Source organism: Ciconia boyciana, chromosome 5 (genome assembly GCF_034638445.1).
Source record: "Ciconia boyciana chromosome 5, ASM3463844v1, whole genome shotgun sequence".
NCBI lineage: Eukaryota > Metazoa > Chordata > Aves > Ciconiiformes > Ciconiidae > Ciconia > Ciconia boyciana.
Window position 1 is genome coordinate 16317161 of NC_132938.1, and position 144179 is coordinate 16461339.

Below are 144179 nucleotides of genomic sequence, written 5' to 3' on the forward strand. Positions count from 1 at the left end.
ATGTCTGCGGGGTCTATTTAAGAGGAGAAAACTCAGCTGCTCTTGCTAGTAGTGCTGGCAACATATTCAAAACTTTCTTTTCGTTTTGAGTCAACAACGATACGCCGCCACGCTACGGTGCCAGGGAGTGCCGCAGCTCTGCCACATTAGCAGAGCCATCTTCTAAGCGAGGCTCAGGATCAAGCTCATACTGATCACTAACAACCCCCGGTAATTTTTTCCACAAGTCACCTCAAGTTGCAAGTCCTATCTAAATACACACTGTGCAATTTAAATTCTCCCTCCTGCCGCTCTCTGGGCTGTTTCAGCTGGAGATGTTTGCTGTGCTCAGCGCCTGCCATGCTGCAGTTTGCTGCTACATGCTGTTGAACCGATGCCATGTTTCAGTTCATAAGTGGCTGGCGTTCAGTGGTGGGAGAAGTAATACACATTAACACATTGTATAAACGAGGTAGGCTGTAAAGCCCTTTTAAATCCACCTGAATGATAATTGCTTATATAGCAAAGGAGAGAGAGTTCCCATTTAGTTTGTCTTTTCTGGTGTTATTACCCCAGATGCTGGGTTGCGTTGCAGAAGATGCAAAATCTTGTACCGTGAATTACCAGCTCATTTACATGCTTTGGGCCTGATCCTGTCTGATTTAGTCAGCTTGCCTCACCAGGACGGCCACAGAGAAAGGTGCTACCAGCCCTTCAGGCTGTCTGTGCCCAACAGGTTTTTGCCATTACTGAATCAGTTATAAGAAATGGCTTCTCCTCGCCTGACTAGCTTTTAATAGTGAGAAAACTGTTCAAAATTCTTCCAGTGTTCTTCATGCTTTCAAAAAAAAAAAAAAAAGATTTGACACTTCATATATGAGATGAACCAAACGAATTCATGGAAATGTACATCCTATAACTAGGGAAAGTATTTTGTTACCATTGGTGTTACTAGCTTATGAGAAGTGACAAGATCACAGCCCACGGTGGTGTGGCTAAATGCCTGCAGAAAGAAAAAGGCTTTTGTAAGTTTGTTGGAAAGAACCTACATGCAGCCCTGACTTCTGACTGCAACGGAAGAAATATTCTACTTTCAAATGTGAATCAAAAAAATATTGCTAACATATTTCTCTCCATCAGCCAAACAATTTGTCTTATAAATACGCTTTTTTGCTAATTCCTCAGAGGATGACAGCTGGGTGGTAGATTTATACAGCTAAGAAAAAATTTTGAGAGGAATCCAAGCATTTTGAGGCATCTGAACTTTTCCAAACTTCCAGACCTTTAGAGCTTCATTCCTCACTACTGAACACACAGTAGTTCCTCTAACAGTGTGTCATTAGAGCTTACCATGAAAAAAAACACCCAAACCCTGCATCTTTAAACTGCTGGGACTGGAAATCAATAATATCTTGCAATTTTATCTGAGGTAAGGGTCTAAAATGTATTACTTCTGAACATTCAATGATAGAGCTTTCATTATCAAGGATATTATTTCAGGGCTCTGAAAATATGAGCAAGGGAAAAAAAAGAAAGACTCCTCATTGTTTGACACTCTTTTCCCCTTAATTCTTAAAAAATAAAAACATGGTAAAGTTTGTTAGTCTTTTTCCATCAGTATCTTATAAATAAGGGAGGAGCCAATGGAGAACATGCTGGTGTGAGGCAGCTCGGTACTAGAAACCATGAAGTATTAAAATTCAGATTTCTAATGCAGGATTTCAGAGAGCTTAGGATATTAGCAAGAGAGATTTGAAAAACAAAGTGGGACATCTTCCTATAAACTAAATAATTGGGATAGATATGCACACATACACACATGAAAAAGAGAAATAAAAACTAAGGAAATTATCACTGCATCTCTGGCCTCACTGAAAAGAAATATTAAGATAGATGTGGAAGAACCAAAAGATACCAGCATTTTCAAGTAAAAATCACCTGCATTTAATCTGAGCAAATGCAAACAAATGCATTTGGATCAAAGAAGACATACTGAATAAGGCCTTTTAAGTAGTAGCTCCAAGCTCCTGGAGAAGGGCTGACAGCTTGAGGTAACATCTGTAAAGGAGTTCAATGCTATCTATCTGTGACACTTATTCAAAACTACCTTAGGAGGGACAGGTTGCACAGTGTGCTCTCAAGCATGGTCACAGCAGAGAGGCACGCCCAGACCAACTTCCAGCAGCCTAGCTTAGGTACCAAGAGCAGCTAAGCTCTGAAAGCACAGACTTCAGCGCCAGCTGTTCAAGCACAGCTGGGGATCGGGCTCTCCCCTGGCGTATTTGGAGTTCCCATCCTCTGTTTCTCTGCTGCTAGTATACAACTGGATCGACAAAATTAACAGATTTGGCCAACAATACTACAGTTGCTTTTCCAGCTTTGGTCAAGTTCAACTATTGGTATTGATAAGACTGCAGATATGCACAGTGTAAGAAGTTCCATACTAGAAATAAAAAAAGGAAGGTAATCATGGAAGAGCAAGAGAAGTTCCTTGACTAAGGATTGACAACATCGCCATTTTCTGCAGATTTCTGGCTCTGAAGTCAAGCGGCAATGACAGGCATACATCAAAAAAGACAGGCATAGTCCATATAACTCTTATATTTTGTATCCTTAAAAACACCCTGAAGTTCTTACTGCGAGTTTTAATTCCTGTCCTAAACACTGTGTAATTTTGCTGTGTGCTTTTAAGCGGCAGCCATGTTCTGACACAGGATCGCTGTATTCCAAGGGTGAGAAAAATCAATGTGCTACTGTTTAAGTGGTCTGTAGACTGCTTTGAGAACCAACTAGCAAAAGCGCACTGCATTTATTTCATTATTTATTGTTATTGTGCAGAGGTGGCTATAAAGTCTGCAGGAATTAATTCCCCACGTGTGTTTGATCGCTGGGCTCTGTGCGTGGACAGAGGGCACCTCTGTCCAATTAGGAGCCTTCCAAGAGAACATGGCAGAGGTATCCACTCCAGGGATTTTGTTTTATTTACTTTGCTTCTTAAGCAGAAACATCAACCAGTTTTCCAATGCTGGACTGGTGCTGACGGCCCTCATCACGTGGGAAGGCAAAAGACGACTTTTTTTAAAATATACACTACACTAAGAATGGAAACATATGAAAGTTCCTCTTTATAGATACCAGTAATACACAGATCAAGTAACTACAGGAGCAATGTGCATTTCTTAAAAATAACTAATATTTAATTTCCTTAACAAATACATATTTTTCAGTTACGTCTGGCCAGGGATACACGATACTGAGAACATCTCAGAACTCCTGGATTTATTTAGTTACTGAGCTACTCATAAATGATAGATTCCAAGTCCAGACTGAAACAGAAACTCTACAACATGCAGAGACATGTGACAGCACATATCCCATGACTAGCCCAAGTTCTTTCCTGGATTTTAAGGAGTTTTACCTGTAGCACAAATATGCATTGCTATTAAACTACAATCACTCATTTAGTAGAGATTTTTAATTGAGTGCATGCCTAGAGAATAATCGTTAAGAAAACTGTAAAATGAACATATGACTCATCCTTCCACAAATATTAATAAATGCTACTTGGTGGCAAGCAACTTTTCTATGCCTCTGGTAGGAAATTAACAACATTAAAATGAACACATTTATTAGAAATCATTATTTTTCATTAAAATATTTAATAGAATTATCAAATATCCATAAAGAAATGTGACATGATAACTCAGCCTGCTTGAAAGGAAAACATTTTTTTACTCATCAGATGACCTCCGAGCTTGGACCTTCAAAACAACTATGCTGAACTCCATACGAGTTTTTCAATATTTTGAATTCTTTGCCATCCCAAATCAGAACAAAAATTCAGATCAAGAAAAATTTTAAGAAACCGTATACATTAAAATTTCATAATAAAAAGTTTTCTGAAAAAGGGATTCATTTGTTTCCAGAAAGGTCAGAAAGATATTTCAACAATTCCAAAACTCTTCTTGAAAAAAAATCACATTAGGAGACTTAGCTAAACTGTATTTTTCTCACAGACAGCTTCTGTTTCCACAAGCTGGAATTTTCTAATGTAACGTGTTTCACGTTATTTTACGTCTTCGTTATTTTAACTTTAGCATATTTCAGACTATCTAACCATTTCTAATGAGAACACTTAAAAAGAATTAATGATTTTATTCTTTTTTGCTTGAGGTTCTGGGATCATTGCTGTGCTAAAAGACTATTCTCCTAGGAGTCAATAGATTCCCTTGTCATGCCTCATAGCGTAATACTGTATGGCATAATTCAGATTTACAGATTTGCAGCCAATCATTGGAATATGGGGACTGAGTAGAGAGTGGCTTCATAACTCCCTCCAAGTGAGCTGTTAATGGGGTGTTTTCCCATTCCAGATCCTAGAGGGTGAAAGCCTGGCACAGGAGAATAATGACAATGTGGTACAGCAGAAATGTCTACTGAGTAGGGCGGTTTGTTACTTTCAGGCAAGATATTTTGACATTGGCTAGCACTCCTGAAGTAGTGAGAGGATCCAGGAACTTCCCAGACCCTTGTTCTCCACAATCCATTCAGTAAGTAAGTGATGAGAAAGAGCACAGAGGATTCAAGCTATTACTAAAACCAGAGTCTCTGGAGTGTTGGAAAGACTTTGTGCAGTTTAAGCTCTTCCCGTGTGAATGGTAGCACTGTGACAAAGATACAGGTAAACCTCTACACAAGTCATGGGAAGGTCCTCCAGTTTTGCTTTTGGTTTTTGGTTAGGTTTTGGTGACTTTTGTTTGTTTGGTTTGGGGTTTTTTTAAAGTTAACAGTAAAATAAATTAACAGTCTCATATACATGATTCTGGGTTTTATACCCAAGCATCCACCAAGCACTGGATCTAAGGATGCTTAATGCAAATTTGAATCTCTCATGAACACAACAAGGATAATACCCTGCTTGTTCCCAGAAATTAAGCAATGTTTTTGCAGTGATAGGAATGTAAATCAATGCACAGAACAGACCAGGGGCATTCTGACCACACAGAGCAAAGGATGGGTTGCCTTGCACCTTGGGCATCAGTCATATGAATGTAAAGAAACTTAAACTCCAGTATTAGAGACAAGTAAGGAATATCAAAGACTTAGTGACCAGCCCAGATCTCTATCTTCTATTGTCTTTTTCTCTGACTCTTCTACCTCTTTCCTCTCCTGCTTTCACATGGCCCTTCCATATCTTTTTGCTATCCCCTTCATTAGCATGTGGCTGTTTATTAGTTCGCTACAAAGATGCATACAGTAGCAGGATATCAGATACCATAGGGAATGATTTTCCTTTTACAACTGTCTTTTCTATAATTTCAGGTAATTCTTGAAGACGGACTTTCATGTGTGCTATGGGCTGTACAAGTTAAAGACACTACCTTAAAATATACATGCTAAACACAGTTACTACTATATGATGGAGTTTTGAGTAACTTGTTCAAAATCCCATCTTGTATCTGTACTAGAGATAGAAAATGAACCTAGATTGCCCAAATTAAAGCCCAGGGATTTAACTAACCTGCTCAGCTTTTTTTTATGGTGATAAACAGAAGGAAAACCCAGAATTGGATTCCACGTGAAACCTTTAAGAGATCAAATCCTTAAATCTTCATTTTTCCATTTGCAAAGTGCAGTTGACAGAGAACAGTTCATACACCCATGTTTCCTCATGGTCTAGTACTCCAGAGAGTAGTGACAACTCTAGTGATAAACTGCTGTCATCTGACTGTCATCACCATCCTCTAGTCTCTAAATATTAGCAAACTTCCTAGGAACTTGCCAAGAGATGGTCCACACGTCAGTGGTAAAAACACCTGAGTGAAAGACTCACTGATTGCCTACTTGCTACATAGGGACGCCTTTAAAATGCAGGACTTCTGGAAAGAAGTCATGGACCCTTGCCTTTAGGCTGGAAGAACCTGTAAACCCTCTGACAGAAAGAGAGAGGCAGCAAGAGATAAACAGAGGGAGGAAATTTCAAGATATTTTAAATCTTTTCCTTTCCTTTTTTTCCTCAAGAAAGAGCCTTATGTATGATCAAGTTCATGGATACAGATTTAAAAATAGCTGGGTGAATTCCTGGCTGAGGGAAACAGAAAGATATAATTCAAGTTTATTGGCTGCCTAGCAGACATTACATTCTGTTTTCCTCTCTGCATTCACACAAGTAATTGCCTGTACATACACAGTCCTAGATGTGAAAGTTACATTCAAATTCACTACATGCTTGTTCAGTTATTTGGGTGCCCAGTGGTTTCAGTAAGCCACTGCATATTCCATCAAATCATACCCAGCTCTTCAGACAAAATACTACTATAAATATTCAGATACTTTACCACTCAAGACCAGAGACTGAATTCACTGGTTTCCATTTCATCAGTATCCATTTACTGCTGTATCATATACAACATTTGTAAAGAAAACAGTAGCTTCTCCTGTTTTTTTTTTTATTTCATAATTCCATTACCAGAGGTCTTGGAAAACTGCTGAGTTCAATCTCATGCAACGTCATGCAAAAGAAATTAATGTATCTTCCAAGGGCATTGGAAGAACACAACTGTAGAAAACCCAGAAGAGCAGTCTATTTGAAACAGGCTAGAAAGGACAAACCTACGTGACTTCATGTTGTGCATAATGCTACACTTGTCCAATGAAGGTGGTTCTACTGCAGCATGTGGCCACGCTGCTGATACTTGAGGCAGGGTGCATAATCCATGGGAAACACCACTGGGAAAGGGGACAAAAGAGTTGTCTTCTCTTTTCTGTGCTGCTTAGGTATATTTACTTGGCTTGAAATAATCAAGCAGATTAAACAGATTCTTCATCTCTGCCTCTGCCTTAACTCTTCACTCCCAAAGCTATGCCCAAAGCCAATTATACAGAACCGTATAATGTCAATAAACCTGTTTGTACAAAAACAAACTCACTGCATGTTGTTTATTTTTACGAACTGCTAAGAATCACAAGAAAAGTCATCTTCCCCAAATACCTCAAGTACAAAAAATGGTGATATTAAGGCATAAGCAAAAAGCTGATAAAAAGGAGTAGAATCTAAATCAGTCACAACATTCACAAGGAAACAGATTTGACTAAAACATCACCTAGTCAATGCTTACAACACTTACATTCCCAAAGTGGCACCATAATTAGTAGAAAATAATTCTAATAGGGAACATCCATTTAAAAAAACCCTGGAAACTGTGGAGTTCTTTTGATCACTCATAGCTAAACATCCTATCTGAATTCCTGATTCCCCAATTTTAACTCAAACAAAAGCAAGGATGGGATTCACTCACTGAACCAATTTTGTCAGGAATTATTCAAGAAAGTTTTCCTGCAATGGTCATTAAGGGTTTTGAGAGACCTTTCAACATCCCTATTTCTCTCTTTTACCTCTGGGGAAAGGCACCTCAAGTAATATCCCAAAGGCAGTGAACACCAGAAGCTGAGTTGAAGAGATCTCACTTTGCTCTGGTAAAGCTGTGATGCTACATGCATTTCCTTGTAGCAGGGCTCACAGGGGAAGCCTGTGTGAGGTCCCCCACAGTGAGGAAAGAAAATAGAAAATCTCCAGTTGGAAGGCTCTGTATGGACTCTAGGATCTCACATCCCAGTGAACGTGTCCAAGTGACCAAACAAACCCACAGCTAGAAACAGTAACTTAATCCCCTCTTCCAAACACATTTTAGCAATGTGTGGAAGCCAGTAAGTGAGTTGCAACAGGTAAGTGACCACACATAACAAAATGAGACTCATCAAAAGAGTTGTAATTGACTGAGAATGGAAAAAAAAAAGATAAAAAAGTTGGAGTAAAAAAAAGAAATTAGCACACTGAAAAGCAAGCATACTAGAGCAGGCCTAGTAGGTCTGAATAGAACACAGTTTATCTTATGAATATAAAACTTGGTTGGAAAAAGGATGTCTGATTTCAGCAGAGCCTTCAGCTTTCACACAAGCATGAAAAGGGTCTATAGGAAACAAGTGGCAGCACTGCCTAGAGCTGGTATCAGAGAGCACGTCAGAGTAGAAGCTTTCAGCTGGCACAGAGATGGAGGGTAATAAGTCCTTGAATGACTAAGTCCTTGAATGAGTAATCTACCTACTTTGTACTAATAGGAGTTAGTATGAGAAAGCAGAGAGTCAGGTCCATACCTTCTGAAACCAAATGACTTTCAATAGAAACACACTACACAAAAATTTATAGACGCAAAAGAGTGATTCACTGCTTGCATTCAAGTTTATTTAAGAAACGCTTGTCTTACTTGCAGGGTTACATTTTAAGTAGGTGGTCTCCTATTTTTGAATGAATATTTGCTTCCTTTTTTCAGGCAGCTACACAGCTTGTAAAATATTAAGATTTGTTTCAAAGTCTTGCCATTCTGCACTGTTTAAATAGCACAGCTTTAGAAACCAACATTTTGAACACATTACCCACCCACATTACTAGTCATTAAATGAGCAGCTGTGTCCCAAGGCCTCATGCAGACTGGAGGAGCTTGGAGGATCCCAACTTCAGTGTGGGATCTACTGACCCGCATAGCTCCTCATCTAGTGCACTTACACAGGAGATGAGGCCACTGTTTCAAACACACCTAATCACCTTCCTCTTCTTCATCCTTTGTGCTTTTCACAGGGTGACCTTTTCAGTCACCTGCACATTTTAGTTTAGAGGTCTTTGTTTGTTTTCTGAATAGCTCATATTTGTGGCACTCATGCATGTGCCCTTTGACTCCATCTTCCCAAAGGACAGTCATTTTGGTCATACCTACTTGCTTTTCCTAAACCACAGAACAACACTCTCAGTCTCATGATAAGGTGGTTACTTCTGCTGCTAAGCTCCAGACATACAGCTCTTTACATCTGTTGCTATTGTGTTAATTCTCTTTGGAGATGTTTTACTTCCCAGTGCTTATTTCTCTTTGAGCATAACTCAGATAGATTTCTTCCAGATTTGGTCAAATAAAAAGGACTTTTTGCTTTTTCTTCTCATCAGGAATGATTTCCATGAGGCAGGTTTTAACTGTAGGAAGCTACATAATTAATAAATATCTGCTTGTATGATTTGAGGTAAGCGAGTAACAGTGCTGAGTGCCACCAGAGATAGCTTTGGGTATCCCCTGGTCTCCAATAGGAGGGACACACCTTTCCAGGGGCACATGAGTCCTTCAAAGCTCCTGTATGATGCCTGCCAGTCCCACAGAGCTATCTCACACACCCTAGGGAATTCTAATAAAATGGGTGCCTGTGGTTGGGCAGCAGAACTAAGCTCTATCATTTATATCAGGCTTTCAATATGCCGTGTGAACAAGATAGCCTGAGGATCCTTCATCCCAAAGAGTGTACAGCACAAGAATTTACAGGTGCGAGACAAAGGTGTAACATTATGTCTAGGTATATTTATACCTTGAAGACCACTTAAGATGTAGACTGGCCAGAAAATACCAGTCGACACAAACATTCAGTGATTGGAGACAGCAGACACTAGATCTAGAGGGCAAGGCAGTTCTTCACGGTGAGTATGAATCTAAAGGAAAAGTTAAGGAAACCTGCAGAGCAGCTGGATGGAGAGATTTTTAATAATTTAGAGGAAAGACAACAATAATCTGTGGTTAAAAAAGAGCTTGCAATAACAGCTTTCAGAGATGGAAATCTCTCTGCAACTTGTGGATACCTAAGATTTGAAAGATTTGATTAGCAAAGGCAGAGTGTCTCCGTGGTTTTATGTGCTGTGTGTTATGTATAAACACACATACACAGAATGTCTTGTCTTCCTTGTCCTTCAGGTTCTTACAAATCTAAATAGAAAAGAGAAAGAGATATAGATAACAAACAGATAACAGTTACAAGTTAGGGGGTTGGTTACTAAATTTTATGTTGAACAAATCCACAGTGGAACAGGAAATTGAACCCAATAGCCTGAATTCCAGGTCAGTGGAATTCCTAAACCCTAAGAAAGAATAGCCCATGTCCCTAATACTGTTTTGTGCATACGCACACATACATATGTCTAAGATAGGATTGAAAGATCTAGACTGTGTTCTTAGTTATGCCAAAGCTTTTCCACTTGAAGTTAAACATTATTTCCAGGTAGCTTAAATCATCACAGTTACATTGAAATCAGTAACTCTTGTTAGCAATTATGTGTACAATCTTCAGACATCAAAGTTATGTTCAAGAGTACCAAACTGAATTATACAAATAAAAATCTCATGTTCTGTGTCTTTGTTTGACTAAATAATATGCAATAATATTTTTCCATTGAATAATAATCTAGGGAATTTTAAAATTATTAGGTTTAAGTCTGTCATCTGTCAGCCTTGATTTTTCAAACAGGCTGACCATCTTTGGCTTGCACAGATTTCAACCAGAGCTGCACTCCCTTAGTTTGTATGAAAACTTCACACCCATGTAAACACGGGAGTAACAGAGAAAAGAATTACAAAACCAGAGACCTAAAGGGACAGAACTGAAACATGTCTATACCCCAGTAATCAAAATTTGATCTCCTTTGTATTCAAATTGACGTTGAGAGGGAAATCTTGCCATGTTTTTTAAAATAGCTCTATTGGTAGCTGTAGAAAAGCTGTCAGAGGTACCTGGCCTTCTGCTGCTGGGTCACTCTCTTGTGGAAGATTTTTAGCCAGTTCAGCCTCCCACTAATAACAAACAGATGTACTTAATGCTACTGAATGTAAATATTATTCTAACACACTTTTGCCTAGTTTTCCATGAGGCCCTATTTTGAACTGTACATGCTTGTGAATCCCCCTGCCCAAGGGTTCTGCAGGTGGCCTATCTCACAGTGCCATTAGAAAGTTAATTACCTACAAGGGAAGTTTAAACAAGTTGTTCCAAAAGCAGTGGAACTAATAAAGCCTGGTTTCCTACAGATTTGTGGCTTGCATCATTCCCCCCTCCGTACTGCAACAGCCCAAGCCCCTTTTCCACACTCCTTTGATAAATTCCCCTCCCTGCAATCCACACTGCTCCCCATCCTTCCCATATCCATCAGCTTCAGGTCAAGCAAGAGGCAGCACACACCGTGCTTGTTTCCGAACACTGTGTGCGCCGGTTGCTTGGCCAGGATATGTATGCTGAAACTTTTCCTTCCATAGGTGTACTAATGTCTTTCCGAGCTCTAATTTTCTCACAATAAACAGGAACTTCACAATTTTGAGAAAACAGTGGCACTTAAATTCAGTTAAAATTGGCCAACGAGTTCAGAAGTTTCTTTGGAAAAAAATTCTCTAGTCATACTCAGTGAATTATTTTATTAGACACATTCCCTTAGAAATTTAGTCTAAAACATTCCCTCCTCTCATATCATCTGTGTATATTTTCCCATTAGTTAAAAGGATGTTTTCTCTCTTATTCTTCTAACTAGTACCAAATCTTTGAGACCATTCCAATCACTGTCTTCTTCATCTCAAAGGTAATTAGGGCTACAGAAAGATAAATGCACACCTTCCAAAATGTATAGATTATCACATAGCACTAAAATTAAAATGATAATTTTAATTTTTCACTGCCACAGAGAATGAGATCGCAGTCTGAACCACTCTCAGATACTTGAACCCTTCAAGGACCAAAGTGTTTTATTTCCTTTTGATAAGCTTGTCCCACAGCTCTCATAGCATCTTTCCTTCACTAAGCAATGGCCGGAAAATGTAATTTTCTAGGACTTTCCACTCAGTCCTCCTTAGGACTGTTTGGGAATGCCATAGGTCTGTAAGCTATACAACGCAGGTTTCCTAGCCCCTCACTCACAGAGAGATTAGACTTTTACAAGAGAGACCTTTCTTAACTGCAAAAAATAATAAAGGTACCTCCTAAAATAGCATCTGTGAATCTGGCCCAAGTCATCCAGAGATATTTTTCTATCACCCAGTAACTGTAATATGCATGTATATTACTATCCCTGAGCTCTCTGGGCCAGTTTTGATTAATCTTTCCCCAGGACACAGAGCCTCCCAAGCCATGAATCATTTTGCTTGATTTTGTCTGCACTTTTCCATGTCAGCAGTTTTCCTGCCCCACCGCATGATGACAAGAGCAGCATGCAGCATTTGTTGACTGCCAAGTGTTACGCTAACTGTCACACAAGTAGAAAAGGCAGTGGAAACAGATCTGCTTTGTTTAAGGATGTGCATTAATTCCGTAGGCATCTCCCTGCTCTCTAGCTCCATCTATAGAAATACCAAACCTCCCTTCCCAAAACAACCCCCAAGATTCCCCACAGAGTACGGGAACATTTGGGGCAAAATTGCTTCACCACAAGGTAGTATGCTTCACCACAGCCTACAAAAGCTTAAGTGGTGACTACACACTTAGAACACCCTACTGTAATACCCATTTCTGTAGGCTGATTCCATCTGAAGAGCCTGACCCTGTAAAGTCAGAAATTCCCCATGACATACCTGACCTCCCCAGCACACTTGCATCACTCTCTTTAATGAACACACAGCTGCTAATGTTCTTTCCAATGCCCATCGGCTCCGTATCAGCCTTGCCCTTTGAATCTCTCCCTCGGTTGCCCCTATTTTGATGTGTTGCTGACTCTGCAGCGAAGCTACACCCTTTTTTCAGTGGAGAATATGTTAACTACTTTTTCATGACAATAGTCATTAAAGATCTATCATGAGTCAAGCCTTCGGTCAGGACTTTGTTTATTCTGCGTGAGAGCTTCAATGGAACTTTTTCCAACTGTATGCATTCATCTTACAGCTGATGAGAGACATAGGGAGAATTTTGTTTTGACCTTCCCAAAATAAACCCTTTCAAGAAAAGAGATACAAAGTAAATAGTAAAAAGACTGTGAAATATTAAGAGGAAACTTGGAATGTCTGAGAAGATTACATAGTGTCTTCCCATTTAATGAGATTAATTTATTTTCAAACCCCTCTTCAAACTAAATTATCAAATAAACATCTATTTCAGTAATTACTTTGAAATTTAAAAACAGAGGGATGAAATTCCTAGAGAGAACTAGTAAAGGAAAAGGAAGTTAAGGTTCTAATTCATTTTAAAATCGATCCTAGCTGAAGTCTCCAGTAGGGTATTGCATGAAAACACACGGGCAGCAGCAAAGGAATCTAACGCAACAGCGAAGGGGCTCTCACTGCTCTGGGTCTGGAAGAAGGAGAGTTCCTAGGGTGGGCTGCATCCCCCAGCCAGGGAGACGTTTACTCTACATGTCACCGTGTCCTGCTCTTCTCCGTGCTCAGGCAGTTCATCTCGCTCTGCTCCCGCTGGCTTGTGATCCAGTGAGCAAACCAAGTGAAAGTGTTTTTCCTTGCAGTTTTTCCCTTCCCCTGTCCCTTCCTGCTTCTTCAAAGAACAAAGAGAGGCCTAGGAGAGGAGGAGGTGGGAAAAGAAATGAACACCTAGTTGTTCTCTGCAAGGGCAGGGATGAAGAAATAAACAACTTGCATTACTCACAGGAGGGGGTAAAAGGAAAGCAGAGCCAGTCTGGACAAGCTGGATTTTCCTGGCTCCAGCAAACCCCTCCTGGAGTAATATATTGAGCCACCTCACACCCGTCGCTCCTATATCTGAAACACGCTGTCCACTTGCAAGCAGTGCTTGCCTTCCCTTGCAGACCTGCCTCTAGCTGCTTCTTGTAGGTAGAGGAACAGAGGACCCAAGAAGCATAAGGCACAGGCAGAGACTCAGTAGAAGAGGAAAAAAGCCACGGGAGTTGCAAGGACCTGGAAACTCCAGTGCCATCCAGGAAAGAGATGGGAATAGCCTATGTTGTTTGCAGAGAGGTGTCCTAGCTGTAAAGTTGCCAACTTTCCTTTTGACCTGCCACAGAGTTACTTGTGTGGCTAACACGCAGCAGGCTGGTAAGGGACTAAGGAAAGTAAAAATAACATTTCTATTTACTGCATCAGACTCAAGGCTTGAATGACAGAGTGGCAAACCAACAATGCATAGTGGAGACTGGAGTAGTTTCTGCAGACACGTAAATTGTTTGAATGTGTTTAATCCAAAACACATTACTAATTTTGAGAGGAAGCTAATAGGGGTGAATTAAGTGTGTTCTTGAAGGCTTACATTTTAAACGTACAATTTCATACACACAGAATATTCAGAATAGTAAATCTTTGCTTATCTTAAAGTGACTGAAAACTATAGGTTAGTGTCCACTCTAGAGCTCTGCTCTTTAAAAAAAGAAAAAAAAAAACTTACAATGTATTTTACCTCCTTGTGCACTCAGTATAACTTAAAATTACCTTTTCAACTCTCCCATATGATCAGAAAGACTGCATACCACCACCTATTTCTTTATGCTCTCCAGTAACTATGCAAGATAACAAAATGAGATCGCAACCAATCTTAGAATTTTACATAACCCCCTAAAGTTATGGAACATACTGTGACTAGTGGAAACTTCTGGGAAACATTAATATGCAACCACCAGATGACTGTGCAACAGATTTATAAGTGTATTAGGAGGGTAACTTGAAATCCGAATATAACCATTGTGATGAATGATGATATTTGAGTTGTCTCAGAAGACTGTTTCCTCTTCCACTGAAGATACATCACAGGGGAAGGATTTATGGAATTAACTTTTCATTCAAACAGAGTTTTCCTTAAAGCAATCCAGTGAAAGTAATCCACAAACTCCAGGTCAGACCTGAAAAGATGGCAGCCCAGTGGTAAGTAGAGGGAACACAAACTGAACAGGGACAACATACTGGCATGAGTGTTGTGAGCAGTCTGCATGAGGAGGGCACTGCCTGACCCACCTGCTCTCACGTCACCTTGGCCTCCTGAGTATCTCCAGCACTAGCCTCCTATGTATAACCTCATTAGAGACCTCCAAACTAGGAATCCCACATCCAAGTCTCAGGCAGGGACCAAATGGCAGCCTGGTAGGCAAATGGAAAAACTCATCTCTCAGTCACCTTCTGCAGACTCATTCTTTGGCACCCTTATTCAGTATCTGGGGTGGCTTCTGGCACCTACCTTGAATTTGAAAATGTATCTTCCAAAAAGCAGAGCCCAGAAGTCAGGCATAGACAAGGCACAGGAACACTGAAATGCCTCTTTACCTTTGCTTATCAGTAGATAGATGACCCTGGTGTCCAGATGCATTTTTTCAGACACAAATTAGGCATCAAGAACGTCAAGATCCACTGGTCTGCAATAAGGTTAGGTCTAAACACCACTGAGACTTTGAAAAACATGTCTCAAGTTCCTACATCACCGAGCTGACTTCTGTAAATTGTTTCCCTCAAACCATTTTGGAGACAAGCACGTGTCAGAGAACCAAGCTGAATGAATTTGCATCAGTTGTGTGTGTGTGTGACTCTCTGCAGAGGTAGTATAAAGCAAACCCTCATTCTGTTAGAGACCCACAGATTTCAAATCTCCTCTCCTGCACGATCCATTGTCACTACTAGTTTTGTTACAGCATTGTCAGAGATCCCAACATGAACCGAGGCCCTCTGTTTAACATTAGAATCCCATGCAGAACCTTCCCACTGGTTGGCCAAGATTTACAAGACAGGGCTTTGACCCAACTCACCCTAATATAATCCACCACCTAGCAAATGTTCAGACTTTATTACTGGGCCCCCAGTCTTTCATCAAAATATTGGTGTGCTTCAGCTGACAAGAGTCCATGTTAAGATCATCAACAATGTACTTTCCAGAAAGAAAATTTCTTGGGACTCATTTTGCAGTCTAGGGCCAGGATGAGGCAACTTGCAGTAGTAAAAAAGAAAAGCTTAAATGTAGCTCTACTGGAACTGGCCAGTGACTGAAAGCTGAACGTTCACAGACAAAATCCTGGCCCTGTTAAAGGCAATGAGCAAAGTCTCACTGATTTCAGTGAGGTCTGGATTTCTCCCAGATGTACTCAGAAAAATGGTCAAAAAATCACCCTAGAGGCAGAGCCAAGCATTCACATTCCTGCTTCTGTAAAGAACCAAAATTCTCTCAACCCCCAGTGCATGAAAACCACCCCCATATCTAATGTAATTGCATTTGTCTTCAAAAGCATGGCAACTGGTCCAGAAAACGGATCAAGAGGCTTGTTAAATATTAAACAAGTTACACTCTTCTGTCTCTCCCCTATGTTTCCTCCTGTTTATTTTAAAAGGGAGCTTTTTAATCCAAGAACCTAATTCCCATCCTGCAATGTTATGAGTGAGTTATGGGCATTACTAGGACGATAAAATACTTACAGGATTTCTGAATTAGCTTTACCTTTTCTAAAATCATCAATTCTTAAAATAAAGTAAGAGGAATATCCGGTGGAAATGTGTTTTATCAAAAGGAAAAAGAGTGCACCTATATTTAGTCCCATTCAATACAGACAGTTTCAAAGCAAGACTGTAAGTAAAACTCTTAGACAGCATTATATAAACACATTATTTAAACTACATTCTGTATCTGATTAATTGTAACAGGAGATCAAATGTTAACAACTTAAGAATCTTCACTCCCATCTACACATACGGAGTACTTTAAAAGGTAGTATAATTTCAGAGTAATAAATAAGAACTCTCACCTAAATTATACAAGCATTATCTTTTGGTTGCTTTAAAGGTAAATGCACAATATTGAGGTTTTATTGCAGGCTCATTTGATAGAAGTTGCCCATATATGGCCTATGAGAGAACCAAAGAGGAAAATTATGTCCTTTGTAAGAACATTTAATTCACATTCCTGTTCTGTTTTCTGTACAGCAGTTATGCTTATGACAGGTATGCATTCCTGTACTACTTACAATGTGTTTTTATATGAAAAAGACATTCATATTCCTTCTTAGCTGAGAACATGTCTTGCGTTGCTGTGAGTGTTACAGTAATCCTCAGTTTTTTAACAGAATAAGGCAGGCCAACTTTCTCAGTATTCAAAGTCCAAATTAAATTTGTATCCTTACCATTTTGCTTCCAGTTATTTTCTCAAATACTGGAAAACTTCCACTAAACTCTATGTCTTACAAAAATATATTGAATGTTTATTGCCTGATAACAATTACAGCAATTTTTGGTATAATCACAACTGCCACATCCTGTAGTCACCAATTTAAGAGAAAGGGAAAAACCATCTCCAGTCCAAACCATAACACAGATAGTCCAAGCTCATTCCAGATGAGAGAGAGCAGAAACACAAGCACGTGATCCCAAGCTACCAATACAGACTTTTATATGCCACATAGCACCTTATAAAATTCAATAATGGAAGTGAATCCTCTATTTGAGGTTTCAGTTATTTTCCTTTTTCCTTCCCTTTTCCAGAAGCATAGTGGGCCAGAGTTTCATTTTGAATTAATAGTTAAAGTGATCAACCTTAAGATGGGAGACTTATGAGGAAAGAAAGCCCACTATTTTGGAGAAATTACAGCTGTAAACCAGGGCTGAAATCTACTTCCATGAGTTTTCATGGTGCACGATCAGACTCTTGGGAGAAACACCTTTTGCTTAACACCTTTTGCTTAACACTTATCAGTCTGACAGCAACCAGCAACCTACCCCTTTTGCAAGGGCTCAGCAGTACCCAGACCCTGAATTTGGGTGACTTCAGACTATGAAACATGGAGGGAGGAGGGGAACAGACACATGGCATTGCTCTTACTCTTGCTTCGGTGCCACTTTTGAACCAGTAGACAGGATTTGTATCAGGTGTCACCATGGCATTCTGTTAACTCCAAAGATATGTTATCTTTATATGCCACTGTATCCACCCTCCATTTACAAATGGACACCAGAATCCAAACTATGGTCTTATGTATTCTGATGGCTGTAACAAAAAACAAAGGATATTCCAGAATTCAAAATGTCCATTCACTTATAATACCTGTCACATCTCTATCCCATTCACAGCAGGTAACTCAAAGAAAAAGTTTAACTTTTTCATTTACTTTGCTTCAGAAAGCAGCAAGTATGTACAAAGTCAGGAGCTCTAAGCACAAGTAGAACAGAACCTCTCTAAATAGTCATTGATCTTCTAAAAGTGCTCCGCATAGACAACAAAATGGCTAGCCAGTCCAACATAGGATGAAAAGCCATGACATCGAAAACATTAATAAACGAATAATAGCATACATGTCAATTGAATGGTTCATGCTGTTTGCCCTGTTAAATATATGGATTTTTTTCCCCTTGCAACTCAACTAAAGTTTCAAAACAAACCTACTTTGCATTGGAAGCGAAAGAAAAAAACCCTTTCACTTGGAAAAAGGTTAAACAGGAAAAAAAAAAAAGTTTGTTTTTTTTTAAATTGCACTACTCAAAATAACCTTATTCTTTAGATAAGCTCATTTGCTTTCCATTCTGTTCTATTGTTTTCCAACAATAAATGTGTAATCAGAATATATCTAACGAGCTGTAATTGTCATTTCCAGAACTGATAAGAGAAGAACCTAGATATTTGATTGGTGTCAGAGCTCAACAGAGCAGTGTCTTGCCTTAACCAACTGCTAACTGCTGAAATGAGCCTCAAGGCATCACCCCTGCACTGTGCTCTCTCCCTCTTCCCTACCTTTCCCAAAACCATCCCTTTGCACACTGACATCACAAGGCAATTACCTCAGCTGAAACATGACCTTTCGTTTCAGCACCTCCATTATCTTCTTTGCTTGACGAAATTTACATTTCTCACTGATTCCCCTTGTGTCCATGGACACGCTCCATGTTTTCTTTAGACATTAAACTCACGTTTGCGCATGAACATGCAGTCCAGGGAAACCTTCAGAAAGAAAGGCAGAAGACATGGTAAAACTCAGGAGTTTGGGGGCTCTTGCATGCTTTGTCTTGCTGCTAGGGAAAACAATTTGCTGTAGGTCTGATGAGACACTGTATTATTCTTTGGCCTTGGACAGCTAAAAGCATATAAATATTTCTGTATAATATAATTTCTTTCTAGATTATGCCTGATATTTAAAACGTAGATCACGTGGTTAGGATGGTTTGTGTAGAAAACAGGTATGAAATGCTACAATGATGATGGCAGTATTAACTACTTGAAAAACTATCAGTAATTTTTTTCTATATTAATTTTAATGTTTTTCAATACTGTGTCATAATGGCATGACTCTGAATTACCACCTCAAAATAGCAAGTGGATACTCCTGTGGATAACCACTTTTCAGATTCCAGCTGCATGATTTCCGTAAAAGAAAGAACAGGCAATAAACCCTCCAAAATGTTAGGTAACGTTTCTAAAAACATCTGTGTTTCTAAGGAGCTTAAACATGTAACTTTTGAACTTGCACTTAAGCAATTATGAAAAAACGTTAATGCATATATGAAGAAAAGTAAAGTGTTGGAGTCTAACACTTGCAAGAAGAAAGTAGGAAGGAGAGTCAAAATTTCTTTTTTTCTCTTTCATTAAGTGAATTGACAATGTTACCAGCTGCTAAAGGACTTGAACTAGCTGGTATAAGCCTTGTGTAATATGTTCACTCTTCTAAACTTAGCTCAGGATTAACAAGTAACACTAGTCAGAGCAAGGGTGAAATATGGGGACTGTCTAATTGGGAGATGAATGGATAGTATGAGCTTACAGAAACGGGTCTGGACTTTTTGCTTATATAAGGGGTCAACCAGACAAAAGCTGTAGCTCTAGGTTAAAGGTACATACTTACTAAACAGGTGCCACCTTCCTCCTTTTCACCTAGTACCAGAGCATTTCTAACACAGTAGGTTTTTGTCTGCTGCTGGTTTTCGCTGCTGTGACACTGAAGGGACTTGAAGGAGGATGGAGCCCTAATTCTTTAACCTGATGCAGAAACCTGTGGAAGAGAACCAGCCCTCCAGCTGACTGCATGCATGATTCATGGCTAACAACAGTCCCCTGGTTGATTCTCCCTTCTCAATATTGTTAAGAGAGCATACCCCTTTGCAGCTAAGCCCAGAAAGAATTATAATCTCTTTGGCCTCCCTGAAACTCCAACAAGACAAGGAGTCCTTTGGCTTTGAAAGTTCTTAAGTCCTGTCAAAAAGATGACGAATAAGCTTAGAAGGCGTAAGTAGCGGCACTCCCTCCCCTGTGCAGTGTGTCCAGGCCTGGTGTTCTTGGCACCAAGACACCTGAGCACGTGGCCGGTGCACGGTCCAGGACAGCTTTGGAGTCTGGACTCACAGGCTGGAAGCTCCCGTTCTGCCAGCTGCTGCACAGCCTTGTCCCAGAAGGACATAGGAAAATCAGGTTCCCGTCCACTGTCAGCAGAAATGGGCTCAGCCCTGTTCATTTCAGCTACAGCACGTCATGAGCAAATCCCACGCGCTATGTGCAGGTGACCAAGTGCCTCTGAATGCAGGACCTGCTGCAACCAGAAGTAAGTGCTCTGTCTGTAACTGGAAATGATGTCCCGTGTGTCAGGACTCAGCAACACTGAGTACAAGGAGTGATTGGATTAGGCAAGATGGAAAGTCTCTTCATCGTGGAGCACTTGCTGCTGTTTGGTGAGTTCTTGCAGGCCATATGAACACAGCAGGTGCCAGGACCAAGCTTCTGGCTGTAAGCAGGCTCAGGAGGAAGGGTGAATCCACTCACTACATACAAACAGATATAGCTCATCACTACAAGCACCTAGCAACATACAAGTTCACTACATGTCATTCAGATGTAGGGCACAAAATGCAACTTTAATAACTGTTTTTTTCACTTTCTGAGGCACAAATAAGGGGCTCTCTGAGTCCCACTGGCCTAACCAGGCCTACTGACCATTGCTTGGCCTGCACTAGCCCAGGAAATCAAAATCACTTCATCTTCTTTAGGAAAAAGTTCTTCACTGAGAGGGTGCTGAAGCACTGGAACAAGCTTCCCAGGAAAGTGGTCAAGGCCCCAAGCCTGTCAGTGTTCATGAAGCATTTGGACAATGCTCTTAGACATATGGTTTAATTTTTAGGTGCCCTGTGTGGAGACAGGATTTGGACTCAGTGATCTTTGGGGGTCCCTTCCAACTCAGGATATTCTTAACCCAAGGAGCTGGGACTGGGTGGCTTCATAGTTACAGAAGAGACGTCATTCATTGCTCTAGTCCAGTAAATGAGCTTCACATCCCCTAAATGATCCTTTCACAACAGAGATGATTGACACAAACTCTGCAAGATCTGTAATTTTTGAAGGCTGCTTTTGACGGGAACAAACAGCTGAGGAGAAGTAGAATAAGCTGGGATAGTTGTGTCTCAATATAAATATTTTGCTGTTATACATGGACTGTCATTAACTTCTGTATGAATGAAAGTTTCACAAATGGAGGTTCCCTCTCCTTCAAAAAAAATAAATAAATAACCATGGGTGAGCCAGTGTAAAATTCACATTGTAAGCAACAGAGTTCAATGTGTTAAAAACCATTAATCATGCTGAGGTCAACCAGTGCTTTACATATTTCCTCCCCAAACTCTGTCTTGCGGGTGATCTGTATCCTAACAGGTTTTGTATTGCTGAGTTGTAAAGTGTTCCTGATGAATTGTTTTTGGCGCTCAGTCCAAACCCTTGAAAGCCCGAGTCCTTGAAAATAAAAAGCAGAGCCTTCCCTTAACATTAGTGTTGGACACAACACTGGAACACAGTCTGCATCGTACGCGTAACAGGCAAAGAGCCTATGGCCTGTGCGTAGGTTTGTCTGTGACATCAGGGATAGTCAGGAGGCTATCAGCAGTGTTATAAAGCAAAGTCATTAGAGAAAAGAGAGCACATTTGGAGGGAAGGCTATTAATATTAAATTTATTCCTCCTTCACTCTGCTACAGTAACTGTGGGACTTGTTACTACCTCTCTTGTAACTCCCACCAACAGACAGTGACCCAGTCCATCCTCCCTGCTGTCCTATTACTCTCCCTGAATTCCTTAACCTCTCATTCTCATTAGTTTCCTCACACTTTTGACAGAAACATGCCTTAACTCTCCTACATTGTGTGAAGAAGAAAGGCACAAAACCCCCTCCGGCTTCTGTCCTTATATCCTGCCTTTTCAACAGCTGCCATGAACAGTCATATTGAATTCTTCCCCACTGACCTTATCCTTCATTCAGTCCAGTCTGGCTTCTCCCTTGAAATTACATCCTTCCAGATACAGTGAAGCACACCTCCTACCTGAATCCAGATGTTCTTGCTCTACCTTCACTGTCCCTCAACTTTCATCTTCTTTTACAAACTCTTTGTCATGCTTCTCCTCTTCACCTCCAGCCTTCCTTTGCTTTTTGCCTTTTGATTAGGCATTCAACATGTTATTCAACATCTCTCCTTCCTTTTCTTCCCCACTTTCAACAAAGAATCCCAAGACTCCATCCTCTGTCTATGCCTTTTCTCCTTCAGCTTCCATACCTGTTTTTGTCTGTCATTTTTATCTCCACTTTCTCTCCAGTCTACAGCCCTGTTACAGAGTTGCCTTCATCTGTCCAAAACCACCCATTGGATGGCTTTCCTCTGTGTGGGGAACCGTAAGTTTAGCATAATCTATTATCTCTATCAAGTTTCCATGTTCTCCACTTGCTCGTAGCAGTAACTTTCACTGTGGCCAGGTTATACATCTAATGTATGTGTCTGAAGTATTCCTCTTGCTTTCTTCTTACATCATCAAAATATTATTTAGTTTTTCATTCATCAAGAGCTTTCTTCAAGTGTCCATCGCTTCATGTCTTTGCTTTTTCCACTAATTTTCTGCCCTTGCCAAAGAGCCTTTGGTCAGCACCTCAGCTTCTCTCCTAGAGTTGGTGCAGTCTTCAGCATGAAAACAGGACAGTTATATATAAATTCTGCCTTCTGTCAAACTGAACTTCAAGAATTTTGTATAGCAAATAGATATATGCAGGAAAATACTCTGTCTCCCAGCTAGAAATAAATGTGTTTCAGAGAGATTGGTCAGAAAAAAAAAACAATTTAGTATTAAATTACTTCTCTTTCAGGAAACAGAAGAATGCAACTAGTCACATCTGCAATCCAGACAAAGTTCTTGAGCCAAACGATTTTATCAGCTGTGTATGAAAGAGGCAAACTCATCATAATAAGTAGCATTACATTCTGTAAATAAGCAACACTCCTAGACTGCACAGAAGGACACAGAACCATTCTCTTTTTTTTCTCTTTCTGCTCTTGTTCTCTTATCATATAAAATTATGGTCTGTTATAGCCTTTTTAGGCAATAAGTAAAAAAAGCAATATATAATTCACTGTCATATGGCACTGTTATATGGTATGCCATACAGTTATACCTCATCTACACATACTTATACTCTGTCATAATTTATTTTGTCCTTCATAAGATCCTAAATCACCCATAATCAATGACATAGAAGGACAGCTCTTCTATTCACAGACAAATAAAACTGCTTTTCAACTAATAAACCTTTTCAGGTCTAAAACTTATAGTACTATTGTGCCTCATGGCTGAGGGTTTATGTGGGTTTAACTATGCAGACTAATTTTTCATAAAGCTTGCAACTTGAATCGAAAGATCTTTTCTCCCTTTGTTTTCACTATGGTCAACAGGAATCTATTCCTGGATTTCAGCAGAAGCTGGATCAGACACCTATTTTCTGTGATACTCAACTTCATTCATCATTGTTATCTACTATTTATTCTTCACCACTTGACTAGGGTTGTGATTAAGACACAACTAAACTAAACAACTCAAAGAAAGTTAAAAGACATTAAAAATCATGGCTGCTTTAATGAAATAATACATGGCAAATAACTATTTATAACATAAGACAAATATTGTCTGCATAAGAATTAAGAAACTATAATGAAGGAAATTTAATAAAATTCCGCAGAGTCTTCATTCCAACAGTATTTTGTTTAAATACAATGTACAGTCATTTTAAAAACCAGCTATTATTCATAGTACTTACATTTTCACTTATAATAGTGAAAAAGAGTGTTAACATAGGGCCGTGAGGATCACCTCCTTCATTCATACGATTACTTTCACTTAGTTATTCCACTTTTTGTTTGGTTATTTGTCCATGTCATGTCTTGTCCTTTTTTGCCATTAAATGCTCAGAAAGAATTTTCTATTCTGTGTTTATAAATAACCTAGCACAACAGGACCCCAATCTTGGTTATGAGATTCAGAAATAATTCAACTTCTAATTATAGTGACTTCATCATTATTCATGGCCGGCCACAAGAACAGTCCTATTTAACTCTGAGTTAAATAAAATTGTAAACAACATTGCTGTCAGCCCTTGTTTTTGTGATAGAAACTGTGGATTAAATGAATGCTTTAAGCATCATAATTTTCTCTCTTGTGTACGAGAGAACATGTTTTTATATAGCCTCTCATGTAAATAAACTGAATGTACCATTTCATTCTTCATGGAAACCAGTGATCAATGTTCCACCTCAAAATTGCTAAGAAGCACTACATTAGCCTCTAACCCCAGCTGCCCCAGTATCTGCTGGGGGTAAGTGGATGTAGCAAAAAATTTCTTGGTCCTTCGAGCTTACCAATGGTCTGATTTAGAGCAGCCCACGTCACATCTGGCTAGCTGTGACCCCAGAGGGCTGCCTGCCAGCTGGGATTTGCCAGAACATCGTGTGCTTTGGACATTCCCCTATTCCCACAGTAACGTTCTTGTCAGGGGCTGCAGGGAATGTGCTAAGCAATGAGAATACCCAGCTGAGGAGACACGGCAATTTTCCAGACATCTACAGTGCAGAATAAAGGAGCTCAGACTGACACACTCCGAAGCTGTTTGCAAGAGCAAACCCTCTTATTCCAGGATTGAAAGATCACACCACACCACACCAGCCCTGACTCTGAAGGAGAGAAAGGGGAAATGTTGCCTATGAAGGCATTTCTATTTTAATTAATAGGATAGCTGAGGTAAGCAGTGCTAAGCTGTGACTGTATGCAGATGGAGAGCACTAAGGTAAATCCACACAACAAGGCTTTGTGCTTACAGGGCACCATTCTGTCTTGAAGCAGTACTATTCATCTTGTGCACGATTTTACATGTGTATTTATCACTATCCATCAGTGGAACATCATCTTTATAAAATCAATGTATATAAATAAATTATTTTGTGATAATAAAATATTTTTGCACTTCACCTCTCTTTGCAAGGTAAAATACCTACTTGGGACAGGCCTGAACCAACACCCAGCAGAGTGTTAAATTATGTTTTTCTCAAAAATAACATTATTTGAATGAGACTTAAAAGTGAGGCGCTAACTGCCAAAAGCACTTAAAAATCACAATCCTATTTAAACGAGGACCTTATCAACTACCTCAGCTTATTATCTTCTGCTCGTTCACTTCCTGTCCCAAACCACTACCCAGGATTGCTCAACAGCATTGGGCAGTTATTGAATTCCTCTCCCATCGATCATAGCGCTCCAGTGCTGTGCTTCCGAAGCTGTGAATAGTTTTGCAAATCCCTCATGAAATGCATAAAGCACTTTGGGGGAAGGTTGATAAATGAAAGCTCCGTAGAACTTTTTTGTTTAGCACAAGAGCTTAATGGAGCGTGATCGTGGTGGGTGGTGTGCACCTTCGATGAGGGGTGAGAGGGGACCAGAAAACAATCTCACTGAGAAAAAGGAGGAGACAGAGACAGTAAACACAAAGCCATGGACTTTTTAAGAGATTATTTCTTAAGCAAGCGTATTCCAATATGCAGCGCACATATTTTCTATTGCTTTGAAATTGCATCTGCTTTTTATAAGAGTAGGGTGATTATTATATAAGAAAAGCCTATTTGCCTGAGTATGTGGTTACACATTTTCTACTGACTTCACAAATTGTTCAAATTTCAGTATTTGTTGGCTTCATTATAAACCAGTGTTATTACTGGCAGCTACTATAAGGTATTAAAAAGACTTTTTTTATTGTTACTATAGTGTGGCATTAAGGACCAGAAAGTCATCCGAAATAAGTGAAGGGCAGGAGTCAATTTACATTGTATTTCAATTTAAAATCTTACTAAAATGAATTATATTTACTGACCAGGCCAAGGAACCAACAGATCCCCCAGATGTGTGACATCTTCTAAGATCTCATCAATTAGAGCCCTCTGGTTCAAACCAAATCCTGCCTGATCACTCTGCTCAGCTGAAGAGACTCACTTTGACTGGCCTTTGTGCTTTGGTTCACCTTCTACACAAGGCACTTTCTGGACTCGTTTAGGGTTGATTTTTTCCCCATTCTTTAATATTTTCTACTTGGTTTTGTCTCATACTAACTGAAAACAAATTTTCCACCACAATCACCCATGAACGTAAAGTAGTAAGGAGGAACCCACACCATGCCGAGCCATGAATACATAAGCTGAAGAGTTGGCATAGGTCAAACCAACAATCAACAGCCCTGTTTTTGACAAGTTGCCCACTGTTGGGTGATGTGTTACAGTGTCATATTTCTGCCAGTATGACACAGTCTGACAGAGAGAGGAACCAACAGATTTCAACTAATTGCTCATCTAAGCCCGCATGGTACCCAGCACCAGGCAATCCTGTGACATGAACACAGGCTCTTTTGTAGCATCAGAGAGGGAACACATGACTTCAGGTATTGTTTCCAAGGGAAACAGGCTTGGAAGGACCCTTCAGGTCATCACATCCAGCCCTGGTTCTCGCAAGCACCAGTTCTTGTCATTGTTTTTGTATCGTTCGCCTCAGATAATCCGTGGCTTGCTTTGTTTTCATGGGTTTTGTTTCTCTTATTCATTTTGTTAGAAGACTGTTTCAGAAATTCACTGCTCTGAGGGGTGGGACCCTTCTCATTTCCAGCCTGACTGTGTTTTTATGACCAATGTATATCTGTCTGTTGTTCATGTCGCTGCAGTTCCCAGCTTTTAATTTCTCTTTCAGTGAAAACCCCAAATAAAAGCAGAATTTTTTTCTCACTGAAGCCTCTGCTAAGTCATTAGTTCTCTCACTTACTGTAGCTAATTTGGTGCATCCCCATCATGAACAGAGGCAGAGGGCTGATTTTCAGGAGAGCAATCTTCCAGCCAGACCTGTGCCTGGAATCCCCATTGAAGCCAAAGGGCTGCCTGTTTTGCCACATGTGGGTAACCAAACTTGAAATAAACTGAAATTAATAGTAAGAGCATCCTTCACGAAGATCAGGTCATCCATATACAGACTCACATACAGCGTTTTGAGGAAACTCGAAAATCAGGTGAAACTCCATTCCCGAAGGAGACAGAGTAAATCTCTGTTCATTGCTTATGTTTTTACTTGGTTTCATCAGTAAACTGAAACACAAAAAATTGGTTTATAAAATCTACAATTATAGACCCAGCTAAACTTTTTCCTTCACAATACTAAACTATAATTGTACAAGCATGTGAAGTTTTAGGGCAGCAAACGTGTGCCTACATTCATCCTGGTAAACTGAGCAGAACGTACCCATATGCATTAACTGGCTGAAAAGAATAAACACATACGTGAATGTTATGCAAGCTGTTGATTTTGAAGACAGTACAAAAACATCAATTATTTTTCTGTCTTCTAAACTGAAGTGCTCAAAGAACATGAGAATTGTTCATAATCCAAATATCCTGAGTACATACAGGGGCTCCCTATTTTTTCAGTGAGACACCAAATGCAGCAGCTAAACTATTTTACTTCATAGGGTCACTCTGAGTGCTAAAGTCAGCAGGAGCCACCTTGCACCCCTGAGGGCAAAACTCATCTTTTCGGGTCTGCTCTCAGGTACAAGACTTTCACAAATAGCAGGTTTAAGGTCCAATGTGGTGGGACAAAAGGACTGAAAACAAAGCCAACAAGACCAGCAAAATGAAGTGTTCATCTCAATTTATGGCAGCACTACATGCAGACAATTACAAAGCATATGTCCAGTTTGCTAAGTATTACTGGGGGAGGGGGAAAAGCAGTCAGAGAAGCATATGGCTTTCCACAGCACTACTAGCCCACGTAAACTCCCAGTACCTCCTGGTTTCACTAGATTTGAGGCAGCATCGGTAATACTATTATTTACAGCCGTGCCAAACTCTCAGTAAGTTGCTGCAACATCAGCTCTGTTCTTGGGTAAGGACACAGGATACCCGCTGAGCCCAGCTCTTCATAAACCCTAGACAAGACAAAAGATTATCAATTTCCCATCAGTAACACACTGCAGTTGTTCAAATGACAGGTTATTTTGACACCTACTGGCCAACTCAGAGTACAGCATTGTTAAATTTCCAGGTTGAGACAGTGCCAAGAGTAGGCAGATGTTTAAGCCAGCCTCAGTAAAGTAAAAACCCTTTTTCTTTCCTTTTTTGGGTTTTTTTTTCGTACTGGAAGTCAATGTATGGTTGGAAACTGGAAAGGCAGGACAGACTGCCAAAGATCCCAGGCTAGTTTGAATCACAGGGTTACTTTAAAATAATTTGAGGGGATACGGACAGGGAGAGGAGGGGAAGGAAGAGGAATATGGGGACTGGGAAGCAGGATGCTGCTCAGAGAGTGTAACATTTATATTTGTAAGCACTGGTGTGGTTAATGGCTCTAAAATAGCTCTCAGGCATTGATGCATGAAATCCATCGCCAGGTCCAGGTGTTGAAAAAGGACTTGACTGATAAGAAAAGACTGGTCAGAATTGAGCGCGCTACCAATGATATAAACAACTGCCATATGGGGGGAAAAAAGGATTAATCACCACTGGAAGCTAATCAGAACACTATTGCCCCTAAATACTGTTACAGGATTATAGTATCAGGGTCCATACAGAGAGAGGGGTGCTGTTATAGTACAAGTCAGTTAAAATATATCATGAAGGTAAAATCTAGGGGTGTGGGATGAAAAGATTAATGAACCTTATGAGATTTTGACACTGGGAGTCAAAAAGCACAGTTATTGTCAACTCACCTGCCAGGTTGACACAGGTACAGAATCGGTAAATGCAGACATGACATGATGATCCTGCCCAACTAGTTTGGTCTACAAAATGGAGAAATTACTAAGGTCCAGAAATGATAATTTTTTGGAGAGAAGAACTGAGTGCATTCATTTAAGTATCGATCCCTGGATTTTCCAGTCTTCTTTCCAAGAGCTTCCACGCTCCACATTTCCCTGGCTGTGCACCTGAACAGAAGAGGGATCCCACAACGCAAAGAAAAGCAAAGTTCAGAGAAAAGCTCAGCTGAAAGCAGAACAAATTTTCCAGCCTTCAGCTGTTCCCAGCCAGTCCTTTGGATTCAGCTACACTGTAGACAGTGTAAGCAACAAGTCATGACATAATTTTTGCAAGTAAGGAATACAAGCAACATATTGCAAGAAAACACAAGCAAAACATACTTGCAAATTATTTTTGTTACCAAGGAAATTTAACAAGTAGCACTAGAGTTGCCATATATCACATTATGCAGTGAGGAGGGGTGAGAAATAGGCAAAAGAGATAGACTCTAAAGTAAGTGTTGAAAGCTAGTACTATCCCACCTTAGCCAGCCAGACTTGGACATACAACAACTGTTCAGTTGGAACATTGAAGAAATAAAGAAAAATTGAGAGAGATGGACAAGTTTTCCCAAGCTGAAAAGTTTGTGAAAAATCTTTCTGGTGAACACTGGTAGTAAGAGGGATCAAAATTTTCAAAATTTTTCTTTCTTTCCTTTTTAAATGTTTTTTATTATGTTAGGGACAATTTATTTTTTTAACTGCGCCATTAAACGGAAACCTGTTCTTCATGGGTAAGGAAACTTCTTCAAACCCAGCACAGTGACTGGCCCATATAGTACAGAGAGTGCTGACATTTTCATATGAATTTCTGCCCTTCGTAGCCCTGTTTCTTTATCAATCTCAACCTCCATATTTGTTTTTCCAGAGAGAAGCATTCCATTACCTTTTTTGCTTTATATTTTCACTGATTTTTTTCCCTGCCCGTTTACCACAATCTTGAAATGAAACATGAACCTCGTAATGTTCAAGCTTGAGCTGAACCTTGAAAGCGATGATATCTGAGTGGGTTTGAAATTAGACAATACGAGTTCTCCTTTCCTTCATTTAATTGCTTGGGAAAAGATGTCAATCTGTTTACAGAGATATGGGGACTGACTTACATTTTCAAACAGCACAGAATGTTTTTACAAGCAATGTGTGCAGTATTTGGGATACCGAGTCATTGCAGAAGGATTTTGTATCTTACTGCAGAGAAAGTGTCCAGTGTTGAGAGAGCTGATACAGAGCTCCTACTTCATCTGGGACTCTTAGAGAATATAGCCATTTTTTAAGCAATCAGTATATCAGCTAATATCACCCCTGCACGGTGGCTATAAAAAAGCAAAGCAAAGCCACAGACAAAATACCATGAGTACCATTTTTGCAGTTTGGCCTCATCTGGCAAAATGTGTCTCTTCAGACTGTGCATCCCATTGAGACAGGGAATATCTTTTTGCTCTCCTCTGAAAAGAATATAGTCCCAAGTCTCCAGTAACTTGAAGTATTGTGGTGATACGAGCATAAATATGCATACAAGATGAATTGCACTGTGAGGATTTAGCCTGCACATGTAAGCAACAGCAATCACAAGCATCTGCAGAGTGAGAGGTGCTGAGTGCAGTTCCTGAAGTGCTGTTAAACCCATTTTTGTTTGTATTTGAATTAGCTGCAGGGAAAACAAGTGCTGGACATGGACATCAGTGTGTTAAGTGTAGCTTGACCCTGAGCAGAAGAACAACCCTTGCGACAGAGACATTGCAATTCCAGTATCAGACAAGAAGGTACAGGCAAATGCAGATGGGCAGACGGGAAAGTATGACGAAAACTGAACAAGTCATCTTGAAGTGCAGCAGTCTCAGCTTGCCAGGTGCCTGCTACTCTTTTTGTAGGCTTTGTGGAAAAACAGAATTTTAAGAAGTGATACTTAAAATTCATCTGCACGTAAAGCTAGTGTCAGTCTCTCCTACCCAATAAAACAGGGAGAAAAATTCTTGAGTTCATGCCCTCCAGCAAATTCAGCTAAAGAACTAGAGGCAGCATCCACTGCATCCAAAATGTTAGCAGTGCAGAATCAAGGTTCCTGAAACTTTATACCATCAAATGATGAAGCTAAAAGTCCCTGGTAGCTATTGAGCCTGAGGTCAGATATTCCACAGCTGCACTCCAAACACAAAAACAACTTTTATCTTAAGCCTCCCACGATACTTCAGATGCCTTAAGCAAAATTCTCCTCTTTCACTTGCACACTAGGTTTCATCTCTGCTGCTGTTTGCTCTCCTCCTGTGGGCAGAGCCAGTGGGATTTCCACTCAAGCGGAGCAGGCAGAATAGCAGAGCCAAGATCTCTGGGATTCCTGAGGGGAAGAAGTTGGTTTTTAACAAGGCTGCCCAGGAAGACCAGAATGGATATTATCATTGAAACATTCACCTCCCTCCAGCATCAAAAATGCAAGTACCCCTGTTCCAGTCATATACGTGGAAGAACAGGAAAAGCTTATGAACAAATTTCTTAGCTTGATTGTGCTTCCTCACCAAGATTTTATCTGCTCATTTTATCATTAAAAACCAAAAAAACAAACAACACACAACATTTTTGCTGGATAAGGAAAGATACTGTCCTGTGTCTTTCAATATAATATCTCAGGTATGTGTTAAGAACTGCACCCAAAAACACTTAAAAATGGATAAGGCTTTAGGAAAAGCCTTTACTTCCAGGGAGGAAGGCTACACGCAGGTACTGAAGAGAATAAACATAGGAATGACAAGGCTAGTGTAACACTAGCCTTAGTGTTGCATGCTACTTGCTCTACAGCTGTAGTTTGTATGAGTAGAAAGAAGCCACGTGTTGAGAGAGGGGAGAGAAGAGAGAGGCAGTAGTTGGCCAAACTAAGGCAATTTTGCAGCTGTAGGGGTTACGGCTATATATGGGTGAAACAAAGGAAACCCCAGAGCCCATTTTTCCTTCCACTAGCTATCTGGCCTCTGAACTCCGATCATCTGCTCCCCCTACAGCTATAGTTCTCCTGGCTTATTTGAGGATTTATTTTCAAATTATGCATGTGCTAAAACACACTGAAATCCCATGTTACCACTGGTTTGATCACTACTGTCTGAACTATAATTTTAAAATACAGTGACTGTAATGTAGTTATGTTTCTTGTCTGCTATTTGTAGTATACTAAGATACAGAAGCCAGGAACCCAGTGTATCAAGCACTGTGCAAACATATCCCTGTACAATTCTTCCTCCATGAGTTTACAGTTTAAGTACACAAGGGTTGAACTCTGTTAACACTACTGCTACTTCCTTTTTTTTTCCAAGGCTCTGAAAGACCTAAACATCAAGTTGACTGTATATGTTATGAATATTTTCTAAATATTATTTACCCAAGAGGCAGGATAAGAGCTTTGAAAGTATAAGTACAATGTAGAAACACTTAAAACACACCCAACTTTCCCATGCCTCTCCCTTGCAATCCATTTAACACAAACACCCACTACTGTTTTCTCCTAACACCTTTATGTTAAGCATTTCCAACAAAAAACAGAGCTTGTCTTTACCTTCAAGGCACCACTTAACAATCACCTCATCCCTTTGCCCAGACAGCAGTATCTTCTAGCTGTCCCATTTCTGACTGTGGCTTTTTTCCACACTAGCGTAAAGTTAATGGAACTTACAACTAGACAGGGCAGAATCCCCTTACAAATACTTCTGTCCCAAACTAATTTCTTCTTGCTACATATAATAGCTAGCACGTTTCTGTACTAAGCTAAATTGCCTTTTTTTGTCTTAGAGTATACCCAGAGATGGCAGGTCCTGTAGGGCCTGTAACTCTGAAATGGCGGGTCCAACGGACAGCTTGACACATTTCATAGAAGAGAAACAAACTGGAGTTTATGACAAATATGATGCCACCTTCACTTCTGAATTAATTCCATCTTCTTCTGTCTAAAAATATAGCTTGAAAATTAATCCTTCCAGTGGGTTTCCCAGTGCATATTGTCTTTCCACCTTTAAGCACTAAACTCAATGAGCAAGGGACTGTTTCCATTTTGTGTCTCGCACAGAATTGAGCAGTTCTGTAATTTGTGATGAATATGTGAAAGCGAACAAGGGAATGTACCACCTGAAGTTTCCATTGCAGACCACTGAGTAAATTCGTACCAAGACATTAAATATTAATTTCTGCAGAATAGACTGGAATAGTTTCTCCTTCATGACCCACTACAGATCTTTTGTGACTTCACCTTTTTCTTTCAGGAATCATATTTAGGCTGAAGGTTTAACTCGTTGATTAAAGCTGCATAAATTTATGATCTTGGTCGAGATTCTTACTTGTTTTAAAAATTTATCTTTTCTTCCCCTATTAGAGAAGCCATTACAGTGACAAACTATTTAGAAGTCATTATAATAAAAGAATACCTCAGAATCATCTTTCTGTCACACATGCATTGCTCAGGAAAACCTTCCACCTTTTACCCAGTGGTAGGTTTACCCTTACTGCCGTCAGTGGTTTCATCTTAATATACTGAATTTTAAATAATTCATTCTGGTGATTAAAAAGATGCAGAAATGTATTTAATGGACATTTAATTGTTGTAGAGGCTACAATTTTAAAGCTATTCATCATGTTTCAAGTAGTTTATTACATGTAACTAGCTCATTTAGAACTCAAGGAGCTTTGTTTTCACTAATATTAATATTTGTCCTAAGTTACTACTAATGATGGATACCAGTGTGAAATGATCCCTTTTCCTTTATATATCTGACCTGCAACCACCCAAGCTGTGATCCCACTGCAGATGCACCAGAGAATCCATCTTACAGTTACAGTCATGTCTAGTTTTTCCTCTTTTCTTTATAACTTATCAAAACAGCTGTACGAGTTTGGAGGGAAATGAGCAGTTTTATATTATTGTGTATTCTAAATAGTTGACTACTCAGCCAAAATAAACTTTGGCCTTCTAGTAGCTTTAAGGCAGTATTGGCACATGTAAAACAAAACATAGAACAATACATACCAAGATGAGTGCCAGATGTTCATGGGAGAAAACACACAGCTGTTGAGCTTAGATCACCTGAACTCTTTTAAAAGCCCAAGACACCAGTCACCTTTGTTGAGCTGTCAGATTAGCAGAGGGACTGCAAAGACTGGAAGCAGGGAAGGGTCGTCTCAGTTACACTGAAGAATGCCAATTTATGCCTCATCAGCCAGCTGTCATGTAAAATTCCTTATGATAGACAGGACTAAAAATAACTAATTTGTCTTAAATGTACTGTTAGGCAGATTGAAATAATCTAGTTATAGTTACTCTTCTATTAGAATCGAGTGTTTCTCAAGTTTACTGTAAAAACCCAATTGACTCCAATTCTTCTGTTCTTCTATCCAGAAATAGTGTTGAGCAATTCAGCGAGAGGTTATTCAGCAAGACTGAATTTCACCATGCCATGAATTACAAGCAACTGGACTGCAAACCCCTGAATTCTATATAATAATAAAATAATAGCTAGGAATTATGATTATCTCACATACACCAACATAAGATAAATATTGGGTGATACATATCCCTGATATGAAATTTCAATAACGATTAATTTGCTCAAAAGATGAAGGTAGATTACAACAAATCATTAAACTATTGAAGGTGGAGTTACCCCAGTGCTGAAATAAACTCTGGCAAAACTAGCCCCCAAAAGAACACTTCCCTTAAAAGGATATAGCTACAGGATTTTTAAATCATTTTGATGAAAACCAGTTGTAAGACTAAACACAATATTCCATTCCCGGTGCTGAATTACAGTAAAAACAATAAATATTTTCCTCAGTTTTCTGAGCATCCAAACAGCAGGATCGTTTATTCTTCTGGGATTCAGGAGTTACAGTGTTTGGATCAGTTATCTAAAATTCTGCTAGTGTACACAGTCAGAAACATAAGCATACTATTTTTAAATCACAATAACCAACTGAATAATCTATTTTTAAGGCTATTTTTGTTGACCTCTTATGCTATGCATGTATCCAGCTGAAGATACCTAACAATCTGTTGTGTTTGCACATGCTGTTTCAGTTATTTCTCTGAAATTCAGTCAGGGAAAATTCCACAAGTGTGTTTATCTGCTCATATCCAAATTTCTATGCTAATTCCCACTAAAATTTGGAGATTAAATACTTCTCGATCCTTAGAAATCACTAGGTTCTGCTGAGCTTCTCACGTCTGCTCAAGACAACAGTTTTGTTCTCACCTGCTAGAGACATCCAACAGAAACACACAGATTTCTTAATTAGCCAAACTGTGTTCATGGTGAATCTAGAATTTTACAGCTAAAAATCTTAAAGGCATTTTTTCAATACAAGTTCATTGAGGAAAAACAAAACAAAACAAAACAAACAACTTCAGAAGACTGAGAATATACAATGGATAGCATTACATTTCCTGTGTCTAATATACATTTCCCATGTCTCATAGCTGTAAAAGCACGGCAACAGAATAAATGAACACAGCCACAATGTGCAGGCAAACACTTCACTACTGTAAGCAGTCTCACTGCAATTACTGGAATTATTCATATCCCTGTATGAGGAACTCAAGAAAATTATCATTGTATGTTTTATTCTCTCACCTGCTCACTATTCAACAGAATCACCTTTTGCTTTTTTTTTTTTATTACATTCATATATAAAATAAAACTCCTTTTGGCAAGATGTTCTTGCCCGTAGTAAGTAAATGTAAAGATGTGCTTCTGATTAGCACAAAGAAAGAAAGTTTGAACAAAAGCAATCCTAACTCCTATCCATTGTACTACTTACGATGTGATAGCAGATCTAGGATATTTTCTCTTACTGAAGACAAAAGTCAAATTCGCACAGTGCTAGCTCATGAAAGATTTGGCTCCGAGAGCCCACACATTAAGTTCCTTGTTCTCAGTCTCCACACGCCTACTACACTCCTATGCTTTAACGCATCCATGCTGCATTTCCCCAGTACAACTCTGTAAATGGCAAAATTACACATGTAACTTTTTAGTCTTTGTGAATCTTACTTAAGAGGACTTACTCTGTCCTCACTTGGAACCAATATGCTCTAATATTTGTCTGACAAGAAAATTATGTCATGGTAGAAAATTCAGGATGTATTAAACATTTGCTAAGAAGTTTAGATCAGTCTTTATGGAAAGACTTCATGTAAAGACCCTATGAGGCCCATCTGCTTTCCATAGGGTATGAGAGCCTATGAGATTCCTATAGTTTCATATTCTGCTATTAGTTAAGGACTTTATTGCTTCCTAAATAAATACAGCAATTCAATCCATAAACTCACCACTGTATAACATATTTAATACCACAGGTCTGGCATTACCCATCTGAACATGTGATTACCAAAACCAGGTGAACAATTTTTTGTTCAAAGCACTGTATTTCTATATGCTCGGAGAGAAACGTAGAGAAAAAAAATAAAATTATTATAATGAAATATAACAAATATCTTAAATATTTTTGTTGCTGTAAAACCTCATGGGTGGTTTCATGGAAACACCCCCTTTTTATTAAGTCTAATAAATTCAATGCTTCCTTAAGTTGTTGCCTCAACTGAAGATTTTAATTGCTATAACAGCACAAAACATTTATTCATACATCTGGTTAGAATTCCTTTTCTTTGACAAATTTAATCAGTGTAATTATCTATTTGACAGACGCATAGTTAGACAAGGAGAAACCTCAACAAGATGTACTTTACATGCTTCAATTAATCTTTCTAAAAATTTGTACAATCTAACAGATGGATCAAACTCTATGTGAGTATTTGACCAAAGGCTATAAATCAAGAGTGACATGTTTTCTTTGAGGCAGTAGCTTTAGAAATTAATATTGCTTCACAAAGTTAGACAAAGGAATTGTAAATCTTACACTTACAATAGCTCCCTTCCTCATAAAACTATCTACTACACAGAGAATATTAACGATGTAGCATTCTTAACCATGACAAAGAAAGGTTAGGTTTAAAATATATATTATTCTTGTTAAATCATTTTCTTTTATTCATGTAAAGGACTTCATAGCCCTGCACTACTACAAATTCATTCACATTAACACTGGTGAGCAAACAGTGAAACTCCCCAAAAGGCAGACACCACAGTTACCATCTAATATCACAGCACACTATCAAAGCAGAGACATTTCCCTGATTTCATATTTTCCACTAACATTAAAAAAAAAAAAAGCAAAAAATTGTGATATGAAAACAAATTCTGACCCGGGGAGGTGGTATTATTCTAGGAAAGGCTCCAACAGATGATTTGTGCTGCACAGGAGAGAGGACTATGTCACTGCTGACCCTCCCTGTTACAGATGGCTCCGCACTACTGCCTGCCCATGGAGGCAGCGCCTGGCAGCTCCGGCCAGGGGGTCTGTATTGCTCCACGGTCTCTTGAGCGTTGCTACCATGATGCACACTTACAGTCCGAGAACGGCTCTGGGTGTTTAGGCTGAAAGCCTCTCAGTTTAGACCAGCCAGCCTGGACCTCCCAAGCTGCCCTCAGAAGAAAAAGTAAACTCACTGCTTCACCCCCCCCCAGTAATCTAAATACACAGTAGCTGAAGTGTGATGATCTGCAGCAGGTCACCGTGTTACCACGGTCTTACTCTCAGCAGCACCGTATGCCCACTTGGCCAAGCAGAGACATTCAGAGCTGCAGCACCCGCAGGACTCCCTGCCGGCCTCCTCCAGAGGCACGAGACACCTGACAAACTGCTGGTCGCACCAAGGAAGGGGCTCCTGTTCTAGCTGAGAGTGGCAAGCCTTGTAGAGATGGCCAGAACTGCTACTTTGTACAGAGATGTTGCTGATCAGCTGAGTAATAGCATCTTCCTATAGACCAGCTTAAACAGCTTCAGCAAAAGGAAAGAATAAAACTTGCATCTCTCTCCTGCTATGGGAATGAGCACCATGTCTAAGTGGAATGCCTAATCCATTCACTATTTAGGCAACCTTTAAAATAAAACCTTATTCACTAGCAGAGCACGCTCCCATGCTGCTGTCACAGTATGTTTTAACATTAGGTACCTTTGAGTGACAAGTAATACTTCCTACTCTGTAAAGCACCACGAGTGAGAAGCCATAGGAAGTTTGTCTGGCATAAAAACATAGTCTCTTGGTTGTGACTTTCATCGTTCTGCACTCTGAGAAGTAATAGGAGCTTTGACAATTAAGGAGCCGGCAACATGCAGTGCAATCCAGACTGTGCAGTGGGAGCAAGAATTTCATTGAAATCTTCCACTTGTTAAATACATCTTTCCATCTGTCTCTGAGTCAGGAGCATCCCCCTCAAGGCTGATACAAAGCTCAAGAGGAAACGAAATTGCTCCAAAATATTTCAAACTTAACATATCAAGCCAATATTTAAAACTATCTGAAGTTCACTCTACTCTAAAAGGCAGGGTGGGGGTATTCCTTTCTGAACCACGAGTGTACTTCAAAGGTACGCTCTTCTCACTTCAATGTGAAAAGCAGACCTAGTGCTCTAAAGCTACAAAGCCCTAACGCCCTTGATGTCTTAAAGATTATTTAAAATCAAATCAAATCAAAATTAATACCAGATGGGGAGGGGCAAGGAGGCCAGAGAAAGCGAAAAAAATATTACCATTCTGTTTTATCTGCAGTTATTTTTGGCATTTCATATTGGTACTTTACTTTTTTTACCCTTCAGTCTGCTATGACTAACTAATTCCGAGCTTAACTGGTAGTGACTATTGGCAATTTTGCTCGCTTGTCAGATAATCACAGCAGTTCGTTTTTCCAGATCTTTTATTTAATAGTTCTAGGCAAATAAATACATCAAAATTTATTTGCAAATACTATTCCCTTGTTGATTATTTCTTCTGCTGATTCATTGCACTGGTATTTGCACCCTGCTTGTTTACTTAGGCCTTGGATCCTGCTAGCGCTTATGTTCACAACTTACTGCTCACATGGAGCCAGCCAGTGGGACTATGCATGGATCGAAAGCTATCTCATGCAAACCATGGATACATGCAGTCAAGCTTTGCATTTACAGGGAAAAAAAAGCTCATATTTCACAGCATAGAAATAACCATTACAAATCCTTAAGCAACTTGGAAACAGAGAACAAGATAGCACATTTTTCAGTCTTAAGCTTTCCATAAGGAAACAAAAAGAATAATGTGCAAAACCAACGAATGATCCTATGGCATGAATAACTTGCAGCAACTGGTCTAAGAAAAAAACCCACAGACTACAATGAATTTACACAGATTACTGACTGAACTTTAAGAACATGAACGCATTCCCAACACAATCCTTTTGTGGTAACTTGGAATAATCTTGAGGGATATATTTTAAGAAGCTGAAAAGGTCCCTTTTTATAATCTTGCTAGTTCAATCTAACTGAAAACCCAACTAAACTGTAAGACAATTTGCTTTAAAGTCTACTAAACATCACATGGCAGCCTTGGCTCCAGCATAGGATATTTATTTATATATGTGTATTATAGTCAATGTGTATTATATTATATTATATTCAAAAAAGCCATATGGAAGAACATTAAGGCTCCAAAGCCAAATACTGAAAAGTTAGCAAAAAGCCAGCGTTCACATTGCCTGTTCCACCATAGCACTGCCTGCTCATGCATATACATTTTGACACCGTCTCCCATTACACAACCGCTTACTCTTTTCCCTAAAGAAACCCTCCCCCAGATATTGCATATTTTCTCCCTCCCTCACCCAGAAAAGTGCGGCACATTCTGCTATTTACTGCATGAAGGCCTTGCTGTGAGGGCAGGATTCATTTCCTCAGTGGTGAATGTGGTGTTGCACATCCCCATAGTAACTGAGTGCTCCAACCACGCATGTATTTTCACAACATCCCTGTCTCCATCCTCCGTCACTCCGCTTAGTCCCAATCCCTTTGGCAGGCTGTTGCCTTCCACAGTTTCACGCCCCAGTCACCCAATTCCTCATGTAATCTTGGTCTCAGCCACACCTAGAGAACAAGGTTTTCATCCAAGTCATAACTCCAACAAAAAAATTTCAAAAGGTGGGGTTTAATCCTGACTTCCTTGAACCGCTTCTGATGAAGCTCCCCTCCGACTCCTGCAGGCCTGCTTGAGAGGAGAAACACCAGCCCAAACAGCCAAAGTTTAGCAAAGTTTTTACAAACTGAATGCAGGGAATTGGAAGGAATAATGTAACATGGCAAATCTTTGCAGAAGAAGTTGCAGCAGCTCTGCCGATATAAAAGAAGACACCAGCTTCTAGGGAAAAGGAATTTGAACTGAGAAAAAAAAGCACATGGGGTTAAAAACACCCCCTGGAATAGAGAGAAGCACTCACTTGCAAAGGCCACTTTCAAGGTTAGGGGTGCTTCATTTTGCACCACTTTAAGGGCCAGCTCCCAGCAAAACATGCCAAGGAAAAAGGTAATTGTATGGAAGGCAGGCAATGTTAACAGTTGTAGTGAAAAGTGTTGTTTATGTGTATTTTCTAATCCAAAAAGCAAAACATATTACATATTCTGAATTAACTCTTGCTATCTTTGCAGATTTACTTTTTTTTTTTTTTAAATAACAGTAATACAAAATTACACTTCAAGACTGGTTTGGGGGGGATAAACTTAAACATGATGTTAAAACTTCTTGTCTCTACAGTAACTGGAAAAAATATTCTTGGAAATTTTCTCCCATTAACACACATTTTGGCAGTCAAATCAATACCCTCCCGCATGTCAAGGAACAACCCATGTTGATGAGCTGGTCACTCACAAACACAAAACCAGATCCCCTTTATAAAGGCTGTGTTTCTCTGCATCCCTGTCTGTAGGTTCTCCTCAACCCGACAAACATAGCTGCATTACAGGACACAATCTGGATAACCCAGACAAATCAGCTGTGGGTGCGTGCCTTGGATCAAATAAGTCTCTTCTGCAGTATCTCTGAGCACAAATTACACCAGCTCCTAAGAGGAAACCATAGAGTGGTGTGGGGAATACTATGCTAATTTAAATCTTTACTGTCCTAAAACCTAGCGGTCTGCTTTCTGTTGGCCTCTGAACAGATGCCTCTCAAACACTGAGTCCCCAGAAGTTACTTTAAACCTTGGAGTCTGAAGAAAATCCCGGCACTCTCTCTGCATCTCAGAGTTCACGGCCTGAATGTAGATGCTCAGGGCCAAGACTGGTGGCCTTCAATCCCAATGCTTGAGGCTGGAGGCCTGTCTGCACTCCTCTGGTCACCGTTGTCCCGTTGAAGCTCCCCTTCTCAGGACAGCAGGGCAGCTGAGCACCTCGCAAGCGCTCGCATGGTCAACAGCAAAGCAGTTTCATTTATGTAGACTGAACAATACCATGACAGCATAGAGGTATTGGCCTTCCACTGTGCAGTATCAGCTCTGGTAGCAAACCCCTGTTAGAGGTGTGAGGTAAAATTAACTTTTTCTTTTATCAAATAATTCATATAAGAATTGCCCCTGCAATGTCAGCTTCTAAAGATCTTGCAGAAACCAGGAGCACTCAGTCTTCACAGGAAGCCTCCCCACCTCCTAACATCAGAGAACAAGGCAGATAAATTTTTCCTACTTGCAACTTTAAGACCAAGTAAAATGTCTCAGGTTAAAAAAAAAATTTAGCAGCACACTGACAAAAAAAATAATGGGCTTGGGTTTATTTCAGCTTTATCAAATCCCAGTGACTTTTTAGAACATTTATTCAGCTGGTCTGGATAAAAATAAGATCCAAAATATTTTGAAGTATCATCAGATGTAAGACTCTCTCATAAATTACAAATTGAAAGGTCAATGACTCTATGAGTGTAAATGGTAACCAATTAGTAACCAAGGGCAGGAGTCCAACTATTATGAAATCCATCTCCTGACTCTATTAAGTAGGACATTAAGTACTGCGTAGCTGCATGTATAAACCCTTAGTCCTTTATGCATCTATTATTTATTAAAATTTAGCAAATGTTTTGAAGGCCACACCAGCTTAGTGTAGAAACAACCTTGAATTCAGGAGCCTCTGCTTTTTTGCCGTAATTACTTGCACTGCTCGTGGTTTTAACATTTTCTAAAATGAGCACTCCTCAGGTGAGGGACATAAACCTTCCTTATTATGCTGCCAGCTATCTCCTTGGGTTGTGAAGTATTGATCTGAAGGAAAATTAACCTTGTAATCTCACCACACAACAGGTACAAATTTCCCAAGGTGTTACTGCATGTTTGTAACAGAACCAGAGAGAGAAGTCCAGGTCTCCTGGCCCCAATCCGAGGGCTCCATCTATGGAAGCTGCCTCTCTTTTTAAATGCCTGGTCGACAGCATTTAACCAGAATTGCTTTCCAATTGGGTATCTGTCTAGACGTCACCATTTAGCACTGAAGTGAAAATTTTCCAGTCAGTAACACAGAAGTGCCTGTACAGTTAACGCAATCTCTGATCCTAGCAGTGATGGCTCAGGCGATGTCATCAAACATGCAAGTCGTGTCCCCAGCTCTTGCCTCCTATTTGGAAGGTGTTGCAACACCACCATGCAGCTTCTTCACATTGAACATATATTGTGGGTATTACCATTTACACTACATATGAATGTACCATTCTGAATAGTAGGAATTTGAGGACAGGCTCCCTTTGGTCTGTCTGGAAATCCAGGAGGCCACATTTGGCCTCCACCTTGAGAGGTGGAAAGAGAAAGGCTACTCAGCATTTACCAGTTGGATGAGTAATTTTAATGAGCAAAATCAGTGTCACCAAGCAACACAGATCTTGCAGAAGAGTGAGCTGTTGCCTTTGTCAAAATCCAACCTACAGGGCTTCTCATTTCCACCTCTAAAGGTGCACCTGTACCTCACTTTACCCTTATCTGTCCACATCCACGTTTGGCTCCTGACTCCTACTTACAATGGCAGCTCTTTGGGGTGAGGTCATCATTTGTTTCTGCATATGAACAGCACCAAGCTTCAGGAATTCCAGATCACAGTTGGGGTTTTAGCACTTTTTGATAAAGATAACAAATAAATATTCTTCCATGTTTCCCCTAGCAAACAAACAAAAACCCCCAAACCACAAAGGGAAGAGGAATGCTTAGATTTGAATGATTTGACCAAATGTATATAATTTATATGGCATAAGCATTTACATACATAACATACCTATACTGCAAATATAAATTAACAGGCTATGCCTAGGGATTGTAGCTTCCATACAAGGAGGCAACTCCAGCTTTGATGCACGTAGGCACAATTACATTAGCATCAGTTGCAGCCATGTGCTAAACATGCTTTTCTCACACAGAGAAGCTTTTGATCCAGGAGCAAAACGACATGAGAACGTTTCTAATCAGTATGGAGCCATCTTTGCCATTAAGCTACACTCCCTTCCTCAAGTCACTTATTCACCATCAGATGGAAGAAGAGAAAAGCCAGGTACGTCAAAACCAGCAACTGCTCCTTTTGTAAAAAAAGTACCAGAAAACCCAGGGAGGAATGTAAAGTATTTCTTTGCAAAAGATTTTAGATAGGCTGAAAGAGCATCCCTGTGCATTTCCTCTCCCTTTCCTCTGCTGTTGCAAGAAACCACTATAGAGGTACAGAAAAGGGGCAGGTCATTTTATACTTACGGTAATAATCTTCCTTCATTGAATTTAAAAAGAAAAAAACAACCCACAAATGATTTTATAAAGAAAGAAGCTAGATCAATTTTCAAAACTTGGGGTAACCCTAGCCCTGCAATAAGATACTCAGGTATTCAGTCCCTCATTTTAGGCATCTCTGAAATATCCCCTACATGGAACCACAGTCAGGTCTGTCTTTTGGTGCCAGATGTCCATTAATGAGGCAGCTGGCTTGGCAAAAAAAGGGGAAATTCTTGAAAAATCATTATTATCTGCTGTGTTTCTGCCATTAATAGCAACATGCAAGGAAAACAATGTGAATTGAATATTTGGGAGCCCAGGAAAGGACATGTTTGCAGCCTGACTTTCTGCAGGTGGAATTGATGTCAAGAGAAGGTCAGACAGCGGTGAGAAGGATGAGAAAAAGGTCACTTTTCTTTACAACTTTTGCACAGCGTGAGGAATGCAGGTCATAAAGAGCTATACATTTTCCCAGGTCTGTGATTCCATGAGAAGCTGTCTTCACCGAAACACTGACCGGTGGGGCTTCTGTGCCCCAGTTCACTGTCGCCTCAGCTGTGCTTGAAGAATGTGTGCCAGGCCACATTGATCCTGTCTTCTAATAAAAACTGATTCTCTTATGCTCCTCTTTAACATTTTTTAAGCTGGATCATTTTCCCAGTCCAGATTATAACACGGCCATATAAATAATTGTGCTGCCGTAGTGACAGTCAAGTGGAGGAAGGAGTTGAAATACTGTAGGCTGATACTACTGGGAACATCCAAGTGCTTTGGTGAAGTGACAACAAGAGCTGGTTTGTGTACCTACTCTCTAGCCATCTTCCCATTTCCCTGCTTCCCACTGCAGCTCTTATTGCACCATGTAACTGAAAGTAGAAGGTGCAGGCATGTCACTTCTGCACCACAGCAGTGCAAGTAACAATGTCCCAGTGCTCTGCAGCACTCCTTGGACCTGCTTAATTTACTGTATCAATGTAGTCAACATAGCCTAGAGACAGCTATATTTAATATATACCATCAATAATTGTAGGTATTTCCAAGTTTTAGCCATGTGATCTAATACGTACTTCTAGCAGTACTGAAACATTTGGCTTAAACAGTAAATAGAGATCTATCTAAAACTTTGCTAGCACCAACTATCAAGACATATATATGTGCAAAGGCTTATATATATATTTATATACACACAGGCATACGTGTGTGTGTAAGCAATATAATATCCTACTGAAGTACCTAGTAATAGATGAATCGGCTATGCTCAGAATGGTTGATGTTGAGGATGACTGCAGTTGCCAAGTATACAACAGAAACCACTGCTCTAATGAGTTGAACATTTAAAGAAAAAGACAAAAAAAAAAAAAAAAGGTGGTTTTGGTAACTTTTTGGGGTTTACTAGAACAATTAGGGAAAGGGACAGACCAGTAAAAAGACTAATCTTTTTTTCATTAATTCAAAAGAATCCCAAGACTGACTTACCTGACTAGTCAGTCAGGCAAAGCATTCCTCCTTCCCCAGGCTTTGCCAGAATACCTCAGTGATCGCTTGCATTAGCCTTCAGCTGTCATTTGTGTGTCTTCTAAGTAAAGTGGACAACATTTTTTAATGTTTATGGCTTGTATGATGTAAACAGTCAGCTAACCTTCCTGGGATAACTTTTATAAACTTGAACCTATTTGTTACCCGAAATAAACCTGGTCCAGGTCCGCCCCATGTATTTGGCTATAAGAGGGGCACAGTTGTACAATGGAAGCATTAACAAGAATCCTAGATAATATTGCTTGATGCCTCCCTCGTCTGAACAAGGTATCAGTCAAAACTACAGCTCCTCCACCGTACGCAAGCAGAGGACATTCCCACAAGTGTCCATGGCAGTCCTGCTGGGTGCAGTATTATGGTCACCCTGCAAGAGTCCCAAGGCACAGGCAGCTCAAGTGGTTTGTACAAAGGCACACAGGAAGCATTTGCACTTCCTCCAGCTCGGAGCTGGAGATGTCATTCTGCCAATTTCTGTTGAAAACACCCATCTGCAACGTCCAGTTGCAAATAATCTTAAAGGCATGATCATTCGAATTTCTTGGTGAATAGGTGTCAATTAGACTAGTAAGGTCCTATAAGCAGGGGAAAAAAACCCCGAAAAACAAAACAAAGACCAATATTCAGCAATTCAGCAATTTTCATTGCCTAGCACTTCCACCATGCTGGGGGCAGAAACAATCACAAAGATCAGAATTACCACCAGCTACTTACACCATCCTCTTTTAATGGGTATTGCAGCATCGTACTGAATGTTAGAGAGCTGGCTAATGAGGTCGGTGACTGCACAAGGCTCTGGATTCAAACTTTCTCAAAGCTGAGTCAGATTCAGTGGTCATGATCAGAATACCTTTTATATTGGAGAATAATTCACTTCTTTATTACAGGAAATCTTTAATGTCTGACAAACCTGCCGTGACAACAGATCTCTGGCTCTGTAAAATTCCAAAGAGAAATATAGTTTTCTCTTTGGAATTTTATGCAGTTTCCACACGTAAACTGATCTCTGACAAGCACCTTTACTCTCCTTCTTTCTTTCCAGTTAAGTTCCCTGCTGATGATTCAAACCAGGTACAGCACACAGCTTTGATTAACTTCATACCCAGAAACAAATAATGACACTTCTAAGAACTTAGCTTGCATGTAGCCCTCTGCAAGCCGACAGGAAAATTATTTTTCATCTGCTGAATGACAAAGAGGATTTTTACCAGTAGATCACTCTTAATGATTTGGGGATCTTCATAGACCCTACAGTTGCCGTAATCTACCATATTTCTGTTGGCAGAATAAACATTTTGCCAGAACAGGCAAATCCATGGTTGCAAATATCTGTGCCGTGACTTAGCAGATTTGCGCCTCTTACACTGCTTTTCAGTTAGTTGTCAGAAAATGTTGAAAGTTGTTGTATTTACTTGTTCAGACAAATATCTCAAATCACACTTGGAGTGTGGTACCACTATTTCCTCCTCAGATGAAGAACAGGCATTGGAATCAACATTCTTTTACTCTTTTGGAGTGAGGTTTGGCCTCATCCTTGCTACTCCAGCCTAGGAAACTGGAAAACACTAAGAATCTGATGCAGAAAACCTGAACCTTTGTTCACAAAAGCCACAAAATGTGCCCTGAGAGAGAAACATCTACTGAATAATGGAGGTTCATGTGCACTGAGGGTAGTAATAATTTATGAGTAGTCACTTTGAAGTGTCTCGGTACAAAAGGAGTTATAGGACTTCATTGTATAACAAAATGCAGAGCCAACAGCTCAGTTCTTGTGCTGAACCTGTCTAGCATTTCTCTACCTTTACACACGGCCACTCCACAGATCAGTGTAGGACTTACATGATACAGAAGACCCTGCATGGACCCTGACCACAGCCTTCTTTCGTGTGCATGATTTATGCTACTATGGAGATGAGCATATGCACAAACCCACCTTTATTTTGAAATTGTTGCATTTTCCTTAAGTCTGTTTTGTCTCCGGAGGGCATGGATTTCCCACTCCCCAGTATCAATCACTCTTTTTTCCCCTGTATTTATTTTAATGAAACTCTATTAACAGGGCTAAATTATATGAACTCAAATACATCTTTTTGCAGCACATACAGATAGCAACAATAGCAGACAGCGTTAGGTATAACACAACAGCACAGGTGTCGTGTAAGTACCTATATAACAGCTGCAGGGAACTGGATTTGCTCTGCACATGGAATTGGAACATTCACCTGGTATTTCCAGACTTCCACAGCCAGGGTAATGTCCAACCTGAATCAGTACGGTTCGTGAGTCTGCACTGCAACAAGCTTCCCAACCAAAGAGGAAAAGACTGTGCCCACACCCAGGAGGATGCAGAAACATCCAACCTGTCGTCACAACTAAACAACTACAGCAAACTTACACTTGTCTAAAAAAAAATAATTTTTAAAAAGTAAGTTTGTGTCTTATCCAAAAGACAACGGAAGAAATTCAACTGCCGGTGACGTGTACAAATCAAACTACTTGTATCTCAATCAATTACCTTACATTTCTGTGATTGCAAAAACTGGCTGAACCTTCTCCAAGCATGCTCAGCTGCGCTTCAGCATCACCACTGGCTGTCATCTCAGTCCCTGCTGCTGGGGACATGGCTGGCCACCATGTGCTCTTGACAGAGGAGATTGGAAAGCCTTCTGATCAACTCAGCTGTTGACTGTATGGAGACAGAGTTAAACTCTGACTTTCAAAGGCTGGCCATTTAGTCAGAAAGATTAGCAGAACCATAGTGAAAGAGAGATAGGGAGCACTCTCTTAAGATTCTTGATTATATTCAAGCTTAATTGGCACAAACATAAATTGTGCTTTCAGTTTGAGAATGTGTAACCTGTTGAGTACAGGCTTATTTGCATCCCTGAATTTCTAGGTGATAAAACTAGGAAAGAGGCTAAACTGTAAGACTTCCATTTCCCTCCTTACATCAGTGTGTGATTCCTGGGGGATATGATTACTTTTCTTGTAGTTTATGCTAGGTTGTGAGCTCACTCACTGTTATAAATGGGTTGTCTGTATAATTGTTACCAATTACATGCAAATTGCTGCTAAATGGCACAGACAGCCCATTTGTGCCAAATGTTGGTTTACACTTTGCTCTCTTTCCAAGACAGTGGGGAGATAAAAAAGCAATTGGATTGATGAGTGGGATGTCAAAATTTCTCTCCAGTTTCCATTATGCAGTTAAACATTGCTTCACCATTCTTTGACAAATACTGGAATATATCCAGAAATCACACTTCATTTTTTCCAAGATGGTGATCAAATACCTCCCCAAATCTGAGCAAGAAGTACCGGCTCTTGTTTATCCTCCATGTCAGATCTGCAACTCAGACACTACAAATGGGAGCTTGATATGTTTTCCTGCACTATCAGTCGGTATTCAGTTTGCAATGAGACTTGCCAAGCGTCTCCAGATTCTTTTCTCTGTTTCTGATTCATTATGGATCTGAGGAGCATTTGTTCCAAAAACAGCAACTCGCCGAATGTCAAGTAAATGCTCTGATCACACAACTGAACCACACTTCAACTTCCCCCCACCCTCCCCCCGCAACTTCTGTATCATTCATGCTAGGCAAAAGTATCAGAAAAGCAACTGAATATACGAGAAACACCTTTTTTCATTTTTTTCTTTTTAACTTGGGAGTGGCTTTAGTTTACACCCTTCACAATGGGTAGAAAATTTAAGAAACAACACTGAAATTCCTGAAAGAACTTTAGCCTCAAAGGCATTTATTTCAGTGGAGCCAGAATTTCTGTGTCAGCAAAGTATGCCAGAATGTATTTAGGTTCAAGTGTGTACTTAAATCATGTAAACTTCAAGGGAACTTAAATACACGCTTAATTTTGAGCATATGCTTAAGTGCTTTTGGTGAATAGTACTGAACCACAGCATTCACCTCTTTGTAAAGGCGAGAATGCTTTCCAAAGCAACATTTACTTCTCAGGGCACGGTGTGTGTCTTTTAAATCCTCCTTTGATGTTTCTTGGTCTACTTTGTTTTTAAAAGCTCACCAGAAATCAAAAAGGATTAGTAGGTCATGATCCTGCAAGCTACCTGGTATGGATCAGCCCAGGAAAGGACAGAAATGGAGTTTAGCCAGCAAAGAAAAAATGTTTGCCTGGAGCAGTTTGCAGGACCAGTTTCTGAGGCACAAATTAGTTAAGAACAGTTTGGTATTTTATTTTGTATTTATAATCATTACAATTCTAAATAATATTTTAAATAAGTAGAAAGCAGAATATAGGATATATAGCAGATCATAACAAGTCAAGATGATTATTAACGTGTATTAAACACCTTCACCTATGCCAGTGATACCTCATACAACATAAGCAGTTTTTTCCACTCGTCCTTAAAAGAAAAGCTTTCCTGAACCAAAGTATAGTTACATTTTGTTTTTTAAATGGAGACTTGAATTAATATTTTTACAAAGACATTGATTGCCAATATGACATTAGAGAGTAGAGGTAGACAAAGTCTTGAAAGTGAAATTAAAAAAAATCTGGATTCGTATTTCCTCCAGAATTCAGTGCTCTAAATGTGGTATCTGAGCAAACACAAGCTCTTGACCTCAAATCTATATTCTTCTCCAAGGTTCATCCACTAGGATAAGGAACGCTGTGTAGTGGTTAACTACAAAACAAACCTGAAATTGGTACCTTCTGAGGTTTGGTTCTGACCAACCTTTGAAACAAGATTGCTTTCAGTCAACTGGTTATTTCAGCACTTGACATCACCCCCACATAAAACAAGGCAAATGGCCAATTAGCTAACTGGAAGTTTTCCAGTTCAAAATGGTGCCAAAATGAACGAAGACGAAGTGGAGTAGAAAAAAAAAGTTTAAATTGGCTGAACAGTCAGCTCTCTATGGGAAGCTGAAAATAGAAATCGGTTCATGGAACTCAGGAGCTTCACTATCTTCTATTTGGGGAAGATCAAACTTCGGCATTTGCAAGTTAAACAGGGATCCCCAAGGCTTCTAGAGAGTACTTTATAAAAAGAGGTTTTATACAGGACCTGTGTATTTTGCAAATAAAACTGTAGCACATTAAATTCTAATCACATTCTATTCATAGCATCTGAAATCAGACTATAAATTTGCTTCCTACAGATAATTATCTGGACTGGAGTTTTAATCTCATACGTATGCCACTACCCCTATGCAAACATGGATGAATTTTGGCTTTTTCTTTTCAGCAGCATTCAGCTATTTTGACATTTTAAGTGGTTATGAGTTGGCTTTAAATGAAGACAGCCTAAAGAAATCAGATGATATGTTAAGCAGTAGTACTTGAACTACTGCTTAGAAAGAAAAGAATACAACATTGTAGAATAACCTCTTTGCTTGGGAAATAATGCTCAAATTCCAGAAGGAAAAGTAATCACATCAGCTTTGTAAATATAATTTCTATAAAAGTCAATGCTGCTTTAAATACATCTATCAGGCCCCTCATAAAAACTCTTAAGCTACATCAGAAATGAATGCAAGAATTCTAAACAGGAAAAATTCTCCTGCAGAAAATTTCCCATTATTATAAAACTGTTAATTATGTTAAGGAACAGCAACTCAGTCTTCTGTCAATGACAAAACATAAACAGGACAGTACAGTTCTAGTTAGATATACCAAAATTTACTTTGAAAAAGTTGAAGACAGCAAGTTATGGGGGATTTTGTTTTGCTTTCAGTTACAGCTGTTGGGCCAGCTCAGAGCAGTGATCCAAGCATGGCACAGGTACACAGCGACAAGGCTTCAGCACCGCCTGCTCTTCCCAGCAACACCTAAATCTTTGGTCTCAGATCAACACATGAAATAGGGACACCCTCTAAGCAGTACTCTCTATTACAACTTGTATGAAAAGGTCACGATCATCATGAAACAAAGATTACAAACCTTCTTTTGTGAAAAAGCAACCATATCCCTAACATAAATGTAAAACGGAAAAACATGATTTTGACTTATTTAAATTGCCATCATCATCAAAAAGCAAAATAATAGCCAACTTCAAGTATTACTATGATATTTTTCCTTATAAAATTATTATAATGAAATTTTGGCTACCAGGTTCATTATCACATGCATTTGCCAGCGTTTACTTTGACAAGCAAATTAGCTCTGCATTTAAAAGACGCCACCTGATCCAAAAGCCCTTTAGTTCCAGTGAAACCCAAACAGTGCTTTATGGAACAGGGTTTTTTGGTAAATAGATGCCTAATGGTGCAGATAGATAGCACCAACAATTTTCAAATTCCTCAAAAGAGCACACTTCACATAATATTTCTAGTGACCTTGTATGTGTCCTTTAAAACTTTTTTTTTTAAAGTTATTCTGGTTAAAAAGAAGCCTCGTGTGTTTTCATAACTTTTATGAACTGTCAAAAGCCCGATGTATTCAGAGAGGAGATCAAGAACTCGTTGCAGGTTCTGGCACTCACAGCAGCTGGTCATAAGGGCAAATACTTTCACACTGCTTTTTGTGAAAGAGATGCAATTTGACCCCACCAAATTATAGAACCACAAAAGATAAGTTGCACAAGTCTAATAATGCTTCAAATATGTGTTTTAAAAGCACTGGTAACCTAACATACAGCCAGACACAACATACCTACCGGTATCCACCACACCACATGAGAGTGACCCCAGCAAGGAGCTGAACTTAGAAACAGCTTTTAGCTGCAGAGCTGTTACTGAAATGATTAGTTACAACAGCTCCGAGCAGGTAGATCACTTCACCAGTGTGGATCTGTGTAAGATCAGGGCCTGAACACGTTTCTTCCCTTCATCTGGCCTCAGCTTCAGGAAAAAACACGCTTCCCCCCTGCCCCAGCCTGCTCCCCATGTCAATGGACATTAAGCATATGTTGCCTCACTTTTGGAAAGCGTTGCATTATTTAACTTCATTACTGTTTGTTGAATTGCTTTCAACCAGTTCTCACCTTGCAAAAAACTTTTAAGTGCGTTAATATGGCACATGCTTAAACTGCACCATACGTGAATCGTGCGGATCAGTAGCGGGACATTACTTACGGCAGGAAACCGGGCACAGGGCGGTGACTCACCTGCCTCCCCCTACACACCTCTCTGGCTAAATTTGTTTCTATAAATTTGTTTCCAGTCTCCAGAGAGCCCTTGCCTTCCCTGCAGAACAGCGTCTACTCCCTCTCTCCATGCTGCTTAATCCTCCAGAATTATCTCTGACCTTTCTGCTCAGCCTGGTGGAACTTGGGCCATACTGAGGGCAAAGGCATCCCTGACTCTTCAGCCGCAGCTGCTGCAGCACTTCAAAGGCAGCTACCACAGCTAAGGATTTAGACTGCAGCTGGAATCCGAAGGCTCAAGGTGGGGTCCCCAGGGCTGAGCAAAAAGAGCACAGCTCATCTGTAAGGATTAAAACGTGGACAGGTAATGGATCTAAATGGGGCGGGAAGGGTAGGGAAAGGCAGGGAGAGTGGAAGTCAGTATACAATACAGAAAATCTGAGGAGGTTAAGAGGGGCAGCAAAAGGAGGGGCTGGGGGCACAGAAGACAAGAGATTCCTGGTTAACATAAATAATATACATGTATGTTAGGGAGGAAGAATGAGAGCAGCTTGGAAATGTAAACAAAAATATCTTCAGAGGAGGTAGGGCTTTAACATAGAAAACGGTGAAAAGATCAATGGGAATAAAACACAAAAGGATGTACAAGTCAAAGACAGCTAGAAAAACAGGCACTGAGAATAAAAGACCGTGATGAGACAGAGACATAAAATCCATCTGTAAAACAGCTTGGACTGGGACATGTATCACAGCTTTCATACTGCAGGATTACCCCAAATGTAAAAGCAAAAGGTTTTTATTATTCAGGGTAATAATGGGCTTTGCATATCAAGTTATGAAAAAGCAATTCTTTCTGAAAAGTAAGATTACAGAAGTTTTTAAGAGAAAAACACTGTGGTTTTTAAGACCATGCTACATATTACTTGGGAAGCAGGACTATGAAGTTGACTCACATGCACTAGAGAAAGATGGCTCTAGCCATCTAGCTGAGCCAGGCTGTGCTCAGCTCCTCAGTGAGAGGGCAGTTCTCATGAATATTTGAACATATGGGCAGAGTTCAGGACACAAGCACACCATGAAATCTCAGGGTTCAAAAAAAAAAAAAAAAAACAACTTACCACATGCTTTGGAGGGCATAAACTTGTAAACTTATCAGCTACTTCAGAAAAACTGTTTGAACAGAAGTTCTCATCTGGGGTAGTGGAAGATAGTTCACCTTCCAGGTGCATTTAACCATAAGGTAAAGCTATGCAGTGGGACATGAACTCCATGGGACAGGAGCAAGAACACAGACCGTAACCCTAGAATAAAGAATTTACTGCAAATTCACACCTACCTTAGTGAAGAATAATTTCTCAGTATCTCAGCTTGTTTCTTAGAATTTCCCACATTTGAATGATAAAATATTACAACACTAAGTTATTACCGTGCAGTTATAAAACTATGTGTCAAACTATGTTGAATGGTTTAAAAATGAACTTAGCTTTTCAATGAACTTTGAATATACCAAAATAATAACAAATTGCACATTTTTGCCATCTGCATTGTTTTTAACGTAGTTTAAAAAGTTTTACTATTTTATTAAACTATTAATAGTTTAATAGTTCCAACTATTAAGCACCTGCTTGAACAGCTTAATAGGAACACTCACTTGAAGGACCTTATCATTTTCACTTGTGATATACAAGCTTCCTTCACTCAGCCTCATTAATTTCCTAAATCTCCAAATCTTTTCTTGTACTTTATAAGAAAACACATTCTAGAGTTCAAACAGGAAAAGATTTCTAGTTTGGAATCAAATTGGCTTGATTTTTTCTCTCTTTAGCTTTCTACTCAGATCTGCCAGCAGAGATCTGCATGTCTAAAAGAGACTGCTACAAAAGGAACAGAGGAGAAATGTGATGATCACAGAGCAGACAGCTTTTTATTTCTCGTTTACTCTGAACTAGAAAGAAAAGAGTACCAGGCCAAAAGTCATTCAGTTAGTTATTAAAAATGACTGATCCTAATTGATCTATCAACAGTTTCTAATGCATGCTGAATATATCACTCAACATTTACAGCCCAAACTGTTGATTGAGGCTCATCCATATTCATGAAGACATATGAGCATATCTACTACTGCAAGAAGTAATGCCGTAATAAAAATACACAAAAACACTAGCATTTTTCAGAGCTTCCATGGAGACAACTTGAGACTTCAGAAAAGTAATTGGTTTTATATTACAGCTTTATTTCAAGCACTGTTTCTTACTGGATACGATTTATACATTTTGCACCATGTATATATATTAGTGGAATACTTTCCAAATTATCCCTAGATAAAATATTACGTGCTTAAAATTACTCCAGCAATAGCTTTTCCAAGTTACATTTTGCTGACTGTTAGTTCAGATCACAGGAGAAAAAAAAGAGGAAAAAAATTTTAAAATGCTCTGGCAAAATACCCTTCCATGGTGATGCCTTTAAAAGTATTCTGAATGCAGGATTTCTTCATCCATTTTTATTCCAGTATCAGTCAAATAGATAGGAGGAAACATATAAACACTGCTTTATTTAAATATAATTTAAAAGAATATAGATCTTAATTTTTCAAAGTGTGTGGTCTCATGTTTGAATTTTGGACAGTCAAAAAACTGCCTGCTGCATCTCAACGTACAATGGTGCAACGCGTTTTTGAAACCTCTAATTGCATTGTTGGCGATGGTCGCTGTTAAAACAAAGTTTCTGGTGTTCCCAGAGCCTGTGTCAAGGTAGGAGGATCGCCAAACGTATCAAAACAGAGAAGAATAGCATGGTCATTGAACTGCACACATTGAGCTTCTAGGAGGATTAACGGTTCTTGTCACAGGCTCCTGACTGTAGTTGACAATATCTGCCTTCACCACCCTCTGTCATAAAAGAAAACACAGTAACAATCAGAAAATATAATCTTCATGCTGGCAAAGCATTCAACAGATATTTTACTTAAAAATTGGGCAAAACAGACATTGGTTAGGGCTTTTTTCATTACCTTACAGAAAGTCTTATCAGGTGCTAATTCTCATTCTAAATACCAGTTTATCCATACTAAGCAGAAAGAAATGCCTCGGTAGGTTTTCACAACACTACAAGTGAACGTGACCTTTTTGCAAAAGCGATGAATACATTTTTACTTCCATGAAAATTGTTTTGTATGGAAATAATAAAACAATATATTTTTTTTTTACGAAGACTATGGTATGCATTCTTTAAGAATAACTGCCTAAATTGTAATTGGAAATTGTACGTAAGTTTGTCTTTCTGTCTTTACTCCAAGCACTTTGCAGGAAAACATGGACAGAATTCAAAGCAAATTTCAGATAAAACCATATTTCAAAAAAGCTTTGATAGGCAGACTAAAGACTAAATTAACATAAAAAGAACCTCTGCATACCATAAATATTTATTTTCTAATACAGATCCAACAGATATTACCCATTCTATTTACAAAGCATTTGATAAGACTGTTGGTCTCTCCTATATGAGGAGAAGGAAATGAGATTCCAATTTTGTGTCCATTTCCATCTGAGGCAGCTGTGTAACATTTTGAATATACAGCACTGAAGGACCTTCCCAATACAGTAACATGAAGTATTTCAAAGTGTCTATGAACTATCTGGTTATTTGAAACACCATGTAATTGTACACAGAGTTCCAAATTAATATGTTAAGTATTACAAGCGCTTACAGATGCAAAATATATTTTTTTCAATAGAACTTATTGTAACAGTTGTTACTTCATGTACAAGCAATGCAGCTTGAAAAAAACCCCAAGGTTTCCATCAATACCTGAACTACTGCATTGAGCAGACTTTGCTCTGGCAGTTGGAAGTGTTGTGACGTTGGTTATCTTCTTCAGGATATTTCACTAGTTCTGCCCTGACAACATGCTGTTAATCATGTATCAACATAATGGATAGAGGGCAAGGAGAAGAATGTAAAAAGAAAAGAGAAGGAAAAAAAATTGAGAGATTGATCAGTAGTTGGAAAGAATGAATGACATAAAAAGACTATGCAGAAGCAAAACGAAAGTGCATTTCTTTTCAGGCCTTATGCTGATACAAGAGCCGCAGTCTAGCTGAAAGCATCACTATCAGCATCAGGGCTGCTTCTCAAGCTTCTTCAAGGACATGCCCTTTCAAAGCACCAAAGCGAAATATTCATACATGCAATCAACGAAAGTGTATTAAAGCAAGAGAAGGGACAGAATAAAAAGGAAGGCAATTCAGTGGAAGAAAAGATGACAATGACCTATTCCTTTAAGTCTAGGGTACTTAAATATTACATCAGTCAGCTTCCTATCAACAATTGTAACAAGCGTATTAGATATGCAATGGAAAAGATCCATGTGTACAACTACCGCATTAGAACTAAATAATAAAAAAACAGTGACATAAATTAACCACTTCACATCTAAGTGCTGCAAAGCTTTGATTTTTCTTTACTTCATATAAAAATAAAAGGCTCTCACTTTTCCCCATAAAGACAAACAAAACTGTTGAAAGTTTTCTCACTATTAATACAGTGTTCATGCAAAGGGGAGAAAAATTCATAGAACAATTTCAGCAAAGAAGTAACAGAGGAGGTAGGTCTGCTATGAAAGATACCCCAAACCAGTCTAATAATTTTTATTAAATACTTCAACTTTTACACAACACATTTTCAAGGTTAAAATGAATGGATAAATGAATAAATACTATTATTTTAAAGGAAACAATATATAAACTGGATTATATTAATATATAAACAGTATATGTTAAAGATTACCTCTGTAAATAAAACCTGTATGTCAAACAAGCAACAATAATTGAATTGGCTGGTAAGGGATTTGGATTTATTAGCTGCTGATGTACTCTTCTTGAGTTTAATTGATCACATTCATATTATCTTATCTAGGGGACAACACTCATGATTTACTGGACTCCTGGCCTGATGTTATCAAGGGAAAGGTTGCCAAATCCCATGTAAGGCGGTAGTAGGAGTTTTAGCATTAAACAGTGTTATCTGACCTCACAGGACCTAGTTTCTTCATACCAATCTTTTGACCAGAGCCGGGGGGGGGGACCGGCGAGTCTTGCAATCAGTAGGCAATTAATTGTTCCTCAAAACATTGGTCTAAATTCCATCCTGTAAACACAGGCAGGTTAGTGACCCATGCTTAGGCACGTTGTAGCAAGAAACTGACTATCATAAATGACGTGGATTTTCTAAAGGAATTTCATCTAAATAAGAGTAAAAAACCACCACTGCAACATTTCTTTTATTAACTTCACGGTAATTAAAAACGGGCTTTTTCGTATCAGTTTATGTCAGGCATATCATTGCCATGGTTCAAACCACTGTCAATAATGAGAAATAACCTTTCTTGGTGCAGGTGCTCTCAATTCCAGATCTGACTTATCTGCCAAACATTTTATTGTCCAAAGCTGGCACACACCCCCTAGTTTGCTGAACTGGCATTTAGTTCCAGAGAAAACTACACATCGCTTACAAATATGCTAGCTCTTGCCAATGCCAAGGAACAAAGCTGTACCCCATGCAGTTTTTACACTACAGTTGAAAGTAAAAAATACAGAAAGAAAAACATTTGATTAGTAAAGGAGCTATTTCCTCAAAATTCATCAGACCCTTGCGATTTAAAAGGGAGAGTATTTTGAGGACTGAAAATAAGTCAGCATCTGCAATTTTCTTACTTTGGAACTGTTCCACTTCAAAAACATGCTCTATTTTCAGTCACGCATAAAGAGTAATCTAGTTCTTTGTTTCACCACAATTTTGACCAAATAAAGGTTTGATTAACAGTCATCTCAGCATGTTAACAGACAAGGTTTAGTAGCTCTAGCTGAGATGATACTTTAAAAACTTACCACCCCCAAATGTCTGTCCTATTCCTCTGCTGGAGACCTCTGCTGCCAAAGGAGAGCTGGTGGAATGTAACGTGTACTTGCACCTCATCCGCTTCAGCACAAAGTCTGGCAGCTTCACTTAAAAACAACTTTCAGCAGCAGTTTAAGCTAAGCTTCTCAACTTCACCCTGCTGTGGCCCAGGTACATGATCACCTTCCATTTTCTCTTTCTGCTGTGGGAGTGATAAATTCCAGCAAAAGGGCAGTAACAAATAGCTTGGGTTGCATTAATATCTTAAACTGCTGCAGCTGTTTTCTAAAACAATGCATGGTAAATAATTCCATTTCTAAGGCTTGTTCTTGCAGTTAATTAACAGAATTTTGCTGTTAATTTGAAGGGGACCAAGAACCCCATCCACTTTTCACAAGAGCTTCTGCAGTTCTGCCAGTCATCAAAGCTCAAAAGTCATGAGCCAAGCTCCACATATTCATACAAGTTAAAATAATGTGTTTGGTATTCCTATTACTTATTTCTAACCACCTGTGAGTCACTTCTAAGATCTTCCTAGTGACTGTGACAATTATAATTAATTTTAAACACAAGAAATATGATCTTCAGGCATAAAATTAAAAATGTGAAAAATAATTTTTACAGTATTCTCAATATTAGACAATCAGTAATAATGAAGAAATGCATAATAAAACATAATTCACATATATCATTTCACTGTTGGCATTTTACACAAACACAGTATTTCACCTTATACTTTGTTACCACCTAGATTGAAGACATCTGATGTCCCCTGACAAACGTATTCAAGCAACAACCTTCTCATTTTTCAAAATGAGGAAACTTCACATTACACAAAATGTGGAAAATTCAAAGACATAATCCAGCGTGTAAGTAGTGCACATATGTAAAAACTAAAATGTATTTTACTCTTTGTTTAAAAATTAAACCTAACTCAACACTTGCATATTTACTGATTTAAGGACAAGTCACACTTACTATTGTATTTTTTTATTTGTTTCTTTATAGCATTTATCTAGCATCTATCTACCTACTTTTACAGTCCAATAGCTAGAGTATTAAATGCCTAAAAATTTTAAGGAACACATTCACATAACTGTTCCAGAACTTAAGGGAGCCCTGTGCCCATTTTACAGCTATTAAAAAAAAAAAAACCCAACACAAAAGAAAACAAAAAACCAACCAACCAAACAAAAAACCAACCACCACCACACTAAGGAACCTGTACCTGTCATAAAAAGTCTGTGGTAAACCAGAAACCTAGTAATAGCAACATCATCTAACACCACCTCCTTCCAGCCAAGAGACCAGCTCTGTGCTTTTGGGAAACAGCATCAACACATTACTTCAATTAGGTTTTTTCCACCGCAGACTAATAAATTTCTCTCAAGAAATGTCCTTCTATCCATCTCCCTGAGGATATGAAGGTTAAAGTTTTCCTTCTCCAATTTTATTTAGAGACTTTACCTTTCCTGTCTTAAGAAGTGACCAAGGTATTTGGTTCCATACAACAATGAACTTTAAGATACAGCTAGCAGACAGACACTCCAATACAATTCCCATTGGTTTCTCACTGACTTAAATTTGGGCAATTCCTATGGCTCACTCAAAATAGCACTCTGAAAGGAAGCAAACGTTTTACTGGTAACAAAGAACCATTGCTTGTTCAGAATAGATTGAAACTACGCTTGATTAGCAGAACCTTGCAAAGTCAGGCAGCCGCTTTCCGGCTCTCACTCTGTAGCTACATGCACAGCGTAGCACCACCACACAGTGACTTCTGCTGTACCTGAACAGCGACAATGAAGTTTCCTTTCTGTCCAACCCCATCTATCACCTTTGTTTCTACTTTTGTTGTTGTTCTTGGTTTTTCATTTGGTTTTGTGCTTTTTTTTTACCACTACAGCTTGGATTCACATTAACAGTAATGTGTGGGCCACAGTGAGTATTCAATTTATGCATATTAACTATTCATAGGCTATTGCTACTGCAATTTGCATAATATCAACTTTGTCTGACCCACATATTGCATATTCCATCGATCTGCTCAACAAAATTAAAAATCGTAATTACAATACTAAGGTAGGAGAAGCCTACTTAAAGCCGATACCAATTTGACATAGAAAGTTATGTACTCTCGAGTCAGGGCTATATAGAGGTTCTTACTTTAAAAACAACCTAAAAATAGACACTTTCTTTAGAAAACTACAATTTTCTGTATAACCCCATTTCTCATATTCTCTTTTTAATGTAAGGTATTTGCATACATATCCACAAGCTTACACCTGAGTTACCAGAACACACGAGCACACAGCACAGAGAGGTCTAAGACTGATGTTCCAGTGCTAAACAGCTGAAGAAAAATTAAAGAACTCTTTATGTGCTGAATTATTTATATGCAAATAATCATAGACCTCAGAACAATAGATGGATGATGCCTTAGTAGTAAAAGATCATTGAAAAGACACAATATTTCTCTACCTATAAATTACAGCTTTTCAACACCCCTTAGCTTTTCTTGTTAGGTATGCACTATAAGTATATTTTACCATTTTACTGTTTGCAATACAGTTTTCTAGTTAACCACTTCAACACAGATTGTAAACACTGCTGTGGCAAAACACTTTCAGAAATTACATATTTATTGTATATTTCAAAAAGCAGGAGACCAAGCTGTACATAAGAAATGTTTTGCCTTTCTTTTAAATAAACTTGTTAACTTATTTTGTGGTACTTGCTTAATGTTGGTAGTAACTAGCAGTTCCAGGATATTACACCACTAGAACAGCTACCTTTTGGTTCAATAAGTAAATTTAAAATAAGCGTATTGTAATCTCAAACGTCATTCTATAGTAAGGGTTGCCTCAGTAGTATAGCCCCTTTGTTTTCGAGGTTTCTGAAACTGGGTTTGTATAAAATCTTTTTGGTTTAAACCTATGCACACAGTCTTCCTGGCAGGAAAATTATTTTTAGAAGCAGGAACTAGGAAGGAGGTGGTAAGGGAAAAGGGGTTCTATTAGTCTTGCTTGACTGCTTATTTGAACAACTAATACAGTTTTGATCTCCTAACTTCCACTGATAAAAACTAAGTGACTTCCAACTCTAGTAGACAGTTAAGCACGTAGTCACATTTTAATTAATATAGTTATAGCTCAAATTTTTAAAAACAGTGAAAACATCTTTTCCCCACTAATTCGTAAGGTCATAAAACAATGTCCTCATCAGAGCTATTTTGCTTACATCAGTTACTGAACAGCACTGAACTGCAACAAAGCTCTGCTACAGTTCAGAGCAGGACACACAGTAGGGTTTTGCCATGTGTTCACAGTGAAATCACTACCTGCACATCCCTAACTCACTGCTAACCAATATAAGAGAACGGGGGACAACCTTCTTGATGACCTTCCCACCTATTGCCGGAAAACATTCTCCTCTCTCTCAGCCCCTTCTTACTGCAGAGGAAATGGCAGAAAATCCCCAACACTCATAACACAGAGAACAAAACACAAAATGCAAGGGTAGAAACTATGCAGCTCCTTTAGAGGGAGATTATTTGGGACTGGTACCGTGAGAAAAATAATTGCAGATGCCAGGGAGCCGTAACAGCTACCCAAACACATGATTCCGCAGGTCTGCCTGCTGTTAAGAATGGGTATGCTGAACCAGAATAGGATTCATTTCTCATCTGCACATCAGAATAAAACGGGAAATAGTGACTACAAAGTCAATGTTCCTTCCCCAAGGCAGACAGTCACTAGTGAGGAAAGTATTCTTGTCTGGTATTATACAGGCACACAATGAAAACTAAAATCTGAAATTAACCAAACACAGGATTTGACATAGTCAATTCCTGACTCTGTCACTGACAAATAATATTTTTTCCTGTATGACTACAATGAAGATTGATTTAGAACATTTCCCGTCACAGAAGCTTATGCCTTCTATCACTTAAATTTATAGTGTTCTAAAATGAAATTTGTTTTTAAATATGTAAAGAATGAAAAATGAACAATTATCATAAAAACTGTATCTGACATCAATGTACAGCAATTAATGTATATATTAAGAGTGTCTTCTATGATATCTATAACTATAGAGGTTTTAATTTCTAAAACAATTCTAAGTACTATTTTTAAACAAATGGCTCTCAAACTGAAGTTTTTTCCTACTTTTTTGAACATACATTTTCTTTTTTCAGCAAGTTTATCATGATTGAGAAATAAAGAGTTATTATATTAAGAAAAAGCTGGTGCGAAAGTAAATAATTGTCTTCAGAATAACAGATGCAGCTTGTTTTAAAGGACAATTATTAATTTGCAATGAGGTTTTATTTAATACTAAATAAAATACTAAGAAAAAACATGTATTTGTGGAAAATCACCTGTGATTGTTCCAATTCTGCTTTGTTTAATTTGATGCCAAGTATGTCAGCAGCAATTCTCTGAAAACAGAGGAAGACCTATGGAAAAAAATTAAATTGCATTTAAATGATTAAAAACAGACATCCCTGAGGTTCTTTCAAATATATCAAACCATTCTTGAACTGTCAACAATGAGATATACAAAATTATGATCTGTGCAAAACAGATCTGAGAATAACCTCATCTGGTACATTCAATTTTGTTTAAAAATTGGAGAAAATAACTCAACAATGGTACAAGGAATGAACAGTATGCTGGATTGTTAAGCAACACTTCTACTCTGCCTCCAGAGATCTAAGTTTAAACAAGCTTTTACACAACCCACCTCTCAAATACTACTCTCGGTGCTATAAAATATGAATAAGGGTATTCACTAATGTTTAGCACAAAAATATATTACCAGTGTATTGTGCAATAGAGATGTAGGTTTCTGAAATGGAGAACAGCAGAACTGTGCATCAACATCACCAAAATCTCTACTGCACACATTTAAAAAACATTAGCAATACGAAAGCCAAGCACTGATACATTTGTTCTGAAGAGTCTTGCAAAACATTATGAGTGTTGTACTGAACAGAAGTTATCTAGGAAACAAGCAAGATGGTGTACAGCATGCACCAGCCTAGCAGAGTTAGACTTTGGACATGGTTTGACAGATAACATGGGGTGGCCACCCTATCTTAAATAACTCCTTTACTTCATCTCAATCCAGTCCACCCATTTTACTGTTTAGGCAGCTACATTTTAAATGAGACTAAAGAACACAACAGATGTTAAAGACGAGCAGCTTAAGCTTGCACTGCTGCTGAACACTGTATTGTCAAGCTACGCGTTATAGTTTATCTACATGGTTATTCGACTAAGCTCACAGTCTAAACTACTAACAAGCATTGCTCTTCATCATGCAGCTGCCACCCCCAAAAGGTAAGGCCTGTGTAAGTGCTTTTAGTCATTTTCAATGAAAATTTAAAAAAAATACCATTTACACAATCTGTTCTTGTACCTGACATGGAAACTAGTAATGAATTAGTGGCACAACCAACAAGCCACGGTAGCTTCCAAAATAATTTCTCTTTCTCTGAACTACTTGGTCTAATACTGGTCTATTCTACTAGCATCCACACAGCAAGAAAGGAAATCCTGAACAGGCTTACTTCTTCTGGAGACCCACTTTAACCCACACCAGGCTCTCAGGTGTACTGAGCTAGATCACCTACCATGAGGATGCTTTGTGCACAAAACGTCAGGCATGAATTCAGTGCTTTAGTTATGCAATTTGATGCACAGTAAGACAGTTAGCTATACTAAATCTTTCATGAAAGTTTTTCTCCCCTGAGGAGACTTTTGGGCTTTTTTTCTATGTATATAAAGTTATCTTTTGCAAACAAGTCTGTTGGAAAGATCTGAGGTACGCAAAACAAATCACTTAATTTATCTTAACTGAGTATTTAATACTATTCTAGTCTATATCCACAGTAGCAATGGATAGCCTCTTCTTAAATCACTGTCTAGGGTAAACACCCTGTCTTTCCTGCACAACTACCTGAATACATGAAGGTTTTGAAAGGCCAGTGTGCGGTAACAGTGAAAGAGTTAATTCAAATCTATACTGAAACTAAAAATGAACTACTGTACACTATACTTCATACCTTCTTTTGTTAGTAGATATTTAAACAGAGATTTCTGGGTAATGCTTTCTAGGTATGTTCAGATTTACTTTTGTTTTTAAACAGTAAGTTTAAAAGTACAATCAGTATATATAGTAGGATGCTGCTGTAATTCATGAATCAATTAAAAAGATGTAATAAAGAGTCCTACATAATTTGTAATGTTAAATATATCAACCTCATAAAAAGAACTGCTTTTTCTTCCTATTACCAAATCCCACAAAAAGGTAGTCTCCTTGAGAAAGGAATACATTTTATCAGATGCACACTTCATTGACAGAAGTATTATAAAATTTTTCTTGTTCTAGCATAAAAAGCTTGAATTTTCACACTTTAAACAAAAATTTATGCCAAAGATTTAACACAAACTATAAGGAGAATCAGGATTCACTGCATTTGTAACAGCAGTATTGTTAGACTTTACAGAATAACTATTATCTTTAAAATTAGGCAGTCCAATGTAGAAGTTTCAAAGGTCTTAAAACAACAAGTGATTCCATTTGTGTTACAGAATTATACTTCCGTATAATTGAACATGGTCTTACTGTTCAATAATGTAAAAATAAAGTAAATTATATTGTCATAAATAGGAGATAGATACAGGACTGTTTTATGGGAATGACAAAGTCATTTGGCATGTGACAGAAATAAAGCAAAACAATACAGTGTGATTTAATTTGACTGATACAGTCAACTGAAAAAGAACCTTTTCTTCCATAGGCTTCCAACTAAAACAAATAACCCAGTTAGCTCAGAGTCAAAAGATTGTTCAAAAATGTGCTCTGCAAAGCATTACAAATACCAGACTGTTCAAATTTCAATGGACCTGCAGAGGGAGTGTCTCTCATGGCTCAGGACCTGTATTAAAAACTTTGATCACAACAGGGTCTTGTGACATTATCAGCTGTTGAAAGTTTCTATATTGATGGTCTATAGATGGGACTCCACCTGGACTGAAGGAATACATTTAATCACAGGCTGATAGCAGAGATCCAGCTGGTCTCAGTTCTCGTGCTGATGTATAAGCTAGACTGTTTCCATATTAAAATCTATACCTCAAACTGCAAATCAGATGAGAAGCCACTGTAATTAATAAAGAACATATACACTTATACAAAGATCTGTTTTTCACACAGGTAGGCAAAAAGGACCTGCAGCAGCCAAAGTTCTCAATGGTTTGATATACGAAGTATAATAAAATTGCTACATCATATCGCAGAATAGCTTTCTTAAAAGAAAAAAAAAACCACCCCCCCCCAAAAAAAAAAACCACCAAAAAAACCCCAACAACAACAACAAAAAAAACCAACCCACATCTACAAAGTTTTTATTTTTCTTACTTACAGAATCTCCTGTCTTGGCTGACACAAAATGGCTACTGAAATTGTTTTCCTGACAAAATCGTTGGTGCTTGTCAACTTTCACCGTGCGCATATGCTCCAAGTCAACTAAAAATAAATTGAAAAAAGGAAAAATTACTACAATGGAGCCCATTTAGTTACCTGTCTTAGAAATTATTCATTGGAAACACAACAGATGTAATCTTTTCCTTTACAGATGTATGCAAATACAAGTTTCTTTCTTTTTATAATCATTTGTCAAAACAGAAATAACTAATTACCTCAGATTAATTTTATTCACAAAACTAAAATGAAGCCACAAATAAAATTATACGGTCAAATGCAACAAATTCATATCTGAAATAAACGACAAATTTATTTCTGGATACACACAAGAAATTTGTAACAATTTTACTGCTAACTACATACAAAAACCTGAGACAGAACTACATTTTGAGCATTCTGTTTGTAAGCATGATGTGTATTGGACATTCCAGTGTAACCTAAAGACTTTTACAAAACAGAGTTCACCAAGCACATCTGAATCTACATATTTTTTCTAAGTAAAAAATGTAAATGAGTTATAAAGAATTTTATTGCAGAACATGGTAGAGCAAAAACATTCGCTATAATAAAAAAAATTAACTGAGAAAAAACATTGACGCTTAGTTACTTGTATATGAAGTTTTCAATTCCACAAAGATACGGTTCAGAAAATTAAAAACAGTAAAATGAATATTCAAGAGTCACACACATTTTCGTTTTTATCATTTTACAACCACTGGAAGCAGAGCAAAGCTTTCAAATGGTATTTTATGTTGAAAAGCACTGGTTGCTTCCAAAACAACATGGAACTCAAGTCTTGCACAGGTTTTATTGTGTACATTCCAGTTTGTCCAAATCTGATCCTAAGGTAACTGGAAACTATATTGAACAGTTTCTCTTTTTATTGCATTACTGTTACTATAAGGGTGTTGACTCAATGCCGCCAAATTATAAGGCAAATATATTCAGAAGGATTTAAGGACAACCAGGCTCTTTGAGTCAATACAGGAAAAAAAAACTTAAACTGATTTCCTGAGGAAGGGACCCAACTGACTTGTAAAAACTTGTAAATTTGCAAATCTAGTAAGCCTGCATAATAGTGTCATTTGATTATCAGCTGAAAAAATGCTCTCCTACTACATAAAAGGCTTTATTTTAAAATGATATTGGAGGTCTTTAATTTGCAGGCTCTGGAGATTTTCTCTTGGAGATTTTTAGTCTAACAGGGGATTCCTACACCCCATTTATACTGCTTACCTTGGTTAATGTGGAGTTTTTGCCACATATTACTGTTCCTTGCACATCAGTAAGGCCTTGTTTATAAGAACAGGCCTAAAATCATCCAGTTACCACAGGCATTAATTTGTGAAGGACTAAAATACTAAGCTATTAACACTAATGTTTGTAGTACAGTTTTTCATAATACTAAACACAGAATATACATTTTCATTAAAAATAGGAAGAACAAATACATTTACCAACATAAAACCCCAAAGTCGATAACAATTTTGTTAAAAACTCATGCAGTCTGCATAACAGCCACTTAACTTTTTTCTCTGAAAAAAAATACCAGAAGAGAGCCTCTGTTGAAACGCTTTTAAGAATAAAATATAGCATACTGCCTAAAGCATATCATTATTAACTATTATTTTTACTCTTCACATATTAGCTGTAAGTGCAGCTTGGAAAACACAACAGTGAGAGTATTCTTTTAGGAAAAATAAATATATATTTTCTTTATTTTTATTTGACGAGCTCTTACAGGAACCTTAACCCTACCTCCAAATTTCACTCACTGTATTTCTTCGACTATACCCAAACTCCAAAACCCTACACACAATTACAATATAAATAAACAAATAGATAGATAGATAGCATTTACACTGTATCCCTCTAAAATACCATGACATGCTTATGTAAGTCCATAAGGACAAGCTCACAGGTTACAATCTCTCTCAAACTCTCTTTCCCAGGAAGGAAAGAATAGGGAGTGGAAGAACGCAACAGCATGCAAAAAGGTTGATGAATTTTCAGGAAGAAAGTGCCACTGCCATATTGGAAATCATGCCCTCAAATGCCTCCTATCTTCTATTTGAAGAAACATCAAGAATCATATATGGTCAGTGGAGCATATACTTTACTACGGTAGAGAAATTAAAAGCCCACAAGATCCTAGAATCTAACAGACTGGAAGTGAAAAATCAAGGTGAAATTATGTTTCTGAATTTTGTGTAATTCTCAGTCCCTCTCCCCACTTACAAGTATTTCACCTTGTGCCTTCTGAATTATGGGCAGTCTGCTGTGAACTGTACAGTTACTGTTATGCTAGATAACTGCCAGGTAACTGTCCATGTGCACACTCTCAGCCCACAGTAAATGCAAGGCAATTCATGTTACATTAGCTCTCAATGAAAGAGGGCACAGTTTTAGTACAAGAAAAGGGTTTCAAGCGTTAATAAATATTTAACTATAAAAAGTTGCAGTTTGCAGTCAATGAAAGACGACTATGCTAACTAAAATTACTTTGCATTGCCACAGGCTAAGGGCACAATCATAGACAGCTACTGAAGATCAGCTAAAATACAGCGAATAGTTACCCTCCAGTCCTTTTTTTTTTTTTTTTTAACATCTGACGTTGGTCAGCTCAACAGGCAGAATTCTTAGCACAACAGGAGATAAGTCTTGTCCAGATTTTATTTAGACACCACAGCAAAAAGACTTTAAGGAGGGATTTGGAGGAGAAAAATGATTTTCTAAAAAGATGTTTATAAGGAATGCAGGGACTTTATAGAAAGAAAACTAACAGCTGGCCAATGTGGGCTGGTTTGATGAGCCAATTAACAGCAGGAATAGATATCTTGGGATGAAGGATGACACTAGAATGCACTTAAGCCATGAAAAGTTTAAAGGCAAAGACAAATAAGTTTTGGATAGAAAGAAAGAGAATCAGATACATAAATACAGTTTGATTTTACAAAGCAGGAAAATGATCTTGCAGAATATTCTAAATGACTAGATAACATTGCATTGGCCAAGAAAAAGGAATTACTGAAATTAAGATGCAAAATAAGAACATTTAACTGTGGTAATGGTTATAATAGGCCATAGCTAACAAAGGTCTCAAAGAAAGAATCTGCGAGATTTGGACACACATCAAACACAAACATTTAGAGAAAGGCCCAAAGCGAAGTTTACGTGCCAGATGGTACAGTCATCCTCCTCATCTGAAGTGAATGACAAAGACAACAGCAGGGGAAAATTAATAGGTCCATTTTTACCAAGTAGAATTTAAATTGATGGCTAGAAATTCACAACGGGATGTCTAGAGACACAAGGATTTTAGTCTGAAAAGTGAAAAGAGATTTAACTATTTGCAAACACTGAATCACTAAAGCACAAAAATGTTACAAACTGGTACTTTGGATTAAGTGCTTGGATACAAACTCTGCTATCAACCTTAATAAACTATGTTTTCTGATCACGAAAAGCTAAAGCAACCCCAAGATGTGTAAATTTTACAGAATGCAGAGAGAGCATTTATTTGATCTATCATTTCTAAAATTCTAAAGGTCTTAAAAATGGGACCAACAGGAATGGCAGTTAAGTAGAAGTCAGCAAAGCAACAGTTAAAATGTCAAAGGAGTACAAGAACATTGCTAATTCCTTGACTATATGGGAACCACTTAGTATATTTGCATTAAATGGAATACTTAAACAAACCACATGAAAACTGAAATCAGGAGAAGCAGAGGGACATTTTCCTGATTGGCCTGAAGAGGACAGAAAAAGGGGCTCGTCAGCCCCCAAAGTCATTTTGAAGTCCCTTTGTAAGAAAAAAGCATCCACAATATGGGCTGCTGCCATTTGCTCATTTTTATGCCTGAAATACACACTAAAAAGCTTGTGTGACAACTACAAAAAAACCACACGGTTGCCAGATATTCTCCAAAAATTATCTCAGTTGTCTTAGTTGCCCTCTTCTGCAACTCTGTTTCTACCTAAGTAGTCAAGAACTCAACCTTTTGTTTCTCCAAAATCAAACCAAACATTCACCTTTAAGCTTGTCTGGTGTGAAGAGTCATTTCAATTAAAGCTAGCAAGACAAATTGCTGCTCCATAACTAACAGATCTATACACGTTTGTATGTACAGGTATCCCATACAGATACTGGCACAGTAAAAATACATTAGGAACTTCAGGAATTCAGACATGACTTCCACCAAGCCAGACAGATCCAAGTGAAAAACCTCACCTCGTTGATGAAACCAGAATAGATCAGTGTCTGCTGTAGCAAAAGCTGGTAAGGCTTCCTAAAAGACTTGTTTCTCATGAACTCTGGGGAGTTCAATTTTGATTTGTAGGTGAGACTAAACAGAGATCTGGTGAGGTGAAAAAAGAAAACAGAATCTAGGAGACAAGTATGAAACTCCCACAGAAATCCCAAAGATACTCCCTGTAAGGCATTCCTGAAGATGTAAGAAAAAAAACAGGTAGGAAGAAAACTGCAGAATATATGTAAGGAAAAAGATGAAAACACCATCATGGTCACCTCTGTGGAGAGCAAGAGACATTTCAAAGAAGACACGGACAAAATAGTCATTTTAAGTTAGGACCAGAGAGATTTGATTAGATCACATCTTCAGGTGATTTATACAAACAACATTTTCATTATCCTTTGAATTGCTGCTATACATCACTTATTTGCAGTGAAAAGCTGATAGTGCTAACTCAAAATGGAAAAGGAAATCGTATTTTAAATGACTGCAAGGCTAGATATCAAATGATAGAAAAATTCTGAGCGAACACTTGAGACAGTATAAATAATTATTCAAAGTCAAAACTCTATATAACTTTACTTGTAATATTAAGAGTCAGTCACTGAAATTTTAGTTTATTGGGTAGTAGCAAGGGAATAGAAAAACACTAGAAAGTGCTAGATAAAACACAAATGGGTGCTTTACAATCTACCCACACACAGCCAATTCAATACCAATTCAGTCTTGATTGAATAATTCTGCTATTTTTGACTTGAGACTCTGAAACCACTAATGGTAAATGAATTAATGCCATATTTGTTTCTCTCACACTATTTAGAGATATGTACCATTCCTTTATGACAAAAAAAGGCTTGCAACAAGCCACATAGCACCACTGTGCGGGGATAAACGAGCATTTCCATTCCATTACACCATACGTATGTGGAAAACCAATAGTCAAGCAGCTTAAATACTACTTTAGCTCACCTGCTTCACTGAAATGAACTAGAACAAATACAATCAGCTCGCCAGAGTTTGCTTCAAGGAATAAAGTGTGATATCAAATCCCACAGCTGTATTGTCTTAAAATTAATTACATAAAAATGTGTGTAACAATTTACCAGAGTAATACAACTGGTACAAACTGAAGCCAGTATTTTAAAATATGTATAATCAGTTAGAAGAATGATGAATGTTCTGGTTTTGTAATCTTTCAGAATGCCAAAAATGTAATAATAGTGTACCTTCATTTAAATGTTGTCTCTCAAGCCTGATTACAGCATGTACTCTAAAAAAAACAACAGAACATCATTTATGCAGAATGTAAAGGCTGCTACTCATGCTATTTATCTCCCTTTCCCACAGGGCTGCCAGTCTTTTCTTTCAATAACATCACTGGAGAAGAACTCCATGTAAAACTACAGTTTTTTAAAGTCAGAAAGCATCCATTTTGCATGAATCTTCCTTTCAGGTAATTCTGGAAGAAACACAAATATATTAACTTGTACAGGTACTTCCAGGCAGCTGAAAAAATAGCAACAGTACTTGTTCAGAATGGCATAAACAGCTGAGTGGCATGCATAATGCATGTTAAGCAAGTCTGAATGTTTAATAGTTGTTGGCATTCCTCCTCGATCGTGAGATTACACTTGCAAACTATAAGGCACTATACAGTCATTTTAGATGATTATACCAGTGATAACTAACCTAACCATTTTCTAAACCATATGTATGAAAAGAAACGTGAAAGAGAATTCAGAGAGAGAATTTCTTTCAGAGAATTTCAGCAAAGGGACACCTCTCCACCCAAATCTGACGATCTTTCACTTTCAAAGCTTGCAATTGTAATAACTGTGAGGGAATCTGTTACAAAGGGGCAGCTGTCCTATTTAAGCTGAACTTTTTCTTTTATTGATAATTACAGTATTTGCTATTAAAATTGGTATTAACACATAAATGAATTTACAACTATCTAGTTTTGTAGTTATCATGCATATTATAACTATTTCATATTTTAATATAATCAAGGGTAGTTTTAAAGTTTTAAGTAAACATCTATATTAATCTACGGTACTGCACAAAAATATATTCTTTTATAGTATGCTGTGAAAAAAAGAAATATAAATCTTTCTGCAAAGTATTTGCAGCTGTTCACACAAGGTATACAATTACATAATGTTTAAATAATGAGCTATCACGATTAGCCCACACAGACATGACAAGTAAAATGCTTTAATAATTTATTAATTTGATTTACATGTGCTTAAAATTATGTACATATTTTCCCTTCTGAAAATACTCCAGGTTCATAAAAAAGGGGGCTGTATATGATGATCTCTTTTTCATCCTATTTTTTGGTAATATTCCAGACTGATTTCTTAAGACCAAGCCTAGCTTGAGCACCTGAAAACCTAACAGAGTGATGAAGACAATACTGTTATACAGCAATATCTTAATGCGGTATACACTGCTCAACAAGCGCAGTCAGTTTAATTTCAGAGTGTGAAGGTTCTGCTTCTCCCATGCATAAGCAAAAGTGCACAAAAAGGGGAATTAAAAAAATGGGATTTCTCCAAGATGTGCCCAAATATCCACTATTCTAAAGAATAAAACAGAAATCATGACTAATACTGGGAGCAGCATTCTGGATAACAGGATTTACTGCCCAGTTTATCAGATCTCTGCCCCACAGCACCTCAGCAGAGCATAGCTTGGCAGGTCCCACAGCTCTGGCCACAAGGAACCCCTCTCAGGCCTCTTCTGCCATAAGCAATACTACCCAGTTTTAATTCTAATTCTGCCATCACTCCAAAGAAAACAGAAAAAAAGCAACAAGAAAACCTCCTTAGCTTTTTATTGCTCAGCTTACCAGTAACCTACTGCTTTCCCACTAAAAGATGGAGCAATGTCATTATGCCTTAGTTTTTAAAGAATATTTGAATGGGTTACTTAGAACTTCAAGCAAGTGCACTTTTCATTTTCTAATTAGACACAAAGGTTCTTTCTGTGCAAATTAAAAATTCATCTGATATAACAAATATCTGATGTTAATAATAATCTGATATAACAACATAACCAGAATTATGCAGAAATAATCATAAGTTGATTTGACAACAAATTGTACCAAGTCTGCAGTAATACCAGACTTTGTGTATTACCCAGCTTTTTAAAAATCAGTTTTGATTTGGTACTTTTAAATTACTACAGCACATACTTCTCCAATATTCAAACCTAAATGTCAGAGTGCAAACTGCAGCTTTTTGTAGTTAAATTTTTATTAATACTTTCAATCTTTTTCTCTCACTAGAATTGTATAACCGCCAAGAAAAAAAAACTCTTTGATAGAAGTCCTGAAAACTATGCCACTACTCTGATTTAAGGAAGCTCAAAACGAAATATAAATATAGTTCCAGTACAGATTTTCTCAGTAATTTTTTTAGGTTATCAAGAAAACATCTAGAGTGTTGATCTGGTTATACTCATGTCAGACAAACTACATGTCACATTAACTACCTCCAGGAAGTTATTCCAAACACAAAATAAACTGTTTATGCCCCTTCTCAGATAGATAGCATGACAGATTGTTATTAGTTGAAGACAGATGAAATACATTAATTTGATTGCAAGCATGTGTTTACTTTTTCACTGTCATGTACACTCTACCGCTGATGCTTCTCTGTGAGGACATAGTAACAAATCAAACATTGTATTAGAGGACTTGCTAAAGCAGAATAATAATAGGTGGTGCTGCACTTTAATACTTAAAAAAACTATACTTAACATTTCCAGCTACAACAGGAAATTACTGGTTTCAGAAACCAAAAAAAAAAAATTGATAGCTTAAAAACTCTTGTAATTTACACAAAACATTGTAACACTTCCTCCTCTAAAAAAAAATTAGAATTATCAGCAAATATGCTTGTCAATTATTAAAGAAAAATATAACTTTCTAAATGCCAAATCTATGATCTGAGCTCCTTCTAAATGAAAAGACAAATTCCTACAGATACAAGACAAGAAAATGTATGCCTAATATGGGAAATGAAAGGGGCAATTCCTAGGTCTCAGGTTAAAAACAGAAAGGCATCTTGCCTGTGAAGTGAGGTTTGCCTGTTTTTATGCATACCTCTCTTATGGGCCTCCACTTATTTGTACAAAGCCAATGTGGAATTCTCTTTCCTCTCAAAGAATGACATACAAAGACACAAAATCTGTGATGAGCTTCTTAGAATAAGGGTACTTCAAACAATAAAATCAGGTTGATGATAATAGTTTGTTCTAACACAGGAAATAATAAGAAAGAATGTGTTTAGCATGACAAGTTCTCTTCGATTTGTATTTATGGAAGTAGCTGTAGTCTTTATATTAAGTTTTCTACATAAAACCACCTCATATTAAGTAAGACTTTCAAATACTGTTAAATAATAAAGGATTATAGCATTTTTTTCTAAAGCTATGAAACATAGTGGTTCTTATGCATCTTTAGAAGACAAAAGGCTAATAAGGTTAACATTTCCAAGATTTAAAGTCAGTTTCAAGAGAAAAACAAGAAGAGCAGCCAGAAGCAAATGTCTCCATCTCAGCACACCAAGTGCAGCTAACTATAGAGGACACAACATGACAGGAGTCTCACCTAATAACAAGCATGTATAATGTTTGGTAGATGACAGGTTGCTTTTAAGAAGATATGTTAACCTTTGCAAATACAAACAGCAGGCATCTTTTCATACCAAAGTAAAATTTCTTATGAAGAAAAAATGAATACACCCAAGTTTCTTTCCACAACTAAGATGAGAGATGACTGGCTTCCACAGCTTGAAGAGCCAGTTAAAGAGAAAATAAGAATTTTTTTTCTCAGCTAGACATTTCCTATTTTCATTTTCCATAAATTCTTGGCAGAAATTCTTGCAACCATTTATCATTTGACCGAACAGACTAAGATTACACTGATAGTTAGAATACGATCCCTTCTGTTAGGTACCTATACTCCTTACCCCTACCCCTAATGCAGACATTTTTGGAAACAAGTATTTGAAAAAGAAGATATTATTAAATGAATACACAATTGAGTCACCCTGTAGTATTATCTTAGGATTAAAACATAATTGGAACAATTCTGCCTTTTTTTGCCTTTTTAAAGGGGTGTCATAAGGACACAGCAAGAGAGGAGAATGAAAGGCATGTGTTGACTGCCATCTCCCCACACTGCAACTCAAGTGACTAAGTACACTGAAGATATATCTAGACAGCAGACAGTGGCGTAGCAAAGAGATGACCAAGTTAACTTGAAATGCAGTAATCTGGGCACAAGGAGTTTAGATGTGGCAGTACAGACCTCTGTGCAGATGATTTTACCACATATCTCTGTTTACTGTCTGCAGTGCACAGACCTAAATAAACACGCCCTTAGGGTAAGCTTAACAAATCAAGTGGGGGTGTGAATGAAAGAACATGAAACACTTTTGTGTATAGTGGTATGGAGAGTGAACAGCCCAGCTTCAGCAAATGCATTAATGCACTCTCTCTCAAAGGCATCATCTCACAGGACTTTATTGCTCTCTAATTTCACACCTTTGGTTAATTAGTTTTTACTTTCTACAAAGAAATGTGTCCTAAGATTACAAGCTCCTCCGGGAAAGAAGACAGTTTGTTCACTGTTGCTTTTTATCCAGTCAGATTCTTACATGGCCCTTATCACCAGTTTATAAGCACTTTGCAATTACTAACAGATCGTTTGCTGACTAATTCTCTTCCCAGTAAATTAGGCAAATACTATTCTTATTTTTACAAATGGAAAAATTAAATGTGTGAAAAGATAAATTTAAAGCCTTGCTTAAGATCACACGAAGTTTCACCGAACCATGAATTTATTGCTTTGTGCACTAACTCATCTCTCATCTTCTTTAACACTTGTGTTCAGGCTTCCTAATCTTTGTGCCAATGACAAATTTGATAGCAACTAGTTTTACTTCCTTATTACATTATAACAGCGTTAAAGCTGTTAATTTGGACTCAAACATCTTTATAAATAGCTATATCCTGGAGACAAGGAGAAATGAGAAAAAGGCTGGGACGGGAGAACACCCTCCGCTGGATTTTTCTTGCTATATTAATTCAATTGCAAAAATCACTGGGCAGTCACAGCGACCAGCACAGCACACACACACAGTTGGGAAAGGCTTATTTATTGAACGACACTGAGAAAGCAAAACAAAACAAACTAACCTGTACTCACGCAAACCATAATCCAGGATGCCCAACAACAGCTGCAATTCCAGTCCCCAGGGGCACACTTAACACACTGGCATTAGACAATGAAATGGCTAAAAAAATTATAAATGATACAGTAATAGCATTACGGTGACCATCTCGGAGAAATGGCAATTCCATTAATTAAGTACCATAACTCAAATACAACACAGCAGAAAAATATGTAATAATTATTTTGTATCTCTGCATCTCTAGCTGCAGCATTTCTTCTCACATTCTTAAAAGTTTCTACACGTAATAAATACAATATTTCACTTTTTGGATCCAGCATCCTTCACAAACACAGTAATTAAGCATACACATTGAAAAAACAAGTTTCAAGTGTTCAATGTTTTAGCAACACTAACAAGAAAAAAGTTATACCATTTAGAATCTACATTTTCTCTCACCACTATAACACTACCCTTTACAGAGCAACATATGAGAAACACAGAATTACTTGATTCATAACCTTGTAAGAATATTTTTAACACTACGATGACTGCAATATATATTTTTTAAAATGTTCATATGAATTCCTCTGGACAAATTAATTTCTATGAGCCTAATTGCAAAAAATATGTTTCTTTCTAGATTACACATAGCCACTTTGGATAGTGGTTTCCAAACTTCCTTATACCAAACTTTATTGACTGCCCAAACACTCTGAAACAAAACTTGCTGACAGAAAAATAACAACAGACCCTTCTTTGATTCAACATGAAATTATTTTTATCAGGATTACTGAAACAATATTAAAAACTGCTTAAATTGATTTCTGTAGCTGAGCTACTAGTGAAAATTGCTGGACTTCAATAGCTTTTTTCACAAAATAATTTCCCTCCTTGTAATATTAAATCTACTTTTTAGGACAGAGGTTAAAAAAGTGTAAAAAAAAAATCTTAATTTCTCACTAATTCAACTATAGATATTCTCTGGTTTGGTTTAATTTAACAATTTCATAAACTCAATAGAGTGTACAAATATATTCCAGCACTGTGATTACTGAAATTCAAAGCTGAGTGAATTTTTTTTTTTAAATGTTCTTTAAGACCTTAGTGAAGACATAAAGCTGTAATGTACTAAACATTCAGAAGATGGTGCTAGTCCAATATATCTCCAAGCCATGGATGGATCAGCTTTTCCTCATCTCTCTCAAACATTTTCTCTAATTTTGATGTATCTACTACATCATCACTGAATTTATCAATCCCAGGACAAGGTACAGTCATCTTCAGTTAAATACTAAGAACACTACTAAATGATTTAACATTCTAAAATTCACAAAGATTTAGTGGATTGACAGCCATAATATATAAAGCTCATTATAATTTCATCAACTCAAGTTCTTGGGACCTTGTATGAAAACTCATACAACATTTCTTAGATCCTACTTTCAGTCACTCACATCTGTCTCCTTCTGCAGTCAACAGTAAGTGTTTCCAGCCACAGTTTCAAGACCTACTGATGCCAGCACCAAAGCTCAGAAAAATCTCACCAACCTGTCCCACTCCTGGTTGTTCATTCCCACCCTCATGTCACAGTGCACTATGGCTCCTCACCTACTTAGGAGGCCATGCAACTCACATGAGCTTATGAAGCTCAATGAGCTGATCCATGTTAAAAATAGCCATTTCTTTTTGCAGTGTTCTGTTTAACCCAGATCAAGTCACAGATCCGATTTCCCGTTGGGGCAGTGGTGCTAACTTCAAGCTGTAAACCGGCTTCACCACAAAACCAACCGATCGTGGAACTGCAGCCACCGTGAGCTCGGAAGGGCTGAATTTTTTGTCAGCATTCAAAAGGGCAGGCAAGTTAAGAAAGTCAGTCTTACTATTGCATATGAAAAACTAATTTTTTCTTGTTATTAAAGGCAGATATCTCCTTATTAAGAGATTAGATGCAGTCTGTAATTATAGACAGAATACAAAAAAACCCATCACCTACCTTCCCCCCACCAAGCCCCCAGAAAATGTTAGACACATTTGCAGTTTTGCCTGTAATTCAAACATTCTATGGTGCCTTGTAAGCTAGGTACAGTTGTACAAGTCGTTTCTTCCAAAAATAGTAAATCCGGACATACTATAACATCATGTGAAAAGCTTTATCCTTACGTAGCAGTTCCTAAAACAGTGTTCTCAAAATAACGCATAGGAACATATCTCAGAGCAATATATTTCATGAAGCCATGGAAATGAACTATTAATACAAAACTTCTTCCTATAAAAAGCATTTAGCCAATAATACTTCCTCACAGGACCCACTCCAGCATTCTTGATGGCTGCTGCTACATCCATCTATACAGACCGTTTCCACAGGTATACTTTTGATTTCACGCCCAACAGCCATGTTAAAAAAACTGGCTATCCTCTCAAGTGTGATGCTTTTATCCAATACTCTGAATTACTTGCTCCTAACAGAGCCAACCCAAGTCAGCTCCAGGGCCCTTCCATGCCTGATTCCATTGTTGCTTCCAGCAGATGTAATAAAGAGTTGGAGACACTTAGTGCTTCTCCTACATACCCCTCTGGGAGCTCTCCCACAACAAAAATTATAAATGAACATGAAATCATTCACTGGGATATAAAAACAAGCCTTAAATGTTCAAAGATCAGGCCAAGTCAGTATTATTGTTATTACAATAAACCTCCAGCATTAAGAAATTTCAAACATCAGTTCTTCTTCCAGACTTTTTTCAATGTAGAGGCAAGATTGGCACATATCTGAGTGAAATTACTCAGTTACTAGGCAATTTATTACTGCTTAACTGTTCCATGTGTATCAAATCCGGCTTGACAGCAGCCCAGTTTTTATTCCATTTGGAAGCTTTTGTAACTAATTATTACCAAGCCAAACTGTTTTCAACTGGCAGTTAAAAAATTAATAGTACAACTCAACTTTATATTAAATTACTTTTTATAAGAAAGAAGTAAGACTGCTTAGTAAAGAAATATAACATACTTCGATTAACTATAAACAGAGAAATGAAACCCAAACATATTCAGATCACTGATAGTAAATTTACCAGCTATTTCTTAAATTGAGCCACAGCATTTCAAAGACTACAAAGAACTGAATTCAAACTATTTATATTTCAACAATATGATGATTTCAAACCAGACAGTAGAAATGGGACTGGACAAACCTCTCTCATTTGCCCACTCACATATTTCATTATCACTAACTAGTCACCCAGGCAAAAAAAAAAAACCCTGAATTTCAATCAATACATCAATCATTGATTCATCATTGTATTGAAGAACTCTTCTTGTCTGCAAGTAGAATGAGCACACAGAAATTTCTGTCAGGAAGAAACAAGCTATCATGATGTGAACACTTTGGTCCAAAACTTCATTAACTTAGTAGAAGGCTATAATTGATTCAGATACTGAGGAAAAGCTACAAAAGCTCTTCTACAATGTTTATATCTACTATTTTTCCAAACAAATTAAAAAACCCGAATAGTGGACACACTAAGACAGAATATACTAATAGAGCAACTTCACAGTACTGGCCAGTCTCAGATGAGCAAGAGGAACCAACTCATCAGGGAAGCTACAAGGGACAGAACAAAAATCATTAACAACTTTGCCCAAGACTTTAAAGCTATATAATGCATAAAGGACCCAAAGGAATAAGAAAAGTACTTTGTACATAATTTGATTGTTACAGATCTAACAAAGCAGGGTCCATTCTCTTCTCAGAGCTAACCTGGCCATCTGGCTGTGCAGAGCAATCCAATTCCCTCTTCTTGTCTCACACACAAAACACAAAACAAAAACAAAACAAGCAACAAAAAACCTACACCAAAAAAAACTTTTATCAAGACAGTAGATGGTTCAGTGGAAGGGGCTGGCCTGAAATTAGAGTTAGAAAAGTGGTAGTTGTACTGGTAGGAGCTTAAGCTAACATAATTGCAAATCAAATGGATGGTCCTGGCTTTCCCCGTGCTGCTGGCCAAGCACTTCCAAACCTTCTCCTGTGATAGTACCACTGCAGAATAAAAGGAATCCACAAGTTCGTTCAAACAAGAACTCCTCCCGTTGTTCTGTTCAGTTTAGGTCGGATCAGTGAACTGAACCAACTCTCTGTGCAGTGCTACCATGACTACAGTTGACAAAAGTGAAACTGGGTTAAGTCAATTGCGAAACCACCTCCTCACACTGGGCCGAGTGGTGAGGGGAATACAACACTGAAAACAGCTGCATTTGGACACACGTATGCAGTCATAGAAATTTTTGTCAGGATTCACTTTAATTTGAAAATATTAAGCAAGCAAGTTAAGGTTCAGCTGGGACTTCTTTTTGTAAACTTTTTAACACTTTTTTTCTAAAAATTCCTAAAACCAAAGATGATTTTAACAGTTTCTGCTTTGTTCAGTTTTTATTGAAGTTAGAGAAATCAGCTACATCTGACTTACAGCAGAATTTAGATGCTGAAAGTGTATTTCCCCAGATTATTTGGTCAGTCATGACCTCAAACAGTTAAACAAACCCACTCTATTTTTTATAGTTAGGAGTCCTCAAGGATAAGCGGCACTTCCTTTGCCAGGTTTGAAAAGGAAAGGGAGAATACGAGTCAAGAAATTAACAAGTCCCTCGTAAATAACCCCGAGATATTATCTACTAAAGTTTTAGCACAGCCCTGATGACGACCTAGTTTCTTTGTGACTTAGTACACTCCTCCTCTTCTAATATACATTAAGAGGGCATGGAGTTTCCGCAGGCATAATTTCCATGGGTGAAGTTGTCAGAATTAGGATAGTAAGGAGACTTTAGTTAATTGTTAAACATTCATTTAGGCCATAATTGAGCACTCTTTGAAAAATTGTGTCACCATCATACTTCCATTTAAAACATATCTAGAAAAATGTATTAAACAACATGTTAGATTTTCAGCAAAACAAACTTCTTTAACATAGTCTGGGCAAGAAGTGGGGTTTTCAGAAGAATCTGCATGACGAACACAGCTGAATTTGTTAAGAGCAGATACTGTAAAGACCCTGAGGGCCTAAAATTAATCACTAGGGATTACTCAGATACTCAGTGCTTCTGTCTATCCCACAGACTTCTTAATTACTTTATCCAAAGACTGTTGTATTGAAGAATAAATGAGAGACTGTGGAGCAACCACCAGAATCCAAGCCACATTCTCTCACCTGCACTGTTCCAACCAACCAGCTACAAAGTAATACACATAAATACAGCTACGCAACCTAAGGCACTGATGGCAAAATGTCAAGGGGGGTGTTTTGTTTGCTGTTCTGGGGGGGTTTTTTGGGGGGTGGAGTGGGGGAGCAGGAGTTGTAACAGCTCAAGGTCAGGAATTTGTTTTTTTAAAGTCTGATATTTGAAGGTCTGGTATAACCCATGTCAGTTACCTGCCTCAAGGTAACACTCAACAGCAGGTACTGAGGCAGGAAAATAAGAAGCAGTACGACTACAATGATCATTCCTTGATACACGCCTCACTTTCAGACAATCTGCTTTCCTCAGCCTGACACTACATCTCCAGGTTGCTAGGAATACAGCTGAAATGTTTTATAGTCCCTGGTAGACCATCCCTTCACAAATCTCTGCGGTTCCTTTCTGAACCCATGTGCACTTTTGGCTTCTACAACAGTCAATGAATAGGACTTCCACAATTTAATTATTCACAATGTGAAAAAGTAATTTCATCTGTTTATTTTAAGCTTGCTGTTTATTAAAACAGCATGAGATTTCCTCAGATATGTATTGAAAAGATGCTATATAATTGTTCTCTAGTCTCTTCTCATGGTTTTATACACCTGTTTGTCTTTTTCTTACTGCTAAGGAACTCAATCTGTTTTGTCCCTCCTCATATAAAAGCTTTTTAATTCCTCTGGTCATTATTGCCCTTCTACATGGACTGTGTAGACTGGGACCACCTAAACTTTTCCCAATTCTTGAGGGTAATTCTGTGATTTATACCCAAAACTCTAATCCCAGCACAGACGGAGTCCTATGAGAGCTTTACAGTGTAGATCCAGGGATACTCACTGTGACAGAAGGAAATTACTCACTTGGCATTTTGTTTGTCCTACTTGCTGCTTCTTTTCCTTTCAGAAATGATAGTGGGAAATTTTTAGGGAATTCTGACTAAACAACACAAAAATGAGACATCCAAGAAATTGGATGTGATTAACAAGCTTTTTGGTTCTTGCTTGCTAATAATATGAAGTCATAACATACTTAATGCATATAAGCGGAAAACAACGACAAAATAACTTTAACAAAATTTACATTGCCACCCAACTCATCTTCACTAGCTGCCCTAGCAAAGAAAACATGGACATAATGCAAAGAGAGATGTGTCAAATAAAAGCCATACCGAACCTTCAAACCCAAAACATTAGGCTGCACACTGCAGGCTACACTGTTGGGGGCAAAAGCAATACTGAAGGCGTAACACGAGTGCGGAAACCCCAACACAGCAGTTAGAAGTGTAACAAAGCAACAACTACCAAGACAGACCATTTTAGTGATGGCACCAGTTAACACAGGCTGTAACCTGCTAAGATTAAAAGATAACAAACACCTCAACAACCTCAATTTAAAAAAAAAATTGCAGCTTTGAAGAAACTTCAAAAGCATTTATGATTATTATCATTCTGCTGCTCCACGAAAAAGTCAAAAGACTTAATTAGAACGTGTGGCTCAGGGGACATCTCACCTCAGTGGATCGGCACAAGTTACCATGCAAAGCTTGTTCTGTTACACTCACGCTTACGAGGTTATATCTATATGCCACATGTAGCCCAGACTGGTGCTACAACCATGTATCTGCCAGGCCTCCAAACTGTATGAAGACAATTCCACATCCAGATGCATGCTCTGAATGAGTATTAGTGCACACTGACACAGTAAGCTTGAGCCAAGGGAACTTATTGTCCCCCTACCACAGTGGGACTGGTCATGCCTGTTCAGACAGACTGCCACCATACATCTGGGAAGGCGTTGCAGCCATGATGTCTCGCTTATGGAATGGACCAGCTAGGACAGGCCCAAAGAAAATCGCCCAAACGAATTCCAGAGATACATATACACGGTTATTAGGTCACAGAGCATTTTATACTCTAGCCCCTCCCTCCTCATCAGTAAAGACAAAATGTTCTTGAAGGAAGGATATTTTTTTTTTCTCTGAAAGCTCCTTACAGTACAGAAGGTGGATTGAACAAGGAACAGTCTAAATCTTTCCTCTTTCTTTTAAATATTCAACATCTGATAAATTCCTTGCTTTTTTCTGTCCATCGATTAGTCAAATTTGGTAACTCAGACTCAAAAAAGAAATGCTATGATTACCTCAAAATGCTTAAGGCATGAGCAGGACTATAACGCCTGCAAAATCTGGCACGAGGGAAGTATTATCCTTCTATGCTTAGCCTTGGAACTCAGGAATTTCAATGAACGAGATCCCTCATTAGAATCAGATGGGGACAGATGTACCTGCATGGTGGGTGGGCACGGGTGGACATCAGCCCCTCCAACCTCTCTAATGAGCAATTTCCCCAGATTCAAAGAAAAATTTCATAAAAAGTTAAAGAAAAATGGCAAGTTGCCTCCTATTACCACTGGCCTAACTGCTTGGGCTGCTGCTTCTATAAAACACAGGTTTTTTCAAAGAAAATTATTGTTAAAACCATTTGGCTGAAAGTGAAGAGCTATTGAAAAGTACAGTCAAACTGGCAGCTTGCTCTTAAAATTCCCCCCACCACTTTTATAAGTATCGTTTTGCTTGTGGCTTTTAACAGCTGTTCACACACGCCTAAGCTAGATGTGAACTTTTATTTTCCCAAAACTAAACGGGAAGCTTTAAACAGCATCTGATTTAATTTTTTTTTAATTAAAAGTGGAGGTTAAAAGGACCGTGGAAATGGATGATGCAGCTGTGCTCATGCTAGGGAAAAGAATTCCAGAACAAGAAGTGAGGTAGAGTAAACACACAAAATAAGTTTCACGAAACTAAGTGCGCACCACACTTAAGTGATTTTATTAGCTAATGGGAAGTTAACTCTATGTTTCTGGAGAAATGTTTTCCAAAATTAAATTAAATTGTGTTTTGCAAATATAATAGAATTTGGCTATCTACCATGCTCTTCCCTCAGAGCAATCCTAAAATTAATTCCAGAATGAAGTGGCTTCACAGATTCCAATATTATTCCCAAATACACTTGGGAACTCAGAAAACTCAGACACACAACTCAGAACTAGCTCACTAATATTGCCATATATTTACTGTTTTGGTTCTCAAAGGAACTTAACTTCCTCTGCATTGAGATATCTTCCTAGAACAATTAAACATTTAGAATCAGATTTGCAACAGTACTGAGATACTGAAAGATGCAAGCAGGCATTCCTAGGGCGACTTTTTAAAGCACCAAAGCAGCTACTGGGCAACTAAGCAATGGTTTAACCACATTTGAAAATCCCACCAGACAGCAGTCTATATTTTTAAGCACCGGCATATTCACAAAAATGCTGCCCTCTTGGCCTAATTACTTAATACATAGCACTAGATACTAAATTCAAACAAACAAACAAAAAACCCACAGAAAGAAAGGAGAATAAAAATGCCACTTTTTATTTCTACTTGTACACCTTAAGCACAAAAGCACACAATGACAATATAATAATTCTAGATATTATTTAAAGGGTCTTTTCTACTAAAACTCTTAGGAAAAACCTAAAAGCATTTTTAAGGCAGAAAATTCATAGGATTATGAAGGAAATGCCACATTAATCCATGTGGATTATATACCCCGTAGACTGTAACAGCTCCAAAATAAAACTTTTCCAGTGCACTAGTACAGCTACTATTTAAACCAAAAGACTTTAGTAGTTCATCCATCAAGTTTATTCAGCCAGAGAAGCTGCTAGAATTTTTATAAGATGTCTAATATACTAAAAAAGTATGCAAAGTAACCCACACTTCTCAAAACATAACTATTTAAAAAAAAAAGAATGAAAACCCCGTGTCCATATCAGGCTGATGCAGCACTCCCAGAAAATCTATGAACAAAAAAGAAAACCAACAACATTAAGAGCATTCCCTTTGCACCAAGCACAAGGGACTACGTATAGAGAATGGAGAGGATAAAAAAGTGCAAGAAGAGAGACATGTAATCCAACCTGGACAGCAGAGCCTAATAGAGGGAGGCAGGTGGAAAATTTTAGTGATGCAGTCATCTGTTTGCCTCCCTTGTCCACCCACATGCAAGAGACTCAAGAATAAGAAATAAAGCATTCATAACAAATATGAAAATCTGACCTAATCAAAACCAGGAATCCAGAATATTCTAGTCAGGTCCAATAAAAAACACTACAATCTGGATCCCTGCCTAGGGTTCCTCTGGGGCATAACTTGATATTGTCTTTGATGATACGAAGCCTTGATTTTTGTTGGGTTAGTTCCTTGCTGAATCCAAGCACAGTTTGACAAATGAAACCCAGGTCACAAGTAAAACATTTTATTTAGGTGCATATAAATTACATTTGTGCACTTTAACACATCAAACATAACAAGTAAAAGTTCACCACAGGTAAACACACTGATAAAGCAAATACAGCACTAATGTTTCTGAACCTTCTAAAAATAAAACCACGCTTTAAGAACTCAGATTAATATACTGTATACCACTGACAGATAAAATGATTCATAGTGCACGAATTAACAAAACATGTTTCATATTAGACAGAGCAGAAAGAAAATTCAACTTCCATAACTATGATGTGGTTATAAGTCACTTTTTGTTTAGTTGCCTAATAGTACTGCCCTCAGCACTACAAATATACAGAAATCAATTATAACATTATTGCTCAATGAAAAGACAAAAGGAACTATCAATGACCAATATACATTTGGCCATTGTATACAATGTATATATACATTTGGAACTCTATTGTGCAATACAGTTCCTTAATATTCCACAACTTAGCTGAAAAAAAAAATTGTCCAAGCGATCTCAGAAATTGATACACACTACAAATAAGACCACAGAGGTGCATCCACACTATAAAACGCTCAAAAATGGATGGCATGGAAACAGAAAATGCTTTGTTCCCGTAAGATATTTCTTCATCCAAAGGATACCAGAAATCCTCTTCCCTCCTGTCAGTCAGTATGACCCTAAATGTAACAGAAGTGAGGTCCCAAAAGGAGCACAGAGATTTTCCTGTCTTGAGGATTCTTAGCTGGAAGTGTTCTCCTCAGCTTAAACAACCGTAAAAGTATATGGTTCTGCAACCTAATGAATAAAGGCATTACACGGTGAAACTATTCAAATTCAAATGGAAAGAAAGCTAAACAATTTTCATCAATAAAGCAATATAATCTGCTCAGGATAAGGAAAGTGGTTTTATTGCATGTTTGCTCAGTGTCCCCTTTGCACCTTGGTTTCCTAATCTCTGACTTTGTTGAGAGACTGACTTTGTCTCCGAATGGCAGCAGGGCTTGGGATGTTAGTAGAGTCTGCACTGCTTAAGAGAAAAACTGATGGCCTTTTCACAATGATCTATTCTAGTCCAGTCTGAATTACTAGACATGAAGAAAGAGTTAGAGAGCAAAATATTATGACCTGTGCCACGCAGATCAAGCCTGATTATAAAACAGGCTTGTGGCTAAAATCTCTGAAACAAATCTTGGTCATACAGACGTCAAAGGCAAAACAGTACCGCTGACAGTGGAACTAGACACTCAGTTTTGAATTTATGATCCTTCAGTTGCCTCTCAAAGCGGATCAAGAATATCCTAAAGCTTATCCCCACATACCTGTCAATATGACAAAAATGTAGGATACTATTCAGTGTAAACATCGTAATTAAAATAATGATTCTATGATCAGTTATTTCAAAATTAAGAGATGAGGGGAGTTAACAGTTGTTTTGGTGACTCTTAAAGAGCAAAACGGCAGATTTGTAAGTACGCTTCAATTTTAGAGAAACCATATACAAGACATTTTTCTGTCCATTTTGCTCTCTAGTGACCTGCTTCCATTATGAGTTCATTGCCACACTCTAAGTTTAAATATATGAAGGAAACTTCAGTGTTCTTTCACTGCTTTGGAAGTCAATGAGACCACTTGGAACAAGTCAGGATAAGTGTATACCGTGGGACTGTGACGTTGCTATAGTACTTACTCTTTCGTGAATAGTAATTACTCCAGCAAGTGTGTAAAGCAGACAGGCCCAGTTGCATAAGGCTCGATGCAAGTTTTATGAACTGCAGAAAAGCATGATTAGTATGGGGGGAAAAACATGTTTCACACTTTTATTGTAAAGAACATGAGAATCTCACAGAAACTGCCAGAACAGATGTTCATAAATTGGGCCCTTAATCTGCAGCACTTTCCAGGTTTTAAGCTATATCCACTGGTCTGTAGAACATATTCCTCTCTTTTTAATATAATTCTTCTGTTTAGTTTTTTTAATAAATAAGTTTATGACTTTAGTAGTGTTGCCAGCTGTTCAATTTTGATTTACTGTCAGAATCTGCTTTAATATATAGTGGCTTTTGTGGCTTACCCATATAGATTACATTTTAAGATTCAAGATATCACTATAAAGCAGCTGGAAAAAGTACTGGCTGTGCTCAGAAACCAGCATTATTGCCCTAGTGATCAACCACTTAAACATGCAACTAAACCAGTAACTATTCTCTAAAAGCCTTTTGGATACATCATTCCCAAAATAAAACTGCAAAACTTACGGTGTAAGAGGAGGTCATCTTAACATATGTACTTTAAAAAGCCAGACAAAGAAAATTGTCAATTATTAATTAGGTGATGTATTAGCTGGCAATAGAGATCTCTACAATGACTGTTCTTTATTGTTTCATTACATTGTTTCCTTTACTTCTACTGTGTAGCTTGAGACAACTTAAGAAATAAAAACCCTTCACATTAAAAAAAAAAAGTTCAAACATTATTAAGTCCAGACATTTTCAGTAATTGTTCCTGATAGACATCAGTAGTGTTGTAGACAGTTACAGTTACTGTAGCATGAAGTTACTGTAGGATGACAAGAACTAAGAGAGTAAAGAACGCAATAAGTAACTTCTATACAGCCGGAACTTGTATTCCATATTTTACAACTGCTTTATATAGTGCTTTCTAGAAAATTTATTTACAGCATTGTTTACTGAATATTGCTGTGAAAGAGCTGTCAATACTTTTCATACAGAACTGGTTTTTTCCTCTCAGACTTGCAATATAACCAGACTAGGCTTTTTTTCCCTCTATTATCTGGAAGTACAGGGTAATGTTATTAAAATAAACTACCACAACAGTATTCTTAATATTGAACAATGGATCAAAATCAAAAACTCTGGAAACTCTCTACAGTTGGACTAGTCCAGAATTATCAGTCAGAAGTACTAGGGTTTTTTTATTACACTGAAAACTGCTTTTTCTGCTCAAAAAGGTTCCTTTTTCCATATAAAACTAACTCCCTAAAAAAATTCCAACCAAGAGAACAGAACAGTTTGATTCAGAAAGATCAGTATGGTGCCTAATGAGAGGGGTTTTTTGTTTGTCTTACACTGTTATTTTCTCCCAAGTTTGGATTTGCCAGTTGGACAGTATCCATGATGGATTACTCTCACAAAGTCCTATCATACCTAAGAGGATGTGATACATCATGGAAGACAAAGGGAAAAATAAAACAAAAACAAACCCAGCCTTTACGCCCATAGCATTAGGAGCATAGCCTGCAGGAGAATGGGAAGAGAAGCATCAGCACTACACTTGCCATGAGACACAGCAGTGGCATCTCCCAGTCAAAATACTTCAAGCTTTTCCATAAAGGTTTTGGAGGGGAACTGAGAAGTAGATTCCAAAATGCCACAGTTTTCTATGTGGGCAGCAGAACATAAAAATATTTTCGAAACAGTTCAACTTAACAGCCTGACCAACAACTCCTATACACTGCTTTCTTCCTTCTGCATGCCTACAGCAAATAACTTTTCAAACTTCTCCTGTAAATGTATACAGTAAGTTTTTAGCAACTGAAGGTGTGTCTCTCTTTCAACAATATCAAAGGTGTGCTATCTGTACAAATGTTATTTTGTCCAGCCTTCATTTTCAATTATCTACCAAAAAAAATGCTTAATACTGCAAAATCCAGCATTTTAAAGTTAAAGTTACCCTCAATATACATGATTATATCCCAGTATTTTTCAGAAGCGAGCCTTTCTTAAGACATTTTACTATTCCGTGTGTTCCATTCAACTATTTAGTCTGTAGCTTTTTTTGAATTTGTGTTTCTTTAGCATCTGAAACAAGAGAGCAATGATCCTGATGGCAGTTTTCAAATGCTGTTATGTAGGAATGCTTAGGAATGTGTTCTCTAGTCAAAGTCAGAAAAAGGTAATGTTATTTCTCTTTCTGCATACATATTTCAAAACTAATGAATTCTACCATCACATACTAGTATTATACTAGTATGATATATTCCTATTATCACACATAATTAAGTAAACACATTGGACAATACTTACCACAAAAGAAAGACCACACAGTATATATATAAAAAAAAACCTCAAAATAATATTATAATCTAGGGACTAATCATGAAAACATGAGAGTAAACTCATCTGAAGTCACTAAACATGCTCTAAATTTACACCTATGTAAACAACCAAAATTTTTATCTTAAGGTCTGTGATTGCCCACACTGAACAAAGGAATGCAGCAAATGTGATATGGCTCATTTTACAGTTGTAAAAATTTTTAAGTGTTAAAAATAGTAATCTGGGTGAGATGGGATGGTTGCTCCTTGTGTTCAGAGTATCAAAGGACAAATGGATGGAATGAAATCAAACTTTCTCAAAGGGTTCAGCAGAAGTTACATATCTGCTATATATTTATAATTCCCTTGTCATATTCACAAATACACTGTTGCATCATTAGCAATGGAGATAAAACTTTGAAAGCACTACTTCTGCAAAAAAAATTGAGTTAAAAATGCTAAAATGTATCATGAAAATTTCATAGGGAACTCAGTATTTCAGTAGAAACTATGTACATTGTACATAAAGCCCTCCGGTTTTAAGACCTTATTTTAAATAAACTAGATTTCTAATTTACCATTCATCATCACTGTACTCCACCTCCTTAATCAACATGTGTCAGCAAATCTTAATTGATTTTTAATAGATTTTTTTGGCACTACAGAATCTTAGATCTCTCCTTTGAAAACAACAAACATATTTTGAGTTTATGCTCCATATCATGAGGGCTGGAAGCACAGAGTGTAAATAACAACAATAACAACAACAATGCTGTCTGCATTTAAACTATCTGGCTTATCTCAGTGAACTATTAAGATCAAACAAAGTTTGATACTGGTTTAGTAGTTACTCCCATAGTAACACCTTCACGCTCTCATATTACAGAGACAATGAAATACCTTTTTTCAAATACCCCTTTTTCCTCAAAAAACCTGACCTATAAAACAAACCAAAGTAGATAGCAGAAAGGAATTGCAGCTCATTCAGAACCTCATCAGGACGTACCATCTCAAATACTGGAACAATGAAGAATTCATAACCAGAGATGCTAATGTCATGAAGGCATTAATATGCTTAAAGATTTATCAAAAAGTCACACATTTAGAGGAGTATACAAGCTCCTATACTGAAATGGGCATCATAAACTCAGAATGTCTCATTATATCAAGTGTATGGAGCTATAACTGTGGACTAAACTTGAAATAGTACCATTAATTTCCACTTCTCTTGCAAATCCCCAATAAATATGATAATGTCCTGACAATCAAACAATTTTAAAATATACATATAATGCATTCCCCATAATTTTCCTTCTTCATTCTTAACTCTGCATGCACATAGTTCATACTATAGGACTAAGAGAGGCTGATTTGAACACTCTACTTATTTATCAGTCTTCTATTGTATTTTGCTCCTAAAGGATCTGAATGCAAATTATTTTGAAAAACAGCAACATAGCAAGAATCTCTGTAAACTTCAAATTTTCTAAAATATTTTCAGGACAATGTTTCAGAATGGCATTTTTCATACTACAAACTCCTATCAATCATATTAATGGAGGTTATCCATTATGATTATTCCCCATATTAACATGGGCTATCCTTCATCCTCTAAATTGAACTAATTACTGGTTACTTTCAATAAACATCTTTAATTTTTATATTCATTGAAATAAACAGAAAAAGCTTAAGTTTTCCCTGCTGATTAGGAAGAACTTTCTCTTCCACACTTTCTGCCTGTACAGAGTAGTAAACATATTCAATTACCATATGCATTTCAGTTGAAGTTGCAGTGTACACATAAATACTGTACTGTTGCTATATTTTATTAGTCTGACTCTAAAACTGTGAAGCGTTACAAAAAGATTAGTTTACTGACTTATCTAGCTTTTAAATAGAAAATAATGCTACAATAGCACTTGTCTTTTTCCCACTTTGTCCAAAATCCTGATACTAATGCCCTATTCACACTTGAAATTTGGTTATCCTCTCTCATCAACTTCCTTCAATAATAATATATGAGAATATATTTCCACAGTAGCTAATGGAGACATTCCTACAAATCAATGTGCTGCAGTGATACAGAAATAAAAGCTTATTTCACTGTAATGATGCTTCCAGACTTCCCTCAAGTCAGGTGGTTACTTGCAGTTAATGATCTGTGACATACCACACAAGTAGTCCTAAAAAGACTTATTATCCACTGCATGTGCAACAATATTTGCTTTATGGATGGCTAAATGAATGAAGACATTCAATGTAACTGTAAAAGTAAAATCAAAAGAAAACTTACAAGTAACATGTTTTCTTTGAGTAAAAGAGCTGTGAACATTTTCCATTAATACTTAACCTTTTGCTGGAGCAGTGCAACCACATATAATGCTTGAATCCATAAAGCCCAAGAGCTGCTCAGGGTTAACACTGATTAACTGCCCCCAATCAAATGTTATAACTTTTTAAAATTTCAGAGAGCTTCACTCCACTAATGAAATCAAATTGCATTTATGTCATATGGCAAAGGTGGGAGCAGGACAACTTGCAAAGAAAAGAAATTCTGTCCTGTCTTAACAAGTATTTTTTTCAATCCAATAAAATAGACATGAAATTGATTGGTTTTTAAAACTACGCATTTTATGCTGCGCTGACTTCCATTAATATACTAATAGAAAAGAATAGCATATTGACTTAAAATAAGCTACAATCCAACAGTACAATATCTCCCATGACTCTCAGACTGTGCAGACATTCACACATTTTCTGTTTATAATTTTTTTCATTTACTAGACTCAGCTTTTGTCCACCATATGTCCACGGTAGATTAACTATTCCCTTAGGTACAATTAAGGGCTTTCCATTTGTTGTAAGAAGACCTAAGTATGAAGGACGCAGCCAGAAAAAACATTTCTACCTAAACCAAAAACAGAAGCACATTCAGCCTGGACTATGGTTTATGCAGCATCTTTTTTATTAGACGTATGTCTACATTGCTAAATAAACTACAGACAAAATCCATGGAAACAGTAAGAGATCTCTCAGCATTTCATTTGTGTATTATTATAAAAATAGGATACATATATTGTTCTAACCTTTGTATTTAAACGGTTTGCTTCTATTTCCATTTTTCAATGACAACTTTAAAGATTCTCCTGAATTTAAGCATAACTGTTAGTGAATGAGAATATATTATTTACTGGCACTTCTGTCACACTGGCATTTGAGTTCCAACTACACTAACAATATTCTACCAGGTCCATGAACTTGGTCTTAGTTCTTGGTTGGTCTTAGCAGGCAAAACTTACGTGCGCAAATAAAAAACTGAAGTGCAGTCTCAAGGCTTTAAGTGCAGGAAGAAGAAACCAGGTTATCCATACTCACTAAAATAAAAAAGCATAACATAAGAACAGTCTATCAGTTGGACTAGTTCATGACTATCCTCACTTTCTTATTAAAGCACCATATGATCCAAATGAGAAAACATTAATTTCAGTAAACAGTTTGTACGATATCTATCTGTCCTGGTTCAAATGAATGCAAATTCATTGATTTTCATAGAACTATACCAGTTTATATCAGGGCTCTGTCTAGCTGTACAGATCTCAAACTCAGGCAAGTGGTATAACAGTAATATATCTTCTGTGTGCAAGATGTATATATTCTTCAGCTTCATCCCTGCACTGAATCCCTTACTGCAGCAGAACACAAATCAAAAAGCAAGCTCACTACTAGCTAATCCTATCCATGTTGAACATCAGAAACTGGCCTTAAGACAGGCAGGGCAGAAAATTATGATAACGATCATTAATTATCTTTTGAGCAGCATGACAGAAAAGACTTCCCCTTTCTACTCTATTTTTTTTGTTAGCACTCTGGCACAGGCCACTTGCCTTTTGAGAGCCACCATCAAAATATATCCTGTATACATGCTCCAATAATGGTTGCAGCACTGGAAGAAAGTCCAGAAGTCTAAAAATCTGTCTTTAACCAAGTGATTTAGCAGCTGCTGTGTCCACTGTGATTTCCCATCCAAGAGATCATTTTATGAAGGATTCTGAAAGAAGGGTCCAAGTAAAACATGGGATGATTTGCAACCAGATGCAACAGATACATTTATCACAGCAGATTACATGGAGATTGGGGCCAGAACGGAGTACATATGCCCAGATCATTGTTATCTATCCTGCCAGGTGTTTTCCGTTCTCAGCCAATGGAATACGTCTAAGCAAATGCTACACAACAGTAATAAACCTTCCTTCTTTTGTTCTGTATAATTTCCTGTGAGCTCAGCTACTTTCTAAAGAACCACACTTGAGGCTCATGCTCCATTGATGTAACCCTGTGTGGTGTATATCACAGTTTAGTAGACTTGACCACATAGCAATTTAACAAACATAATTAAATAGATCACTTCGGCAGTGATGGTAGCCAGCACCATTAATATTATGCCAAGTATGATTTAGGATCAAAATCTCGCAAGACAGATGCTTTCTCAGACAAGCAAGGTAATTTTATCACTCAAAAATGTGTATGTTTCTAGATTGCTCCCATCCCTAAAGTAATACAGAGCACATTCAGACACTGGGTTGGAAATATATTATTATGGTGAATAAAAGATCATTTTCACCTGTGATTTTCCCTTTCACTAATTTAAGGGGGGTTTTTTAATTCTTTTTAACAAGAAAGTTACCCACCCATTGAAACAAACAAATCCATAAGACTGCAGTTTTCTATTAATCTTACGAGTTTGTTGAGACAAACATTCTATACATATTTTAAAACAGGGTAGCATTCTACATTTATTCAAATGAGTTGGTAAACTGACCGTAGCACAGGACAAGGTTTTCTTTTTAAGGGAGTCTCTACATGTAAGTAGTTTACCCTCCAATCCCAGGAGCATGTGAGAGGCTCAGGTGACTGGACCTGCTGTCAGGCATACAGGAACTTTAGTTTAATCAGGCATAAGACTCAAAAGCACAGGGGTCTTTGCATTTGCTGCTCAACACTTGTCTTAATTACAGGTGAAGGACCTAACAAGTGCAAGTCCACAGAAAGCAAGAACAGAAACAGCTGGAGGAGGTTGGGAAGGACAAGAGAATGAATGCATAGTTCTGAATTTTAATAAGCCAGAATCTTAAAATGAGTATCAATGAAGAAATTTTCTGAGTACAACTGGGGAGACTAAGTGTATAAGGCCCTAACAGAGTCCAAAAGCAGACTGGGTATGTCCTGTTACCAGCCAGATTTGCATTAGTACACAGTACACCAAACATTCATTTGTATCTGGGCTGAAAAATGTTTCTTTCTGTGCTCAGATAAGATAGGTAAAAACATTTTATGTTGTATGTAAATACAAGTTAAAGGGTACACTAAAATGTAACCTTTAAACTTCACAATGTAACAGCATACCACTTCCTGTTCAGAGATAGCACTCCAAGATCAATTAATCATGGCTAAGACGAACAAACGGTCAACATTCTTAATTAGTGTTGATGCATTCTCCTCTGTGCCCTCATCTGTCATGAAGACTGTTTAAAAATCTGAGTTATTAGTCTTTATTGAGGAGTGGATCTGGTTAATATCTCTAAGAATAGAAATCATTCATCCATCCACTATACACTGGTACCTGATAATTCCTACCCCCTATATAAGCTACAGATAACCACCGCCCTAAGACCATCTTGGTAGCTATAAATCAAAATGAGCGTAGCTCCCATGCAACCTGGGTTAATTTTTGTTTACAATATATCCACTGAAAATGTTGGTACGACACTTGAGGAGTCTGTTTATAGATTAGTGCAGAGGAAAATATATAAAGTAGTCAAGGTAGAAAGGAGAGAGACACATCAGTCACACAAAACACAGTAAAACCTCTCTAATTCACACTCTAATTAACAACTAGGAGATCCATTGCGATTACTGAATTTTGTCAATACCACATTTAAGCAAAGATCCTAAGTGCACAAAACACAATTCATTCACTTGATAACTATAGTTCAATTTATACTATACAATATAAGTCAAAGTATTTGACAGCAACATGTCTATAAAAGTTCTAAGTTACTGCATTGAAACTCAAAAGCATTTGTTAATCTTAACAATAAGGTTTACTCCCTTATTTCTGGTGCAAATGAAGTGGCGTTAGCAACACAGAAATAAGCACACGTCAAATATACTTTGTATTAAATAAGATTAAAATACCGCAAAGTTACAAGGAAAGTCAAACTTAAGATTCAACGCCAACTGTGAATTTTAGGATTATTAAGATCTTATGATTTACAATTAATAAGAAAAACTCTACATTAAATTTTACAATTCTTTTTGTTATTTACCACACAGACAAAAATCTGTGGAAAGACAGAGAATTAACTGATAATCGGATGAAAGTGCAGGAAGCAGGTTTGGGCAAGACCTTGACTCAAATCAGTTTTCTACTCTCTCTGACCAAATGTGTAGGTCAGGCTATGGAAAAAGAGATGTATGGGAAGGAAGAAAGAATGAAAAATAAAACTAAGCACCTAGGACGAAGACAGTCACCTTAAATAAATCACCACTTTCACAAAGGAGGACTGCATCTCTGTAGCTCTTGTTCTCCCAACTATTTTTAATAAATTAGTCTGCAATGACAGTCCTTCACAAAAAGGGGCGGGGGGGGAGGTCTAGAATTTAGGAGATCTCAATTCATACTACTCTATTATTTTCAAATGAATTTCTGATGGATGAGAGACTAGAGACTGATTGGAACTTTGTATGTAGAAATTACAACTGGTGGAATACTGAAGAAATTCCTACAAACTTAACACATTTAACAGAATGATTACAAATTGATACAACAAAACATTAATAAATCATGCAGTTTTATAGACAATTTAACAGCTACTACATAATTATTCACCATATACTGCTATATCTGAAGTAATTTGCTTTCAATTACAAAATTACCCAAGGATATTATTTTCATCTAATAGAATTCATGTGTACAGTTTTCTATATTTCACTGTGAAGAAAAATATTTTTCATTGTTTTCTTCCAAGCTTTTTTTTTTTAAACGGTGGCTTTATTCCTATTTCTGAAGCACTACAGCAGAGATCCCAGGTGTATTTACCCCAAAATGGAAAAACACGCATTTATTTCAGACAGTATTAGTAAGTGAAAATGGTCAAATGAGAGCCTAAGCCCAAGCTAAGTATCCTTAAAAGAGCAGGACTAAATTTAAACCAAGGTTTCAAAATGGATGGTTTCAGCTGGGCTTCCAAATTCTTATCTAGGTATCTAAATACTGGCCCAATTCTTTCCGGTTGCTATGAATGAAAATAACTGCATTCTTGGCAATTTTTTAAAACTTTTATCAGAAAAAAAGTTACGTGCTAGAATAACTTGACTGTGGATATAGACGTTTCTAGTCTTTAAGTGAGCATACCTGGATATTTTCCTGAAAGACATGTATAGCTCAAAAAAGAAGTACAATCCTGAGACAGAAACTATTGACTGAAAGTATTGCTCCTGTATGATGCATGAGGTCAAATAAGTTCATCAATCCATCAATGGCTTTTCTTGGCTTTAAACCTATTATTGCTCTTACATTGTATACAAGCGTCTTTATCACTTACTGAGTGAAGAAGTTGAGCTATTCTGAACAGTGATTCTACCTGAAGAACTTGTTAGTACTGGTAGCTTTATCCTTTCATAATATGCAAGAGTCAACACCATGCTTCTATATAAACACTTACCTTGTTTTCTATTTACGTAACAATAGGAGCCTGACTACAGTTACCTCTCACAGGCCATTAAAGTATTGGGGTGGAAGCCCTCCTAGATATTCTCCTCCTATTATAGAATTCAGAAAAGCAATACACTTCTAAGAGCTTAATTTTTATAATGCTGAAATAAAAATAAAGCAAAAAAATTACTTCCGTAAGCAGCATCCCCTGCATGCTCGACATGTGCAACAACAACAAACATCCTTAGGATCACCTGCTTTTTTTCTTTATACACAGCTTCTGAAGGAAAACAAGGTAGGAAGCACACTGTTCCTTCAGCTGCTATTTTCATAAAATGAAAGCCCTTTCACTAGTCAGTGTTAGCCTTTATCTGGAAACTCACCTACAAAACCATATTCTATTTGCAGATGCTCCCAAGGAAATACTTGCATTTTAAAGAATTGTAGGCACATATATGAGAAAAATATATATACTTGAGGTATATGACAGAAATAAAACTCCTTCAAATGGAAACCAGTGTCTGATTTTCTACCTCTATGATGTCATGCCAGCAAAAGAACATTATTTATCCTATGTTACAGTGTATCTTACTGTAAATACTTCATAAGATTTGCAGAACTCCAGCTAGGAAGTCCAATTTTGGGAAAAAATATAAATCAGTGAAAAATATTTTTCATTTGAATTTCAACAGAATCTGTATTATTGGCTCTGGTCTGCTAGAGTACAACAGTGTCTATGTTATACTTTCAGAAGTGCTATTTATATATTGTAACTCTAAGAGCTTCTCTGTTTTCTTCCCAGAAAATAAGTAGTCTTTCATAATTAATATCATAAAATGTTACAGCATCACAGTAGCAACACTACAGTTAATGGTTCTGAATGAAAGTGTGGTCTCTACATTGTTTTCAAATGCTTTTAAACAATACTAACTTGCTGGATGAGATCTTTTTTCAGGTTTGTTCATGATATGGACATTGTGAGATAGACACAAATTACTTGGAAGGTCAAAAAAATAAAATCTGTTTTTTGTTGTTCAAAAAAAGAAAAGTATTTACATCGTTAAAAAATTCTGTATCTGTTTCAACACTTTGTTTCTAAAATTGCTTTGTGTTGCTTTTATCATCTTCAACAGAAAAAGGGTAAGAGAGCCAGGATCAAGACCTCAGATATGCTGATAAGGATGTTTCTGTAAGATTTCTTAGCTGGAAATGGGGGAATTTGGAATCCAACTAATTAGGAAACTAACTAGGTGATGGTTATTTAAATTGCCATATTTTGGTGGTCAGAAGAAAACCATTATATCATACTTACGTGAGCAAAAAGAGGACAGGTTAAAAAATCCCAGAACAACAGGAAATAAGTAACTGCATGTGCAAAGCTATAGACAGCATGCAAAAAAAGCCTAATAAGGAACTCATACATATTATGCCTAGTGTGTAGTGTAGTTATTTTAAATAATATATACCAGTACTTAATTTAGCAGTCTCTTGACAAACAGAACCATGAAATATACCTGTTATTAGATCCAGAAATTCCCAGTCCTCCATTCTAGATGCATGCCATGGCTATATCTTGAAGCCCTATCAAATTCAAATATGGGTGAGAGAGATCTCTCTACTCCTGTGTGCTGCTCTCCAAGTAAAGAAAACACAGGCAGAGAGGCTGCAGGCTAGGCAAAGCATGATGCAGCAAGTCCCTCAATCTAACTGCCCTGAACCAGAATCCTGAGGTACACCCAAATACATCATCTGTATACAGCAACAACACAGAAGACAGTATTTTGTTTCATGTTACTAAAGATACATGCCCTGTGCCATTTCTTCAATAGAGAACAACATCCAGAATATTTAAATTAATATTTAAGTATTAATAACTTACTTTTATTTCCAACCAAGGCCACAAGTGGCTGTGTTTCTGATTCTTCATTCACTTTTTTTACCACATTGTACCAGTCTTCTAAATTTTCGAAGCTCTGGCCATTGGTAATATCATAAACCAAGAGAACACCCTAAATAAAAAGATATATTTAAAATGTTACAGGTTATAAAAATATTTGAACATGGTAAAATCTGCAACAGTCTAAATTATTATTATCATAAAATAGAGCATTAACAAATAATGGCATTGTCTCTTTTGAGGAATAATCAAAGGAATTATAAGCTTCTGTAATAAACACATTTTATTACAGTATTTCTCCTGCATTCCATGTGTTCCAAATTCAGACGCTAACTGAACTACGAGTGCAGAAAAAAAATGGCAATTCAATAAAGAGCACAATTAGTTATATTAGAAATATTCTGAAATGCATATGCTTTATGAAAAATCCAAAAAGCACTTCACACTAATATTAAGATAAAAACTGCACTGGAGAAGGACTTGTATTTTAGATAATATTATTTGTAGTTTCACTGTTCCCTTTTTGAAAAAAATGAAAAATAAAAGCAGTTCAATTATACATTTCTGCACATTGCCTGACTGTTGCATCTCTCCTCTCCTTTGGGAAGAAAGGTCAGATCCCTTCCTTCACTGTTGTAGAAGACAAGCAAGAAGTACTGGCAAGCTTTAAACTTTCAAAGGAGAAACTAAAAATGTGGTCAGAAGTCAAAAAGAAGGGATTCCCATGATTTCAGAGGTTTAGGGCTAGGCTTCAACTAACAAATACTCAAAACAGACATTACTGAAGATTCCTCAGTGCTAATATCCAATGTTATAAAGCACAGTGTATTAACAGCCCAAATGTCCACCTTCTCTCCTCCATAATTCTAAGATCAGCTCTCCCAAATCACTCTCAATTATTGAGTCTTCTGCCCCTGCTCTCCACTACACCCTAATAAAGAAAGTATCTTGTAAATGAGGAATAAAGTAAGAATTAGCTTCTGTTGCACTTGTTCTCATGGCGTTCACATCTGGAAAAAAAATCTCTACAACTGCACACTGTTTCTCACATGAAATTTTCACAAATATTCTAAAAACCCAATACAATGCATACAAAATTAGCTGGTTCAATGACCCACTGTCAATAGAAAAGATTTTTTCAAGTCAAGTTTTTCAGGCATTTGTCTGGGCCCAGCTTTACTCAATACTTCCATGAGGAGTGTCTTAGATCATAAAATAGAGTGCATGCTTATTAAATTAATTTCACAGATGACAAGAAACTGGTAGAGACTGCAAGATTATTTGAGGAGACTTTAGATTATATGATGAGAAACAATCTAAAAATAATAGGATGCAATTCAATAAGTACCACAACAAGTTCAAAGGAAGCAATAATCAACTGCACAATAGGAAACATCTGGCTTTGTAGCAAGTTCTCTACAACAGGATCAAGGAGTTATAGTAGATCACAGTTGAATACGTCCAGCTTATTTTGTAGCAAAAAGGCAAATATCACACTGGCATGAAACATTCCAGGTGAAATAATGCATCCAGCTTTGGACACTGAATGTCAAGAAAAGGATAGACTAGAAGAGATCAGTAACATTATCAGAGGTTTAGAAACTACGACTGACATCAGCAAATTGAAAAAACTGGACTGTTTCAACAAACACAAGACTGATGGCAGGCATGATGATGCTGGTAAAAGTTTCAAGAGAAGATAACAGGAGTTCTCTTTTTACGTGCTCTTATACATAGTTTGCAGGTGACACCAAACTGGGAGGACCAGCCAATATGCCTGAGGGCAGAGCTACCATTCAGAGGTACATAGACAAGCTCAAGGAATGGGAGAACAGGAACCTTTCAACATTCAGCAAGGTCAAATGCAAAGCCCTGCAGCTGGGGAGGAATAAATACAGGCTGGGGGGACTAACTGGATGAGAAGCAACTTAAAATGACCTGCAGGTCTTGGTAGACAGCAAGCCAAATATGAGCCAGAAACATTCCCTGGCAGCAAGGATGGCCAACATGATCCTGCACTGCATTAGCAGAAGCACAGCCACTAGGTCAAGGGATCTATTCCCTTCTATTCAGCACTTGTTAGATCATCTCTAAAGTGATACATCCAGTCTTAGGCCCCTCAAGACATCAATAAACTGGAGTAAGTTCAGCAGAGGGCCACCAAGATGATCAGAGGCTGGAGTACTTGTCCTATAAGGAAAATCTGAGGGAACTAGAATTCTTCAGTGTGGAGAGGAGGCAGCCCTAGGACGACCTAAAAACAGACTTCTCATATCCATGAGGCAGCTATGAAGGAGATGGAGCCAGGCTCTTCACAGGAGTGCATGGCCGGAGGATGAAACACAATGGGCTTAAGTTGAAATAAGAGAAATTCAAACCAGATATAAGGAAAAGCTTTTTCACCATGAGGAAATTCAAGTAGTGGAATAGGTTGCCTAAAGAGGTTGCTCAGTCTCAGTCCTTAGAGGTTTACAAGAAGGAACTCGATAAAGCCTTGAGCAACCTAGTCCCATCTCACAATTCACTCTACTTTGAGCAGGATGTTTGACTAGAGACCTCCTGAGATCCCGTCAACCCTGAACTTTCATAAAAATGAAACAGACATTATACATAGCTTCAGAGGTGGGCAATAGTTCCTACTGAGATCCCTTCTATTCCTGTTTCCCTATGACAGAAATACAAATTTTTCTCTTTTCCTTCGATGCCACCAACTCCTTAGCAAAATGAGTTCTTGTTCCTTATATTTATATAGCTGCTATTAATTTCTGAGGAACAGGTTTCACCAGTTCCTTCAAGGAAATTAAGAATTATGACACCCATCTTTTCCCTTGCTATCTTTCCTCCTTTACTTTACTAATCAGATCTAATATTAAACATCCACTTCCCTCTTCCAACTTTTGTACAATTTATTCCTTAATATCTTGAGTCTCAGTTAACTTCTCCTGACTCTTTTATAACTACCCAAATGCCTATGCATGTATATATTTGTCTTTCATAATATAAGCCTTGCTCTACAAAGGACATACTGATGTTATTAAATGCTCAGTGGAAAAGAAGAAACTCAAGCTGAAGGACAGGTATTGTGAAGGTTAAAAAAAAAAGACATAAGGCTGAAAGTTGTAAATTAAAAAAGCGCAGATGGCACACTTCTTTCACTGGTCATCAAGTTCTCTCACCAGCTTGCAGAAAAGCAGAGCAGACTATAAACCATCTTCAGCACTGAAGAGTTTAATCAGAGTTAGATGCAAGATAAAGTTAATAGAATCTGAGCATCTAAGGTTGGCCAACTCTTTTTCTAACTAATTCTTCATCAAAATGCTACTCTGCTACATGTCCTCTAGCCAACTGCAGCCTACCTACACCTTTGGAAGAAAGAGTAGTCACAGTGGATTTACTGTGAAAGAAATCATTGAACAAAGTTTGCAACTAGAGCTCACCTAACTTCCTTTTGGTCCCTTTCTCTATGACCTAAAAGATTGCCTCTAAGGCATATTCTTTTCTTAACCATTCTTTTTTTGAATCTTGTCAATATTTGCTATACTTAAGAAACAAAGATGGCAGGTATGACATCTTAGAGATGCAAAAAAAAGGCAGCATGGCATCCAGGTCATAAAGAATACTTCTTGCTTAGACTTTTGCCACAACAGCACTCTATAAGGAACTTAGTATGATATAGTTAATTAATGAAGGACCGGTCATAACTCTATAGCTAAAATTTATTTCACCTTTTTAATTTAACATAGAAACCCCATCACTGCTTTCACAAAAATATACCATATCTTCCACAAACTTATAGTATATGGAGTACAGAATGCATATAGTATAAAAGCTGTTATTTCCCTATTATGCATGAGAAATTAAGGTGGAAAATTAACACGCCTTTTTACACAGAAGTAGCGCATTTCACTGGCATGAAAAAGTTTTGAAACATACGGAGGACAACATGCCGAGAACAGCATGTTAATTCTCTAGTCTCCAGCAATGCGGCAAATAGTCCCTGTTTGCATAATCGCACTCTAGTAAGAGAGACATTTTGCCTACATTAGTGTATATGTGAGTGCTTTTTGGTTTGGAATTATAGAGTATTTTCAAAAATAGGTCATTGGAAACTGGGAATATTGCAGAAATCATTAGCTGGTCTTTGGAGAAGGTAGAGTCTGCAGTACTCTTATTCTATTAACAAGCCACTTTATAAGGTAGCATATGCCAGCTCTTAAAGATACTTTAAACTAGATATGTAGGTAGGGGCAGCAATTACAGGTAAGAGATGGGAGTGGTTCTGAAATATCTACCACACAAACAGCAGCAGTGCTATTATACAGCAGAACTGCTACTATGGAAGTGGTGTAACCAGGCAATATATTCACACTAGACAATCAACATTTAAAAGGTGTCAAGTTTATGTCAAGATTTGTCACAATAAAAGAAAGCTACAGAAAGCACTAATTAAAACCATATGTTTTCTTCTTCAGGTTTATCCTCAGCTGCCCTCATCCTATGAATGTGGTTAGTATGAAGGAACTAAATTAACTTTCAAATTTTCATTAATATTCATGAAATGTCAGATCAAAATTCTAAACTATTTTTTCTAATCACAGAATATTAATTTTAGCAAAGAGTAACTTCATTATGATACCTTGCACATCTGCAGAAATGCTATTTTTACAGGTGAAAACAGTTTACAGTCTACATATACTTAACCACTGTTGTCTTTGCTGATATTGAGGATATGGTCACTCAAATACATGTGATTGAGTCACCATAATTGAATGAGCTACTGTCTATCAGCTCAGCTGAGGTAACTGACTATACAATTACTCTTAGCCTCTCTCAATTCTGAGATAAATATGTCAGTTTTAATCAACACTAGCAGAAAGCTGTTTATTAGCACCTTTCATTTATAAAGATCAAAGAGCTCTTCCCCCCCCCACAAGCTTACAGAGTTCTTCTGACCCATCAGTGAAATTCAGCTACCAAGACAGGATGCGGCAACTATGTAGTTCTGGATGAGCAACACCACAGGAAAAAAAAAAAAAAGGGGGTGGGGTGGGGGGGGTGGGGCAACTGCTTCAAGACAGCAAGTGAACTGCAGTTTCTCCAACTGCAAACACGCACGCAAATTAAGTATGTTCTCACCCTCAAATCTGGCACTCTTATTTTAAAACGTGGCACAAGAAAGCAGGGACCTCAGTCAAAAAATGGCACCTTAACAGTAACTTAACCAAAAGATCTGTCCTAGAGAATTTATCCAGCTTTCATTCAAAGAGAAGGAAACTTCCAGTAGCAAGGTTTGCAGCAAAGTATAGATGGATGCTCCACTTACTTCCCCTGGTATCCTGATCAAATTTCAACCAAGAACAAGTGAACTGTAGACTTGCTATTACAATAACCTTTTCAGTTGCTGCAGATTCTCAAAACTTCCATCTCCACCTGGTCTTAGTATTTTATAAGTAGGTCTACCATACTTTTGGATTTCTGAGCAGAAAACAAGAATTCAGCCACTTGTGATTCCTGAATCTCACAATGATCAACCAGATGAAGTCCATACAAGGCTATGGGCATCTGCAAACACTGGATAAAAGCATGATGCATACCGTAGGCATGCTGCAAGCTATTCTACACACGTACTTTAAATCTGAATGATTCAGATTTGGAGAATACATGCAGATGAACACAATTTCTGCAATAGATCCAAATCATCTACTCTGTGTAAGTGTACAGCTTGTGTAGTTTACAAACAAGATGTTTAAAATCCCAGTTGCACCACACACGCTGACCAAGTGCAACACACTATAAGTACACATACTTCTTTTGTAGCAACCTTTGCTAGAATTGCTTCAATATTTTAAAGGCTTTCTTGTACTGGGGAACCCAAACTGAACACAGTATGTCAAATGTAGCCTCAAAAATGTCAGAGAGGATGATAATCACTTTCCTTGATTTGCCTACTTCATTCTTCCTAATGCAGCCCAGTATTCAGTTAGCTTTTACTGTTGCAAGGGTGCATTGCTGACTCCCATTCAACTGTTGGGTTTTTTCCAGTAGGACCCCCACCTTCTTTTCTCCAAAGCCATTTCACAGAATGACGGAGGTTCTGTCTAGAGGTCATTTGGTCCAACACCCCTGTTCAAGCAGTGTCACCTAAAGCCAGCTGCCCAAGACCATGTTCAGATGGCTTTTGAGTATCTCTGAGGATGGAGACTCCACAACCTCTCTGGGCAACCTGCACCACTGCTGGGTCACCCTCACAGTGAAAAAGTGTTTCCTGATGTTCAAAGGGAACCTCCTGTGTTTCAGTTTGTGCACATTGCCTCTTGTCCTGTTACTGGGCACCACTGAAAAGAGCCTGGCTCCATCTTCTTTACACCATCCCTTCAGGTATTTATATACATCAATAAGGTCCCCCTGAGCCTTCTCTTCTCCAGGCTAACAGTCCCAGCTTTCTCAGCCTTTCCTCAAAGGAGAGATGCTCCCGTCCACTAATCAGCTTCATGGCCCTTTGCTGGACTTTCTCCAGTTGATTCCTTGACAGCTGATTCCCAGGCTGTATAAGGTTATTCTGACCCAGGTGCAGGACCCTGCATTTGTCTTCAGTGAACCTCACAAGGTTTCTGTTGGTCCATTCCTTCAGTTGGTCACGATCCCTCTCAATAGCAGCCCTACCCTCCAGCATATTGACCGTTCCTCCCCAGTTTGGTTTCATTTGCAAATTTACAATGTTTTGTTCCATTGTTCAAAGAATTAATAAAAGACATGACCCCAGTACCAACCCGTAAGGAATACGACTTATAACTAGGCACCAGTAAGACACTGAGCTATGGACCATCTCCCTTTAAGTCCAGCTGTCCATTCAGTTTTTCAGTCACGTTATGGTCCACCCATCCAGTCTGTATCTCTACATTTTGTCTGTAATAATATTATGGGAGATTATGTCAAAGGTCTTGCTGAAGTCAAGGTAAATGGCATCCACTGCTCTCCTCTCCACAGAGCCAATCATCTAACCACAGAAGGCAATCAAGTTGCTTGGGCACAATTTACCCTTACTAATTCCATGCTAGCTCTTCCCAATTACTTTCTTGCTGTTTTGCTGTTCACTCACAGGAAATTTTTATACAGACTTAAAAGGATTTTTCTTTCTAAGTACTCCTACTTGTTCTACTTTATCTTTCCTCTTTTTCTTCTACAAAGCTACAGATGTTCAACATGAAATAAGCTTCTGCCTAGAAATAAGCTGAAAGCAGTGCCTTTCCGAATTATTCATGGTGTTTCATGAATAGATGAAAATAAAGATAGTTTTAGGTGTCTTTAAAAGGTGCTGTTACAAAGCTAACAGAAAAATGTGTTACAAGTCAGCTTTAATGATAAGAAGCCTATTACAGACATTGGCAATACATGCCAACAACAGGAGAGAGAACAGCCATTAGTTCATTAAAAAAAAAATTAGAGTTACAATGAGGGCTGAGGGAGGATCAAAGAAGAAGAGATTGGATGTAGGGGTTTTTTGTTAATGTGCTCAGAAAGACTAAAAATCAAACTTTTTTAACTTTAGGCTTACTGATATCAACTTTTTCACTACTTTGGGGCACCAGTATTAACTTTTTGACCTGCTTTTGCTGATAAGAAACTCCTAAGTTTATCACCAAATTCAATACAGAAAAACTTAATAGCCTTTTATTTCCTTCATTGAGTTTACTTTGGGCATATGGCAACAATTTGTGATTAATCAAATTCCCTGTCATGGAAGCCACTTTCTCCTGTTGCTTGGTAGATTTTTAACAGGGCAGCAAAATGTTTTTTATTGAAAAATAAGAAAATGCTATAAAACAGATGCAACAGCTAAAACATTTAGACATTTTTTGAAAGTGACAAAATGTTAAGTTGACAAGTTTGTCTTTATCCTACTAACTAATAAATCCTAATCTCCTTAATTAGCCATTCCTGTGCTGTACTTATTCGTACAAAGTTTCTGTCCAATAAAAGTTTTAAGATTCCATATTCCTATTGCTTAAAGTATTGGGGGAAAAATAGGTGTATTTGTTTTCTTTTCAGATAAATATAACATTATATAATAAAACATTATGCCTATTGTTCTCATTACAAACTCCAAATTAAAGAACAGAATACATTTTAGGATCACTCATGTTAAGAAGTGTGGCTTATAGTACATCCTCCTAAATCATCTCATAACTCAAGATACTGTTATAATATTTAGCTCTTACTTAATCCTACCATTCACTTTAAGTTGCTTAGTTAACCTCAAGATAAAATTAGTTTTCATTGGATAAGAGTTCTGCAAAAGTATTTAGCTACCTGGTTGCCTCCTTTTGTTTGCCCTCTTATAACCCCAGTTGCATGTATGAGTTTAATGGTGTAGGATTGCTCTTAATTTCCTCCTTCTACTTTTTTTCCCCCAGGAGGCATCTGTTCTAAAAGCAGCCACGATATCTACCATGTGGATATCCAAATAGCCTTTACTATTTACTATGATTGCTTTTCTTAACTCAAGACACAAAGCACAGAAACATGCATCTGTTCTTGAGAGTTATTCAGATGTACAAATGCACACCCTTGCTTTGCTTTTCAAGTCAGCTCCAAAAAACTAACTACAAACCAAAATTAGACTTGCATATTAATATCAATTAAGTTTACGTTAAGCAGAGATTCAACATTTTTGAGATCTACAAAACAACAACCTGTAAGATATGTATCATTTTAAGAACAAAGTTTCAATTAATTTTATGTAATTACTATAGATACAGTTATCATTTATACTGTACCTGAGCTCCATAAATATATTTATCCAGCATTTTGCCTCCTATTGTTTGCCCCCCTACGTCCCACACTTGAAGGGTAACATTCAAATTCCCTGAAAAGGAAAATGATACAGATATTGTATAACCTGGAAAATTTAGATACAAATAAAATCAAAGATATATTATCACGGCAGGTAATACAACTCTAGCATATCAACAGTAATAGCTTTTACAAGTATACAATAAATAGTAACTAAATTTCAACACTAAGATGACTATTATTTGGGAAGAAGTCACTTGTGCCCAGGCAAGTCACTAAGATGCAGTAAAACTATAGCTAAACATATTTAATCTCAACAGAAAAGAATTCGAACTGCATAAAGTATAACATTCCTGATTAGAAATTATATAACATACTTCACTGAAGAAACATGTAAAACTTCACAGAGAAAGTTCTATAGCACAGTACTTGGAATTGAAAGGTAACACAATTAATGCCAACTTAACCACATTATTTCATACTGTATGTCCCTCCCCCCCCCCCTCCACATTTTCTTTACAAATCTAGAAGCGGGGACAATCTGCACAGTAACTGCATTTTGGTAGTGATGCTCTTAGTACTATACAGCTAAAGAATTATATAGTTGACAGATTAAAAAATGGAAATACTGGCACATATCTAAGTTGAGGATGCAAACTATGATTATTTCCTCCACCTACCACCTCAAAGCAGGCAACTAAATTGGACATGATTTACATAATTTCATCTTCGAAGAGTCTACACCAAGAACAGATCTTCCTTTCTATTCTAAAGAGTCTTCAAACTATGCTGAAACTGTTAACAGGTTTTCAAAAATAAAGTAACAAAAAAATCAGTGTCAATACAGAATATTTAATATCCTACAAGTCATACATATTCTGCAAGCTAACAACTCAGAAACCCACAGACTAAACATACATGCAGCAATGTATGTCACCACATGCATACAAACATATTAAAGTATAATTTGGCTCATTTTGCATGGTAAGAACTGTTTTCAAAACTGTACTGATTACCTGGAAGCACCAAACTCTAACACAGTAAGGTCTGGTGAAAATTTTTCTAATCTACATACAACTCACATGACTTACACGTTAATAACAATTTTACATACTCACAAATAATCATAACTGCCTATTAATTTTATTCCTAGATTTAAAAAAATTTGCAAAATTTCCACATCACAATAATTGAGAGTCGAGTGAAAAAGAACACAATATTTTGAGCTACTAAGAAAGATATACTCTTAATTCAACTATTTCATGATATTAACAACTTTATTTTACATAATGTGATCTATTCAGCCATCAATTTATAACTAACACACTCATATTAGTTATGCAAGGGAGTGTGCTCCAAGGAAACATATCCCAGCGCTTGGTGAATATAAACAGCAAATTAGAACTATATAGCTGAATATATGCTACTTGTGGTATTAAATATACCACATTATATTTTTATGATGCATCTTGCTTTAATCTGGTTAAAAGCGCAGATTTCCTGAAGTGCTACTTTGGCTTCAAATGTGTAGAGACGAATGTGAGACAATCTATTCACAGTACTTTTAAACTACACTGAGTTTTATCTAATACTAAGATAAAGAATTTCTACATGGAGCTCAGTAAATACATCATAAACACTCCAGTTCAATAAAGGCAACCTTTCATAGAATAAAAAGCTTACTTGTTTTGACTTATTTGTGCAAAAAGCTTATTTGTGCATATACTATGTATTAATTAATTATTTTTAAAGATTAGAATGTAAGTGACTGCAAACAATGCAGAAAAGTCTTCCATAAAGCATCTGGTGTGGATAAACTGGTGAATCCACAGTCTGAAATGATTATGCATCCTCAGTGGGCATACAAACTAAACATGCTCAAACACTCACCATGCTGCTGTATTCTACCCCTAACTTGGTTGTATGTATTCTACTGGAAATTTACCATGTCATTCATGCTAGCTATTTGGAAAAAAAAGCTTTATAAATATTATTGCTTTCAAACTCAACAATTTTCAGATGTCTAATTTTGTGTTCAAATGCTTTAAAAGTTTCTAACTTCATTTTTCCTCCTAAGAGTAGTAATCATGCACAGCATACTGGGCTTAGTATCTGGATAACTGTATGAAATTATCTGAGAAACTTTAATGCAGGAAGTTAAAGTAAATAGTCTAATAGTGACTGTTCAACTTAAAAGTCTACTTCTATGAATTATTTACATTCTTTCACTAACAACAGAAAAAAGAAACTGGGGGAAAAAGGTGGGAATGTTCATTTAAGGTGAAGTGGTTCTTAATTAAGATCTCACTAACTACTGAAATTCATGGTGACCATCTCCAGTGCAAAATGCTTCATTTTCCCTTTTTTTCAGTTAGGTCCTGTAATATTTGCTTTGTGCTCAGATTGATTTTGGGGGAGAAAGAAGGATGTTAGGATTATTCTGACAGAAGGAAAAATTCTGGACAATTTGCCGGGCAAATATTTAATTAACAACTATAATAGTAGCACATGGAGTTTTCTGCAAAGAGTTTGAAATCATCTGTTTTTTCATAGATTGAAGAGGAACATACAAATGGAGAATGACAACAAAACAAAAAGAAACCATGCACAATAAGACAGTTCTTAGAAACAAGGTTAACATACCACTAAAAATAACTGAAGAATCCCATAAAAATAATATGTCATACACTGATAAGGAACAAGAAAGCACTAGCACTTCTTTACTCTGTAGAACATGCATACAAGTGCGAAATTAAAATAACTTGAGGCAACGCAGTGCAGGTATCTATATTGTTTCTGGTATGAACTGAAGCCACTGGGCTGATTCAGTAGCGATCGTGCAGAAGTATACTTGGTGCATTGGTTAACCTTACTTAAAGTGCTGCACAGTCAAGATGGAACTAAAAACACAAGTCTGACCACTTTTTGCACTGACGACTTAAAAAAATCCTTTTAACAGAAGAATCCTGTTTACTGGACTGCACCCACAGCCTTCCTAAACATATTCGACTATGGCTCTTAAGAATCTCTATCAGCAGACCCTGTGACTAACAGATACACTATTTAAGCAGTAAAATCTACACCATGGTTGCATCCAGACTATACAAGATACTGCATCAATAAATATACTGAAATTGATTTGCATTTGAAAAAAATATGAAAAAAACCAGTTTTGAACAAACTGCATGAAGAGAAATGTCAACAGTTGAACAGTAAAAGTCATATTGTTCAAAATTAATCAAAGCATTTACTATTTGTACTAAACCATATTGTTTTATCATGTAAAATATTTACTTTTTTCACTGCAAAACTGCACCAGCTACTAAAACAGCTGGAGACAAATACAGCTTTTATTTTAAAAAAGCCAAAAAAGCCCAGAAAAACAGTACTTTATTTTACAAGCTAAAATGCATTTCTAATGTGGCCTAATGTAAACTTCTGTGCAATTCTAGCTATCAGTTACTTTAACTTCTGAAATCTTTGCTTACATTTGAAAAAAAAAAATCAAATACTGAACCATAGTTATTCATCAATTCTCCTACTAAATAAGAGAAATCGAGGCTTTTTTTCCTACTGATATACACATTGTAATTTCTGTGCAGCAGTATGACTCAACCTTTCAAGTAAACATAGCAGCTCTGCAAACCCAAAACTAATCAAGAAATTAGAAAAATCCGCTTACTTAAGTAATGCCTCCCGGTCCAGTATTTACAAATTTTACCTCCCTCCCTCTTCTCTTCCTTCCCTCTCACTCCCCACCACCAGTTCAGCTTACCTATAAAACACAGAAGTCCATATATACCTAAACACATATATAGGCATAGGCAAAAACAGAATGACAATCTACAGAAAAAAGGTTCTTCCTGAATATGAATACATCCCACGAACTTTACTATTTTGTTAATGATAAATGAGGAAAATAGATGTACAGACTTTGTTGCTGTTTTGGTGCTATTTTCATCTACATTCTGATTTTATTACAAAATAAACTAGAAGAAAGTAAAACATGAATGAATCAATAGTTGATAATTTTCCAAATTTTCTACTCAACAAGAATATTTAGAACCCTAGTAATGTACCAATAGCTTCTGTATGCTTAACAGCTGGAAAAAAACTTGCAAAATACAAGTTCTCAGCATGCACACTGCATGATTTGTGTACACATTCCACTTGCAAGTACTGCTGTTAAGTATTATGCACACTAGTATTTTTAGAGGCATGAGTAGGACAATAAAAAAATTATTCTGTTGATTTTATGGAGAAATAAGCACTGAAATTTGGTACTTTATCACTCACCAGATACTAAAAAAGTACAGCAAAATGGCCAAACCAAAATACTGAATGCAGGAATAGTCTGAAAAGATTATTCTGTTTCACTTAAGAAAACATATAAACATAATCAAGAAATTATTGGCAATATAATTTTAACAAAATCAGTTCAAGAACTGTATATATTTTCTTATAACTTCAGGTTATAGCTAAAATGCTTCATTTCTGGGTTTGCTTCCCTCCCCACCCTCCACAAGGAAAAAAGACAGAACTACAGAACCTGCATCAACTTTATCAAATCTCAGTACAACTTTTAATAATTACACATACTTTTCCTAACTTCTGATTTCTGAAACCAGAAGAAAATGCATTTAATGAAATACTTTCGTACTTAGAAATTGAGCAACCACAAATCAATGAAAAGACTTATTTCAAACCCCCAATTGTTTGGAGACAAACTTCTACAACTATTCTTTTTTAATTATTTCTTTGCATTTTCCATGCAGTGTGCTGCAACTGGCATCTAAATAGTTTCTTTGCCATCATGAAGTGAAACATCTTGAATGCTCAAACTGTATTTTTATGAGTGCCGAGGGACCCTAAATTTTAGTGGTCTATTAAATGCCAGCAATTTCACGCTGCCTTGCATAAAACAGCATTCACATATTAGAGCACTGCAATTCCATAGCTGCATTATGCTTCTCTCACACAACTCAAATACAAGTTGTGTATTTCATTTTACAAAAAAAAAAAAAAAAAAACCACTATTTATTTCAAAACACATACTTTTTCAATGAATATATTTAAAGTTCCATTTCATTGTTGTATGTTACACTACCCACATGGACAGTAAGTACACTCAAATAGAGATAATAAAAATCATGAATATAGATAGCATTCTTCTTATTTGAATTCTTTCTTTTACTTAAGTTGCAAATGCATAACCCTTTGTCACCTGGCAAGAACGTACTAACAAAATTTTCTCTGAATAACCTAATCTACTTTGCCATAAAAAGCACTATACTAAGCTTGTTTTAGTATACATTACTTGAAGAATCTGTTTCTGCAAGTCTTACTGCTGCCCAGCCTTTCAGTGTTAGTTTTTATTCTCTTACCTGGCAATATTATCCTTTTCAAGAAGAAGTCCAGTCCTATGGTTTGTTTGTACTGTTTCCCAAATGTCTCTTGGGCAAAACGTGTGGCTAAGGATGTCTAAAACAGACCAATATAAAATTAAGTCATCATTTTAAACAGCAAAAAAACTTGATGTTAAAACAGAAGTATGAAATACAGTTAAGCACTTTTTAAACCAATGCATGCTAACAGTGTTCATGGATTTGGATTGACAAGCATTCCAGCCAACTTCAACATAATAAGAGGAGGTGGCAAAGGCTACTAATTTATGCAAAAAGAAGCAAGGCGTATATTTCCTTTGTATTTCAAAGATACTGTGATATTCATATTACAAAATGTTACACAGATTTGAATGACGTATCATTAGTATGCTCAAATTGATACAAATCTAAATTGCATTATCCATACCTGAAGAGCTTATTATTTTTAAAAAGCATTCACTTCCAAAACAAGGATCCTTCCCTGGTACAGAACACCATAATCCTAGACCAACTTTCTGGGAGGGAACAGAGATCTGCACAGTGCAGAGTCCCACAGGGATTCAAAGTGTGGCAGGATTCCTGCCACTGTACATCAAAGTTTCAGGATCAGGGATCACATGAAGTCTCAGATAGGAAGAGTACTTTCTTGTACACAGAAAAAACTAAACTCATGTTAAGAATGCACATTTGCAGAATCATTCCTTTAAGCAGAACTTTGGAAACTTATTTATTCAATTTATATTTTGTGGATTTATGAAAGTAGACCAATACACTCTTGACCTAATAAAGAATCAGCTTTCACTACATACTGCTAAAAGGATACACAACTAACCTACATAAAGTAATGAAGCAAGGCATTTATATTCTTTCACTAGCAATTTAAGTTCTCCATGCAAGGCAAAAAAAAAAAGGAAAGGGAAAGGAAGAAAGCAAGCCCCACAATCTAAGCTTAAAAAAAAGGAAAGAAGAAAAGACAAGTGCAATTACAAAGAATACAAAAGTTTGTATTGTGGAAAAAATTAAATACTATATTAAAAATGAATGTCACATAGATAAAATACATCCTACATCAAATTAGTGGTGTACACTTACAAATCTCTTGTTGACATGACAGCTGAAAACATAAAAACAAAGGAATTGCAGAAAAAAAATCTAAATATGTATTTACATATATAGAGGAAAAAAGCCTCACAAAACCCTTACACTGTCTGAGAAAACTCAAAATGGGCAAGAAGGATTTTTTTTTGCCAGCTTTCCGTTCATCAAGACCTGAAGAGATGAGTCACATCAATTGTTATTAGAAGTTGCTGTTAGAGCAATTTAGTTAAAAATGCAACAGCAAAATAATGCCAATAGTTCTGAAAAATGAGAATAGGCAAGTTCTATTAATAGAACGGTTATATGCAAAGATCTAAATTATGCTAATAATGTCAAATATACACAGGAAGAAAAGGTAACTTACTCTTTTTTTGCATAAAAACATGATCACCAGAGCTCCAGTGTTAAAGCTCTAGTATGAATATGCAAACATTTATTCACCTATTAAATTACCTGTGACGTAAATAACACAAGATTTACTGAATTCTTGTTTCTATATCACTTCTATATTCCTATCACTGTCATATATATATATATATATATATATATATATATATATAAAATAAATGATAATTTGATATCAGAAGATATGTTGAGGAAGTAATCAAAAAAAAAAATTAAAGACTATGGCAACAGTTTCATTTACTTCACTGAACTCAAGCTCCGAGAGGATTAAAAATAAATATATAAATGGGGAAAAAAAGCAAGTAAACTAGAAATAGCATGAGTATGCTTATATACTTATATCACTGTGGAAAGGGTGAAGACCATGGAGGATGAATTGTGAGAAGATTCTTCTGCATATAACTATGTGACAGTAATACTAACAACATGCACAAAACAAAGTTCAAAAGAGATCTAGACTGCAGCACTAAAAAAAAAACAATCAGTAGAACTGATTCTTTTAATCACAATAGTTAGCATGTCAAGATTACAAAGACATTATTTTTAATCTATCATGACCTTAAAGATGTAAATAAGAATAAGAACATTGCAGGAATACATCTTACAGTCTTCTCCTTGAAATTTTCCTTTTTGGAAAAGTAACCAGCACCCAGCATACAGATTAAAATACCATCTGACTGTATCATAGTATTCTATATTCTCCAACACACTAATTTAGATCCCCATTAAATAAGCAACCACTCCCTTCTTCTTTTAAGGGTTCAGTAAATATTAGCTTTATCACCCTGTGACACTCAATATTCCCTGAGGGCTTCTAGGGGTGTTAGTAAAAATAAACAACATACATTCAATTAACAGCCAACCAATAAGAGCAGCAAGTAATCAACAGCATGGCAAAGTTCTCTTAAACAGTTTTCCTCTACTGTGCTCTTGAATGCAAAGGAATTTATAGCAGAAAATCATTGACTAACTCCTTTTTGATTTTTTTTTCTAATAAATGTTAGAGCTCAAGGAAGGTGTTGGATTACCAGACTAGAGTCCTCTATTTATTCACAGAACAAGCATTTACCCACAAATACTAAGAGCAACAGTTCAAACTTCTCCACAACAGTAAACAGAGAAGTTATGTCAATGTATATTCAAGTACCTCTACAATGCAAATACTCCCTTCAATCCTAAAATTGTTCTCTGTCATGCTTGCCATAAAAGATTCTGCATTACAGTTTTGCCTGTAAGGATACGTTGAGTACAATCTATGTAAAAAATAGACAGAGTTAAATAATGGTTCAGTAGAATTGTAGCTGTAAAAATAAATAAGTGATCAGTGACCATTTTTAAAAAAGACTATACTCCATTCATAAAATTTCAGCCATTAATCTAGAGATCAGAGGATAGTGTGATATCAAGAAGGCCGTGTTCCTTCACATCTCTACTAAGACAACCAGCCCACCAACTTTCATAGCAGACTTTCCATTAGACCCAGTTTGGCAGGTTCACACATTTGTCTTAAATACTTCAAAGCAAATGTTTACATGCTGTTCTGAATAGCAATACACTATTGAAGGTTGGTATTACAAACTCCCTCCTTTCAGATAAAAAAAAAAAGTTTGGGTTCTAACATACAGCAATCAAGACAGCAGTAAAAAATAATACATAAAAATAACAGCATTCTAAGTGCAAAATACAATGGGATATTTGGGAAGGTTTTTTGGAAGCAAATGAAGATGCAATTAAACCTCACAGGTGAGGCAAGACAATTTCTTGCTTCTATTTTTCAATGTCAACAACTCACAGCATAAACTGCTGACAAGCTCTTCCTAAATACCTACATAGTGAGTAAACAGGAAAAAGAGCAAATAATATTTATGAAATAGTAGCAGACAAGTCAAAGAGAACAAGCAATGATAGCCAGCTCTAACTGACACTGACTACTCACCAGGACAACATGGAAACTTGTAGAGAAAACCCTGCTAATGACAATTCTTTGAGTAAAACCCTATAGAAGAAAGCTTTCAGAAAGAGATGCCAAAGTGTAGTACCATAGTGGTAAGAAAGAAGAACTAAAACCAAAATTCAATGGGATGCAAGCATATAGTTCTGAAGCCATGAATTTCCATTCACATATCAACTTTACCAGCCAATTGAGAATCCACTTTCCAAAAAGCAATACATGTCTATCCCTTCCCTCGCTCCCTTCTACAACATCAATGCCATTCTTCAAGCATGGCAACATTCATCCCTCAGTCATGTCCCATCCCTCCTGGCAAGGATTTTAAGACAGACAAAATGAAAAGAAACACTAGGCTAAATAACAAAATGCTTTAACTAGCATAAAACCACTTAACTGTCCAACACAGAGAACTTGTCAATGAGAACAGTCTAGCTTTATGGGGGGGGGAAGTATTTTGTAAACAAAGGAAGTAGTTCTGTCATCTGAAGGTGATGTCTTTCCACCCCACTCCTAGCTACTGATGAAACTTTGTCACTGAAAAAGAGAAAATTATCAAGACTTTTTGACATTAGACACGCATCTATGAAGCTAGACCAATCTGCACAGGACATGTGATGCAATTTTCCATTTGCAAGACTGAACAGTGACAACATTTCTGTCAACACTGATGAAGCTTTTGAGCCCATGTGGTACAACAAGATCCAGAATTGGCACAATGCTTAAAAATCTGGCATCCTAAAAAATCCTAAAGCAAGCAGGACACCACTCTGTGTTCCAGCCTACGTGCTGGAATTTGCTCCTGCAAATTCCCACACCATGTCGAGCATTCACTCTCATTTTCATCATCTGTTGTTAAGAGAAGAAAGAAAAGGTAGGATGTTTCTGCCGCCATACTTTAGACCCAGTTGCAACAGATGGCAGAAAGACAGAACCTCAGCTGCTTTGCTCCTCCCGCACATCTATTTTTCAGGACCTCCCTTCCCACGAATAGCTCCAAGATTTGCTTCCAGAGGCCCAAAACCTTTTTCAACAGCAGCAAATCAGAATTAGCTCTAGCTCAAATCAGCATAATTATATACTTCAATATTAAGCCAATCTGTACATAGCAAGAGTAGAAATATCTGGATCATAGCATCATTTTTTTCAATCCATACTAGTACGGCTGGTTTATTTTTATGGAAAACCATTTTGGCTCGGGAAGAGTATGTTGATTTAAAACCTAGATGCGTAAGGCTGCTGTATGTATGTATGTTCCCTCCTGTAATCCACATCAAAGAGCCAACTGCTACTAATAAATACTGTTTATTTTCATCTTACGTTGTCCCCGCTTCTGATTTCTTTTCAGAAATTTTTCTGAAAAGAAATATTTTCTTCTTTGTTTTCCTAGTTTGTCTAGTTCATTAAAATAATTCTCTATTATTATCTTCTTACTAACCAATCTTGCCTTCCTCAATTTTTCTTTTCAACAATTTACCATTTTCTTACCGTCTCTATTTAATCCTAATACTTTTTCAGATTCTACTCTGTCTCACTCCTGTCATTCCTTCTTCCCTTTTTAGTCTTCTCTCCTTAGAGCTTGCTCCAGCAGTGCTTACTCCTACCCTTAAAATTCTAAGTATCCAATTATTCGTTCAACCACCACAAAACGAATAGAAGCACAACATCCCTCCTCTGCCTCATGGATAGAGCAATTCCTAGCTAGTGGAAACACAAACATGACCCTTAGCTTGAACTGATTTGCTTTTAAACTGCTACCAACCCTTGCACAGCACCTTGCTTCTAAACCATGGGTGAGGAAAAAGAAATGAAGCTTTCACCTTCAGCCAGCTGACTCAAAGACATTTTTTTTCCCTGGAGAACTGAAGACCAGACAGCCCCAGATGGAGGCCAAGAGGGAGGAAATAAAACCTTTTTTTTTTTTTTTTCTTTCCCCCCTTTTTTTTTGGCAGGGGGGGAAGCAATAGAAAGAAGTCAAATGTGAACATCTCACACTAAACACAAGATGCAATATTTCAAAGATATATTCCATTATTTCCTACACTCCTCCTGTCCAATTATCCCAGTGACAGAGGAAGAGAAAAACCAATGCCTTGCACAGTAAATGAGAGGCTAAGTATGCATCTGTGTAAAGACCAGCTGTGAACCAGATGTCAGAGGCAGGCTGTTTAGAGTTGAAAACATATAGAGGTACGCATGTTTCAACAAGTACGCGGAACGAGTAGCCAACAAAGGAGAGGAACCTCAACGATTTAGTCTTCTGAGGTGCTTGAAATAGCACTAGGTACATTTTGTCCTTCCATTCCATGACCCAATCACTTCTTTATTTTTACAAGATCTTACAATAAATCTATTATTGCAAGTGTTTGCTGCTAGGCCATCAGGATGGCTGGAAGAAGCCTCTATTACAGCATCATCTAGGGGGGACAGGAGGAAAAGCAGCCCACCATAGCATAGCTGCTGCTCATGCAAAATAAACTGCACTTGAAGCACAGGTTTCCTAGAGCCAGCAGGAGATTCAGTGAGTGACAGCTCCTGTGTGAGTAGTAGGAACCAGCAGGAATATACATCAAAACTCAAGAATGCTTGAAAATCCATGTTTGGCGAGAGGTCTTGCCACAAGGTGCTGAACAGCAGTAGTGAGAGGATTCCTCGGTTTGAATGGAAAACTCCTGGGGAAAGCTACCAGTGAAACAGCACTTCAGCTGTCAATCCTGTGCATTTATTATGCTCTCATCACATAGTCACTTGGAATTGTCCATCTACGGACTCAGATGAATACAATACCACTTCAGACTGGGTTGAGAATTGCTGGAGACAAAAAATGTTTTGTTTCTTCATAGAGCTCTGCATAAGTGAGCAAAACCATGTACATACTTTCACTAAGAGTTTATTTCTATTAATGGCAGGCAGTTCACTTAAACCACCTCTAAGAATATTTCTACCGTTCATCGGAACTGTGAGGCAGGCAAACTTTCTGCTTGCCCATGTTTTCAAGTTAATGATAGAGGAAAAGCTGTATTCTTCAAATATAAAATAAAATTACTATTTTGGTATGTATCTCACAAAAGGATTCAGGCTACATATTGCAACAGATACGTTCACATGTCTAAGTAAAGACCAGCGACTATTTCCATGGGTGAAAAAGCATCTTTTGCCTTCTTTGGTCTTCATTTGTCAAAATCTCCTCTTTTAAAAAGACAACTATAACTTGTTTATAAACAAACTGCTTATAAATAGTACTTAATTATGTTGACTATAGATAGAAAAAACCCTTAAAAGTCACAAACAAAAACTAAATTGGCCCAGAAGTGTCTTTCCAAACTCTGAAACAGTAACTCAAATAGATGCAAACCATTCTATCCACCTCAGGAAGTTATCAGCTCAGAAGCCAAAATTAAGAGAGCCTGGAGACCCAGCCAAGCAACCTTCCCTGCTCGTCGTTTGGGCGGGAACCGCGAATTCAGGTGCTCGGGCCCGACCCCGGCCCCTCCCGGGCACTGCCAGCCACTGAGGAGAACTTGGGCTACTCCAGCAACTCCAGCCGAGCAGCTACCCGGCCCCAGTGCGCGGTCTGCAGCGCGCTGAAGGCACGGGCATCGGTGGGAAACGCCATACCAGGCGGCACCATAGTAACTACGTTATTAGCCGCTCCTTTTATTAAGGCTCAAGAAAATTGGATTAAAGTCGTATACGTCTGTTTGTTGACCAAGCCTCTTCGGGTGCCGCGAGGGTACGGAAACCCCGTTAGAGGGTTTCGCTACCGAGCACGGAGCGGATACAGGCGGGCCCGGGGCGAAGCTCCCCGGCAAAGAGCCCGCCTCTGCCTGCCGGCCGGCGAGCGGCGGGGGCCCGTCCCGGCTCTCCGCTACGCCGCCGCCCCACACACGCGGGGGAGACAACAGAGAGGGAGAAGTGCAGGCTGGGGGAGAAGGGGGAGCACTCAGCCGGCGTCACGCCGCCGGGTATCGCGACAACGGCAGCGCGATAGACTGGAAGCCGCCACGGGCTGCTCCCTCCTCAGCGGGAGAGCCGTGGAGGAAGGCCAGGAAGGGAGCTCGGGGCACCGCGGCGACGGGGAGGAGCGGGGCGCTGCCGGCGGGGGCCGACACTGACCTTGCCAGTGGTGCCGTCCCCCAGCACCACTAGCTTGAGCTGGCGGTCCGGACTCTCCTCCTCCTCCGAGTCCGACATGGTCCCTACGCCCCCGGCGGGGAAGGAGAAGAGGCGGAGGGCAGCCGGGAGGGACGGGGTGCAGGAGCGAGGAGGGGAAGGGGGAAAGGAGGGAGCGCCGCGCTCACGGAGCCGGCGGCGATGCCGAGGCCGGAGCCGCCATCTTCCCTCCGCGCGGCCGCCGTCGCTATGGCCCGCACGGGACGAAACCAACGAGAGAACGGAGGGAAGGGAGAGAGGGTAGCTCGCGGGCGGGAGCTACAGCAACAAGTCCAAGAGCAGCTGCGGGCGCAAGCAGGGGGCACCCGCGACGCCCTCACTTCCGTCCTGTCCCCCCCTCAGCGGCCGGCCGAATGGTTCAGCCCGACGCTCCGCTACGCGCAGCGGTGGTTTAGCCCCGCAGTGACGCCCCGCGCGGTAACTAAGGAACGTGGAGGTCGGAGGTCGCGGGACGGGCGGGGCATGGGGCGGGGCTAACGGGTCCGAGGGCCGCGCGCGGGGCCGGGCGCTCCGCCGTCCCGAGGCAGGGCCGCGCGGTGCGGCGTTGCCGGGCGGGGGGAGGGGCGGCCGCCGCCGCCCCCCCCCCCGGCCCCGCGGGGCCCTGCCGGCCGTGTGGGCTGCAGGCCTCGGGGAGGGGCAGCCCTGGCAGGCGACCTGAAGACGTAGAAAGGGAAAATAAAAACTGGGCAATTCCCTGAGCGGTTTCCTCTGGAGCGGAAAACGCGTCGCCCGCGGTGCTTCTGGCAGAGGTGACCCGCTTCAACCAAGGGGCTGCGTTTTCACCCCAGCGACGTCCACCTGCGTGGCCAGGGCCCTGTCTTGGGCGGGCTTCTGCACAGCAACAAGACACATCAGTATTCGTAAAGAAATGTGCTAGCACAGAAGGCAAATACGACAGCAAGCACCGCACCGAGTCCAGCCCGATTTCCCCCCGCTGCAGCTCAGCCGTTGCCGACAGCTCCTTGCCTAACCTCCTAAACCCGCCAGGCAGGGACGCCGCCGCTTTCTTAGGCGAGCTACTCAGAACTTTTCCATCCACATAGGCAACTAGTAAGAAAACTCTACGTAGCCCTAACTGAATTTTAAACCCTTATTTTGTTACGCACAATGACCATGGAGAACAGTTTATAACCTCTTTTGCAGCAGTCTTTCACATATTTGAAAACTGTGAGCGTGTCTTCAGTCCGTCTTCTTTTCCATAGACTAAACAACTCCTCTTCGCTCAGTCTTTCCCTGGGTTGTCTTTTCTAGACTTGTGATTATTCTTGTTGCTTTCCTTTGGCCCCTCTCCACTTTCTTGAAGTGGTGTGCCAAAAACTGGATACAGTACTTTGGTTGAGGCCTTATGAGTACTGAGTAGAGTGGAAGTATTACTTCATGTGTCTTACATACGAGACTCCTGTTTATATATCCCAGTATGATGTTTGCTTTCTTCACGGTACGACACTGCTGACTCGTACTGTTTCTGATTTACTAAAAAACCTCTGGATCCTCTCCTGTTATCAGAATTTCATACACTTTGAGGTTTTATTCCTGTTTAGCTGTAGTGCTTTCTGCATGTTCCCATTGAATTTCATCCTATATTTCAGGCTACTTGCTCAATTTGCCAATATAATTTTGTTTATAACCCCGTCCTGCAAAATGCATGCTATTCCTTCCAACTTGGTTACGTCTGCAACTTTAAGAATCATATTCGCTATTCCAAAGTCATTAATAAAGGTATCCAATGGTATCAGATCTCCTCAAGCCCCTATTTGACATATCCTTACAATATGACAAGTTATAACAACCCTTTGGGCATAGTTTACACAACAACTTGAACAAAAGAGCCAGCTAAAGCTGTTTAAAGTATAGGTGTACTTTAATGGATTCACTATCAAGCTAAGAATTTTTAGAAGAACTTTGTGTAATGTCTGAATAGAAATCATTCCTGTTTTAGTCTCTTTCAGATTTTCTTTTTGAAAAGTATGTCGGAAATTTCCAATATTACAATACACTATTTTACTCAGTCCTCAGCAGGATCAGGAAGATTCCTTATTACTCATGTATTCAAGTGTTTGCAGAATTGAGGCCAAATGCTTTCCCAATGACATTCTGAAAAAAGGGGAAAAAAAGCAGAAAAGACCTTAATTTCTAATGGAAAACCAGACACGCATCTTTGTCACTTTATTCATACTTCAAAACAAATTAAACGTGTTACTCATCAACTATTTTCCACCTCAGATCATCTTTTAGCCTAATTATACTGCAAGTTCTCTTAACTGGCAACTTGAGCAAGATCAGCATCAGGGCTCAGCTGAACAGCATTTCTTGGAAGGAAGAGCAACAGGGACAAACATGGAACTTTCCTTTATGATTTCTGACATACTGAATGGTTGTACAATTGGCGTTAAACATTTAAAAGCTCCACATCTCACAGCAGGGCGGACACATGATTGATAAACCACTGTTGACGGAACTGTTCATATTCCTGCCAATTCTGCCTCAGTCACATTAAGGAAAGAATATAAAAGATTAATTCAAAGCTTCCCGGTGCTTCTGAAGAGAAGCAGGGTTCTATTCAACCCCCAAGACGAGAATTAGGGGGGTTTGGGCTGCGTGTGCAAAAGAGGATGATCAGAGAGGAAGGTGCTCCAGGACTCCAGGCTACATGTATTCTTATTTTAAATACGACAAAGAAATGTGTGTGTTATAATACATATCCGCAAACTTAATTTTCTTCTTCGATTATATTAATTTTTCCTCCAGAAATCACCCGAGCTTTATTAAAAGTTAGCGTCATCATCTAAATGAGTGAACAATGTAGAAAGAACTGTTTCATCTTGAATATGGCATTCATGGGCTTAAAGTTGTCTTGAGGCTGTGTATCTGATCTATTTAAATAAGCACTTGTATATTAAGGCATAATTTTGGAAATACAAAGGATACTTGGTATGGATAAACATGCATGTTTGCTGTTGACTACCAAGAAAGACAAGTGTAAACTACCTCAGGAGATGGCATAGTAATGTCATCGGACAACTCAGCCCCCAAGAGCCTCCTTGCAGTTGTTAAGTGTATGGATAACAGGGATGTACCAAAATCCTTTTTGACTACATAAAAAAATCAATGTACAAGATTAAAGCTGCCCGGTGGAGTTAATGCTTTAATTAAGAACGAAACTACAAAAGAGTGTTGTTTACCATTATTTCACTTTATACTAGTATTAATGGAGCAAACAGTCAGACTACAAATCTTTATACTTCTTGTTTGTTGATGTTCAGCAAGCACATTAACAGCAGGGTGTCGTTATTTTATGTGGAGTGGTACAGATTGTTGGTACCAGCACATCCCCTCCAGGGAGGTTTTCAAAATGAAATATTTTTGTCGTTGCAATCTTAATTAGTTTGTTATTTGCTAAATATGAACAACACTTAATAGGTGAAAGGAAGGTAGTCTTGAACTGCTTGATACTTTACAGGTAAAGGAAATATATGAAGCATGTTGAAAAGCACTGGAATTCACAAACAGAACACACTCCAGTCAAAATTAATTTCTTTTTCATTGATGGCAGTATGCAAATAATTTGAAACTCTTCTTCTGCATTTTTAGAATACTAAGAAAAAATCCTTGAGCAGTGCCTTTGAGTGGAGCTTTCCCTGAAAAATGCCTGGGTCACCCAATGACACAAAATAAATATATATCGTTTAGTGGACATTCAGTCAGTATTTTGATTTTTGCTCTTTTGGTTTTCATTATACTTTCTGTGCAATTTATATTATTTCTATATGCAGAAATTTCACTGGTAATTGAGAATATTGTCAATGATAAGTGAAATGGCAACAATTTAAAAATTCCTATATTTCATTTAGGCTCCAAATAAAGTAATTGTATCCCCGTTCTCTGTCAAGTTTTGGCCTATTACTTGGCTTGAGCATTTTCTACTGAATTAAATCAACTTTTTTAGTGTGTGCAACCAAATGGTATAGAGAGTTTCCTATCTCTGTACTTCAGCTATATGATTTCGTTTCAGTTCCCTAAACCAATAGTTATTGATCAGTGGAGCCTTGGGTGTTTGAAAACACCTTGCAGGAGTCCATGGAAGGTTGCTGAGAAGAGCAAACCCAGAAGGCTCAGATTTAGCCTGTGTAGATTTTCACTTTCAGTTGAGGACTTTTAAGAGCCTGTAAGACCGATTGTTGCTGCTGCCCTATGCCACTACTAAATCTTCCACCTTTATCAGCGGGGCAGTGAGTTCAATAGATGTTTTCATTTGGTTTGGTTCTTCATCTTCAGATTATCACTGAAGTTGTTCCAGCTCAGTTTTAGCTGCAAAGGCTTGTGTATGTGAAGGCTTGGCAGCTCTCCCTAAGTGGGATCACTACAACTGCTAAGTTTGGGTGGACAGAGGTAATGCAGTGTGACAGGAGGGGCCAGAGAGGTTTAGGAGAGGAGACAGGCAGCGGTGGAGGAGTCAGAGGTTTTATGTAGGTAAGGAAGGGGCTGGAAGGGTTGAGTGGGTGCTGTAGGAAGCTGGTGCTGGGAAAGATCTGCAGGAATTTCTGAGGGTCAGAGACAAGTGTGGGAATCTCTTCTTCTTATTCACCCTCTCCAGTCAGCCCCTCCTTGTACAACATCTTTCTCCTTTACAGGAGACAGGGCCACGTACCCAGCTCACTCCTCATCTGGGTCAAAAGGAACTTTCCTTCCTGGCACCTGCTTATTTCTGTGCCTCTCTTGGAGGCAACCACTTCCCTCCCTCACATCTTCCTCTACACCCTCCTGGTCACATTCTTCAGCACAAGCCATTGCTTTTTATTTCTGTTGTTGTTTTGAGTTGGCAATCAGAAATACTCTTCTTTTTTCCCCACCATTTTTCCATCATTTTGTTCCAGTTTAATTAAAAAGTAATTGTTGGTAATCGGTTTCAGTTTGAAGAAGAAAGAGCACGGTTCCAGTTTTGGTTCCTTTGCCCCATATTCTTAAGTTATCCTCACTAAATAATTGTGGCATCCAGTTATACTATTTTTGCAAATCCATATCGTACAAATGCAAACTGGACTTCTGTGAATGTGTGAATTTTTCAGAATATAGTATGAGGTTGCATTCCTACATGCAAGTATCTACAAAAGAGCCCAAAATCACTACCTAAATAGGAAATAGCTATAATAAGAATCATTTGTGTCATCCTTCCCTGTGTCAGATCCGTATGCTTCTCCCAGGCTCTGGGAAAAGGTGCGAATCAAGCTGAATGAGGTGGAATTCTGGGCTGACAGAAGAAGGAATGGCATGTGTGAGTCTGCAACCTTTTTGCCATCCTTGTCAGGAATGCAGGGTCGTTAGCTAGCGAGTCATCTGTGCTGTCCTCTTCAGCGCTTGATGGAAACAACACATTTCTTAGTGATCGACGGGAGCTATGTCTTCTGTTACCAATACAAGCCATTATTTTAACTTCTGTTCTGCTATTTCTTCCTGTGCTTACACAAACACACGCATTTCATTTTGTGTTTCATTCATATCAATTTTTCTGTTTCAAGTCTCTGTAGCTGGGATCCATAGACCCTCCTGTTCTTCAAGGTGGAAATTGCCATTACATCTGTTTGAACAAGGAAAGCGTCCTTCTTGAAAAGAAAAGCAAAATTGTTGCCAAAAAAATGGAATGTGTATTAACAAAAATATTTAACAGTTTTACTTGTGTTTACTTGTTGTGTTGATTTTGCCACTCTGCTCTGGAGCAGACTAGAAAGCAGCTGTTACTTTTAATTGCGCTAGAGATTTGCAAATAAAAACCAAACTGTTTCTTCTTCATCAGTATCATCTCTAATGTCTTTACCAGATAGCCTTTTCTTCTGCACTGCTTGATTACTGTGCCTTGAGTCAGACTCAGTGATTAATGTGGCTGACTAGACTGACAACTGAGTGGAAATGGTAAATAATCACTTGTTTTTATACATGTAAAAAACAGTTCCTACTCAAGTTGGAAATCCTTGCTTTTGGAAGGGCACTCTTCCATCTTGCTTCCTGCTAACCTAGGGTCATTTAAGGAATAACTGCTTTAAGTGCTTGTTGATTACAGTGATGTAAACCTCTCTGGCCCAGACGCTGCAGTGAACAAGACTTTCCACACAGGAATATGGTTAAACTGAAGGCCGCAACTTTTAAGAACTACATTGCCTAATAAAACAGGGAAGAACCGCTAGCCAGCTGTTCCCCACAAACTACCCAGTAAAACAGGACCAGTGAGGTTCACCAAGCACGAGACTATGGAGGCCAAGCTAAATGTTTAAGAGAAGGCTAACCGCATCCTCCCTCCCACAAAAGTGACCAAGCCATGTGGTCCCAAACAACGTCTCTCCTTCTACACTGTCTGTGCTGGGGAGAGAATAGTAAAGTAAGTAGTAGCTTTTTTCTTTGTGTAAGGTGCTAAATTTTCCCTGCATTGTGGAAAAGGAAATAGCTAACTGACACCTGGCTAGTATTTAAGACATGAACAGTAATTCTGGCCACAGCTAACATAAAAACCCACATTGGAAACTTGCTCTCAAGTTGTGTGAAAGCACAAACAAGTTCTCTGGTCTTTCCACTAGCCGAATTTGCTAGTAAAGCCACACCACATTTTCAGTGTGGTAAACACTTTTTCTCACTGTTGAAGGAAAGCATGCTAGCCAACTCGGAGTAGAAAATCCAGCAACAGCCAGGCTAAATAACAACAAGAGTTAGAGAAAGAGAAAGGGTCAGAGAGACCTTCAGAACAAGAACTAATTTATAGAAGAGGCAACTGGAATTCACACAGAGTACGTCTAACTTCTACTGGGAGGGTCACGAATATTTAAAGTTTCCCACCTGAACACAGAGGATCACTGGGAACTCCTGTTCCTTGTCTCCAAACCACAGTGCTTGTTAGAATAGGAGAAAGCTGTCTTTCTCATGGTGTTGACCTGTTACCAGTCCCATAAAAAGCCATTAATTTTGTCTTCCTTTTATAACAACATGGAAAATAATTCTAGGATTATTTTCTAGCATCTAGGACTGCAGGTTTCGAAGGACCCACCTGAATCACTGCTGTCCTGTTGTAGAATTCCTGAAGGAAACCATCAAGTTCCATCACAAAAGCAGGGAAGTCATTTGCCCCCACCGCTCTTATTGGAAGCTTGTTCTAGAGCCTAGCGGTTTGACTCCATGTGGTGGGTTGACCCCACCTGGCAGATAAGCTCCCACCCAGTCACTTGCTCACTCTCCCTCAGCAGGATGGGGGAGAGAATCAGAAGGGCAAAAGCAAGAAATAAAGATTGAGATGACAGTTTAATAAGTGAAACAAAAGTGCATGCACAAGCAAAGCAAAAAAAAGGAATTAATTCACTACTTCCTATCAGCAGGTAGATGTATAGATGCTTCCTGGAAGGCAGAGTCTCAGCATGTGTAACGGTTACTTGGGAAGACAAATCCCATAACCTCAAATGTCCCCCCTTCCTTCTCCTTTCCCCCAGCTTTTGTTGCTGAGCACTACAATTGCATTTGCCTTTTTCATAAATAAATCACATTTCCAATAGACCTAGTAGTCTCATTCTTCTCTTAAATTGTTAGCTATGATGTCTTATCTCCTCCTGGAGATAAGGTTACGAGTTTCCAAGTGTATGACTTTGCACTTTATATGGCTGAATCTTATCCCACATCAAGTGTTTCAGACCACAGAGTTTCCAAGTTCTTTTGGTCCAATATTTTGAGCCTCCTCCATAGCTTCCCAACATCCTCTTCCCAGGTAATCAGCCCAGTCTTGCTTTTTGTGGGCAGCTCATTAAGAAATGCATTACACAAGATTGCACCTGAAGCTTAATCGTTGAGGTAGCCCATCCCCTGCAACCTGATACTTCTTTCAGTAATATCCATCATCATTTTCTCTTTAGCTAGTTCTCCCGTCTTCACTCTATCTACTGATTTCCACCTTTCTAACTTAATGAGTAGCTGTTCTTTCTTTATCAAAGTCCACATAGATGATATCTACCATATCACCCTTGTCTAAAAAATCTTTCAGCAAAGAAAACTGTCATGTTAATCTGACACATGAAGTAAACCTATGTTGCAATGTATCCTATTTTCCACTTGCCTGGAGGTCCCTATTAATTTTTTTCACACTGAACTTTATGCCAAGAGAAATCCCTTGGAAGTACATCAGTAAATGCCTTTATATAATCAATCTGTGAAGATTCGATCTACTTGTGAACAATTCACAAGAAGACAAACTCAACTTTCTGAATAAATTATTAATTGCAAATGATTTTTAAGACTCCCATAATAGTGAATATATCCTTTTCAGCATTTTTATGATCAGCTCTCTGACGATAATTACTCGCTATTGATCTCCATCCAAGGAACTGCACATACATGAGTGGAATGAATCTTGACATGGCAAACCCACTGCAGTCCCTTTTCTGCCACATCTAACTGACCTGCTCACAGTCATATATGATGTCAGCCTCAAAGGCAAGGTTAGAGCTCAGGGTTTCCTACCTCGACCTCTCCAAAAATACATTTATCTCCAACACTAAACTGCAGATTTTAGTCATGACTGTTATACCTAAACATGTAGTTCTGTGTTCACTGCAGCACACACCAACCACGCTTTCAGTGTGCTCAGACCTAATTAGTTCCCCAGACTCCTAGGCTTTATTTTACTAGTCTCTAGATAGCATAGAAAAATATTCTGGGTTGTGATCCACTTGGCAAAACTTGAATCAAAGGAACAAATATGATGTATTGGCTATATCTGGGTATATCACCTAGTGAATTGAGATCCTCATGCCTGACTACAGATTTTAGCTGCTATGAATATATAAGCAATACAGTCAGGTGTACACCTCAGTCTGGAAGTACTCAGCTGGATACACACTTTCCTGTGAAACTTTCATGGGGGAGGTAGGTTTGCACTGCCTGCAGACACCCGAGCCTGATTTTCTTGAGTAGGCGACTATTCCAGTCCAAAAAGAATTTGAAATGTCTGTAAAGTGTCATTTAGTAGTCTCCTACTCAGGTATGTACTGCTGTTAGTGACTGTATAAGATACAGGGCAAGAGAGGATGAAGCCTAGCATTACCTCCACAAACCATCGAGCCGTTCATCAGCTGTGCCATTTCAGTGCAACATGTCAGCAAATGAAGGCAAAGATGACTGATGCGCTAACTACCCCAGTGTACTTTGCCAGCACATGATCCCCGTTTGAATAATTAAATGTAACATGTCTTAATCAGCTTTGAAATGCCTGTTGTGCCTGACAGGCATTCACGTCACTACGCAGTGTGGCAGAGGGCTCTGACTCACATTCAGAGAGCAAACAGCTGCAGCAGTTCACGGTGTTATCATCCCCACCCTCTCCGTTATTTGTTACCACACCTCTGCCCATGGTTACCACCTCACCAAGAGATTTGGCAGCAAAGAGCGTGTGCCCACACCTCACCCGCACCACAGCCTTGTGCCTTCATGTGAACTCATCTTTGTCAGTGACTTAAGCCATGACATGAGCAGTGAGGCTGGGCACAAGTCCCCGCTGTCCCTTTGGCTGCTGTGACATCCAGCAAACTGGAGAGCTGATGTCCTGGCTGGGCAGCTGGGCGTCACAGTCCGATTCAGCAGCTGGCCTGTCGTAGCTCTAATATCCAGGAGCTCTAAACACGCTCTCTTGGATATTATTGATATTATTTAACACAGTAAAGCTCACAGCTTACTGGTAAACTGTCTCAGCTGGAATGACAGAGGGCTAGAATTTCAGATACTTTTCCTGTCCATCTTTCTTATTGCACACAACAAACTAAAATCAGAACTAGCTGCCAATAATCCATAAGTGAATATGACCAGCAACATTACATATATGGGTAACTGATTTTCAAAATCCTGCTTTGTATTGATTTTCTTCTGGTGTGGTATCAAAAAAGTCATGACTCACCCAAAATGCTTTCGTTCAACACTAGTCTATGGGCTCCCAAACTAATTTCCACCCAGAAAATTTTACATCTTTGAGGGCAGTTCATTTACCACTGTCAAAACTATAGGCACTCTTGACAGAGCTGGAGTAGTTTTATGGCATGATTATGTCAGATCTATGTTTAGCCAAACTATAGAGATGGATTAGCAGCCAGGTGAATATAGAAAATAGTAAGGAAGAGATAGTTAGGAAAAGCACACCAGGAAAAATTAAAAGCAACAACTGTGACAGAATTTACATAGCTAATTGTTCTGGTTTCAGCTGGGATAGAGTTAATTTTCTTCCTGGTAGCTGGTATGGGGCTGTGTTTTGGATTTTAGTATGAGAATAATGTTGATAACACGCTGATGTTTTGGCTGTTGCTAAGTGGTGCTTACACTGGTCAAGGACTTTTCAGCTTCCCCTGCTCTGCCAGGTGCACAAGAAGGTGGGGGGGGCACAGCTGGGACAGCTGACCCCAACTGCCCAAAGGGCTATTCCATACCATATGGCATCACGCTCAGTATAGAAACTGGGGGAGCTGGCCAGGGGGTAGCAATCGCTGCTCGGGGACGGGCTGGGCATCGGTCGGTGGGTGGTGAGCAGTTGCATCACTGGGGTTTTGTTTGTTTGTTTGTTTTCCCTGGGTTTCATTCCTCTCTCTCTCTCTTGTTGTTTTCCTTCTCAATACAATTTTTTTGTTGTTGTTCCAATTATTAAACTGTTCTTATCTCAACCCACAAGTTTTCTTACTTTTGCTCTTCCGATTCTCTCTCCCGTCCCACCGGGGGAGGAGGGTGAGCAAGCGGCCGTGTGGTGCTTAATTGTTGACTGGGGCTAAACCACAACACTAATTCTGTACTCGAGTAGACCAGGATGAAACCTTGAAATTAAGGTTTTGAGAATATGCAAGTGTTACTAATGAGAGATTAGGTGTTGTTTTCAGTGTCTTGAGGATTCCACCATATATCCTTTTATCATCTAATAGTGGATCAGATCCTGTTGGGTTTAGTTTGGTTTGGTTTGGTTATGTTACTTTACTTTACTTTACTTTACTTTACTTTACTTTACTTTCCTCAGGCAAAATTCTTGCTGGTTAGTAAGAGAATAAAATTCACATTCAGTTTGGCAATATATTAAATGAATGAAGAGCTTGCCCAGCTTATTAAATGGACCTGATGAAATACTGTGAAAAAATACACATTTAGAGTACTACAAGAACCGAGATTCAGACTTACAATTAGATGTGCTGGCTCTTTAATCTTTCTCTCCACGCAATACAATTTGAAATGTTTGGAGTGATTTTCTATGGTTACTTATAATTAGAGTACATGTTTTTAGGAGAAAAATTGATACATGGAATTGATAGTATTCCTTTAAATGGACAAACGCATGCTCACACCCACAGACGCACATACCAACATATGTATCTGTGACTGCTGGAGCACATCAAGTGAAGTGGCTGCGTTTTAGATCCCCGCTGGCAATCACAAACCTGTTGGATGCTGTGCAATTCTGTCACTTCACTTTGGTGCTTCCGTGGCAGTTGTAATCTTCTGAATAAAATTGCTCCCATAAACGTCTGAGCTGTTTGGCCAAAATCCTTTGCCTACACAAAACCGCCTTATCCTCAAGCTCTGTTAATCCATTAAAATGTTACCAGAGTTCTCCACTGATCTCACTCTGTCATGCAAGAACTTTTCCAAAATATTCCCTGCTAGATTTTAGCTTTAACTGATAGGTGTTGATATGGTTTCGTTTGTCCTGAATCATTCGACGTCTGTCTCAAGTGCAAACCAAGGATCCTTGAGCCAGACTCTTGCCATGCACATGCAGAGAATTTTCTTGGAGATCAAAGGAGAAAATCTGGCTGGTCTAAAGGGTGATATCACTGCTAATCACTGTGTTTTATTTTCTGCCTACTGAGAATGAAGAGAAGAAAGCTTTATACGATATACAAGGTAAACACAACAGAGGGCATGAGCCTGTCAGGCTATCATTGACATGAGACATGCATACCTGGATCCTGACAAGGATATTTTGTGAGCAAAGGCAATAACAAGGGTTTGAAAAGCAAACATTTAAGAATGGTGAATGCTTTAGAGCTGTGCTCATGCAAGTTGTGATTTAAAAGGCTGGAGGCTTCAATCTGAGCCACTAAAATTTGAAATGACAGAAACTTACAAAATTTTATTGCTCTGCATTTAATAAAATTTACATTTACAAGCTGTCAGTTTGAAATGCTGAATAACTCATAGTTTAGAACACCGAACACCAGTTGGGATTGTGCTTGAAGTCCATGACTTTCTACTTACAATCTTTCTCAGATACTCAGAATAATCCTTCAATCCACGCTCTTTTGTTATCTCTCTTAATTCAGCTTTGGATCAAAAAAATACATTGACTTTACAGGAATGTCAGGGAAAGACATGTATCTTGTTGCCATTAAAAAAAAACAAAACAAAACAAACCAGGCATAATTAAAAGCTCCCTTTATGCTTGTTTAATGTGCTAATATGAGAACATTAAGGCCAACATACCATCTACTGCCTGGTTGCTCCAGCTGTCTGGATTTTTTTGTTAATTTACAGACTCAATTATGTAGACTCTTAAATCCACAGCATTGGTGGGTGGTAAGGTAGATTGTTAATGAAGAAACATAGAGTAGGAAACTCCTTTAATGCCTGTTTTATATGTATCTTGGGTAACATTTTTAGGAGAACAAGGATCAAAGATTGTAACTTTAAGAAACTCTCAAGACAGGAATAAATGTACATGGTTTTAAGGCACCCCTAAAAATTATGAGACGGCTAATATCCCCACGATTCTGTGGTCTGTTCTAAAGCAAAAATATTAAGCCAAATGTTTGGCTCTGTATAATAAAAACAGATTATCTAATGGTTTCCAGTGGGAAATATGAGAAAGAGCATTCATAAAGACTCTGTAATAGTTATGAATTATAAAGACTTCCTCATTTTCAGTATAAACTGAGACCCCAATAGAAACTGTTAGATATTTATTCACATGCTCTCAAAGGGACTGCACGTGGACATTTTTAATTAACATTATTTGCAACACCTTACTCAAGTTGTTCATTATTAATTTGACATGTTTTGAAGTCCTGACCAGAAAGTTTTCATCACTTACTCTGATTACACCATTCTTATATGACTTTAATACTTTTAAAAGGATACAGTGATTCGCAATCTATACTTATTTTAATTAAAAAAGAAAACTGTGTTTAAGTAATCTAGCCCATAACATAAAAAAAAAAAAGTCAGGAAACATTAAACATTTAAACATTAAATTCAGGTCATTCTCTTTAACATGCCACTAGGCTTTCTCCGTAAGGAAAAAAAAAAGATAATTTAAAAGTAATGACACGGTTTGACAGCCCTTTTGCATTTCCAGAGATGTCTCTGATGTCCCCATTTTCCCCTTCTCTTTCCAGCTCCCCAAAATGTTTCTGTGTGTGGTAATGGGTATAAAATGGGTATATCACCCTCAGTTCACCTCCATCTGCCCTCACTGTCCAGATGTCTGTGCCAATCAGTTCAAATGACTAAGCTAGGGTAAAACTTCCTTGTCTTGCCTCATTTGAATTAATTTCCTTAGCTTTTCTCTTTCCTGCAGTTTTACCTGTTGAAGCCATTCACCAAAACTGCATGGTGAGTCTGCAGAGATCTATTTGAGGTTACAGTAGTGGTAGCAAAGGCAGAAAATATGCAGGAAGCTATGGACTTGACCTTCATGTTTGTGTCTACAAAGGATAAATAAACTCTGCTAGTCTCTTCCTAGAGAATGGTAAACATGAATAGAAGAAAAGCGCCACTGGAGAGACCTGAGAGATAAGCAAAGCCTGAGTTGAACCGTGACAGATACAGAAAAACCTGCTCATCCTTCAAAAGATCCAATAGGCTCAATTATGCTTAAACTTTGCTCTTTAGTTAGAAGCTAAAATGTTTAAATTTAGTGTGTTAAATAACACGGGCACTTGGCATCTCCCGTTCAGAGCATGTGTTAAACTGTCTGCAGACTCATACACCTTTTTCTTTGCAAATTACGCCTTTTCACTGAAACTTAGAGACTGTTTTTGTAAATAATAGCTGAAACTCCAGAGCACAAGATGGCAGTGTCAGACACCACGTACCAGGTCAGCAGGGGACTACAGACTGGTTCAGCTGGATCTCTTGGGAGTGGGGACAAAAGCAAGCAGCACTGAGGACTTGGTGCTTTCCTTGATACCCCCGTGGAAATCTTGCTAGGAAGCTAAGAGACATTTGTGTTCCCAGAATACCTAGAAAATACCCTGCAGAAGGAATAAAAAAACAGTACTCTGTGTGGAACAGGTCTTGCTTCCTTGCAGATCTCTGAGATCTCCAGGTTTAAGGTGGTGTGTTAAGACATAAAATAATATGTATCTTGCGAAGTTATCAAGGAAAACTGACCTTCTGTCACTAGAACATTGCTTTTTTTTCCCTGGGGTTATCCTAGCAGAGAACAGAGATCCAGGGTGTTAATTTTTTTTTTTTTTTCCAAATTCATATATCACATGTCTCTGTAGCTGGCTAGAGCAACACATATAGTAAGAGCCTAATCTTTGTCAAAGACATACAGGAAAATTTATTTATGAGCTCTTAAATGCCATGGTTTTGTCTTGTTCCTTGTTTTAGGAAGCTCACTACAATCAACAAGGGTGAGCATGTGAAGGTCAGAGTGGAGAAGGCGCGAACGTGATCTAAAACGTGGCAAAAAACCCAGATCAAACCTGTCAGAAATGGAGCTATCTGGAATCTCGGTGGGGAAATAAACTTTAAAGACCCTTTACTCACACCAGTATGTCCAAACCCAGTGAAGGTCATTAACAATTATTGTTCTGCTGAGTTCGGAGACTTCTTCATGGGTTGTCCTTGATGACTTCCCCAGCACTACTGAGCACCTGAGCCCCAGTCCTGCTCCCACTGAGGGACGTGGGTCTATTCCGTCACACCACGCAGTTCTGGACCCCTGTTGTGGTTTAGCCCCAGTCGGCAATTAAGCACCACACGGCCGCTCGCTCACCCTCCCCTGTGGTGGGATGGGGGAGAGAATCGGAAGAGCAAAAGTAAGAAAACTTGTGGGTTGAGATAAGAACAGTTTAATAATTTGGAATAATAATAATAATAATAATAATAATAATAATAGTAATGAGAAGGAAAACAACAAGAGAGCGAGAGAGGAAACAAAACACAGGGGAAAAAAAACCAGTGATACAACCGCTCACCACCCGCCGACCGATGCCCAGCCCGTCCCCAAGCAGTGACCACTGCCCCCCAGCCAACTCCCCCCAGTTTCTATACTGAGCATGACGCCATATGGTATGGAATAGCCCTTTGGGCAGTGGGGGTCAGCTGTCCTGGCTGTGCCCCCTCCACCTTCTTGTGCACCTGGCAGAGCAGGGGAAGCTGAAAAGTCCTTGACCAGTGTAAACACCACTTAGCAACAGCCAAAACATCAGTGTGTTATCAACATTATTCTCATACTAAAATCCAAAACACAGCACTATACCAGCTACTAGGAAGAAAATTAACTCTATCCCAGCTGAAACCAGGACACCCCCCCAACCTCCCAGCTGCAACCAAGAAGAACTTTCACTGAGTGTCATTACTTGAGCAAGGACACTCCAGTCGGGCACTTCTTCCGTTAACCTAAAACCAGGCAGATCCCTTAGGGGCGAGGGGAGGAAGGATGAGAAGATGTTTGAGGACCCCGGGGATGCAGACACAGGTGGGAAGAGCTCAGTGGTACTCGGGGCCCTGCTGAAATAAGGGTCGGTGGGATAAAGCACCCGGGGAGGGGGACAGCAAAGACACGGGGCGGGAGCCCCACACGCGAGGGGGGGCGAGGATGCAGAGGAGGGTCCAGGCTCCCGAACTCACTGTCCGCCCCGTCGCCTTCCCCCGCGGCGTTTGGGTCTGCCGGAGGCCCGGGGAGTTTCAGAGCAGGCGAGAAGCCCTGGCTCCTGGTAGGCAGTCGGTACTAGCTGATTCGCAGTGCCCTGATTTTTAACATGTAGTGGGCTGGTGTTTTTTTACATCGTCTTTACCTCAAAATCGAGGGCTGAGAAAGTATTTTGTTTAGTTCTTAGGGAAACTGCAATAGTGCCTCAGATATGCCGTGGAAGTTTAACTAGAAATAAACCTCCTAATCAAAATACCTCTCCGGGAACTGAGAAACCTCAGACAGGCAATCCCTCTAGTCTTCATTTCAAAGCATATCGATGGAGAAATCCTTCCACTTTCTCCGGTAAAAAGACTCTGAGAACCACATTTCCTCACCCTCAGCTGCCCAAAGCGGGGTCCGGTGTGTTTGCTCTTTGCGGGGCCGTTTCGCTGCGGTCACGGCGGGGGGCGAGGACTTTATCCCTCCCGCAGAGGAGGGGGGCTGGGGCGGTTGCGGCGGCCAGGCCAAATTCAGCACTTTCCCGCCGATGACAGTTCCCTCTCGCCGCCCCGAGCCGGGGTCCGGCGGCCACTGCTGGCCCGGCAGCCCCCGCCTGCATCCCTGCAGCATCCCCCGGCCGCTTCGCCTCTGGAGCCCAGGGCGGTCCTCTCGCCCTGCGGCCGCCGGCAGCGCTTCGCGGGTGCCCAGCGAAGAAACAGCAGAAAAAAAACATGTAAAAAGGGTATTAAACCGGAGCTGTCGGTTCGGGTGGTTTTTAAGCTTTTGCCATGAAAGGAAGCGATGTCCAAGGCGGCGGGGAAGGGCTGCGTGCGGGGAGACGCGAGTTCACGAGTGGGTTGGTAGTGGCGCTCAGGGGACACAGCAAGGGGATGAGGGCACTGAGAAGCCCCGGGTAATGCCGCGGCATGCCCAGGCGTGTAGTTCTCACACGGTGATCGCCAGCCCTCGCACAGATCTGCCTGGCCCACTTGAAACACGCGTGTCTTTGCGTGACCCTGTCTGTGCTTCGCTGTCGCTCTAACTAGGCCTTGGGCTGCGTCGGTGAGCATTGCGCTGCGGGGGAGAGCAGCACACCGCCAGGATCGGACCTTGTTTGCTCCCTCTCTGCCCTTCCGCGCAGCTGTGACTGGCATATCCACACTCAGTTATTCCTGCCGAAGGTAATTCTTCATGTGGCTCTTTAAACGTTAGTGCAGCAGAAATACTTAGGGCTTCAAAAGCGAGTGATGGCTGCCGGTGTATAGAAATGCGGAGTTTCTCGCCTTGCAGCACTCGGCAGGGACGTTGTGCCCTGGATGTCGTGTGGTGGCAGTTGCGGGGGTAAAAACCAACGGCCACAGCTTCATTCGTTCAAAAAAAAAAAAAAGGAATCACCCAGGGTAAATCCTCACCCCGTTGCTTTTGGCAAAACGTGTCCCGGCGCGGGGGACCCGTCTGCCCGCCCAGCGCAGGGTGCCCCGACGGCCGGGGCGGGCCGGGCGAGCGGGCTGGGGCGGCGGCGGAGGCGCGGAGCTGGCGGTGCTGCTTCCACCGGGTGCATCCGCTCCCGCAGAGATACCTTCCGTCGGGTGCATCGGATTTCCAGGGGAACCGTGGAGGTCAAAGCCCCAGGAAAGCTGATGGATGTGATGGAAAGCACTCCGCGCCCCTTTTACAGCTGAACCTCCCCGCCACGCTTTTCTGTCTGTCCCGCAGGGGACGGTTCAAGGCCGTATGTCCCCACGTCGAGGAGGATCGGGGCTTTTCGCCTGCGCTGGGAGCCGGTCTCCCTTCTCGGTGCACAAATAAACGCACGGGCTTTCCTGGCCGCGTTGGCGATGAGGGCAGCGGGGCGGGAGCAGCCCGCGGAGGCGCCTCTGACTCCCGGATCCGGCCGCTTTCCCAGCCGGGCCTTTCTCCGAGGCGTATAACCGCCCCGAGGCCGGGCCCAGCTCGGTTGCCCCCGGAGGGCGGCGGGGCGGTGAGCTGCGGGGCTGGCCGCTCCGCATGGGGCTCGCCCCACGCACGCCCACGGCCACGGGGCTGCCGCCCGGGGGCTTGCGATGGCAAACGGCCGAGCTCCAGCGGCCTGGGGAAGGGCCGGGGGGGCGGGGGGGGCCGGTGGCATCCCAGGTGCCCCTCTCAGAGGAGAGGGCCTTGCTGCAAATGTCATCAGGGCCTCGCAGCCCAGCCCGGCGCGTTTCAGCCACATATGGTGGGTGGATTTAGGTGTCAAAAGCCGGCGAATTAGAAATGGTAATTGTCCGTCATTATGGGTGAAACGCGATCTATCACAACAACTGGAACATGTCTGGGCGCTAGCAAAAATAATTTGAATGATTAGCGATCATTATGGATGTCAAGCCGCGTCCATTAAGTTGTATGAAGAAATTATCCTTGACGTGCGAAATCAAACTACAAATACACAGGCCTGGCATTGAGGAGACCCTCCCTGCTGGGCCGCGGGAGGCCGGGAGCAGCCCGGCAGGGCGCTGGCAGGGCCCGGGCGAGGCGCCGGGGCGACCGCGCTGCCGGGGCCGGCCCGCCGGGCGCTCCCGCCCGCTGCCCGCGGTGGCCCGGGGCCAGGGCTCTGCCCCGAGCCCGCGTGGCCCTGCTCACGGTGGGGGGACAGGGGAGAGGCGCTCGGTCCTTCAGAGAAGGTTTCGCAGGGAGCGGAAGGCGAGGGGCAGGAGCCGGGCGGGATGCGGCGGCGATGGGCGGTTGTGCCGGAACAGCCACGGGCACCTCCCGGAGGAGAGAGGGCAGGAGAGAAATGACGGGTCTGGACGCTGCCCGGAGGGATTCTGGAAGACGTCCTCTGCAAGGGACGCGGAGGACGTCCTTTGCAAGGGACACGTCTGCCTCTCCCGAGTTACAGCAGCCCTTGGCCGGAGGAGATGTGCGGGGACCCGCTCTCCTGCGGGGGGCGGCGCCCCGGCCCCGCCGCCGTCCCCAGCTGGCAGCCGGCGCCGCCAGCCCCGCTCACCCCGCCGCGCCTGCCCGGCGAAAGGGCTCTGCCACCGCTCTGGAAACGAGACTCTTCCCGAGGCGAGATCAGTTTACAAGTCATTTCCACGTTGCAAGGGTTGCATATATTTTGTCTAAGACAAAATGTCGTTTTTTCCTTTTAAAGTTCGCCCGTGACGGCGAGGGCTTGCGATAGATTTTTTTTCCTGCACCTTCGTTTCTGATCCTTCTTCAGCGAAATCGTTTGTTCGCAAAAACGAAGCGAATTTTTCAGTATCTTTTGGAGGTATGTTGGGTAAAAGTGTGCCATTGTGATCCCCCGGGCCGTAGCCTGACACGGACGTCCACGCACAACTTCCCAGGGGCCGCGAATCCACGGCGCAGACCGCACTTTTTAAAGCAAGACGCAAAAGCTTTTCCCTAAGGGCGACGAAAATCGTCCGTTTGTGCCAGGCATTTTATTTTTTTTTAATCCGATAAATTAGTAAATTTCAGACAAATTAAAAGAACCTTCACAGTCGCTTGACAAAATGACAGTCTGCACCCCTGCAGGGTGGTGTTTATAACCAGCGAATGAGCGCGTATATTCTTTTCTTGTTGCGGTCGCTGGGAAAATGTAATACGTCCGAAGAAGTTCCCCGTTTGCGATTATTTTTTATTCTTAACTGAATAAAGGGAGCGGCGAATCGTCTTTTTTTTTTTTTTTTTTCATTAACCAAGTAAAAAATATTTGTTTGCTGTGTTCATTTAGAGGTCCTGTGCCACCGTGCAGAACAGAGCGGGGACGCCGCCGCCTCGGTAAATCCGCTCACGACATCGCCCACGGAGGAAAACGGCCCCGTGGCTTCTCGGCGGTGCCGTTCGGGCTGCGCCCGCCCGCATCGCCCCCCGGCACCCCGCGGCCGCCGCCCGTTACCGCAGGCGAGTGCCAAAAGGCAAACCCCGGACACGACCCGTCCCTCGTTTTCGCTGTCCCGAGCAGAAGAGCCCGGCGCAAGCCTGGCCATCAAGCCCAAGTGCTGCCGGCAGCCTGCAGAGCAGCCTTCCCTCCCTCCCCCCAGCCTACCGGCTTTATTCGTCCGGTTTGCAAATCTGTATTATTCCCGCACAAGCCAAAAATAATATTAGTCCTCTGCACGCGCATTTCATCCCTAATTATCACTCGAGTCCTTTGCGACACAAAGCGTTTACCCGGCCGGTTTAAGCGCAAGCCAGCGCAGGTTCATGGCCAAAGTGTTTTACCCCTACCCGGGCGACAAGCAGGCGGGTCTCGCCGTCGGGCGGCTTTAACGGGGAGCAGATCTCCGGTGCCGAGCAGGGTCCTCAAGCCTCCAGAGCCGAAAGGCAGGGTCGGGCTCTGAAGCAGCGGGCAGGGGAGACAGTGTCTTTCTGAGCCGTCACCGCTTGCGGGATTTGCTTTCCCCACAGAGCAATTTAGGAAAAACAGCAGTAACCCGTGCCCCCCGAGCAGCCGGCTCCTGCCCCGTGGGCGCTCGCCCCAGCCCCTCTGCCCCGGCCCGCCGGCCGCCCCCCCGCCGCCCCTCTGCCCCGGCCCGCCGGCGCCCCTGCTCGCACGCCGATGCCGTCCAGCCCCGAGAAGCTGAAAATCAGACCCTTCTTTGCCTTTCCGCCCGTTTTATGGTTTTCTGGCCATCCTTGCTCGGTGTGGAAGCACTGTTTTGGTTTCCAATCGGCCGTGCATGAAAAGGCTGCGTGTAGCCTTTTTAGCTCCCACGCTTTCTTTTTTCTCCTTTATTTAAGAAAGAAAAAAAATGTTTGAAATACCTACGAGCACTATTACCTAGATATATATTTTTATTAATAACTGTGTCCCTACTCTGGTGGGAAGGACACCAGTCACCAATCCTGATGGCAACTTGCACGCCTTCGGAGACAGCAGGTAGTCCCGCAGGTCGCCTTCCGGCGGTGGCCAGCAGCGGGGCAGCCCCGCTGCCGCCCTTTGCCTGCCGCTCCCAGTGCCGAGCGACTGCCGCGGGGGAGGAGAGGCTTCCCTGGCTCAGATGCAGTTCTGTGTCAGCGGAGGATGCGTTGCTGGCTGCCAGCAGTGTCTTTCGGGAGCCCAAGCGCCGGCCTCTTTACTACTGAGTCAGATTTTAGGCAGAAAGCCACGGGAGCACCTGAGAGCCCCCAAACGGCGTAACCTGCGGCTCTGCAGCCACCACTCCCCGCTGTTACTTTTTCAAGGGGCGCCCCGACAATTGCACTCATCGCCGGCATCGCTTGGGACCAGCCCTGTGGCTAACACTTCTCTCAGCCCCGGTGCAGAGCTGGGGAAACCGCCGGGGAAAGAGGCGGGGATGGCTCTTCAGCCGCCCCGAGGGCTCCGGCCAGCGGAGTCAAAACCCTCATCCTCTGGCCAGCGCTTCCCGCTCGGGCCCGTGGGACCCGGCTGGGAGCCGGGCAGGGCGGTGTCGGCGGTAGCGGGGGTGGCAGCCCTGGCCCCTGGCCTGCCCCGGGCTGGTGCCGGCCCTCGCCGGGCACCGCGACATTCGCCTCCCGGGCGGGCCCGGACGTGAGCTCGCCCTCTCGCTCCGCTCCATCCCTCCGCAGAGAGCGAGCGTTTGCGTGCGGATTGCTGAAAATCTCCCCCTCCCTTAAAAAACAAACAAACAAACAAACGATACAAACCATGTTGAAAAAAAGGACAAGCCCCACCTGCGAGTGAGAGTCCGCCCGCTCCCGCGGTCCCTCGGCAAGGCACCGGCCAGCCGCCGTGCACACCGGCCGCGGTGTGGGGGTAAACGCGGCTCCCCGGGGGCAGAGCCGTGCCCGGAGCCCCGCAGGCGGCGGCCCCAGCGGGGCCGGGGGTCTCCGGGCAGAGCCTCCTCGCCCACCGGCGTCTCTGCTGGCCCCCGGAGGAGGGAGCGCTGCCCCGGCCCGGAGCGGTGCCGGGTCCCGGCGCTGAGCGCCGTGCGACTTGACATGGCTGGGGAATGTTTCGTTTGCTCCCTGGTTCACCTTGCTCCCCGGCTAATGGCGTTGTTCCCCGCAGCAGCGAACAACGCGAAGGAAGAGCCCACTTTTGGGAGGCTTTCGGACAGACTAGGAGCGGTAGCATCCCCAGGGATGTGGCCGGGGCAGAAAGACCTGCCCTTTATTTTTCCCGTCACCTCGGGAAAACCCAGGCTGCTGGCTGGAGCCACCACTGCCACCGCCCTAGGGCTCCCCTGGCCGCGGGGCTCCGGCTTTTCGGCCGCTCGGGTGAGCCTTCGCTCCGGCAGAGCTCCCAGCGCTCCCGGCCCGCTGCGGCAGGAGCACCCCGGCCTTGGGCTCCGGGGCCCTCCGAGCGGAGCCGCTTGCTCCGGCGGTTGCGTGCTGCAGACCCGGGGGAGCCGCCGGGAGGGCAGCTGGGCTTCCGCGGGCCCCAGGCCCCGGGCCGGGGCCGCCCTCGGGGCGCGTCGCCTTCCCGCTGACAGGAGAAGCGGAGCGGAAAAGTGCCTGCCAAAGCCCCGGGCCTGCCGGGGAGAGGCCCTTAACCTCCGGGCCACCTTTGGCCCCCGCTCCCGGGAGCCCCTGGGAGGCCGGGCAGGTGCTGCGCTGCCGGGGGACTGCCCGTGCTCCGGCAGCTTCTGCTGCTTCTCCTCCTCCCGGGGAAAGGTCGCTGATTTCTACCTGACAAGTGTGGGGGGGAACCTACGTGGTTTCCTGTTTTATTACCCTGCGAGCGAGCGGGAGGTATCTCAATACAGGCAGCCTCCCCGTTGCAGAGTCGGTCTCTGCCCCTGTGCGAGTGTTTAACACACAAACACAGCGCCTATGGAGACGTATGCAACGGTATACACAATTTACATTACATTTCAACAATCGAATTTCTTGTGGCTGCGGTAGTTTCTCTCTTTCCCTCTTTCTATTGCGACTGTTATTGCGACTGTTTTCTCTTCTTAAAGACTGGAGCTTGTCCATGGCCGGATGGAAAATGATTCCCACGGCTCCCGTACGGATTCGGGTTTGGGAGAGAGGCCGAAGTTGGCACAGATCGTTAGGGGGATTATTTTCATGCTGCGGCCGTGGATGTGCTGATGAGCTGAATGTGCGTTCGGGGGGGATGGACAGAGCGTGTCAGAGACCAGGGTTTGCTGATAACTTAAACGCCGAAAATCCAGGCTAGTTCCTTTGGCCTTGGTAAAGTTACACGCGGGTTACTAGAGATTTTGTCATTCAGAAAAGACAAAAAGACTCAGAGCGTTTGCTTTATATTTCAAACCGTAAAATTATCAGTAAAAACAGGAATAGAAACGCCTCCAAATTCCCGTAAATTTTCATTAAATTATCGATTAAATTTTCCCGATGCAAAATACTGACGTTTCTCATATATCGGATTTTGTCCACGTCAAACGAAGACATCCTCGATGCCTAAATATTCGATATTAAACACAATCCTAAAATTCCAAGTAACTTCACTCGGATCACCTTTTTCAGCGATATCTGTCTCGAGTAAAATGCGTCTTAGTTTT

At 39.3% G+C, this 144179-nt stretch overlaps 1 protein-coding gene across 3 annotated transcripts; it reads right to left on the reverse strand.

Annotated features, from left to right (window-relative positions):
• Positions 1–53975: 53975 nt before the first annotated feature.
• RAB28 (RAB28, member RAS oncogene family) lies at positions 53976–121240 on the reverse strand. 3 transcript variants are annotated; one of them, XR_012042695.1, is made up of 8 exons: positions 120825–121239; positions 113258–113354; positions 107858–107946; positions 99063–99192; positions 65401–65504; positions 62350–62427; positions 57959–58170; positions 53976–54961 (listed from the first exon to the last, which is right to left on the reverse strand). XR_012042695.1 is itself a non-coding variant. In XM_072862711.1 (7 exons), exons 1-7 carry the CDS (start codon positions 120900–120902, stop codon positions 54869–54871), a joined length of 669 nt encoding a protein of 222 aa, XP_072718812.1. In that variant the 5' UTR covers positions 120903–121233; the 3' UTR covers positions 53976–54868. The 3 variants fall into 3 exon arrangements, 2 of the variants coding, with proteins under 2 accessions (XP_072718812.1, XP_072718813.1); XM_072862711.1 differs by lacking the exon at positions 57959–58170 and having other exon boundaries at positions 120825–121233; XM_072862712.1 differs by lacking the exons at positions 53976–54961; positions 57959–58170 and adding an exon at positions 54969–55981 and having other exon boundaries at positions 120825–121240.
• Between the last annotated feature and the right edge of the window lie 22939 nt (positions 121241–144179).

Bases quoted from the DNA above. Each gene is read 5' to 3' on its own strand.
- RAB28 (XM_072862712.1), bottom strand. From the start codon at position 120,902: ATGTCGGACTCGGAGGAGGAGGAGAGTCCGGACCGCCAGCTCAAGCTA. The intron at 113,355-120,824 runs GTCAGTGTCGGC...GGTCTGTTTTAG, and splicing joins GGGACGGCACCACTGGCAAG to ACATCCTTAGCCACACGTTT. The intron at 99,193-107,857 runs GTACAGTATAAA...CTTTTTATTTAG, and splicing joins AATATATTTATGGAGCTCAG to GGTGTTCTCTTGGTTTATGA.